Genomic DNA, 144,179 nt, shown 5'->3' with positions numbered 1-144,179 from the left:
AACTATTATTATTTTATCCTGTAATGACAAGGATTTTCATGAGGGACTATACCGTCTACAGGATGACTTTATGGGTAGAGGGTATGGACATGTGGAAACTGACAAGGCATACAGTAAAACAAATGAGGAAAGAGGAGGGAGGGCCAAGCCCCATTTTTCACAATGAAATGATACAGTTAAGCACACTAAAAGCAGTTCTGTGAAAATGCCCATGGTTATTACCTATACATCAGAGGTGAATAGGATTAGGGAAGTGGTCAGAAGTAATTGGCATATTTTACACACTGATGAGAACGTAAAAGAGCTGGTAGGCCAACGGGGTCTACCTTAGTTTAGCGAATGGTCAGATGATCAAATGCTGTTAGGTCGAACAACAAATGTCAAACCGGCAAAACAGTGAATGGCCGGAACAGCAAATTTTTTCCTAGGGAAAGAAATGACTGGGCCAGCTGTCTGGGGTGTGCCGTTTCCCTCACTGTAGTGCGATCTTGGAGTTGGTATATTTAAGTAGGGGGGTGTGGGGGGCAAAGCCCCCCACTTTATTTAGTGTTTATTTTTTTTTTTTTTTTTGATAACAGCGATTTATTTCCCTGGGAAAAAAAATGCTGTTCTGATTGTTCGCTGTTTTGAGTTTTTGCACTTTAGGGGTCGATATAACAATGTTCGATCATCTGATCATTCGTTGTTATGATATAGACCCAGCCAATGGCCTGTTATCGTGCATAAAAACAAAAATATCCTTAAACAACATTTATGTTATCCTAGATTACATCATAATTTCGGGAAAAGGCACTGGGATACACATTATCAGAAATGCACATACTGTGACTATATTGATCAGTCTATGTATTTCAAGTATCCAGAGACAGGTTATTTATGGAAAAGTACAGTTGTGTACCTACCATAAATGTAGATGTCCAAGTGTATTCACTGTTGCAGTCATTACAATTGGGTTATCCTGCTGGCAGGCTACCCGCAGTCGGCCTGAATTCCAAAGTCTAGGTCCGGCGTCAGTTGCTGTCACCTTTTCCCTGACGTCAGTGCGCTAAGGGTACAAATGATGCAGCCGACACCATTTTCTTCAGTTTTTCTTGCCTCAGATGTCAGGTGCCCCCAAAAGGGTAGGCTAAAAATATGTCAATAAAGCATGCATGCACCAAAGTAAATTATTCCTTCATCTACAAGCAAATACATCACATAGGTTGTATAGAATACAGAAGTACAGATAAGTTCCAGCAAAGATAAGGGGGATGGTGGGTGGGTAACCTGGACTGCAACAGTGAATACACTCAAAAATCTACATTTATGGTAGGTACACAACTGTACTATGTTCATCATGTTTCACTGTTGCAGTCATTACAATTGGGATGAATCCTAAAGCTAAGGTTGGGAGGCTGGAGCTAAATAGGATTAGGAGCGGCTATGAGGCCCTGCAGAACTGCAGTGGCAAAGCCTGCCCTGGATTTAGAGTAGAGTGGTAAGAGATAGTGCTTTGTAAAAGTGTGCACTGAACTCCAGGTAGCAGCCTCTAAAATGTCTTTGGTTGGTACTCCCCTGAGGAAGGCTGCTGAAGTGGCTGCTGCTCTGGTTGAATGTGGCCTAATGCCCTTAGGCACTGATTTGCCATGTTGTGAATAGCAGAAATGAATGCAGTGGCCTATCCACTTTGAAATAGTCTGCTTTGAGATAGCCTTTCCTTGTGATCCTGCAGCATATGCCGCTAGTAATTGCTCAGTCTTTCTGAAAGCTTTGGTTCTGTTCAAGTGGAAGCGCAGCTGTCTGTGTAATTCCAAAGAATGCAGAAGTCTATCACCCTTATTCTGTGGGTTTGGATAAAAGGTAGGCAAGTGAACAGTTTGGTTAAGGGCCACACTGGACATTACCTTAAGCATAAATGTCGGGTTTGTCCACAGAGAAATGCTATCTGGATGGAAAATGATAAAAGGTTCCACAGCCATGAGTGCCTGTAGCTCTGAGACTCGTCTTGCAGAGGTTATTGTTAGGAGCAGAGCTGTTTTCCAAGATAAAAATTTTATATCAGCTGTAGCGGCTGGCTCAAAAGGAGGCAGGGTGAGTTTTCCAAGACATAATTGAGGTCCCATGCTTGTATTGGTGATCTCCTTGGAGGCCTTAAGTTTTTGGCTCCTCTGAGGTACTGCCTTAGTAAAGGATGAGTGCCTCTGTATTGTAATGAGGTGAAATGGCAGAGGCATGAATTTTAATTGATGAAAAGCAAAACAGTGTAAGAAACATCTCTGTGTGGAAGATTTTCAGTCCATATATTTCTAGTTAATCACTGTATATTAATCAGATCAGACAATAGTAGTAGAAGTAGTGAATGTAAACTCATCAAGTCAAAAAGTAATAATAGAAAATATATAATTCTACAGCATTACTAAGTATTCAAAAGTAATACAAGCAAGGCAGGCAGTCTGTTTCCAGTCGAAAATCCTTTATTAAGTACACAGACAAGCGATCCATGTAAAACAAAAATAGAGTGATAATTTCCTCACAAGCTTTCTAAATATATATATACTTTTTATCAGGCATGAGAGTGGTTTGTTGTGTTAAACAGTAAAGTATTACACATTATTCATCCTTCCCCATCAGTGTGACATTCGAGCTGGTCCTGCCCTACCTAGTAGCTGTCATAATAATATATAGCCCTAATGTACTTTAATGGTACAAATTAAGTACATTAGGGCTATATATTATTATGACAGCTACTAGGTAGGGCAGGACCAGCTCGAATGTCACACTGATGGGGGAAGGGATGTGAATTTAACATGTGTACCAATAACACTTTGGGCCAGATTCAGGAAGCCTTCGTGTAAGAGTTATAACTCTTACACGGAGGCTGCAGTTAAACGGTGTGATGTCAGCATGTCATGCATATGCATGAGGTACATGAGGCATGCTGAATCACACTGTAACACTTACACGGTCCGTGTAAGACAGTAGAGGGTGTGTCCGTAGGCTAAGCCCTGCAAGCGGACACGCCCCCGGAAGTCTAGAATGGCAGAAAGTAAACACCCACGAGAGAGGCCACAGAAATGTGAATAAACACACTACACAACACATGCCCCCACAGACCAGCAATGTAAAATGTAAAAAGTGAACAGATGTTATAAAATGTAAAATGAAAACTTTTTATTTTTTTTAAAACCCCGTAAATGTTTGCTAATGTGTGCGCGGGTGTGCTACTAGCGCAACTGCAGTTAGCAATCAGTGGAAAAGGATATAAGAACTAAATATGCAAAGTAAGTCAAGAAGTAATAGCATAGTGGTAGAGTTTTCGGCTTAAGAGCAGGCAGGCAAGGTTCGAGCCCACACAACATCTTTTTTTTTTTTTTGTAAATAAGCACTAAAAAGGCCCCTGACAGTATTGTACAAATGTAAAAGTATTTCCTTTTGTAAAATGGAATGAAATGGAGCATATATTTTCAAGTTATACAATAATAAAAATATCTAGAAATGTACTGACAGCTAAGCTACTGTCAAACAAGGTGAGACAGAGTGCCCGTACCTGAGTAGTGTTTCAAAGGCTGCAAATTGCTTGCCCGTAGCTAAGCACTGGTTTAACAGGCTCAAACTGTGTGCAACTAGCTGTGCTTAGCTTAACATGTGTGTTAATAGCCAATTAAGGTTTAACCCAGTGCACACTGTTTGTGCGGAGGTGCGCGTCCACAAGCTAACCGCTGGGCAACGTTAAGCAAGCTGACACACCCCTCAGCCTGTCTAGACAGTCATAAAAACTAAAAATCAGTGGTCAGATTCGAACCCAGGATACCATGCACTAGAGTTAAGGTACTAAACCAATAAGCCACGACAGCAGTACTTAGAAATGCAGAAATAGCATATATATAGGATGTAATCCAAAATGGAGCATGATAAAGCAGTTTCTGTGAAGTTGATACAATTCCAAAATGGCCAATCATAGAAATGTGCGGAAAAATCGGCATATATAAGCCCCATAGGTGGGAATACACAGCATAAACGATTGTAGAATAGACCTGCAGGCAGAATGAGTGGAGTAGGGGAGGGACATTGCTTTCAAGCACAGCGGTGGGGCATTGAGGAGTCCAGATACATGGTCTGGCTCCTAGTTCACCATCATGAGGCCCAACTCATGCAGGGCCAGGACTCATGGGGAGCATACAGGGCGGAGGCATGGGACCAGTTGGCTCATGATCTCACTAGTGCTACTGGGATTCCATGTACTGGTGAGCAAGTCCGTCCCCACCATGCGGACCTGAAGCAAAGCAAACAAGACCAGTTGACCCAATGGATCCAGGAGGCCCGGGATATGCCCAATGCCCCACTACTGAGTAAGTTACATTTTACTTATGTATGTAAGGAATTCAACTAGCTGATACCATGGAGATGTGTATTCCAATATTACTTGTTTTGTATTACAGCTGCAGGTGTCTGCTCTGCGAATCGCAGGGCACATGACAGCAGGCTGGCGCGGCTGCGCCACCATGCAGGTTAGTAACCCCACCTAGTACTTGTAAATAAATATTATAGTGTAGCACTTAGCAGAACACTGCAGTGTATTCATTAAAAGTAATAGAATGTGCAAGCAACAAGTGTGCAGGTATGGCTGCAACAAGTTCATCAGTATGCAAGTGAAACTGGAAATATAATTGATAGAAATAAATAGTTCTGTAATACAGATGTCCCACCATTAATTAAATGTAGTATAACCTACAGTAGTCTCAAGAGTACAGCTTCAGAAGCTGAGTTAATCAAATGTGAGATATATCCCCTGTTGAAATGCTGAATCATGACAGAAGTGAGGCTGCTGGAAAGTGTTTGAATCACCACAGGTGTAATATGTGAACAAAGCCTGGAAGTACCAACCTGAACTGTGAAATAGCAGGATGTGTGAGAGTGACAGAAAGGGTCATGTATCAATAAATAAAGTAGTAATAACTCCTGAATATATAAGCCTCAGTGTGGTTCTACAGAACTAAATGCATGTGGGAATTAAACATTAACATCCCAAAATTATTTCAGTGTGTCTGAATCTTGAATGTTTAAGCCAAAATCTGTATATGGTGATCACAGTCAACAATTTTCAGATAGAATGAATGATTGTCTGACATACTAAACATCCATAGTTGTCCCTGCCCTGTCATCAAAATGTAGCAGGATGATGTATCTGATCAAATTCAAAATAACTAGGATAGTGATGTATCTGTAACAGGTCTAGCATGACAGTCAAGTTAAAAATCATTTGAAAACTATCACCCACAAGTTAATTGTGTTTCTATTACAAATGTATATCAATGTATAATTTATGAATGTGTCAACATTTTCTTTCTCCACCCACCCTATAATTGCAAATTAAAAAACTCACTAAATATTGGTATGTGAACATTTCATTACCCATGGACATTTGTCCTGTTGTTTCAAAAATATATGCATGTCCGTTGTTGCATGTGCCCTGTTCATACCTGCAAACCTGATGGCCTGTTGCCATTAATCAACCCTGCATGTTGTTTGATTGTGTATTTCTGTTCAAATAATGCATGTGATATTGATATGCCTGTTGTTCAATGGTGTTAATATCTGGGTGTTTGTTTAATGGGAATACCAATGCATGCTGTTACAACTAATTTGAATGGAATAATATGCTACTAACCCAAACTAACATAACATACTCACAAACCTAGAACACTTGGGAAGGCGGGTCCCAGCGGACCCACCTCTCCCACCTCATCTGGCGATTGCACCTGGCACTAGTGCCCAGGCCGGACCCTCCTCCGGTGGCCCTGTGCCACCTTCGGGTGGAAGCGCTGCAGGGGATGGGGCCTGTCTCCCCTCTGAAAGCATGGCCAGAGGAGCCCGTCTACTCACCCTCCAAGGTGTCCGGTCTGTGGTGCGAAGGGAGATTCAAGACTCTGTTCTTGGGCCCCTACGCCAGCTTGAGGCCCGGGTGGCACAACTTACGGGCATGCCCGTTGTCCTGCCTACACAGACCCCAGCACAGCCCTGTCCTGGGCTGTGAAGGAACAGTGGCAACTGCCTATGGGTGGGGATATCAGTTCCACTGTTGCCATATGTGGGCTCATGTGCCCTGGATATCCCAACCTCCGTCCCCGTCAACTGTGTAACCCCCCCACATGTGTCATACACCGCCTCTGTATGTGTCTTGTCTGTCTTGTCTGTTAACCTACCCAACCTACCTCCCCAGCTATACCGACTACCTTCACCTGACATACCACTCTCACCTGAAAAAAAAAAAGGGCACTCTGTACCCACAAAAAAATTACGCCCCATACATAGCTGTCCATGTTGCACACATGTCCGCTGGACATTGAAACTGTTAATTACAATTGGCTGTACAACAGGTATTAATGTTGTCCTAACACCTCTCTCAGAGGTGGAAGGTTTCAAATGTCACACCAAATTACATACAAATGCACAGCTGTTGCTGAGAAAGACATGGACAGCTATGGGCCTCACCTACATCCCTCCTGCAAATCCCAAGCTTGTTTCCCTACTGTCTTACCCTCTTTGTGACCCCTTTTTCACCACTTTCCTGTCACCCCTTTTTCTTTTCTTTCAAAGAAAATAGTGCGGGTGTGCGCTTGTGTGCACGGAGCTCACCGCCAGTGTGCATGCGTGAGCTCCGCGCAAACGAACGCAGACCTGGTTTTAAGTGCTTAAAAGTGCCTTTGACACTTTTGATTGACAGGTCCTGTACTCATTTCAAAAGAAAAATAAATTCCCACTGTCAGTCTCGAACCCAGGACCTTGGTAATACTAGTCTGTATGACCTACCACTAAGCCATGACTCTCATACAAAAACATAGTGCTAAAATAAATATAACATGTAATAGTAGGAAACACTATAAAGGCAATATAGGATGTGTACTACCCAAAGCATGTCAGGTAGATTTTTAATGCCCGAATTACTGGATTCCCATACTAGTTTAGTGTTAACAGAAACAGCCCTGCTAATTGTTAGCTTGTACTTAATAATGTAAGCTAATGTACATATATGAAAGTATGTATATGTACACACACACACACACACACACACACACACATATATATATATATATATATATATATATATATATTAATACATATGGAAATATAGTTGTAGGTGTCAGTATGCATACACACTCACTACAGGGAACAGGTGAGAGAAATGCAGCAACCTGAATTTACAACACAGCATGAATCATGAGAGACTTACTAACCTTCACACTCACAGAACACTGTCGACAGCATACCAGCATGGTCCACGCCCTTACAATCTGAAAGGGCAACGCCTATCTCACATACCCTTTTATAGCACTGTCCTGAAATCACAGTGAGACATGCAATCAGTACACAACTGGCTGCATGCAATTAGCAAATGCTGCCTTACAACTGGTGCAGAGGCCATCACATGGACCTATGCAGATACCTACAAAAGCATCCAGTACTAACACTCCACACATGCAATACATTCATTGCACCAAACTGACGGAGAAAGAGAGAGAGAGAGAGAGAGAGAGAGAGAGAAAGAAAGAAAGAAAGAAAGAAAGCAATAAAGGCAGTGATAAAAAAAACTGCATCATCACAGCAACAAAACCAGCAGCAGCAGCAGCAAACAGCAATTAGCACCAGTGACACAGCAACAGCTGACACAAACACAGGTAATGCAAAGTAGCAGGTTAATACTGTGTTTACTGTGAAACCCCCAAATGTATCATAGTTCACTATACATATAGGTATGTCCATGAGATTGGTTGTGTGTACATAGTCCTGATATATATACATATGTAATATTGCTGTACATGTCTTCCATACTTAAAACTTCCATAGCTTAGGACACAAGGCCAGTTATGCATATGATGCAGTAGTTCCCAGGGTCAGTATAGGTTCCTCCTCATTGGTGTGGGACCACTGTGTATGTATGGCACTGTTCAGGTACATATCCTGTAGTATGGCCAGGGTTTAATATCAGTCTGTAATGTGATGCTATGTCCTCTAGGGGTGAATGTGTCACACATCCAGGGATACCATTTTGTAACAGTGATGCTGTGTGTTCTGCAATGTTGAGGGTGGCCCTCACCTGGACATGTGAGATGATAGGGAGGTTACATTAATCTGTGATAACTAATTCCAATGAATGGGGGGGGGAATACCTGCACCTAAACTGTCTGCAACAATGTTGCCAATATCTGTGCATTTGGTGAATGTGAAGCATCTTACCACTGCTGACCACAGATGCCTTGCCTTCATGTGAATCTGCTCTGTGCTGCAGTAGCCTCCTGCTATCGTTATACAGTGTGCCTGTATCTGTAGTCCACTGGACAGGATAAATAAGTGGTGTGCATACGGTCTGGGTTAGATATGTGTGTGCACATTACATGCACTATGTGGGATGTCTGTGGTAAGCTTTTGCAAAGGGCCAGCAGTGTGTGTTGTGGCTTCCACTGGCCCAGTGGGCTGCATGGATAGCATCACAGTCCTAACTAGTGAATAACTGTGTAATTACATACATACATAGCACGGTAGTGTACTGTGCTTGTGGTGTTGTTGGGATATGTATATCCAGGCTGAGTAATGTGTGTCCACATCACAGTGTTTGATGGCAACACACATACAGTATGTTGGGATGAACACCCAGAGTGTTTCAGAAGTGTTGCCTGTGCAGAAATATCTGGCCATTACCTGCGCATCCCCCACAACACACACACATGCAACATATGGCAGAAGTAGTATAGCAGTACAGATAGGTTCATAGGTTCATACTAGGCTATTTGCCCTAGGGCATTGATAAGCCTAGCCAGAATGTGTTTGTCTTTTGCCACCCAATTAAAATTTATTTTGCTATGCCCTTTTCCGAGGTTAGTATACTATGCCTCTGTCTAACAGTGACATAGAAGTGATACCCGGGGTACAACTATGATCTCCCATCCACTCATCCAGATTCCTATGGAAGAAAGTCAATGAGGGACTCTGCCTAACATGTACTGTGAGCTCATTACAGAGTGAAGGGAGCCTCTAGGTTATGAATCTGTCCCTCCAGCATGTCCTATTTATTTCAGTGCTAAGGTTCAGGTCTCTTGAGCGTGTGGCTGTATGGGATTTTGATTTCCTGAGGTGCAGCATGTCCATTACTTCTGGGTTGGACATGGCTGTATACGTCAGGCACAGATTGCCTCTGAACAGGCAGTATGCCACTGAGTCCAGCTGGATTTTCTTTAACCGGGCAGCATATGGCATCTGTTGGAGCCCTTTGATCCTCTTGATGAGGTACTGTTGGGGTATTTCCAGTTGCTGTAGGTGTCTGGTTACGCAGACAGTCGCCCATGGGTTCTCGTGGGGGCATCCATGGCCGTACTGCCTCTGGCCAACGTGCCCAAGGAGGTATGTCAACCTCCACTATGTTTTGGACTGTTATGCAGGCACAGGCGCGTATGGAAAGGTACACCAGACAGGGTCAGAGGGAGCTGACAGCATGTCGCACAGCCATGACAGATGGCATGCGTGACATTGCGAATGCTATTCATAATTTCACAGATGTCGTTGACAGACGTTGTGGGGACATACAACAGCTGCTCCACAACCAGATGTCCATGGGCCAAGGCAATGGTGTGCGTTTGCGGCGGCGTCGTGGCCGTATGCCAGCAACAGCACCAGCTGGCAGTCGCCACAGATGACAACAGGCCCACTCACGCACCTCAAGTGCCAGCAGCAGCCCCAGCAATGCTGGGTTAGTGCTGTCATTCGGACGCCCCAGGAGACCACGTGCACGTGGCTCTGGACAGTCCCAACAGGGAACTGTGCCCAGTCAACACACACCCGCTTCCGATGACAGTACCCAGTCTGGGTTAGTACCAGATACGGTCCGTAGCACCCCTGCCAGGCACAGGTACCGTGTCCGTGCCCACAGACACTGATCTGGATGACCTGACAGGTGCAGTCTGTGGCTGTCCACAAAACCCTGTTCATGGCAGCCATTATGTGGGACTGTGTGCGTGCTTACACACATGCATAAATTTAACACCTAGGGCAAACACATACACACACACACTGCACCAACACTGGTCCACCCTGTACTGCTGCCCCTCACAAACACACATACATACACATGTCAATTGGTGGTACCAGTGGCTGGCTTGGGCATACCTAACCCACACCCTATGCATATGATGACACTGTGCCACCTCCTGCATACTACAACATCAGTGCAGGAAAAGGTAAACACGTTGCTGATGCACAGGGCGACTACATAGATGTGTATAAGTAGTAACATGTTGGTAACTGTTCACTGTTCCACTATGATTGTGTGTATATCCCAGCATTCCTGCTGCAGTAACTGTATGAATGTCCTGAATTGTTATTTGCACCCATACTACTTATCAAATTGTACCAGCTGCACACCATCACATGCTACCATTGACTATGGGAATGTGCATCATGTGCTGTATTGTAGATTCAGCTATATGTATCTGTTCTGTCACACATTTATTTTATTTATTTATTTATTTTATTTTACATTTGTTAACCGGGAGAGTCCGACTGGATACATGTCCATTTTCAGCGGAGGCCCGGGGAGAAAAGCTCCAGGTACATAACAGACATATGAACATTGTTAATGCAAAAAAGGAAGATAGTTGAGTTCTAAATACAATATAAAGATACATCACATCTTAGGAAAAAAATAACAGCAGCATATAAAAAAAACATAGGTCAGTTACAAAGGCGAGGCACCTTGTTAAAAAGCGGTTAAGGATAGTGAGGTAAGAGGAGGGTAAATGATAGTGGTTAATCAGGTTTGGAACAGGGACATTGCCAGAGAGTATTGAGATGGGGTTTAAGCTTTTTTTTGAATTGTAGGAGTGAAAGTTCTGAGGTGAGCATGGTCGGTAGGGAGTTCCACATTTTACCTACAAAGTTTGAGAATAGAGAATCCCCAGCAGAATTATTGGCTTTGGTAGTTTGAGCTAAGATCTTATTGAAGGAGCGTAAAGATTGCAGGTTAATATAGGGGTGAATGATGTTTTTCAGAGCTGGTGTTTTCTCTGAGTGATACAGTATCTGGTGAGCCATTTTGAGTTGGTTGAAATGGAGTTGGCTGGAAAACTCTAACCACCCTAGTTGCTTCAAGTTAGTGCAGTGGTGCATTCTAAAGGTGGAATTTGTGGCAAATCTAGCTATGTGATTGTAACAAGAAGCAAGTTTGTTAAGGGTTGTCTTGTTTAGGTTTGTAAAGAGGGGGAGGCATAGAAAAGAGTTGATAGTAGGTGTGTGCTGGCAATTGTAATTTTAGCGTGAGGAGTGAGAAAGTGTTTTACTTTATAGAGAGAGCCAAGCTTTTTATTGACGGTTTTGATGGTTAGATTGAAATGGGTGTCAAATTTATTCCATTTACACACACCCTGCTACCCCCACACATGCACACACTCACCTGCCATTTCCATTATTTATTACCCTACATGGGTAGCTGTCGACACATGACAGGTACACATTTGAAAAGTGCACTATTTGGATTACTACCGATTTCCTCGTCTCTACCTATACTCACAGGGTGCAGGCAACCTCATTAGTTTAAAAGTGTAATGTGCATCAGGTACTGTGGTTCCCTGATTGCCACATCCAACATGTTTTCCATACGGAAATGCACACACAGAAACATCCCACATCCACACACTTGCCACATTCAGGTTTCAAAACACTATCTAGGTATGTTCTGGTACATGTGCGTGTTGCAGTAGCATGTAGCACTATACTGAGTACTGGCAGTTGTCTGTTGTCATGTTGTTTGTATAGGGTGCTGTCAACATCACTGTTTGTTAAGGGAAATGTGCACCCTGCAGTGCGTAGCCCCATTTGGCAAAATCCACATCCCACCCCCAGCATTGTTCACACACACTAACCCCACTCACACTAAAACACATACTTTCCATTTGCAAGATTCAACCCCCTACCTAACTGTGTCATGACACTAGAGACAGACACATTAGCAGAGTGCGCTATTGGCATTAGTGGGAGAAATAGTTTCTAATGCTGTACTTAGAGGGTGCTGACATCATCTGTGTTTAGGAAGAGGGATGTGCACCCTGTAGTGTGTTCTCTCAGTTGGCAAAAGGCATTTTTCCCTCACAGCATTATGCACACCCACAAACCCCACTCACATACATTCCCTTTGCAGGATTCAAACACCTACCTAACTATGTTATGACACTAAAGACGGACGCATTAGCGGAGCACGCTATTTGCATTATTGAGAGATTAATTTTCTCCTGATTTACTTATAGGGTGCTGACATCATCGGTGTTTAGAAAGGGGAATGGGCATCCTGTGGTGTGTTTTCACAGTTGCCAAAAAGGATGTATTTTTCATACACACTTAACCCCCTTCACACTTGTGAGATTCAAACCCCTACCTAACTATGTTATGACACTAGAGACAGATGCATTAGCAGAGTGCGCTATTCGGTTTACTGGGAGATTTTCTTTCTCCTGATATACTTATAGAGTGCTTACATCATCAGTGTTTAGAAAGGGGAATGGGTATCCTGTGGTGTGTTTTCACAGTTGCCAAAAGGGATGTTCCTTTCATACACACTTACACTAATTCCCCTTCACACACACTTGCCACTTGCTGGATTCAAACCCCTCCCTAACTATTTTATGACATTACAGACGGACACATTAGTGGAGCGCGTTATTCCAATTAGTGGGAGATTTTCTTTCTCCCGATATACTTATAGGGTGCTGACATCATCAGTGTTTAGAAAGGGGAATGAGCATCCTGTGGTGTGTTTTCCCAGTTACTAAAAGGAACATTTCCCTCACACAGACTTGCACACAGACCAACCACAATCACCCCCACACACACACTCTGGATAAGCTGTCATTCCCTAGGGCAAACAGCCTAGTGTTGACCTCTACACCCATATGTTTAACTGTCAGATGCACATTATTTGGTGCTGATAGCAGTGTTTGCAGGTCTTTATTGCCATAAAATTTCCTGTTTGTATGAACAACTTATGTATCTGTGGAAGATGTTTGCATATGGGGGAAATCCACTATATCATGTATGTCTCTGTAGTCATTTAAGTGTGAGCACTGGTCAGATTGCTATAATGTTGTTGGTTACTGGAATAACACGTACATATACCAGATATATGTGGCAAAATGCTAAACTGATATTTGGACTAAGTGTGTGAGCATGCCCAGTTCAGCTTTCCCATGGCATGTTGTGTGAAAGATGTCTCATTTATCAAAGTGTGTGATCATGCCCAGTGTGAGCTTTCCATATGTTGAACTCTGCAGCCCATCACATTTGTGGATGAGTGTGAACTTCAACAAATATCTCCTGTTTATGGTTGTGTGTTCTGTGTCATGTTGTGTAGTTACTGTCCAAATGCTTTTTGTGTGAACACAACAGGGATTATACTGTGCCTGCAGGTTTTGCATGGGATACTTTGCATACAATTGTCAACATCCGCTCATACTGACCTAACACTGTAGTACTGTATAGTGTAGTGGTTCAGTACTTTCACTGTGGTGGACAGTATCCTGGGCTTTAGTCCTATCACTGCTTTACATTTCCATAGTGAGCACAACAGCCTGGTTAGGGTCCAGTTGTGCACATCTGCACAAAGGCGGTGCCTATACGGACCCTGGTAATTACCGCCCCATAAGCTTAACAAGTCTAGTCTGCAAAGCTATGGAGAGGATCATAATGGAGCTCATAAACAAAGATATAGGGGACTTGCAGACATTGGACCCGTCCCAGTTTGGCTTTCTCAAGGGCAGATCATGCCTTTTGAACTTGGTTGACTTCTTCGAAACAGTCACCAAGGCCATTGATCAGGGGAAGGCAGTCCATACAGCCTACCTTGACCTTGCAAAGGCTTTCAACACAATACCCCACTCGGGTATTGTAGAAAAACTTACCAACTTAAATGTAAACCCATATGTCATAAGATGGGCTGCAAACTGGCTTAAGGACAGAACCCACAGGGTTAGAGTGCTGGCGCTATGTCAGACTCCAAGCCGGTCACAAGTGGTGTCCCACAGGGCTCGGTCCTGGGCCCCCTATTGTTCAGCATCTACTTCTCAGAAGTACAGGCCAACATGGGAGAACTTTGGCTGACAAAGTTTGCAGATGACTGCAAACTGGGCGCCATAGTGGAAAGTGCATCAGACACAGATATCCTTCATAGGGGACTCACGGAAACCGATAGCTGGTGCCAGAGCCATGGCCTGAAGTTAAATGCCAAAAAATGTATAGTCATACCCTTCGGGAAAAGCAAGGTAACCCCAAGCTACCATACAGGTGGCAATCCTCTAAGCACAGAAGAGGTTATCAGGGACCTGGGGACCCAGGTTGACAGTGGTCTTTCTTTTGACACTCACGTTGCTAAAGTGGTTAGAAAGACCTTCTACATTGCCCACCTGATCATGAAAGGATTCACATCCAGATCTAGTGAGGTCATTATTCCCCTGTACTCCTCACTTATCAGACCAATGATCGAGTACAATGCCCCATTCGGGATGTATCTCACCCGACATCTGCAGCAATTGGAGAGACCCCAAAAGTCCCTCACCAAAAGAATACAGGGACTCCAAAATCTGTCATATGCTGCCAGATTGAAGAAACTCCAGCTCTATTCAGTCACATACCATCTGCTCAGAGGTGACATGTGCCTGACATACAAGGCCATGTCCAACCCGGAATTAATGGACATGCTCCACCTCAAAAAATCCAATTCCACCAGAACCACTAGAGCAAGTGACTTAAACCTTAGCATGGATATAAATAGGACGTGCTGGAGGGATAGATTTATCACTCAGAGACTCCCTATGCTGTGGAATAGAATCCCGGTCCATGTGAGGCAGAGCACCTCGCTGGCTCTGTTCAAGAGGAATCTTGACCTGTGGATGGGAGATCGTAGGTTTACCCCAGGAATTGTCTCTGTGTCACTGCTGGACAGAGGCACAACAAACTAATGGGCACAGTATTTTTTTCATATAAGGGGTGGCGTAAGCCACAAAACTCTGGGCTAGGCTTATAAATGCCTTAGGGCAGATAGCCTAGCATAAACCTATGAACCTATGAACCTATCTGACCATGTTGCATTATGTTCAGATATTAACTACTTACAACAGCCTCGTTCAACATCAGTAGTGTATTCCACAACATAGGTGTACATTGGCAAACACTACCGATGTGCCCTAGGCCATTTCTAATGCTAGTCAGAGAGTGTGTTTGTCCTTCAACACATTGTAAGTGTAGTTTTCCATGACATATGTCATGTTTAGTATACTGTGCCTCTGTCTACCCGTGACATAACAGTGATACCCAGGGTAAACCTACCATCTCCCATCCACTCATTAAGATTCCTGTTGAGGAGAATCAACGAGTGACTCTATGGATAACCTGTACTGGTAATTTACTCATGTGTGGGGGTGGCTTCTGTGTTATGGATAATGCAGTACAGCTTGCCCTATGTATGTCAGTGCTGGGGTTCAGGTCCCTCATGTGCATAGCTCACTGCTATTCAGACTGTACAAGGTGCAGCATGTTCATTGATTCCAGCTTGGACATGGCTTTCTACATCAGGCACAGCTTGCGTCTGGGTGGCCAGCATGGCAGTGTGTGGAGTTGCACTCACTTTAATCAGGCAACACATTACATCTGTTCAAGCTCTTTGATACTCCTGGTGAGGTACTGTTGTGGACTTTACAGTTGATGGAGGTGTCTGCTGAGGTACACCCCACAGGGGCTGTTGTAGTCAATTGTAACGCTAATGAAGGATAACTGCAGAACCACAATGACCTCCCCTTATCTAGATGCCATAACCTTCATAATTAGGTTGGTATATGGATTGTTTCTGTTAACACTACAGCCACATGTTTGTCCAATGCAGGATATCTATCACCTTGTGTACCCAGGTCTGTCATTACATGTTAAGTATGTAATGGGTTAACACCTATGTGGTAATTGGTGGTCACTTACTGTATATACACAGAGGTTGACTATACAGTTATCTCCATTTAACTTGCTGACATGGCTATGGCACCAGTTGTCTGTTTCTATGTGGCCCTTTTGTGGGATGCTTGTGTCAGGTGGAGTGTCAGATATGTTGGGTGGTTTTTAGTCCTCTGCAAACATGTTCAGGCACAGTCCTTACATGTTGGCCTGTACCTATGGGGCATATATACCAGACGGGGAAGGTCCCAGGACCAAGCTTTGTGGGATACCTGTTATATGTGGTTTATAGTCTGACATGGCTGCAGCATGTCTGACCATGTCAGTTCTGTCATTGGTCTGGTTTGCAACCCCTCTAGTGACATAGGGGTGTATATATAAGCTGGTGAGCATATCTATATCTATAACGTAGGATATTGTATGGAAGGCTTTGCAAGGTCCAGCTACGCTGTGTGGACCACATTGCCCTCATCAGTGACCTCAATTACTGTTTCAACTGAGTCACACATGTTTAGGGGCAGGGTCTGCACTTAATAAACCCACACTGGGTAGGGTCGGGTGTCAATAGATCCCCAATATCTTTATGTCTGAGGTACATGCTGATCCTTTCCATAGCTGTGCAGACCAAGCTTCTCAGTATTCTGTGGTGGTTGTTTTTAGTAACCATTCAGGCGACACCTTTCTTGAGAACGACCACTGTTGTTGTACACTGCTCTTTGGGTACATATCCTGTGGTAAGGCTGACATAATGTCAGGGAGGCAGCAGTCTGCTGGGAAAGATATTATGCATTATGGGGGGAGGGGGGTTGCACTGCACCTGTCAGGATGTATGTTGGCAATACGTGTGTGTGTTTGGTATGTTGTTTATAATATTTGTGTGATCCAGAGCATATCTGGGAATTCACAACATGCTTCCTACCATCAGTTGCAGCAGCCTTGGGATTATCCTTAGTGTCCTGTACAATTTGTATCATAATAGATTCATAGGTTCATACTAGGCTATCCACCCTAGGGCATTTGTAAGCCTAGCCACAGTGTGTGTGGCTTTTGCCACCCCTTGCTATGTGAATATTATGGCCATTTATAATTTACTTAGCTGTGCCTCTGTCTGGACATGACACAGTAAAGACCCCAGTGTACATCTACAATTATCCATCCATTTTGCAAACTTCCTGTTGAAGAGTGTCAGTGAGGGGCTCTGCCTAACATGTAGTGGTATTCTGTTCCAGGGTGTGGAGAGCCTCAGGGTTAGGTATCTGTCCCTCCAGCACATCCTATTTGATTATGTGTTGAGGTTGACATCTCTGACTCACACAGCTCCGATGGCTTTGAGTTTTCTGGGGTGGAGCATGTCCATTACTTCTGTGTTGGACATGGACTTGTACAACAGACATACAATGCCTCTGTGTAGGCAGTATGTGACTGCATTCAGCTGTGGTGTCTACAGCCAGGCAGCATATGACATATATTTGAGACCCTTTCTAACTCTTGGTGAGGTACCTTTGAGGTCTTTCTAACTGCTGCAGGTGCCAGGTAATGTACATCCCAAATGAGGCATTGTACTACATTATGGTCTGATAAGGGAACAGTATAGGGGCACAATGACCTTTGTTGATGTAGATGTGAATCCTTTCATGATACAGTGTCCAATATAGACAGTCTTCCTAGCCAAATTGGCAATATGACTGTCACATAACAGGTTACTATCCACTTGTGTTACTAGGTCCCTGATTACTCCTTCCATACATAATGGTTTACCACCTATGTGGTAATTTGTGTGTACCTTGTTTTGTATTTGGTGGTACATTCATACTGTCCACTGTCTTCAGGACAGCGGGGTGGGGTTCCTGTGTGTGAGAGTGTGGTCTGTAGCATGCTACAGACTGTACAGCAGTCTTGCCTATGGTTAGTTGCACATGGGTGGACTGCAATGACATAAGCATTGTCAGTTAACTGGACGTATAGGTGTCTGTGCTGAATATGGATACTCACCCTCCTTTTATGTTTTGTTCCAGGTTTTGTGGCCATAACACATGATATGTGGTATTACCTGGTAGTGCTGGTGTGCTGTCATGAGGCTTGCAGCAGGTTTCTATCACTGGATAGACTTCGATGTTCTCCATACTGGGGAGGGCCTCAGGAGCATGCATATTGAGGTTTACACGTCTGGCATTGATCAGCATTACCCTTCTGTTTCTTTCCAGTTTTGTTTTCTATGGTGGTGGGTTAGTCTTTTCGGCCTTGCCTACAAAAGGATCTCTGTAGGTTGCAAAAGCCTTAGGAAATATCCAGATGCCCATGGGTAACAGGTGCAAGCCATCCCTGGAACAGCAGCATGTCTCACTATGGAGTCACCTATTACAACTGTATCAGGCATGTTGTTTCTCCTTCTGTCCTGTGACTGTTTGGCACACCAGCTTTGTGTACTATGTGTTACATGTGCTATGTCTGGAGGTTGTTTTATTGGGTGTCTGCTTTGGAGGCTTGTGTTGGTGTTGTGTGTTTGTAATTAGGGCCTCTGGGAATGTTTTTGTGTTTATGTGTTTGGTTTACAGTCGTTGTAGGTCTATGTGGGACTGGGTTTGTAGTGTATGTGGTTACCTTGTCCTCCTGACTAGTTTTGACAGTACTGATTTGGGGGTGCTCAGGCTCTGGTTTGGCTACCTGGTTGCGTCTATCACATATATTTGTATTTATTGGGGTGAGTTGTTGTTGTGTGTGTACTTGGGACAGGTGTCACATTGCCTCTGGATTCACAGATTCTACTTGTTTTGCCTGGCCTTAGTGGATTGTATGTGTGGACACATTTTATTGCCATACTAGTGATCACTGATTACTTCACTTTTTATGTTTGATCTATCATGTGGTAGCTTCCTCATTCTTTTCAATGGTTTAGTAATTGCTGGAGTCCAGCATGCCAGATATCTGGGTGTATGGCATTGTGTCTTGTTATTTGTGATTGCAGACTCCAAGCACTCTTGGCTGTGTTCATGGAATGCCTGTATAACATGTTTTGCAGTGTGTCCCATATTCTGGACTTGCACAGGGCCTTTCATGGATTCCACATTGGTTTGTAGGGGTGCAAGCTATGCTTTATACATGTGTTTCACTGTGGTATTCTGGCCAGGGACTGGGGTCGGGATGTGTAACTACAGTGTGATTACTCTATGGTCTGGTCTTACCTGTGAGGGATACACTTCTCATCTTGACATCCAGTACACATATTTCTGATTATCACATCCAGTATGCTTACCCCTCTTGTGGAAGTGTTACATTTTGCATGTCCATTTTGTTTGATGGATTCTGGGAAATTTTCTACAAATGTGTCGGTGCTAGTATAATACAAACCGCATGCATATTGAGGTTTACACATCTGGCATTGATCAGCATTACCCTTCTGTTTCTTTCCAAGAGTATAGTGACAAACTTCTCAAAAGCTGACTTCACACTTCTTCAGACTGAGATGGTATCCTTTAAGCCCACTCGGCCAGTGGAAACCACAACACACAATGGTGACTCCTTCACAGACGCTTTCTACGGACATCTCCAAGAAAGCATGGACCATGCAATCACAAATAAAACCAAGACCCTCTTCATCAAGGGAAAGTGGCCTGCCTGGTGGACCCCAGCCATAAAAGAACTGTATAACAAAAGAAGGATACTAATGCAAGACAGAGCTAAATCTCCTAAAGGGAAGGCAGCTGTGATCAGCACTAGTAAAAAGATACATTCTCTCATAAAGACATCCAAGGTCAACTTTCAGACAAAAATCACCAAAGACAATAAAAATAACCACAATGCCTTCTTCAGTTATGTCAGAAACCTGGGTGGGAACCCTCAGATATGCTCAGAGTTGGTACACAACAACATAAATTTCAGTGACCCGACAGATATTGGCAACATTCTGGCAGACAGGTTCAGTGCAATTTTCTCCCTCCCTCACTCCCAAAAGAAGATAGTTATCACAGCTGAATGTAACCTCACTGTCATCTCAGATGTCCATGTGAGAGCCACACTCAGCAAAGACAAAAACACAGCATCAATGGGACCTGATGGTATCCCCAGTTGCGTGCTACGTGAACTCCAGAAGGACCTAAACCCGTATATACAAATGCTATTTAACCTTAGCCTTGCTACAGGATATGTACCTGAACACTGGCATACAGCAACAGTGGTCCCACTCCACAAAGGAGATGCCTCCACAGACCCTGGGAACTACCACCACACAAGCTTAACCAGCCTTGTCCGCAAAGCTATGGAAAGAGTCATTATGGAGCTCTTAAACAGAGACATTGGTGACCTACAGACTCTTGATCCCACCCAGTTCAGCTTTGTACAGGGCAGATCCTGACTTTTGAACCTAGTTGACTATTTTGAAACTGTCAGTAGGGCCATTGATGAGGGCTAAGCAGTCTACACAGCCTACCCACACTTGGCTAAGGCCTTTGACACAATACCCCACTCAGGCATCATAGACAAGCTCAACAGCTGAAATATAAAACCATATGTCACAGGATAGGTTGCAAAATGGCTAAAAAACAGAACCAATAAAGTCGACATTACAGGTGCCTTGTCAGATTCAAAGCCAGTCACAAGTGGTGACCCACAAGGATCTGTCCTGGGACCCCTCTTATTTGGCATTTACTTTTCAGATGTGAAAGCAAACATAGGAGGGTTGTGGCTGACAAAGTTTACAGATGACTGCAACCTAGGCACCATAGTGAATACATCAGCCGGCACACACATCCTACAGAATGCCCTCACAAAAACAGATAGCTGGTGCCGGAATCATGGCCTGAAACTGAATGCAACTGATGTGTAGTCATCCCCTTTGGGAGGAACAAAGTACCCACAAATTAACACATAGACAGCAACCCACTGAGCACAGAAAACAAATCAGACACCTGGGGACCCATGTAGATAGTGACCTCTCGTTTGACACCCATGTTGCCAAAGTGGTTAGAAAGACTTTCTATCTTGCCCACCTTATCATGAAGAGTTTTCCATCCAGATCAAAGGAGGTCATTGTACCCCTATACTTCTCCCTTATCAGGCCCATGATTGAATACAAAGCCCCATTTGGTATGTACCTCACCCAGCACTTGCAACAGCTGGAGAGACCCTAAAAGTACCTTACCAAGAGGATCAAGGGTCTACAACACATGTCATATGCTTCCAGACTAAAGAAAATCCAGCTCTATTCAGTAGCATACCGCCTACTTACAGGTGACCTATGCCTGACATACAAGACCATGTCCAATCAGGATTTGGTGGACATGCTCCACTGCAAGCAATCCAAATCCACCAGAACCATGAGAGCTAAAGATTTGAACCTCAGCACATACATGTATAGGACATGCTGGAGGGACAGATTCATAACTCAGAGGCTTCTCACAGTCTAGCACAGAATCCCAGTTCATGTTAGACAGAGTCCCTCACTGACTCTCTTCAAGAGAAATCTGGAAAAGTGGATGTGAGATTGTAGGTTTACCCCAGGGGTCCTCCCTGTGTCACTACTAGACAGAGGCACAGTCAATTAATTCGATTAAGTAAAGGGGTCATAATGTGTCACTACTAAGTCAGAGGCACAATATTCGGAATATATTCTGTACACTTATTATCACTATAAGGGGTGGCAATAGCTACATCACTATGGCTAGGCTTATAAATGCACTAGGGCAGATAGCCTAGTAGTAAACTATGAAACTATGAAACTATGGTGTATGTGTAGGTATTTTCAGTCAAGCAATATAATGTGGTTTGGGGGGCTTGATAACTTCATGTATTCCAACATAGGCCTGGTGCAGTTCCTGCTATTAGGACAGTGGTCTGCAGCAAGCTATATAGTGGTAGGCAGTTTTAGCCATTGGTATTTGACCATGGCTAATCCATGCTGCTTCTTGTTGTGGTACCAACATGAGGTGTGGTTATCCATGACATTTATTGCTAGTTACCCTCGTTTGGAGCTTGTTCCATGTTTTGCAGCTGTACATCACTGTATGAGGTGTGACCTGGTAGTGTTAGGGTGCTGATGTGGGCTTTGACCCAGTTTTCTATTACAGCACTGATATCTACATTCTCTATACTGTGTGCGTTTACACTGCACGCATCTTGCTGTTTATACTTCTGGCATTGGGTAGCATTACATCTAGGTTCCTATCCCTTGTGGTACCTATGAAGGTGGGTTTGTGTTTTTCTGGTTCATGATTGGTGAGGGTGGATGTTAGTCAGGGTCCTCAGGTGTGCATATGGTACATGGTGTTACATTACTTAATACATGGCATTCATGCCTCAGGTGGTGCTGCAGGGCTGCCTCTGTTGGATGCACATACTACACTCCCTGTACATGTTTGGAAGCAGGTTGTGTCATGTTAGGCATCCATGTTACTATATGAGTGAGTCGGAGGGGGTATCAGTCCCAGTGTTCCTACTGAGCCAGTGTATGTGCTATGTGTTGCCTCTTTGCCAAGGCCAGGGCATACTGGGCACACCTCCTTCTGCCTACTGGGGCAAGGTCAGGTTGTTCCTCCTCTGAGTCACCCTCTGCCTGTGGTGGCCTTGGCAATGGTGGGGGTATGTTTGGCCCAGCCCTAAGCTGGTCCTGCTGCAGCTGTTTCCGCAGGATCATATTATGTAGCATAGCACATATCATGATCATTTGGGTACATGTAGTTGGTGTATACTGCAAGGCTCCACCAGATGTGTCCAGACACCGGAACCGTGACTTGAGCAGCCCAAACACACGCTCTATGACATTACATGTTTGTGCGTGTGCCACATTATGGCGTTCCTGTTCAGGTGTGTGTGCATTTCTGATGGGTGTCATCAGCCACGGCTCAAGTGCATAACCTGCATCCCCCACTAGGTGTCCATGTGGGAAGTCCCCACTGGCAAATGATTGGTACAGCTGCCAGATGCCAGATGTGGGAATCGTGGTAGCTCCCAGGGCAGCCAGCACACACATTCATTATTATGCCCTGGGCATCACACACGACCTGGCAGTTGATGGAGGGGAATCCCTTGCGGTTAATATAGGCTCTACCCTGCTCACCGGCTGGTGCTTTGATGCGTATGTGCGTGCAGTCTATTGCACCCAGTACCTCAGGGTATCCCGCTATTTGCTGGAAGAGACGCATATTGCTGGCTAATACCTCACGGGCATTGGGGAAATATACATGATCACCGACATGTGCTGACATGGCATCCAGGAACTGGTGCAGTACCCTGGAGGCTGATGCCTGTGATATCCCCATCATATCACCAGTTGGTCTCTGGAAGGTACCTGTTGCTAGTATTCTTAGGCCAACACATACCTTGGTTTCCACTGGGATGGGTTCACCTCTGTTGGTTCTGTGTGTGAGACGTGGCCTGCACAGCTCAACAATTTGCTGCAGAAGGTCTCTGTCCACTCTGTAGCACTCTACTATCTCCAGCTCATGTAACCCATGGTAGGTGGCCCTGGGCCTGTATACTCTTCTCCTTCTCCTCACTCTGGGTTGTCTGTCAGCATCTGCATTGTCACCACCCTCAGCAATTCGCCTATGCCTGATTATAACAGCTATGGCAGCCCCTAGCATTTCTGCTCTGAGTTCAGCTTTTTCAGTTTTCAATTCTGATAGCTTACTCCTTTCTTGCAGTATCTCTTGAGAGAAACACCCTGCACTGCTGTGTGCAGTGTTTTAAGTGCTGGGTTGGACTTCTAGTCTGCCTGTGTAATTGCCTGCTTCTAATTGTTATCACCAATTAACTCCAGCAGTATTCTCTGACAGCTTCCTTGTAATCTGGTTGTTTCCTTTTTCCTCTCTGTTTCCTCAGGGGGAGCAATGTGCACACCAGCATAAGCACCCTCACAGTGACTTAAACGCGCGCACACATACATACACGGTTTGGACTTGGCTGATTCATGGTAAAACGCATGCACACTGCCTTATACATCAGCAACAGGCTTCCTGATGTTTACATTGCCTTACACACGTGCACACACACGCAAACCATTTTAAATGGTTTGCAACACGCTCCCACATGGTGAGCCTGCCTTACACACGTGCACACGCGCGCATGCATGTATATCAAGAAAGTTTGAGTGTAGGGATAGTGTACACCCTCTATTTCTTGACTTTCCTAGTGTTCTGTTGGGACACACCTCTCTCCCTGATGTCTATCTGTCATCTGTCACGTTACACTGCTCTCCAATGTGAGACATTTATTTCTATCATCCCCCCCGTGATGTCACCTACCTCTTTCTCTATTCTTCCCCCTTCTGTAACTCTTACACTACTCGAAAAGTGCTCATTAGCTATGTAGCAGTGTGATTCAGTATTGTAACCCTCATTTACATAGGATTGCCTAGTAATGCTTAGTTACATCTCTTACACTGAGCTTCCCCCCCTTGGCAACCACTACATGGTGGCCATATTGTTTTTGGTCTGCTGGTCCCTGCATTGTCATTCCATGTAATACATAAAACCCACAATTGTGAACTTATAAGCTTCGGTTTTCACTTTTAGGCAGCGCACCCCGTTTGCGCGGGTGTGCGCTGCAGTTAAACATCAAAATGCCCGGAAAAAAAAAGTTATTTTAAATTATTTTACATCACTTTTTAATGCCAATGGCCACATATTTGGCCATTGGCATGCTAGATGACACATATGCAACCTTTATTTGGAGATGACATAGCTCCATTGTCAATTTTGCAGAAATGTACTCAGTTGTCAGCTGAGTACATTTCTGCAGCTAACACGTCCGTTACACGGACTGGTTTGGGCTTCCTGGATCGCTCAAATACCTCATTTGCATATCTTTCAGCTGCAAATGAGGTATTGAGCATTTCCACGCCCAGTCCGTGTAAGAGACGTTTTAGCTGTCTCTTACATGGAGGTTTGGGCTGTTCCTGGATCGGGAGGCTTACATGGAGGCTTACACTATTCTTAAACTCCATGTAAGCCTTCGTGAATCCGCCCGAATGTTTTACAGCACAACAAACCACTCTCATGCCTGATAAAAAGTATATATATATTTAGAAAGCTTGTGAGGAAATTATCACTCTATTTTTGTTTTACTTGGATCGCTTGTCTGTGTACTTAATAAAGGATCACAGACTTAATAATCTACTTAATAATTTGGTTAAATAAGATGTACCATTAAAGTACATTAGGGCTATATATTATTATGACAGCTACTAGGTAGGGCAGGACCAGCTCGAATGTCACACTGATGGGGGAAGGGATGTGAATTTAACATTTGTACCAATAACACTTTGTTTTACAGCACAATAAACCACTCCCATGCCTGATAAAAAGTATATATATATTTAGAAAGCTTGTGAGGAAATTATTACTCTATTTTTGTTTTACTTGGATCGCTTGTCTGTGTACTTAATAAAGGATTTTCGACTGGAAACAGACTGCCTGCCTTGCTTGGATTACTTTCAAATACTTAGTAATGCTGTAGAATTATATATTTTCTATTATTACTTTTTGACTTGATGAGTTTACGTTCGCTACTTCTACTACTATTGTCTGATCTGATTAATATAGTGATTAACTAGAAATATATGGACTGAAAATCTTCCACACAGAGAAGTTTCTTACACTGTTTTGTTTTTAGACCCACTACACTTTAGTGGGTTGTTTTGAGACTTCGGGGATACCACGGAGATTACTCATTTTTAATTGATGAAAAGGATACGCCTTTGTCCAGTATCTCAGTCAAGTATTGCAAAATCTGAGGAATATTTGGTACAATCGTGTCAATTCCTTGTACCTGGTTCCAAGCACAGAATCTCTTCCATTTTTCAGCATAAGATTTTCTGGTACTAGGCCTCCTGGCCTCCAAAATAACATCCATCACCGCTTTAGAAAGATCGGTGTTTAGAATGACTACATTATCCGCCAAGCTGCCAGATTTAAGGTCTTGAGTTGGCTGTGCAGGATCTGATTGTTTTGTTGGGACAGTAAGTGAGGAATTTGAGGTAATGTCCAGGCTGGGGATTGAGACAGGTTCCTTAGGATTGGGTACCAGTGCTGGCGGGGCCATTCTGGGGCAATCAGTATAATTTTTGGCTTCTCTTGTCTGACCTTTAGGAGTACATTGGGGAGGAGAGGCAGTGGAGGAAAGCCATATACTGTTAAGTTTTTCCAGCTGAAAGATAAAGCATCCACTTTCCATGCTTGCTTGTGATAAGTCCTTGTACAGAATCTCTGTAGTTGGTAGTTGTGAGGGGAGGCAAATAGATCTATATCCGGGCATCCCCATTTCCTTGTTATCATGCTGAAGACTTGCAAATCCAATTTCCACTCGTGGGGATCCATGAGGTTTCTGCTTAGTTCATCTGCCAGAGTATTTATCTTTCCTGGCAGGAATTGTGCCTGCAGATGTACTTGGTAAGTCAATGCTGTGTCCCACAAAGTCATGGCTAGTCTGCAAAGGGGTAGGAATGAGTGCCTCCCTGTTTGTTTATGTACCACATGACTGTAGTATTGTCCATCTTTATCAGTAGTTGTCCCGAATGAAGTTGATCCTGGAAGGCTGTCAGGGCATTCTGAACAGCTAGCATCTCTTTTTGATTGATATATATAATTGCATTTGACTTGCGGACCATGTGCCCTGAATACATCTTCCTGCCATGTGGGCCCCCCAGGCATAATTTGATGCATCTGTAGTTAATGTCTGCCTGGCTGTGGGTAATGTGAACGGCTGCCCCTTGTTGTGGTGACAGGCCTTTGCCCACCATTGAAACTCCTGTTGCAGGCAGGGAATGAGGGTAATTATTGTTTCCAGGCTGTGGCAATGTTGAGTCCAAACACTTTTTAGATACCATTTAAGTTTCCTCATATGCAGTCTTGCATATGGAATTAGCAGAATGCAGGATGCCATGAAGCCCAAAGCCTGGAGAATTTTTCTTGCAGATAACTGGGCCTTTGTTGTCAACAGTTTGAAATAAGTAGTCAGTTGCCTTTGTTTGTCTGGCATGAGATAAGCCATCTGGGCAGTTGTATTTAAGCTTGCACCCAGGAATATTATCTCTTGAGAGGGTACTAGTTTTGATTTTTTTTTTTACTGTGTACCCTAGGCATGTTAGTAATCTTTTTTACAAATGCCAGATGCTGTAGAAGAATGTCCTTGTTCTCTGCTTGAATGAGGCAGTCGTCCAAGTAAGGATATATTTGTATTCCTCTTTGTCTGCAGAATGCAATTACTGGAGCCAGGCATTTTGTGAAGACCCTGGGCGCAGTAGATAAGCCAAAGGGCAGTGCAGAGAATTGGTAGTGCATTGAGCCAGCTATGAATCTGAGGTATCTTCTGCATGACTGTCTGAATGGGACATGCAGGTATGCCTCTTTTAGGTCTAAAGTCACAAGCCAACCTTCTTGCCCAGCATAGGCAGAAGCTGCTGCAGAGTCAACATTTTGAATTTTGGAATATCCAGATATGTGTTTAGAATAGATAGGTCCAGTACTGGCCTCCAGGCTTTGTCCTTTCTGGGCACCAAGAACAGTTTTGAGTAAAATACTTGTCCCTGCTCTTGTTCTGGTACTTGCTGAATGGCCCTCATGTCCATGAGGGATGAAACTTGCTTTTGTGCCTCTGCCCATTGATTTATTGGCAGGTCTGGCAAACCATGTGCCCTTGGCAGGGTATGAAAATGAAACTTGTAGCCTTGTGACACTATGTTCAAGACCCATTTGTCCTGGGTTATTATGTGCCAATTTTGATGAAAAAGTGTTAGTTTTCCCCCTAATGGTGCTGCCAGAAGATAAATGCTTGGCGCAGGCAGGGGGAAGTCATTGGGACTGTTTCCTGTATGGCTGTGATTTGTCTTCTCTGCTTTTGGAGGTAGAAGCACCCCATTGTTTAGACCAGTATGTGCGTTGGGGCTGAGATCTGCTTCTAGGGCATCTGTATCTGCCCCTTTGTGGCCAGTATAACACTAGAAAGGACCAATTCTTTGTAGGCCAGTGTCTGCTAAATCTTGGAGGCTGTACCTGTAAGAAAACCTTGACTGTTTGCATAGATATTGCTTTGTCCTCCATTCTTTAACACCTCCTCTGCTTTAACACCAAACAAGGTATCATGTTGTAATGGAGCATCTAATAATTTTGCTTTAACATGATCAGGCAAATTCTGTTCCTTTAACCAAGCATGTCTCCTGATGACAGAGCCCGTAACAGCGGCCCTGCAGGAGGCCTCCAGGGAATCAAAACCACATTGCAAAGTATGCTTTCCAACTTGTTCAGCTGCATGCAATAAATCCTGCATTTCTTTGTTTTCTGCACATTCAGAATTTATCAACATTTTCTGTTTAAGCAGTGACATAATATATTGCTGATATTTAAGCATATGAAACTGACAATTTAAAGCCCTTATAGCCAAGGTTGCAGAAGTGTAAATCTTTTTTCCCCATCTGTCCAGTGCCCTAGAATCCCTGTCAGAGGGAGTAGGGTTTTTTGCAGTGGAAGCCTTGACCCCTTTGGGACCATGAGAGATAGTTTCTGGGTCAGCAGCAGGGTTTTTAAAAAGAAATTTATGTGAATCAGGAAGCCTGTAGTATCTGTCTGGCTTAACAGGAGCTGGAGGCAAGGAGTCAGGAGTCAGACTGGACTCTGAAAAAACATCATCTACAATGTTAACACAGGTGGAATAGCAAGGGGCCTGTGCTGAAATAGTAAAATGAAGTCTCTGAGCCTTTTATTAGATTCTGAATAATCTTGGCTCTCCCAGTGGAAATGCTCCCTCATGATATGCAGAGTTTCCACAAAAGAATAATCCTCAGGAGGAAAGGCTGAAGGGATAGATTCTTCAGCATCAGAATCCTCATAGGGAGGAAGAGAGTATTCCTGATCAGAAGAGGAATCAGATGAAATGGAAACCTGATCTGAAGATTCATATTCTGTCTCTTGCCTAGGTCTCTTATCATGAGGGGGATGGGAACCCCTGATCAAAGTAATTAGGTCTTCGGCCATTTTGAGTATCTGTTTTTTAGGCATGGAGGCCTGTCCATGAGGCTGTTGTACTTGTTTCTTTGTCTTTAAAAGTGCTTTAGTCTTTGCCTTTGAAGTTGAAGTTGTTTTTACATATAATTGTGTAGGCCTGAAAACACCCTCAGAAGCCGATGCCTGCTCAGTGGCTCCGGACCCATCTGAGGGAATAGTTTCCGAGGTTCCAATACCTTGAGTTTCCAGTGGCCTAGTCGGCTCCACGTAGGAGTCGGTAGCGGTCTGCGGCAATAAAGTAGCGGGCGTCAGGGGCTGCGAAAGTGCCTCACTGAGAACTGGCGAACCGTAACTAGCTTAGAAGAAGCCTCATCATCAGTTTTAGACCTCGGATGCTTGTCCTTTTCTTTTTCTTTGCATTTCTTATGAATCGCGGTAGTTGGATGGCTATCCTTTGACATTGTGTAATTAAATCTTCTGCCAAAATAGTGAAATGCAAAATCGTACAGACGCTTAATAGTGTGTTGGTTAAATCTAGCACAGAACTGACAATTAGCAACGTCGTGGTCAGGGCCTAGGCAAGGAATACAGTAGGAATGAAAGTCCTTATGAGGTATTTCCCACAAGAAATACAATTAACTTTTTCTGACATCAGTCTGGAGCAAGAAAAAAGTTTCCCCAACGGGGTACTTAGCTTTTAATGAAGACTTTGGATCTAAAATTCGAACACGAAAATCTCAGGAGTCAGCCGACCGGCACTTGCGAATTGCTTTAAAGACTGAAGAAAATGGCATCGGCTGCATCTTTTGTACCCCTGGTGCACTGACATGAGGGAGGAGGCGACAGCAACCGACTCTGGACCTAGACTTTGGAATTCAGGCTGACTGCGGGTAGCCTGCCAGCAGGATAACCCAATTGTAATGACTGCAACAGTGAAACACAATGAACATCCTAGGGTTTCAGCAGAATGCAATACGCAGAATGTTACTTATGCAGCACACTGTGTTATGTGTTTCAAATTTTATACAGGTAAAACCAACCGGAAACTGAAAGAGAGAGTGCGGGATCATTTGTATTGTACGAGAAGAGGGAATGATTGTAATGCTTTGGCAAAACACACACTGACAAATGGCAGCACACATAGGTTCGTAGATTAGGGCTAGACTAACTGCTCTTGTGAGCAATTTTAAGCCTAGCCACTTATCCCTTGTGAAACTCAAATCCTGCACCTTGTGTTTGTAGTGTAAACACCTTAACCATTAGGGCACCCTCCCAACCATACATACATTTCTATTCCAAGTTTTACAAGTTGTGACTGAGACTGTGAGGTGGGCTTAATAAACGACAGAAAATGCAGAATTGCAGTGGATTTTAAGGTTAGGAGTGCATAGGGGAATGGGTCTGAATGACCATGTACCCCTAAAACCAGTATTAAAGGCAAAGAAAAGTAAATAAATGTATTATTCTGCATTTTTGTGTTTTTACTTGCTATTTTTTATGTGCTGTTTTTAGATGCTGTTACTTAAAAGTAAATGCCTTGTGGATCAATTAGGATTCTGCATTGTTATGTTAATTAATACTAAAATTTAGTATAAAAGAAGTTCATTTGCTTTACTTTTTTATTTGATGAAGTGATAGTCAACACTGTGAAAGTGCTTGTTGTGTCTTTTGGCTTTTCCTAGTTTGGGGTCAACACAGCAGAACTCTGGTCCACTAATGATTGGCAGTAGATTTTTATGTGCCGAGTTGCCTGCCCTGACGCACAACCTTCAACAAAGGTATACCCATTCATGCATGTCTCCACACAGAAGACGCTCTAGCTGAGAATTGAACCGGACAATGTCTTACTGTGAGGCGACAATGCTACCGCGGCACCACCACCGCAACTGTGAAAGCACTCACTTCTAATAAAACCTGTGGATTTTACAACTGCTGTGCCTTGCCTTTCTGCCTGTTACTAGCTGTGTGTTTTCTTATTTTACTTTGTCTGCGATATCCTAATACATTTGACACATATCTTGGCTATTTGTAAATTAATATGATGATACTCAACCTGCCACACCATGACAGAAAGGCTAAAATCATGAGTTTCTTTTTCTTAGGTCTCAATCAAAAAGTGGTCTTTTATTTTTATAGTTTTCCCCACGTTGGTCATCTGCATTGTTTATCTGAATTTTTGATTCCCATATCTTAAGTCCTATCCATCTCATGAGTTGCAGCATCCTTTTTGATCAACTTTTAATTCCTCCTATCTTTACAAGATGTGCTCTAGACAAGAGCATGCTGCCTCCTTGTTAATAAAATTTTGCTAAGCTCATGTTTCTGTATGGTATTATATTGAGTAGATCTCATCACTAAGGTATTATACTGGGGGTCTGGATATTCTACATTAGAAAAGACAGCAACACTGGTGAGTGGTCAGGCATGATAAGTAGGACACAATGCGCTATGAATGAAGCAGCTAACTAAGGCTGACCCTGCTGACCTTCCTTCTTCTGATGAAATGATGTTAAGTGTAGAGAAGTTGCTTGGGATGCCAGGATCCTGATGTCATGTGTATTCACTTTGTCCACTTCTTGACATTTTGTGTGCACTAACTTGGACCCATTTCCTAACCAGTAGAACATTGAAACAGTCTATTTTCATGTTGCCAGTAGCATATCTAGAACGGGCTACAGCACTTTGCTAAAGTTCTCTCCCACTATGACAGACATGTTGGGAGAGTACTAGGTCTCTGGTTAGTTCTCAAACTGTAGCACATAAAGCATTGGGTTTATATGATTAACAACTAGGCCATGGATGATACAGGAAAAATAAAGGTATATTTTATGAGTGATTACAGTAGCGCACTGAAAATAAAACAAAACATGGCCTAAAATTTGCACAATGTTACCAGATTAAGAACTATATCTAAACAAATAGGGTTGTAGATACAGAAGCATGTAACAAAGCGACTATCTGACTACTATCTAATTTTAATGCATTACAACTTTAATTACAGAAATGCATACCCACCCAGCATTCAAACAGCTCTTCCTGACAACATCTCATTGTTAAATTTGTCAAACTGGTAGATTGCAGAATAAAAAGCACTCCTTGACTAGTTTTTAGTATTACATCTGCTCAGCTGTATTCAACATGGCTTCATGTAAGACAGGCATCCTTACATTCCCATTCAGATCAAGAGTTTATTCACAAAATTTAGGATCAGCCTGCATTCAAACATACTGCTTAGTCTAGTTTATGTTCAGTTCGGCTACATTCAGAATATTGTTAGTTTTATACTCAGGCTCCAAAGCATCAACAAATCAAGGCATACATTTAGAATTATACTGCATTCAAACAATGTTCACAACTTAAAAGAGACCACAGCATACTTTCAAGTTATTTGTAGACATCCTAATTGTAATGAAAGGCCAGCTGCAGGAAAAATACAAGGCATTCTAACTAGTTTAGTTTGAAAGGAAGGAAAAGGAGGCATACCAAATGCCTCATTGTATTCACTCTGTACCTTAAACCAGTTCAGGCAATAAAGCAAAAGTAGAGCATCAGTGGGAAAGAGATTGGCCCTAGTAAATGTTTATTCTTAGATGACATGTTGGTATACTCAAGTTCACCTACATGTGCTCTGTGCCCATTGCAATAGCCTTGTACCCTCCACTGCACACAATGGGGAAGCAGGTTTGCAGCCAGGTGAACTGCAGGTAGGAGAAGGCCATGTCTGACAGGGGAGGGACCTGTACCCTGCCACTGACAAAGCCATGACATATGTCATTGAAAATGGAAGCACAAATGGGCAGACATAAAACAAATGTCAGATCAAATACAAAAAGAATAGCGAGAAAGAGAAGGGACAGCAAGGCAAAAAAATACATTAGTATTAGTTGCGTGATAGACGATCTATCAGATCGCTAAGCAGATATGCACTACACAAGAAGAAATGGCACTAGAACACTTCATATACTTCTGCCTTCATGTAGAATGTGCAGTTTACCTCCATTATGCAGAAATATGCATGTGCGTTTTTTTGGTCAACTCAATTTATCGCATTACTGAACTTCTGTGACTCAAAATGTTGAAAACAGCAATGTTGAATGTCAAATTCAACATATTCGAATTTCCTTGTACGAAGTGGAAAATGCGATATTCCTCTGTGCTTTATCATTGACTGGAATTCATTACAGCTGTAAACAGCATTATATTATTTGCAAATGATGTAGTTAGCTTTATGTAATGCAAATCATCTGGTAGCACTCGTATAATGAAGTACAAGTGAAGTTTTTTTTTTTTTTGTAATTTTCTTTTAATTTGATATGCCTTTTATTTATTTTTTTCATATTCTGGTGCATTATGCATGAAATTAATACATTTGGTGCTCGTGATAGAAGTAGTACTTTTATAAGTGAGGATGATCATAGGTGATTTCAAATCAGTAACAGGTCAATTGTGAAAATAAATATTTAAAGATTAAAAGAGCAGTGTTGTGACACAAGTTGCACAAAACTACGTGCAGTAAGTTGATCCCTTCTAGCTAGCAATCATTCAAATGCATTCTCCTTATCATTCAAACGATGTCTTTTAGGAGATGATGATAAACATGACATCATTCTACTCCTTGGGTCTTCCATATGGTTTTGCTCAAGCTGTATAGCATGCAGGACATCAAGCAGGAATAGTCTCTGTTTACCCACCAAACTAAGTAGACATCTATGCCAGCCCTCCACAGAGTTCTGACTCTGTGGATAACCCAAGCTGCAGGTATCATATTGATTCCAGAATGATATCTCAAAAAGAGGGTCCCCTACACTAGACTGACATGCCACAACGCTGATGCCCAAAAGACCGACACCAGAAGACCGACAACACAGATGATCGACAAGGTGAAATCCCGACAACCGAAACACCGACATGGGCAACGTGTGAGCGCAACTCGGTAAGTGTGCGATCGAGAGGGATTTAGGGTTAGGGAGCGGACAGGTAAGTGTGCAATAGTGAAGGATTTAGGGGTAGAGAGCGGACAGGTAAGTGTGCGATAGTGAGGGATTTAGGGTTAGGGAGTGGACAGGTAAGTGTGCGATAGTGAGGGATTTAGGGTTAGGGAGTGGACAGGTAAGTGTGCGATAGTGAGGGATTTAGGGCTAGGGTGTGGGAAAGGTGAGTGTGCGGTAGTGTCAGACTTAGGGTTAGGGTATGGGTAAGGTAAATGTGTGATAGTGATGGACTTTAGTTTTAGGGGCGGGTTAAGTGAGTTAGGGTTAGGGTGCGGGTAGGGTGAGGGTGCGATAGTGACAGACTTTAGGTTTATGGGCAGGTTAAGTGAGTTAGGGTGCAGGTAGGGTAAGTGTGCGATAGTGACGGACTTTAGGTTTAGGGGTGGGTTAAGTGAGTTAGGGTTAGGGTGCGGGTAGGGTAAGTGTGCGGTAGTGTCGGACGTTAGGGTTAGGGTTTGGGTTAAGGTTAGTGCATATATAGTTATGTGTAATGTGTGTGTCGGTGTTATGGTGTTCGGTTTTGTGAGTTGTCGGTTTTGTGATTTGTTGGTCTTTTGGTGTCAGTATTTTGGGTGTCGGCTTTGTGGCGTGTCGGTGTAGTGTAGGGGATCCCAAAAAGATATGGCCTTCTTTCAGAGGTGATAGTCCTCATACCATGTTTTTGACGGCCTGTAAAGTAATTTTAATTGAAGAATGTGCATAACAGCTTACCAACTTCAGGCGTGTCATTTTCAATCTCTGCAAATGCATTGGAAATCTCTTCAGGGGAAAGAAGGCTAGAGCTGTTATTTGTTTACAAAGCATGGAAAATGCCATACTAGTACCAAACTCTGTCACTAAATGCAATTTTTTAATTTGTCGCCATATATTCTGGCACAAATTAAACCAGCAACCCTTACCAGCACTAACACTTAAGTGCTTCTTGATGCAGTTAACTGCTCCTTTTTCAAAATCTGTCAACACCATATAAGAAGACAATCGCAGCCTATACCATGCCCATAAATGTGTAACAGTTGTCTAAAACTTATTATAACAGTCCTCAGTCTTGCAAGACAGAATACCATAGACTACTGGAATTACTTTTCTATTCTTTTTCTACTCTGAGTACTATCTAATGCACAATGTATACTGTAGACTTAACAATATTCCCTTGTGCTTATTGGGAATGTGCTGTCAGCAGAGATATACTCCAATGAACATAACAGGTTCAAATTAGCTTCTGTTGTTATTACTACTACATTAACACCATCTTCAGAGTCACTGCCATATTCAATAATAAAAGTACCATTCTTGATAGGTACAATTTCAGGTGTCATATCCTTCAGAAAATGCATATCCTTAAACGTGGTCACCTTTTTATTTTTTTATACCCAAGTCTAGTCACACACTGTTTCAAAGCTGTGGTGTTAGGCAATTCATTAACAACAGCAGCAGAGGTAGTCGCTAACATCTCAGACACTTGTTTACAGGGGTCCTCTATGGAGTGGTTAAAACGTCTTAATGTTTTCATGGATCTTACATAACTCTGCCTTTACAGTGTCTGGAGCATATTGACAACTGCTTTTCTTTAATTTATTCCCTTCTGCAACACTGTCAGTAATGCATTTACCTTTACAACTGAACTTATTTTTCTGAACACAACATCAGTACTGCTTTATACCAACTCTCTTCTCTAAATAAAACTGATAGCCATCTGCAATCAACATATCATGTCCTTTCTGAGTTTTCACTGTGCAGTGCATGCTCTCAAGGGTGCCTGGTGTACAGTCTGACATACCTGTTTCATTGATCTGCAAATGCAGTTTGTACAACATCCACAGTTAACACTGTCTCAGCACACAGACTGTAGCAATAGATGTAACTTCAATGACACGTTGCGGTACATAACTTACCTGCATTTTAAATAATCCTTCAAAAATCAGTTTTGCAGTCAACTTCTGTTTTGATCATTAACACTTCAGGACACTTCACTTGCATTGTATTACCATGCAGTTATGCAGTACAGTTAACGTATGAATGCATTATATTGTGCGACCAATCATAAGGTTGCATAGCAAAGTTTGAATGTCATGACATTTAAAACATTAAATTCAATCTTCTGATTTTTACATTTTGATACTCAACATTTTAAATTTTTGAAAACATACTTTCGAACATTTAATCATTGCCTAAACAATTTGTGACCTTATAAAGGTAAACCGAATGTGCAACCAAGTGTGCAATGTCACAGTTCCCACTGCTGTGACTGTGTGCAAAGGTGTGAATAACACACTGATGACACAGAACTATTGTACTGCATAACAACTAGTCAGCATTTACTTATTTATTTACCTATTTGACATTTGTTAACCAGAAAAGTCCAACTTGGAACAAAGCCAGTTTTCAGAGGAGGCATAGGGAGAAATGCTCCAGACACATGTCTTTGTAACACGGGAGGAAACCTGAGCACCTGGAGAAAACCCACAGGAATGCAGGATGGATATGCAGACTCCACACAGAAGGCATCCCAGCCAAGAATAAACCAGAGAACCTCTTGCTTTGAAGTGACAATGCTACCGCTGCACCAATGCCCTGTCTGTAAGACATGTAGACTACTGGTTTTGTGAACCCCCTGTAAGCACTGGACATAAAAGTGATACACAGCAACCCAAACAGCATGGCTGTAGGAAGTCAAACAGGTGTAAGTCAGATGAAAGTTTGACTAACTGGGCAATTACAGGCCCCCAACAAACTCCCACAAATGATACTCACACCCCAAATCACACCCCACTTTATCCACTCCTGGGTCACCCACCCCCATACAACCACTAATCCTTCCAAACATATATAAACAGACTTTGGCAGTTTGCATGCATCAAGCATGAAGACCATCTGTCAAGTCAGTGACCAAGATATACATTGCAGTAGGACATTTGAGCTTATCTCAGTAGAAACACATCAGTTTAACCATGAAAATAGAAGATATTCTGCTTCTGGATGTGAAAAGTAGAATGTCTATAAGAACAAAAGTTTTGATTTACTGTCCTAAGAAATGGTACATCATGATGCACATGTACCTATAAAAACAGTATGGCACCTGTCAGTTCTAATTGTACATAACATATCCAAATGATATATACCTTGACAGGATATATATTAGAGTTACTTCAGTAGTAACACTGAAGGTGCAGCACTGTAACAAGCAGGTGAGTGACCCTCTTAGCATGGCATGGAATACTGTCACAGAGAGAAAAAACATGCAATTCAGGAACATTCCTTCAATTGTACCTCATTAGCACAAGGGATGCCATAGAATTTTTGAAATTTCACACTAAAAGCTTCTGCATTCACCATAGGCCTCATATGCAGTATATATGGGTTTGTGGGAATGAGGAAGTATGTTGTCTCACAGGAGCAAGCCTAGCAGTGTTAAAAATTGCTGAGAATTTCTCCAAGTAGCAGCAATCACTGAAAGGTATGTGGACAATATTACTGTTATCAGTTTTTACTGATGTGTTTTGGTTGTGTTCCACAATATCCCCAAAATGCTGCTACTGTAATACTTGTTTATGTTGCTGTTTTAAGGCACAGCAATGCTGCCACTGTACTGTGATGTATTAATTTGAATGAAGGTCTTCTAGAATGGAAGTGTAAATGATGGGGGGGGGGGGTAAATGGAGTTGCAGACTACCTACTACTACATTTATGAGAGTTCAGGCCGAGGAGTGAGTGTCCAGCCTAATGCATACTGGTATTACAGGTTGCTGAGGTCTTACACTGGGTGTAAATTACAACAAAAGCTACAGCAGTGCTGCTTGTGTTATGTCACTGTTTTGGTGGAAGAAAATATACATTACTTAGTGAGACACAACACCTGCTATGTGCCACTATGACACCAGTTTTGTGCAAATTGTATCTGCTGGAGGGAGGGGTGAATAGATAGCACAGTAAAAAATGCATGCACACTGGAACTAGGCTCAGAGGTTGTTTTCCTACACAGCCCACTTCCTTGCTCCCCCCCAAACCTGCATTCACCACATATGTTGTGGAATAATTTTTTGGTATTACTTAATCAGCTGAGGGTTAGGTTAATATACTTGCAGTGTGTCATGTGTGCCTTACTCTATGGCTCCAATATATTTCTTCTTATGCACATATAAGTGGGTTCAAAGAAGATTCAATTAAGAGATTTTTCTCTCCACAGCCAATGTAACACTACATCCAAGTGATGCTTCCAACTGCATCTGCAGTTAACTCCTACCAATGCCTCTAGGCATCAAACATTGCTTGTTTATACTTGCATCAATAATTTGAAAACTATGCTATTTACAAGTTTTAAAAGATTTCATTCTAATGCTTAAACAGTGACAAACTCAACTGCACTAATATTTGATGTCTAGCTAGTGCAGGTAAATAGATATTAACAGTTGTTTTTAGGATATTAATTTATATAGATATAACTTTCACATTTTCCTAAATATCTCAACAACCAAGTAACACAAACAGAACTCCTTAGCCTCATATAAAAGCTCTCAGCTATATGAATAAAATGCTGCTGACAGTATGTGTGTAACTTGAGTGGTTGCTGAGCTATTATAAGTAGTTTACAAAATATTACAAATGCAATAGTAACTGTATTTACTGCAACTTATAACATTTGGTTTAATACCTAGAACCTAAAAAATACTACCAGTATAAAAATACTTTGTGCTAAATAGTTTGCCATTTATACTTCTATCATAACCCCTACGGTTCCAGAGATATGAACATTTGTTTGAACTGTGAAGACATAATTTGATTCTGTCAAAAGGATTAGGCTCTGCCCATTGGAAGTTACAGTTCAAACCTCCTGAGCTCCATTGAAGGGAATGAGTTAAGGTCAGCAGCTATATCATAGTGTGACATGGTATTATATGTCAGAACTATGCTTCTTCAAATTGATGCATTTCTTTGAGGATTAGGGTGGTATGGCTTACGTACCCAAATACAACAGGCATCTACATACACTTGGAGACTGCATTCACAGCCTGTGGGATGCAATGTTGTATGATCATGTTGACTCAAGGGATGCATACACATATCGTACGATGTTCTACATTGGTGAATAGGAATATGTCTCATACAGTGAACCATATAGCTATTATTCATGTAACCTACTAGACTATTAATCAGTAGTGCCACTCAGATACTGTTGGAGGCCTGTGTCACATACAGTAAGTGTTTAATTCTGCCAGTACTTACTGCTGACACCGTCCAATGTCAGGAAGGTTGCTACATATTAGACTACTAGGCCTATGCCCCCAGAAGTGTCAACATCCATACTACCTAATGGCATATACTCAACCTATGTCATCCTACATGGTTAGGTGAAACCTGCATCATGTGTTTAATACATCCTGAATGTGTGCACATAAGATCTACCATAGAAAATTTACATGTGTGCAGCTAATCTGACATATTTCAATGGCACATGCTTTTGCCACCTCTGCCCATTAGAATTTGTCATTGTGGAGGGCTGTGTCAGGTATGAATGCAACACATTTCACAAACATATTTTCTTTCAATTTCCGATGTACATGCCATAACATAAGGATCTTAATTCAGAACCTCTATTTTCATGGTTGGTGGATAATCAGTCATGAAAGATATGACCCGGTCTTCCATGAGAATACCTGGTAGGATGTGATTGCAGACAAAATGTTAGTGGTCAAAATAAAAACTATGATCAGTTCAAATGACAGGCCATTGACAGAATCAGTGCTGCAACAACTAGTTCAGCTCAGCTGGCACAGAAGCAGAGGGCCAGGAAAGTTTACTGATTGAAAGATCACTAACAGACACAGAGGAGTTCTTGGCATCTATGTATAGGGGTTGAGACAGCTCCAGCATCACAATGGAGTGACAGACAGCAGTGCAGAGATAAGCAGGCCATCATGAATGCTTGTTTCTGATGCCCCAGGTAGGTATGAGTCAACATGGACTACTATCTGCCACTATACCTCATTGTGCAAGTTAATACAACTGGCAGCCATGACAATTATTTTACAGGAACATCAGAAGTTCAAATGCAGAGGTCACCTGCCCAAGGTATGTTACTTATTATTTTCTTGTACCATTATATTTAGTAGTAGTGCATTCACATGCCTGCCAGTATTGCTGAAGAGTTCATACTTAGTTTGGTTGACTTTTTATGGTGGTTTCAATGGTGCCTTGTTATTAGGGTCCTCCTCCATGCATATAGGCCTGCCTGAGGTCAAGGAATTATCAGACGCAATGATGATGGCAACCAAATCTCAGCATGGTCATGGATCATGGTGTCAGTGGTCAAATTGGACAAGGTGATTGCCATTTCCCCATGCTATTCTACTGCCACAACTTTTTTTGCCTATACAACCCATGCCACAAAATCAAGATGGCATCCATGCACACATACAACATAATCTGTCTTAGCTACTGCAAGTGCTGCAGAGCAGCAAGATGACATGAGAGGATGACATGCCTGTGATCAAGAACAAGATGGGTACCAACTAATGCTCAAGACAGGTACATCCATGGCTGCTACCCAGTGTTTGTGTAAGGCCATAATTCAGGGAGAAGCAAAGACGGGACTTGCTGAATTTCTTGGGTAGTACATGTTGTGCATGATGACTTAAGGGCATGCATGGGCAATATGTGCAAAATCATAGACATGTGACATAGGTAATTTGCCTGAACTAAGTGCCCTTGTGTGGCCATTTATCATAGCCGATGCACTTTCCATGGATGTTCCACCTTTGTCTCCAGTAGTGAAGTCTGCCATGAAAGGGGAGGAGGGAAGAGTCAATAAATCATAGTGTCTCTACACCACAAGCCAGCATTGAGAGTGATATGGGTGATGTAGAGATATACTTAGAGAGGATATTCATCTGAATTCTCACATAACATTAGCCATTATTCTCAGTAACAGACAACTCCATCCTTTCAATGTGTTGTGGATTTTGCCTCTGACCTTCCTAGGACAGGGACATACATGATCAACATATACATGTTCCATGGCTGTCCTGGACCTGTCCACCAGATCCTAGCACAATGCTACAACAACTGCTGTGGCTGTGTCTAAGAGCACACACACGTGCGCGCACACACACACACACACACACACACACACACACACACACACACACACACACACACACACACACACACACACACACACACACACACACACACACATCTACACAGCTCACCACCACACAACTGCACAGCAATGGTGACACCACATCCTCCCTGATTTATCCGCTCTCCTAAACTTCCAGATATGTCTCACACACACACACACACACACACACACACACACACACACACACACACACACACACACACACACACACGCATACACACACACACACACACACACACACACACACACACACACACACACTCACACACACAAAAAAACACTACTGCTCAACCACACAACCCACACACAGACAGGCACACACACACATGCACACACACAATACTATTGCTCAGCCAAACAACCCCCCCCCCACACACACACACACACACACACAATACTACTGCTCAACCACACAACACACACACACAACCCCCCACACATGTGCTGCATGTTACTGACACCTGTTATTGTAGCCCTCCCCAACAGTGAAAATAATAAGTGTGCACTGCCTTCAGCACTCTGTTACTTGAGTAGCCTATGTTGAATGCACAGTGTGGCTAGTATATGTATGTTATAGCACAGTTTAGGTGTAGTTTTGTATGTACAGTATCTCTTTTAATGTACCCCATAGTTATAAACCAGATGCTGCCTCTTAGCTAGTGCCAGAGCATGCCATGTCCACCTCCATTTGGCAATCATCCTCTGCAGATATCTCCTCCATAGGCTACTCATCAGGCACCATCTCCATTGCTGAGACTGCTTCTTTGTCCTGTTGAATGTTTCTGCCCTGCTGTAACTGTCTGTGTATTAGAATGTAACATTGCACAGACTACAAATATTTTACTTGAAGTTACAGGGTAACTCTACAGTGCACAACCAGCTACCTCCACACAGGGGAAGCAGACCTTAAGTAAGTAAAATACATAGACCCAGGTCTGCAAAAGGCTGGTGATGTAGCCACTCTCTGCCATGATTTGGAGGTCTTTAACAGGTGAATTTAGTCATGACTCCAGACCATATCCAGCATTACCAATAAGGCATCCCTGGAGAAAATCACCTCATGAATCAATGGCAAAGTCTGTATCTGTACCACATACAGGAGTCATGGGTGCTGTCTGGGTGGCCTGCAGACACACTGTATACTAATTTCTGTGCACTACAACCTGGCAGCTGACAGAGTGGTATGCCTTACAGTTAATATATCTTTGTCCCTCCTCCCCAAGTGGGGCCTTTATTACAATACGGATACATTTATGCCCCCCACAATATCTGGCAAACAGGCTATGTGATAAAAAGCCCACATGGTGTTGTCTTTCTCCTCTGTAGTATATAGAAAACTTCCCCACATGACAAAGCATTGTATCAAGCATCTGGGGAAGTAGTTTTTTTTTTTTTAGGCACCTTTATTAAATTATCACTTAAGACACAGGCATATGTGCATCAACAGAAAAGAAAACAAACCATATTAATATGTTTTCTTAATGTACATTATGCAGTACATGTTTTCTTTCTTTATAACAACTGACATTCAGTTTAACATTTAACATAAATTGCTCAGTTCCTGACTTCCTCCATACCTTACTGCTCCTTCTGAACACCACCCTGCATGCATTGTTTCCATGTATTCCATTACCTTCTATTCTAAACATACCTTTACCAGTTCCTTAAACACTATTGGTTTAGAGCTTGATTTCCACACTCCAGTAACTGCGTCTGACAGCCAAGTGAATCAAGCTTAACAAGGCCTTACCATGTCTAGGCAACTCAGATCCTGTGTCCCAGCTCTAAAGAACCACCTCCCAATTGTGGCCATTTACTACCCTAATATTTCTGGCACATCATTTTGCAGGGAACTTTCAAAATCTGCCAACTTATAACACTCAAAAAAATGTGTTTCCAGCTAACTTTGTCATCTCCATCACTCCTCCAACCCCCAAAATGTGACATCATGGAGGGATAAAACCTTGATTATGGCACAGGAAACCTGGGTTCAAGTACCGGCTCAGGTATCTGAGGCAATGGCAGGAGATGATGTGAGTGCAGCTTCTGGAGGGAAGAGGGAGGGTTTCATGCATAAGGCACATTACTGCAACAGATTTCCATGGTGGAGATTGGGGAAACAGCTATGAAGGTGCTACTGAGGGTTGATGGGACATCCTGTTGATGTTGCTTCCTTGCAGAAGCAAAGTTCCCACCCTTGAGATGTTACTGAGCAAATGTGTAGGGTGGGGAAATTTCCAATGATGCTACACAGTCTCCTCACCAGCTCCTGACATGGATCAGAATACCTGAAGGGAGTCTATGATGGGTCCAGTAGACATAGTAAACAAGGAGAGGGGGATTAGTTTTAGCTGATAGTCTACAATGGGGAGCCAAAAAAAGGAAAAAAATAAGACTGGTTGAGCAGACCTTTAAAAGCCCAAATTATGTACACGTGCTAACAGCAGCAGATGGAGATTAGTTATCCCCCTTGTGATGCTTACGGTTATAAAGTTAATACTTATAATGTATACTGACAATGATAAGAAGGAATAATGTATAGGTAAGCATTATGTTATTAGATCAGCACTGTGTTGAAGTTTAAAATGTAATAGCACATGTAGCCTTATTTGTTGTACATTTTTGCTTTATACTGCTTTTTACTAATTGCTGTAGCCTTCTTCTCCTTACTGTTGTACAAAGCTGACATTATAAAGCCTGATAAATAATAATAATAATAATAATAATAATATAGTGCACTGCATGACACAATCACAGGCCATTATCAATTAAAAGACACCCTGGTTCAGTGTTACTCTAGTGAGAGACCTGCCCTGGGATATGATATGAGCATGTGCTGCAGCCCATATATACTAAAGGGCAAGTACAGTGAAACAATACAGGACAAGGGAAAGTGAAATGGGGGAACTGATATACAAAATGATATGTGAATGAGAAGGGCAATGTTAAAGTGTACTCCTATCCTGCAGGAAAATGTGACAAAAGTATAACAGGCATTTCTGTCAAAAAAACTGCAAAATTAATGTACTGATAATTAGTGGAAATGTCAATCCCACAGTTACACACATAATAACCCACATGCTGAGATGTGATAGGGACATAAAGCTACAAAGTGAAGGGAAAATGTGATATATGTGTTAATTAAATGCTGAGTTAAGATAACAGTTTGCAAGGACAGAATATACATTATGGGAATGCACAGAATCCAGTTACTGCATATAAGGATGCATATACAGGAATTTGATGTATGAAAGCTGACAGTACTCTCTGTATTATCCAACTCACCATGTATACTCAAAAACAAAAGGACCTCACAGCTGTAATGTCAGGTAACTCAGAAATGAGCATGTTTTTTGCAAGGAAATGACAGTGACAACAATAGGAACAGGGTTCATCATCTACAAGCGTGTAATATACAGTCAAATGTTGTATGCTTATGTAAATGATACATGTTAATCTAATAACAACAACATACATAAGTGGCAAATAAAGTACAGTTGTGTACACTTACCATAAATGTAGATGTTCAAGTGCATTCACTGTTGCAGTCATTACATTTGGGTAATCTCCTGGCAGGTTGCCCTCACTCGGCCTGATTAACAAAGTCTTGAGTCCTGCGTCGGTTGCTGTCCCTTCTTCCATGACGTCAGATCGTCAGGGGTATAAAACATGCAGCCAACACCATTACATCTGTTTTTCTTGCCCCATATGTCAGGTGCCCCCCAAATGGGGAGCAAATAAAATTTAAAACACAAAAATATACCTCCATCCAAAAGCAAATACACCAAAAGGGCATTTAAGCATAGTAAAAGAAAGTAGAGGTATAGCCAGAGAAAAATAGGGGGCTGGAGGGAGGGTAACCAGGACTGCAACAGTGAATACACTCGAACATCTACATTTATGGTAAGTGTACACAACTGTACTATGTTCTTCATGTTTCACTGTTGCAGTCATTACATTTGGGTAGATTCCCAAAGCTATGGTTGGGAGGAGGAAATTATACAGCATTAGGACCAGATATAAGGTCCTGCAAGACAGCAGTGGCAAAGCCAGCTCTGGATTTACAGAAAAGTGGTAAATGGTAGTGTTTGGTGAAAGTATGAACTGAACTCCAGTTAGCAGCTTCTAGAATATCCCTGATAGGAACACCTCTGAGAAAGGCTGTTGAAGTAGATGCAGCCCTGGTGGAATGGGATCTGATCCCCTGTGGGACAGTTTTTCCATGGTGCTTATAGCAGAAATGAATACAATGGCTTATCCATTTGGAATTTTTTTTTTTAATAGCCTTTCCCTCTGACCCTGCAGCAAATTCTACCAGCAGTTGTTCAGATTTTCTTTGAGATTTAGTCCTGTTTAAGTAAGATCTAAGTTGTCTGTGTACATCGAATGAATGCAGAATCCACTCCCCCTTGTTCTGTGGATTGGGAAAGAAAGTTGACAAATGAATGGTCTGATTAAGAGCCACACTGGATACCACCTTGGGCATGAAGGATGAGTTGGTCCTGAGAGATACCCTGTCTGCATGAAAAATGATGAAAGGCTCCACTGCCATAAGAGCCTGTAATTCAGAAATCCTTCTAGCTGAAGTGATTGCTAAAACAAAAGCTGTTTTCCAGGAGAGAAATTTTAAGTCTGCAGTAGCAGCTGGCTCAAAAGAAGGGAGAGTGAGTTTCTCCAATACAAACTTAAGGTACCAGGCAGGGGTTGGAGCTCTCCTGGGTGGTCTTAAGTTTTTGGCCCCTCTGAGATACTGCTTTAGCAGTGGATGAGAGAAGAGGGAAGGTTCTGTGTTGTAATGAGCTGAAATGGCTGAGGCGTGGATTTTAATGGAAGAAAAGGACAATCCCTTGTGAAGCATCTCAGTTAAGTATTGCAAAATCTGAGGAATGTTGGGCACTGCTGTGCTTATCCCTTGAGATTGATTCCAGGCACAGAATCTTTTCCATTTGTCAGCATAAGATTTTCTAGTACTAGGTCTTCTCGCCTCCAAAATGACATCAATCACAGGTTTGCTGAGGTATGCTAAGGGTGAATTTAGGTGATTAGCCATGCTGCAAGATTCAAGGTTTGGAGCTGAGGGTGCAGAGTTTGGTTGTTCTGCTGAGGCAGTAAGAAAGGTGTCAGAGGCAGATGCCACGGTGAAATGTGTGACACACTACGAGGCCAGTCTGGAGCAATCAAAATCATTTTTGGTTTGTCCTACTTGACTTTTAGTAGAACTTTGGAGAGCAGAGGCAGAGAGGGAAAGGCATAGACTGATAGGTTTTTCCAGCTGAAGGACAGAGCATCCACTTTCCAGGCTTTTTTGTGATTTGTCCTTGTGCAAAATTTGTCCAACTGATAGTTCTGAGGTGAGGCAAAAAGATCATGTCTGGGTTCCCCCATTTGCGTGTCAACATGTTGAAAATCCGTGGTTCCAGTTTCCATTCATGTGGGTCCATGAGATTTCTGCTTAGTTCATCTGCCAGAGTATTCAGCTTTCCTGGCAGGAATTGAGCTTGTAGCTGTACTTGACAGCTCATGGCCATGTCCCACAATGCCATGGCTAGTCTGCAGAGGGGGTAGGAATGTGTACCCCTGCTTGTTTAAATACCACATAACCATGGTGTTGGCCGTCTTTATCAGTAATTGTCCCGGATGAAGGTAGTCCTTGAAGGCTGTCAGTGCATTCTGTACAGCTAGCACTTCTTTTTGATTTATATGAAGGTGCATTTGATTTGGGTTCCATTTTCCCTGAATGCACTAACCTGTCAGATGAGCACCCCATACATAGTCTGATTTCTCTGTAGTTAGGGTTTGGGTGGCAGGGGCTGGTGTGAATGACAGTCCCTTATTCTGGTGGCAGGCCTCTGCCCACCATAGAAACTCTAGGTGCAGGCAAGGTATGATAGGAATCATTGTTTCCAGGCTGTGACAATGTTGACTCCATAGACTTTTTAAATACCGCTGAAGTTTCCTCATATGCAGTCTTGCATATGGAATTAGAGAATGCAGGAAGCCATGAACCCCAAGGCTTGCAGTATTTGCCTTGCAGAAAGCAGGGTTTTTGTGGCCACCTGTTTGAAGTAAGTCACCAATTGAAGTTGCTTTTCTGGTGTAAGGAAAGACATCTGGGCAGTTGTATTCAAGCTTGCACCCAGGAATGTAATTTTCTGAGAGGGTACCAGTTGTGATTTCTTTTCATTTATAGTGTACCCTAGACAAGTTAGAACCCTTTTTACAAATGCCAGATGTTTTAGAAGAATGTCCTTGTTTTCTGCCTGAATTAGACAATTGTCCAGGTATGTATATATTTGAATATTTCTTTGCCTGCAAAATACAATTACTGGAGCCAGGCACTTTGTAAAGACCCTGGGCACAGTAGATAAGCCAAAGGGCAGTGCAGAGAACTGGTAATGAAAGTAGCCTGCTTTGAAGTGGAGGTATCTTCTGCAAGAGTCCCTGACTGGGATATGCAGGTAAGCCTCTTTTAAGTCTAGAGTTGCCAACCACGCATTTTTGCCTAGCATAGGAAGTAACTGGTGAAAAGTCAGCATCTTGAATTTTGGAATGTCCAGAAAGGTGTTTAGAGTAGATAAGTCCAGAACTGGACACCATGATTTGTCTTTTCTGGGTACCAGGAAAGGTCTTGAAGAGAAACCTTGTCCCTTTTCCTCTTCTGGTATTAGTTGAACAGCCCCCATGCTCATGAGAGAAAGTACTTGTTTCTGGGCCTCTGCCCACTGATTTGGGGGCAGGTCTGGCCATCTGTTTGGAGTCGGCAGTGTGTGAAAATAAAATCTGTATCCCTGGGATACTATATTTAAAACCCATTTGTCCTGGGTTATAAGTTGCCAGGTTTTGCATGAAGTGCCAGTTTTCCCCCCAAAGGGGCAGCTAAAAGATAAGTGCTTGGTAAGTGTAGAGGGAAGTCACTGAGACTGCTTACCATAGGGAGGTGTCTTGTTGTTTCCAGATTTGGAAAAGGAGGCGCCCCATTACTTTGTTCTGAAAGTCCCTTGGGACTGAAACCTGGTGCCTTTGGAATGTATGGGTTTGACTTGAGTGGCTCTCGAAGGAACTGGAAAGGATCAATTCTTAGTAGGCCAGTGCCATCTAAATCTTGGAGGTTGCATGTGTAAGAAATCTTTCACAGTTTGCATAGATTTAGCTTTATCTTCCATCTCTTTTAGAACTTCTTCAGCCTTACTACCAAAGAGACAGTCCTGTTGCAAAGGAGCATCCAACAATTTTTTTTTAACATGATAAGGCAGAGATTGTTCTTTGAGCCAAGTATGCCTTCTTAGTACAGACCCAGTTACAGCAGCCCTGCAAGAGGCCTCCAAGGAATAAAAACCACATTGCAAAGTATGTTTTCCAACTTGTTCAGCTGAATGCAATAGATCCTGTAAATCTTTATTTTCCACACAATCAGAAATCAACATCTTTGGGGGCGTGGCCAAGGATGAACACAGGATAGCAGCAGATTTCTTCAGCTCCACCAATTTCACTGCACTGACAGGAAATAATTACTTAAAAAATTAATTTATGAAGTAATTTTCTTTCTAAATATATTTGTTTTATCTATTTCTTGAACTATATCTAAAAAAGAAAGGAAATTTAAAAAATATTCCTGTCAGAAATCACCTTGGAAATTTTCTTGTCAGTTTCTCTGTTTGAAATGAGTTCCAGTAAGACAAAGTCTCAAGACTCCAGCATCAAGAAAGAACTTCAGTCTCTGATATCTACAATCCAGCAACTTACTGCTAAGATGGATAAACTGGATACTAAAATTGATACCTTCATAGAGAAAACTACAAAACAAATAGACTTGTTACATATAGATTTGCAACAACAGAAGATCCAGATTACAGGCATAGAAGAGACTGTAAATGACATGGAAAATAGAATCCAAGAAGAGGAAATCAACATTGAGTTTTTGCTGAAACAAAATACACATCTACAAACAAAGCTTGATGACCTGGAAAATAGATCTAGGTGCAATAACATTAGGATTTTTGGATTGCCAGAAAATATTGAAGGTAACAATATTACTTCTTTTTTAACAACATGGCTCCCTAAAACTTTAGACTTACCAGAAGCATTCTCTTTTGGTATCGAAAGAGCACATAGATCTATAGCTAATACTAACTCTAACAAAAACTATCCTAGATCAGTTATAGTTAGATTTCTATCATCTTTGATAAAGAGATGGTTCTTAAATCTGCTTGGGCTAAAGCTCCTGTTAAGATTAATGAGACAACTGTGCGTTTTGACAATGACTATTCTTCCTTGGTAATAGCTAAAAGAAAAGTTTTCTGCCACTAATAAGGGAGCTTAAAAAGCACAGTTTAAAACATACCTTCTGTTTCCTGCCAAGCTAAAATCTTCCTTCCTGATGGTCCAAAAATTTTGATGACTTAGACTCTGCATTACTGTTTATCAAAAAAAATAAGATTTTGGATAAAATAGAGGAAATGGAATGGGCTAGTCCTTCATTAAAGAGGTTGGCAACTGAAACTTTGTGGAAGACTTCAGAGAAGAAGAAGAGACTAAAAAACAAATGATTTGTTCTATGTTTTTCTTTTTCCTTTTTTTTCTCTCTTTATTTTTCTACATTATTAATCTTTTTAAATATAGTTACTGCATTTCCAGAAAGCCACAAATATTCTGAAAATGATTTAATCAAACATGTTTTTGTGTGCAAAGAAATATTTTGTTTCATAATCAGTCAAAATATATGAGGAACTAATAACAAGCTATCATTCAGTTTGTTTCTCTTTCTGAAGAAGAGAAGTAAGGTTAGTAACTTGATACAGTTTTTTCTTTTTTTTTCCTTTTCTTCTTTTCTTTATTTTAAACAATGACATTCTATTTAGATTATGTAGTGGGTAAGGGGTGGGGGAGGGCAGGGAGAGAAGTGTAATGAAAATATGATAAATGGAATAATAACTTATTTATTCCTTGTAAAAAAGTTTATATGTTGTTTAAATACTATTGCTAATTATACTTTCTTGATTACATTGCTTATGCTTGTTTACAAATAATCTGACATGCTTTAATTAATAATAATTAGAACTAAATAATAGTAAATAATATGTTTTATTTCCATCTTTATTAATATAAGCAGTAAGTAATATTCCATTGTAAATACTTTTTATAGCTTCCTTTTACATTTTTTCTATCTCTGCTTTACTTTCTTTTATTTTCTACTCTGTTTTTTTTTCTTTTCTTTATTCCTTCTCTTTATTTTCTTTCATATTAATATATTGAAATGCTTTTGATAATACAGGCACAGTAAATAATAAGATTTGTATAAAAACTGAGTTGTGGCAAAAATATTGAGTTTTATTACTTATTAATAACTTTGGGCTTAATTTCACTTGCATAGAGGCTGTAATAACCTGTAAAATACTTTGCGAAGGTTTAGTTATGTTTAGATGCATTTATACTGCTAAATGAATGTTTGTCACTAGTTTTTAACAAGATTCTCGCCAAAATGTTAAGGGAGACAATTTGGGATGTGGGTTACCTCGTGAACAATGTCCTCAAGTTGTTTTAAAAGCTTCAACTCTCAGAATTCACGCAGAGAAGCTGAAAGCAGTCAATTTGGCCTTTGACCCCAGAATTCACACTGACACATCAGATTCAGGAAGAACACTCTACCAGGAAGTAGAACTGCTGCAAATGCGACTCTGTGAAGGAAAATGAACTCTTTAACATTTAAATGTGAGTTATTTTATATAATTACTTAAGTATTTATGTTATAATTTATAAAATATGTCAGTTATAATGATTTTAAATGATGCAGTTTCTTGTAGTAAGCAAATGTGATATTTTAGAAGGCATAGAAAGTGAAACATTTATACAAGTGTTTTGAAAGTTTACTTGACTGCAGCATACTAATTTATGTTGAAAACTTATGATTTAAACATATACATTACTATAACTCATTTGATTTATCTGATTGACAAGCATAAATAACTTTATGACTCTATTCTGGAAGAAGTTGTCATGTGATATATTTTAAAGCAGCAGTATAGATATACAAAATACAGATGGCTTTCTTTACAATAATGCAAGTGTTTCTGAGAATTTACATAACTATGCAGTATGATTTATAACAATTTCTATAAATATAATATTTTATTCTACTGATAATAATAAGTATGGGAAAAAAGCTCAGATACAAGTAATTCAAGGTTTTTTGGAAGCTGTTAACTGCATTTACATGACAGAAAATAGATGCATCTTAATATATGTAATGTCTGAACCATATTAGCCAAAGTTTTTGATTTAAATGAATATTAGAACTTATTTTTACAAACTTTGAATAAATTAATATGTAAATATGCCCTCCCTTTTTTTTCTTTCTTTCTTTCACTCTCTCTCCCTCTCTCACATCTTTTATTTCTCTCTCTCCTCTTGGTTCCTAATATCAAGTTTATTTGAATGCTATTTGAATACAAATGTATTATATTAATTAGATGTATATAGTAGTATGAATAGTTTTTAAAAAAAAGTTTATCTTAGTTTATATGATGCTGTTTTATCAAATGTGTAGTTTTGTCTTGCTAGATAATCTAATTGAAAGTTGTTAATTTAATGTTAAATATAACTAGTATTAAATTGATAAGGTGGTAGCTGAGGTACTGCTGCTTAGGATAGGGGGTTAACTTGAGTGGTATATACTACTCTAAGTTGGAGTTTTTAACTCCAGGCTGGGTGCAAGGTTTAATCCTTACATTATTTTCTCTTGTTCATTGTTGTATGTATATAGTTCTGACATCCACAATACATTTTGTAAACTCATTGTCACTACAAACAAAATTGAATCTTATACAAAATCCCATAAGAGATTCAATAAATACAGCTATATTTAAAGGTACACCTAAAGAAGGAGATGTAACATTACTTATTTTGTTATTGTTATTTTGATCATAAGATTCTTATGTTTTAAAAATGCCAAATGACATCTCTAAAAGGAATTTCTTTAAACATTAATGGATTGAATAATCCATGTAAAAGGGCAAGCCTAATAAGATACATTAATTTACATAAGGCCAACTTAGTCTTCCTTCAAGAAACTCATCTCTTGAAAAAAGATATTGATAAACTAGCCACAAACAAATATACAGTATTGGTTAGTTCAGAGCACACTCAGAAAAAAAGAGGAGTGGCTATTTTATGGAATAAAAGTATGCCCATTCCTAAAACTATTAAGTCTTATCAGGATGATAAAGGAATGTTTTGTATGGTTACAATACAAATTAATGGGAAGACTTATACATTAATGTATATTGGATACCTGGAATTGGTATTAATACAGTGAAACACCATATTGATAAGATCATATCATTCTCTATAGGAGATATTATTTTAGCTGGTGACTTCAATTGTGTACTACATGAAAGTGACACTACCACTATAGGAAAAAGGAAAATTACATCTAATGCAAAACATTTAAATGATTTTGCTAATTCTTATCATTTAAATGATATTAATAATCAGATAGATTCAAAATCATTACCATACACCTTTTTTTCTAACAGATACAAAACTTATTCAAAAATAGATAGGGTCTTTATTTCTAACCAGATGGTAACAGATTTAATTAATTCCAAAATCATTTCATGTCCTATATCTGATCATAATTCAATTGTTTTTGAGTTCATGATAAAAATACTCACAATGTTCAGATCAAAAGGATACCAGCATACTTAACTCAACTAAAAGACTATAAAGAATATATACTTTCAGAAGTACAACATTTTCTAGACATAAATAATACTCCTGAAGTCTCCATTGTCTATGTTTGGGATGCCTTAAAATCATATCTATATGGACAAAGTATCAGATGGTATAATAATAAAAGGAAATCTTGGGATAAGGAATTGTTAGATATTCAAAGTAAATTAGACTCTTATAAACATAATAATAAAGAAAATATTATGGATACGAAAGTCATTGAAGAAATAAACAAACTAAATGAGAAATACAAAGAAATTTTAACTCATAAAGTTAAAATAACTCTAGAGAAATACAAGTTTTTGTCTTACTCAAGAAGCCCCAAATACTTACATAGACTTAAAATAACACAAAAAGGTTGAATAAACAAAATCATATCAAAGAAATCTTTTCTCTAAGGAAAAAGAAGAATGTTTCTAGTCTACCAGAAATACTAGATGAATTTAGAAATCACTTTCACAAAATTAACCATAATAACATTAACATGGAACCTAAAGATAAAATAAAGGAGTTTATAACCACAAACATGAATAAAAAGCTTAATAAACAACAGATTAAACTATTGGACAAAAGTATTTCATATACAGAGGTTGTTACACAAATTAACAAGCTTAAATCAAACAAAGCACCGGGTAATGATGGTATTATACCAGAGATATATAAAATCCTTTCTAAAAGTACATATTCATTAATACATAAGGTTTTTATTTTGGCCCAAAATGAGCTAATAACCCCCCCATCTTGGCAATATACATTTATTTCGCCAATTTTAAAACCTAATAAAGATCCAACTAGATGTACTTCATATCGACCCATCTCATTACTTAATGTTGATTATAAAATGTTTATGAGTATTTTTGCTGATAGATTGAAGACAATCATCCCTGGCATTATAGATATAGATCAGACAGGCTTCATTGTAAATAGAAATACTTTTGATAATATAAGGAGAACTCTAACATTAATTGATTTTGCAAATAGGAAAAAGAAAGATTTAACACTTATTAGTCTTGATATAAGTTCAGCATTTGATTCAGTAAGTTGGGACTATCTGTTTACCTTACTGAAGTGCACAAACTTCTCAGATGCATTTGTAAATCTAATTGAGCACTTATACAAAGGAACATTGGCTTATATTAAGGTAGGAACATATGTCTCACAAAAATACCCATTTTAAAGGTACAAAACAAGGGTGTCCACTCTCTCCACTATTATTCACTTTAATAATGGAGTCTTGGGCTAATTTGATCAGAAACAGTACCGACATAGAGGGTTTTGAAATAGATGAAAATACAACATCTAAAATTCAACTTTTTGCAGATGATGTTCTAATTACATCAGCAGGATCTAATTCTTCTATGCAGTCTCTATTTGATAAAATGATGAATTTTAAAAGTATTTCTGGTTTAATATTCAATGAAGAAAAAACTAAAATACTACCTATATATACACGAAAAAATATTCTCATTAGTGATTTTACTAAATATGTACCCAATTCAGGTCAGATAACTTATTTAGGTATAATATTATCTAAAGATATTAAATCTATTATATATAATAATTATAATACCTGTTTTCTTAATATACAAAATCTTTTTAATACCTGGAATAATATGTTTTTTACTATGGAAGAGAGACTTACAATTATTAAAATGATAATACTCCACAAGATTTTATACTTAATACAATCAATAATACTCCCACCTACAAAAATAATTATCAAAAAACTGAATACACTAATGTTAAATTTCCTATGGGCACCTAACAGACCTAGGATTGCATTAAAGAAACATACTAATAGCTGGTCTCAAGGGGGTATTTCTTTTCCAGACTTTAATTTATATACTATCTCTTCTATTGTAAAAGTTATTACTTTATTAATAGATCAGTCATATGTTGCAAAATGGAAAGATTACTGGGAGCTAATTAGTATACACTTCATGAAAATCTCCTTAACACATAAAAATATGATTGTAAATAACTCCATGTTATGGTTACTAAAGGAATTTTGTACTTCACCTATTACACCTAAACATATAGTTAGTTACCCATTAAACATTATTATTAGCTATCGTAACTTTATATTCATGCATCCTAAATATAGGGAATGGAATTTTATTATATTCCCTATAATGTATACTCGGGGTATGCTTTTGTCATCTACTTCTGAAGGAACCATTTAGCTATAGATAATGATCTAAAGTACTGATTTCTTAAAACAAGAATTTGATCTAAGAGAAACTTGCTGGTTAGAGGTTCAGACCTTTAGACAACATCTCATTGATAAAATAGATCTAATGTCTATAACAGTTAAAGAATCTATTCCAACACTGATTGATTACTTGATATTAAATTTACAACATAAAGTTTCTGATAAAGGAAAGCTTTCATACATACATAAAATTATCAGACAAGAAACTTTTTACAGTGTAGATACCTACTGGAATTATTTCACTTCTATTAATGGGGACCCACCAAACCAACAAGATAAACAATATATATTGGAATCTGCCTACAAAACTATGTCTTCCATTGTCTGGAGACTTTTTACATGGAAATTTTTACATAGATCTTTTTATACACCTTTGATGATGAATAAAATAAATAATAAAGATAATCTATGTAAAAGATGTAATGTAGAAATTAATGCTGACTGGGCTCATATGTTTTATGACTGTATAAAACTAAAAGAATATTGGAAGTCAATTAATGAATTTTTGCAGGCTCTTTTTACAGATAATTTCATTATTTCTAAATCTCTTATATTATTCAACACACCTGTACCTCAAAGTGTTAAAAAGATTAAGCTTCCCTTGTTATGGTCTATTCTAGCAGTGGCTAGGATAATAATAACCAGAAATTGGATTTCAGATACACCTCCTTCGTTCAATGAATTTAAAAATGTTATGAATATAGTGTGCCATATGGAAATAAACACAATAAAGTCAAGAACAACTAGGAAAACATCTTATTATATTGTATGGGATAATTTACAAAACCTGTTAAAAAAATCTTAACTTCAATACCATGGTATTTTAGTTTAATTAATTGATCTGATTGTAGTGGATGTCTTTGTAAATACTTTGGTTGTTTTGTTGAATGTTATAATCATATCTATTTTAATTACTTGTATAAAATTGTTATGATATTTCTCTTGTATGTTAAAACAATAAACTTGTTTTAAAAAAGAAATCAACATCTTTTTCTGTTTAAGCAGTCCCATGATATGCTGCTGATATTTTAGCATATGGAATTGACAGTTTAAAGCCCTGATTGCCAAAGTTGCAGAAGTGTAGACCTTCTTACCCCATCTATCCAGCACCCTGGAATCTCTATCAGAAGGGGTAGGATTTTTAGCAGTAGAAGCCTTAATGCTCTTGGGGCCCTGAGAAATGGTTTCAGGATCCACAACAGGATTTTTGAAAAGGAATTTGTGGGAGTCAGGAACCTTGTAGTATCTGTCTGGCTTACAAGGAGCTGGAGGCAGAGAATCAGGAGCCATACTACATTCTGAAAACACATCATCAACAATGTCTATAACAGGAGGTATAGCCAAAGGCCTATGCTGAGGAAGAAGAAGAAAATCCCTAAGCCTCTTTTTAGATTCAGAAAAATCCTGACTTTTCCACTGGAAATGTTCCTTTAAGGTATGTAAAGTTTCCCCAAAAGAAAAATCCTCAGGGGGAGAAGCAGTAGGAATGGAATCATCTGCATCAGAGTCCTGATAAGTAGGTATAGCCAATTCCTGTTCATTAGAGGAGTCAGAAGAAATAGAATCCTGTTCAGAAGATTCATAGTCAATTTCTTGCCTAGGCCTCTTAGAAAGGGGGGGGGGTGTTGGCTACCCCTGATTAGAGTAATTAAATCTTCAGCCATTTTGATAATTTGTTTTGTAGGCATAGGGGCATGCACATGTGGTCTAGGTGTCGGTTTTTTTAGACATAGTTCGAGATTTTGGCCTTAATATTGAAGATGACGGTTTAATATACAAATCTGTAGGCCTGAATACACACTCAAAAGCCGGTGCCTGCACAGCATCTCTGGACCCATCCAAGGTAGAGACATCCGTGGGTTCCATAGTTGAAGCATCTCGCGGCATACCGGACTCCGAATGGGTCTTAGTAGAGGCCTGCAAATCAGAAGTAGTGGGTATCAGGGGCTGCAAAAGTGCCTCACTGAGTACCAGCAAACTGACGACTGGCTTAGGAGAAGCATCATCGGCAGTTTTGGACCTCAACGGCCTGTCTCTGTCTTTTTCTTTGCATTTTTTAGGTATTCCAGTAGTTGGATTGCTAACAGACATCATTTCTGGATAATTAAAGCCTGAGCCAAAATATTTAGAAGGAAAAATGTACCAACGACGTATAGTGCGTTGATTAAATAAAGCACAGAACTGACAGCAAGGTACGTCATGGTCAGGACCTAGGCAAGGAATACAGTACAAATGAAAATCCTTATGAGGTATTTGCTTCTCACAAGTAATACAATTATTAACTTTTACTGACATCGGTAAGGAGCAAGAAAGTTTCCCCAATGGGGTACTTAGCTTTTTAGTTGAAGACTTCGGATCTAAAACTCGAAAATGAAAATTTCAGGAGTCGGCCGACCGGCACTTGTGAACTGCTTCTGCTTCAGGCACTGCGTGGCAAGAAAGACTGATGTAATGGCATCAGCTGCATGTTTTATACACCTGACGTCATGGAAGAAGGGACAGCAACTGATGCAGTACCCAAGACTTTGTTAATCAGGCCGGCTGAGGGCAACCTGCCAGCAGATTACCCAAATGTAATGACTGCAACAGTGAAACACGAAGAACATCAAAACTGAGTGGATGATGTCAGGAGTCCAGTTTTGACATTGCTGATTTGCAAACGTCTGACATATTAATACTGGGTATGCTCACATACCGTCACAGGCGGCAGTAACAGAACAGTAATTCAACAGCAAGAATGCACTAGAAAGTGTTGTAACAGAGAACCAATCACATTTCCTGATGGTCCTGCTGCATACCATACAGTAAAACACATTTAGGGAATCAACATCTGCCATTAAGCCATATACTGTGATGGAAACAACTGCATTTTTAAACACATGTCTGGAGGATGACATGCAATACAGAGCATAATCACCTTGTGAATAAATACTGCAGATGAGCAAGGAATAACCTAAGAAACATTTGCATATTTTTTTTAAAACACGTGCTTGAACAGATATCAGAGAGATACATTAAGCATAAGAAAGAACACCCTTGAAGGGTGTACAGCACTAGCATAACATATAAGGTGTATTGATGACCTGCCTAGTATAAAAATGCGTAAAAAAACAGGCCTTGTCAGTGTGTGTAAGCCACTGTAGTCTGATATTTGTCTAACAGACAGATATTACCAGATTCAAACCACTGCCTATTATACAGGGCATTCCTGACACCCCTGTATTGACTGCAGGTGCCACACATACCTCTCAACCCAGAAACCTCAAAAATCTGGACAAAGGCCCATGAAAAATAGATACAAATCTGTGCGCTGATTAACATCAAATTTGCATACATAGTTATGTAACTCTGCCCACTCCAGTGGAATTGTGGGATGCCAACTTTTAAACACAAACTGAACAGACAACCAAACTATGATAATGAAACACAAAATAAGCAGAAGAGCAATATTGTTTTATTTATAACAATATCTGAACTTGTGCAAAACTAAAATACATTTTCTTATATAAAAATAAAATTAACTGCAGCTGGCAGTCTGTGAGATATGAGATACAAAATTATGCATTGCATCAAACATCAGTAATGGATAAACTGAAATTAAAATCAACTAAAAACTATATAATAGAAAACCAACTCAAAAACAAAACATGCACTAGAACCAGAATAAACTGAGCGCTTTCATCACATTTACTATAGAACTTCTTCAGAATTAAACAATAAATCACTGACTCCATTTCCTTTTATATCAAAACCATCCCATCATCGTGTCATGTGATGATTAAACCTTAAAGGCATAGTTGTTCCATAACTAGTAATACTTCAAAAACATAGAATATTTGCTTACAATTCAGTTTGTACTTAAATACAAACTAAACATGAAACTTCAAACATAACACATGACTGTAAAATCTTTATATCAAAAATTAACATAATTTAAATAACTTTTAACTGGAATTTTGTCACTGATACCAGGTATTACATCAGCTCTTAAAAAAATCTGACATTTCAGCTCAATTCTCTCTAAAATATTATTAAATGAACCTACAAATTTGTCTGCATTAACTTTTTCTACTACAAAAAAAGTAAACTTCTTGAAATTTTCACAACTTAACGAATACTTTGTTAAGCATTGTTTGTATCTTTTTTCTTTATAGCAAGGAGGTGTTCTCTAACCATATACCTTAATTTTCTTATAGTCTTTCCTATATAAAAACTTTCACAGTTAGAACATACTGCAAGATATACTAAACCTTCACTCTGACAAACAAATCTACCTCTAGCTGTTAAAGTGTATTTTAAATCTTTAAAATGATGACTGTGCACACCCATCATGTATCTACACTGATTGCAATGCAAACAAGCAAAAGTACCTAACTTAGTAATGACTCTATCATGATTTTCACATTTATAACCACCTTCTAAAATCTCTTTTAAATTTTTATTTTTTTTTATTAATAAAATTAGGTTGACTTCCTATAACTTTACTCAGTTCATCATTGCCCGAGATAATTTTCCAATTCTCTTGTACAATCCTTTTAATATTGGGTCCATCAACACTCATAGATACTGGAAATGCACATTTAAATTTCTCATTCGGGGTGAAATTCTGACTTAGGTCTTTTTTCTGAAATCCAGCTTTAAGAATGGGGGGATACTTACCAACCATATGATTCTCAACATATTTGATTACATCGTTCAATAGTTCAACAGAATAACCCCATACAAAGGAGGAGCTGCATAAGTACCTCAACCTCTACTTTAAATTGTTGATCATTACTAACCATTCTGCTGAGTCTAATTACTTGACCCTTAAATACATTAACTTTCATGTGTTTGGGATGAAAACTTTCAAAATGTAAATAATTATTGGTGAAAGTCTTCTTTCTATAAATATTACTCCTAAATGTCTTTTTATCTATGTCCATCCCTATTTCAACGTCCAAAAATTGGACTAAAGTACCTTTGTTACCAATAGTAAATTTAAGCCAAGTTACTATCTGATTGATCTGTCTACAAAATTCATCAAACTGTTCACTAGTTCCTGCCCACACAAAAATTAAATCATCAATGTAACGTCTATAGTACCTCACATATTTAAATAATTCCATCTTCTCCAAAAAGGTAACTTCCCACCAACATAAAACTAAGTTGGCAAAGACAGGGGCTACATGAGCCCCCATTGCTACCCCACTTTTTTGTTGATAGGTTTCCGTTTCAAACATGAAAAAGTTATTATGTAGTACTAATTCCATCAACTGACAGATGACAAAAATGTCTTCTTTACACTTCACTTTGTTAAAAAAAAGCCTCATAAACTCAATACCCTCATTTTGGTCTATTGCTGTATATAATGAACAAATATCCAAAGTGCATAACAGATTTTCATCTCCCTTAAACTGGAAGTGCCCAGGCTCTTGCAAAAACATCCATGAATCCTTAAGATACCAATTATTTCTTTGCACAATGGGATTAAGTATATTATCCAAATACATGGAAATTTTGGATGTTTTACTAAAAGGGACTGACACAATTGGTCTGAAAGGTGGATTTTTTCATTTTTGTGTATTTTGGGGATGCCAAAAAGCATCCCCAATTGAGGGTGGTCAACATTTAAATATTCAAAAATGTCAATAGAAATATACTGTAGATATAATATATCAAGTAAAATTAGATCCAATTCCTGAAACTTCTTCCTAATAAAGTCCCTAGATACTTTAAGATACTTGCTTGTAACATGAAATGGCTGCATGCCACTGCTGAGTGACTGTAACAGTTTTAATACTGTGTGAACTCTAAATGTGCAAAAGCTGGCAAAATGGCAAGCAACCACATACCCCTCTTTTAGCAGGACAAGTCCCTCTTTGGGCACTTATGGGTGAAATCTGGGATGAATGGCAAATATCATGTGATTTTTGATAAATATTTTTCAACTTTTCTCCCCTTGTAAGCAGGTGATAAAACAGAGAGGCAGACTACTCGCACCCATTACATTCAATATGAATGGTACCAGGATACCAGCACCAGCCTGTTAAAATAACAGCTTAATTAGCAGCACACCAAACAAAACCTACTACTATTCCCACTTATATTCACATATAGATATGTGAGTGTGTGTGTGTGTGTGTGTGTGTGTGTGTGTGTGTGTGTGTGTGTGTACACAAATTCACACACTAACAATTATACATACAAATGTCTCTCTCACTCTGAATACTAAACTTACAACAGTAAGCACTTAAAAGGTGAATGCAAATGAAGTCATTATGTTGTTCTCAACTACAGAAGATGGATTCTGTCACTTGCCAGTATGACATACAATTACAAGTACACGACACACATATTTAAACTTTAAACTTCTCTCCCCTTGGTTGCACACTTTACTTGCACTTGCTGTGGGTGTGGGCTGGGGGACAGATAACCACAGTACTTACTACTAGTACATAACAATGTTGAACACCACTCACTCGCAAGTCCAAAACACTCATATCTCACTCTGTCTCTCTCAGTCTCACTCTCAACCTCAAAAAAAAAAAAAAAATCTGCACTGCATTTTTGCATTCCTTTTTTTTTTAATTAATACTTTCTTTTACATATGGTGCTGGACCTGAAGGAGCCTGGGGAAGAATTGGGTCTGGTGGTGCTGCTGCTGGCACTGGTGATATATAGTTTCATCTTTTGAGTTTCACAAACTTTGATTTCTTCAGTGCACTGACTGTCTGTCACTCTGCACTTTGTCTACACTAATTAATTAACTACCAGCCATGAACAAATGAAACAGGAATAGCTTGCTTGCCTAGTTGCCTGCACATGTACTTTTTGGGAACATAAACACAATCAGTAGTACACACCCCTTCAAGCCCAGCCGTATTCCGACAGGCTGGCAGTCCGCTCACAATGCTGACGTCATTGTACATGCCCTGCACATGATGACGTTAGCAAAATAATAATAAAAAAAAAAACAGGAAAATTTGAAAATTAAAGGGGCCACTAGGAAATGCATGGCACTCCAATATTTTGACCTCAAAACTGGTAAATTCCAAGGAATTCAGGACGGTTGAGAGGTATTGTGTCACATCAGATAGTAGTGAAGGTTGTCAGCAGTAAGGATATAATATGAACAACCAAATTTAGTCAGAATTCCAGAAAGGAACTGCACATGTTGCTATCCACAGAGCACTGAGAATTACAATATGTCTGATTCTTTGGCAAGAAAGCTGTTTCTTTCATGTAGGACACACGCTGTCCCAGAATTGAACACTAATCTATCTGTGTAGGTATTCTATAAATGCCAATACTCAATACACGTATCACAGCAGCACTCACAGCATGACATGCCCTGAATAAACATTTCAATACCAAGAAATCACAACCTCATATTATATATCATTGTCCCACATAAAAATGGATAGCAATGACTAAACACAATGGTGTTGATTTAACTGAGCAGCAAGTGATCTGACTCTACTGACTAATGTTACCTGGATGAACCACAAGCACCAAAGTGGATGTCTTACAACTAGTATGACAATTCACAATGCTAACTTATTACATAATCTGTATGGTTGTAATCTCCGAAATGAAAGGGATCATGGAGGTCTCTCACAATGTAAATGGACACATTATAACTGTGGTATACATTATTCAAGCATTGTGGTATAAGGGCCAACAATGCTAACAGACACTGAACATGGATGTTGAGCACATGAGCATCTCACAGCAGACAATACATGATATTGTACAGGATGAATACATCACAGTATAAATGTCAGAACAATTGTGACATAGAAGGCACTGCACCCTATTCTTTCTGCAAGGGATATGTGGACCTGTGCATGCTCTAATAAGTCAGAAAAAGACAGTATGTTGTCTCATTCCCCCATCCCAGAGGATAACACTTCCTACATTCATTATGTAAGGAGCATGAAAGCGAATGTCATAATTTCTCTGAATAAAAGCATTGCTATGTGACAAACTGCCATAGCTTTTAGTAAGCGGGATCAACATCTATTTGTGTACAAAGCCAATGTGCTTAACAACAGCATTATTGATGTGCACTCACAATAACACTCACACAAGGTAGTCTGAGCATTAATGGATGGATTTCAAATAACTACACAAGATCACAAACTAAACATCACTTCACGAATTGTAAATGCCACACTACCATGTTGAGGTACAACTGAGACAGTTACATGGATGACATCACCACTGATTATTAGGTGGATATTTATGTTAAAAAGTGTTTAAAGTGCACAATAACACTGTACAGCTGCACATCTATGTATTTGCAGAATAGTACACACAGTATGAGAGTAAAAGACACACTCACACCCAGACTCCAACATCTGAAATACGTAGTTGTACAAATATGTACAAAGCACACTGTCAAAGTCACACAACACAGGAGAATGGATAGGTCGGGACTTGAAACCATGTATCAGCACGCATATATTGAAAACAGATCTATTACCACCTGTACCATTTATTTGATTTATTTATTTAACATTTGTTTACCAGGATAGTCCGTCTGGACCACTAGTGTCCATTTTCAGCAGAGTCCTGGAAGAAAAGCTCCACACAATAAGAAACTACACTGGTTGCACATAATATTAATAGTAGGTTATACAGTTAACATGATGTTCTATAACAACATAATAGCAGCTATGAATGAAAAATTGTGCTGTGATGTAATTTATATAGATTTAACTTCAGCATTTGACAGGGTCATACACAAAACACTGATCAATAAATTAGTGCAACTAGGTATTAATGTACTCTTGATAAGATGGATAGCTGCATGGCTTACAAATAGGACATGGCAATTATTATACAGCAACTGGACAGGCGAAATCCTTGGTTACAGTCAGGGTATCCCACAGGGCTCTACCCTAGGCCCTTACTTCTTTAGATTGTATCTTTCAGACCTACAGACTGCATGCAGATGGCCTGAAATTGGGTAAACTGTTTCCATATGTTATAGATAAGGCATGTCTGCAAAATAACTTGACCAAATTGACCATTTGGGCACAGGAGAATAATATGCTGATAGATACATCAAAAACTAAGCATATGAGATCCGGGAGACATAAATTGAAAGCTGAATATTTAAAACAGCACACAGTGATTGAAACTGTAGATTCATTTAATGACCTGGGTATATGGGTAGATTCAGCTATGAGTTTTTCTAATCATATCAACCAATTGGTTAATGATAGTTATAGAACTATAGGTTCTATAAAAAGATTTATAAAGTCCAGGAAATCAAAAATAATGAAGCCATTGTTTGCTAGTTACATTAGACCCAAACTTGAGTATGGAATAACAATATGGAAACCCTATAAGAAAACAAGCATGAATAAACTGGAAAGAGTACTTATCTCTTACAGATATCTAAGATGAGATCTTATTCAGGTATATAGGGCATTTAGTGACAACTACCTCTGGAAATGTTTGGGCTTAACAAAAAGTACTAGAGAATGGTCAGATAACCTATGTAGAAGAGTCTATAGGAATGAGAAATGTACTAACTAGTTCTCTGACAGAGTCGCTGATGCATAGAGCAGACTACCAAATTACATTAAAGCAAGTACTAGTTTAGATATTTTAAGAACAACCTGGACACTTATTATGGGAACACGTGTTTGGTATAGTGGCAAGCTAGAAGGGCATTAATGCCCACGCATCAAATATTTGTATGTATGTATGTATGTAATGCACACTCTTCTTCTTCTTCTTTCAGCTTTTCCCGGTTAAGGGTCGCCACAACAGATCACTGTCCGCTCATAACTGGCAGTGGAGTTTTACGGTGTCGAGTTGCCAGCCCAGCGCCCAACCTTCCACAGAAGGCACACACATGCACGCACTCACACCTAGGGTCAATTTAGTGTGTCCAATCCATCTATAGCATGTCTTTGGGATGTGGGAGGAAACCCCGTGACCACAGGGAGGACATGCAGACTCCGCACAGAAGGCACCCCAGCTGAGGATCAAACTGGAGAACCTTTTGCTGTGAGGTGGCAACACTAACCGTTGCACCACCGTGATGTAATGCACACTCTAAATGTGAAATACTGCAGGTAGGTTAGCAGTATATAATCATTTTGTAGAAAAAATGTTATTCTCCCTGGTGATACCAGGGTTTGCTAGTGTCACATTGTGCCATTGTAACTCAATCCCACAATTAAAATAATACATAAAGTTGATTGTGAGGTGCCAGTGCTAAATGACATTAATAACTGTCACAGTAATGAAGAAGTGATGGAATTGAACCACCTACCTATGCACTTACAGCATCTATACAGCACATTATCACCAGCCAGCATAATAGAAGAATAATAACTACAATTGAGACATACAGCATCAATGAAGGGATGGCATAAGCAATGTATTGGCAAGGAGATGTATCTGGTAACAGTATTTTTATGGCCAGTCAGGGCTTGTAAAAACTGCCTCTACATATGTGTGTAAAACAATCATGACTCCTTTGGCAGTTACACTTGTAGAAGTTAAGCACTGCTGTAGTCAAACATTCTACCTGTCTAGTTGCAATTTATACAGAATAGTGCAAGACATGCAGGCACCACAAGAGATTTCTGACATTCAAATAGCTTCAGTTCACTTGCAAAATAATGACCTCATCAGTGTGATGAACCAGAGGTGTAGGCAGACAATATAATGTTTTGAATGTATGCTCTTAATGATGCCACAAAAAACACCTGCCATTTGAAGAAAAGAAACATTATCCCTCTAGCATATTTGACAACGTTTGCAACACTTTCCTTCTAAAATATTAAATGGCTATCTTTCAGTCATTGGCACTGTTATTTTAAGCATTAGTGTACAAATCTGTGGACATTATATTGCCTAAAGAAGCAAAGTTTTCTTTACATAATGAACAGAAAATTGTAATTGTTACATTACAAACAGTACGCATGGCTACACCCTTGTGCAGCAATGAAGTTGTGAATGTGAAAGGTGTCCTTAGGGTGTGGTGTGGTCATCTTTGATTTTAAAAAATAAATCCTGAGTATAGGCTGAATGAGCAAATGCTCACCTAACTGTAGCCAACACACACACACACACACACACACACACACACACACACACACACACACACACACACACACACACACACACACACACACACACACACACGTCTACCATGCTGGGTATAGAATCTCCCACCTATCTAGTTTACATAATATGGAGAGCACTGCAATATTGCAAGTGCCACAGGTGAAGTCTGATGCTCAGGGGGACAGACTGTACTTCTGTCAGGATGACCTCATCAGTGTGTTTCATGCAGGCTGTTTCTGTAAGAGCTGGTACAAGAGAGTCATGTATACATTTAAATGCATCATCTCCAAGGGAAATGGACACAGCAACAAGCATTTTACACACACACACACACACACACACACACACACACACACACACACACACACACACACACACACACACACACACACACACACACACACACACACACACACACACACACACACACACACCACATTTTCCCTGGTGGGTTTTGAACTTCCCTCTTATCTAGTTTACACTATCTAGGGAGCGCTGTACTAGTCACAGGCATCACAGGAAAAGCTTGATTTTTAGGGAACAGATTGTGATTTTTGTCAGGATGACCTCATCAGTGTTTCAGAGAGGTTGTTTCTGTAAAAGCTGGTATAAGGGAGCTGTGTGCACATTTAAATTTATCCTCTCCAGGCAAAAGAAGAGGACAACAAGCATTACACACTCACAAACACACACATACAAGTTTTTCATGACCGGTATCAAACCTCCTACCTATCTTAGTTGCACAATCTAGAGAGCATTGTATTAGTTGCAAGTGCCACAGAGAAGTTGTATGCTTAAGGAACACCTTGCACATTTGTCAGAATGACCTCACCAGTGTGCTTCAGAGAGAATGTTACTGTAAAAATAGGGATAAGGGAGCTGTGAAAACAGGTAGATATATTCTCAGGAGAAGTGGATTCACACAAGTGATACTTCCAATCTCTCAGACACACACACACACACACACACACACACACACACACACACACACACACACACACACACACACACATCTTCCAATGCAGTAGTTGCAAGCACCACAGCAGAAGACAGACAATAGCCATGTGAATCTGGACACTGAGAAATATTTGTAAAAAGCAATGCTTGAAAGAGATGATGCTATGCATTACAGGTTGTATACAGGGCAGTGTAACATCACCAAGATCATCACATGTAATAACATGGTTTTATAATAACATTAATATGTTGTCCTTACTGTACACTGTATTACTATGAGGGACATTGACACATTCCACATAATGGGTTGACATACACACTGACTGTTGCACACTAGTGGATTATCAATCAAACATTGTTGTGACTTCATGTCAGGATAACTGCACACTTGTATTGTGTCACACCTGAACTATGTTCGTTGCAAAAGACAAGCAGGCAAGTCATATGCAGGGCAGTTCACTGCAGAATGACAGTAATGGATTTTGTGGGAATAGGTTAACCAAGTTAATAAAAGAATGCAAGTGTAAAGACTATATACCAGACATATTACTTTAAACAAATTAATTAAATGAGTAAACATCATTCAGAAATGATGATCATCTTCTGACAACAGTAATACACCCATACAAACATTGTACAACCAAAAAACTATAAATCTTTGATTATCACTTTGTATTTATAGTACTCTGAGCACAGCACTAATAAGCTGATTTGTGCTGCTGATGGCTTAGCATAAGTATAATCATAACCTGAAAAGATGAACTTATTATACTACTAATTACCACTGTATGTTGCTCTGTGCTGACTTCCCAACAAAGATCCTTGCAAGATGGCCGCCACAACAGGTAGCAGCCAGATTAGTGTAACACAAGGATAATAATGTATTACGTAAAGGTTTATCCAGCATTTATAGCCACAGCAGTCAGACAAAACATCATGACACATGCTGTCATCCATATATTTTTGAACATTTTCACTATGCCAAGAAAAACATTTACACCCAAGTATTATTTTAGCACAACATGTACAAAGTTATAACTGTGAGGGTTAATATTTGACAGTGGATTTAATGTATGCATTCATCTGTATTACCTTACTGAACACTGTAATCTGTACACCCAACTCTTCATCTTGTTTAAAGTTATATGTCATTTATGGATAGTAATATGATTTGTATGCTTGTTCTACAAATGTAAGAAAACTGCATGTTATGTGCTGAGCTTCAAGAATGTAACCACAGTGTACCCTAATGGAAAAGAACAGAGTTAACTTGCAAAACTATAAGAAAATAAGTTGACAAGTACAGAGTTTTATGATTGTGTTTACTACAGCTAGAAGACAGAATATCTGCAGCTATTGTCTGGAAAAATAAATAATTACAGGTTTCAAAGGTAAAAGTGTGTAACTGTTTTATGACTTCCAGTTTCAGGCAAGCATCTAAGAGATAACTGCCAGCTTCTAAGAGGTAAGTATTTTTCACAGAGATATGTTAAATTCTATTGGTATCTGTTTAGCCTGGGAATTAGAGGCAGGTGTCAAATAGGATGCCATCTAGCTAACCCAGCAGTAACGCATATTATTAATTTAAGAACTATCTCAGAAAGTCTGTGCATTTTGTATCTTTTATTTGTTTACTTAAAACTTTTCTTTTTTGGGAGCTTTTCTCCTAGAGTCTCTGCTGAAAAAGGGCTTCTAAAAACCCAGACAGACTAACCTGGTTAACAAATGTAAAACTAAAATAAAATAATTAAATAAATCATGTCTTGGATCTGAGCACATCCATTTTCAGCACTGCTCATCTGCATTTGCCTTGCTCTATAAGTAAGACTTAGATCATAGTATGTCTCTGAGATATAGATAGCAAAATAGTAAGATCAGTCTAGATGTTTTCTGCATTTATGTGAGACTGTCCTGCATGTTGTTCTAAAATATTTCCTGTGATTCTGAACTCTGTTGTCACTTTATTGAGTTATTGAGTATTGTCTTGTTCTTTTATTATTTATTATTAAATACATTTACACCTTTTAATTGTGTCTGGATTGTTTAGAGATATATAAGCTCTTAAAGTACTTGCACATGTATTTGGTAACAGTGTACAGGCCACTCTTAAATAGTCTTAGTCTTGGACACACTTACCATTTGGACAATAGTAACATTACACAGTAGAATTGGTCACCCTTTGTAATGGCCTAATAGTAGCTGATAAGGGTGGCTGTGATTTCTACTTTAGAGTCTGGGCAGAAGGGGGCATTGCTAGTGAACCTGTGCTAGCCTTCTTCAGGAGTGTTTGGGTGTTTATATATAAATCAAATCTCAATGTGAGTGTGTGTGTGTGTGTGTGTGTGTGTGTGTGTGTGTGTGTGTGTGTGTGTGTGTGTGTGTGTCAGCTACTTGGGCAGGGACACAAAGCACTGGTTGGACAGAGAGGGTGCTGGAGGTTTTGGCTTGACCACTTGGCTGAGATCATAACCCTATAGCTGTGCCAGTGGGGAGTCTTACTGGGGATCTGAAGAGAGAGGGATAAACCAGCCCATACTGATTTTGATCTGTGTGTGCTCTTAAGGGAAATTGTACTTTACTGTGTATGTACTTGTCATCCTCCCAATGTGCACTTCCCTCACTGGTGCTAGTGGTACGGATTGAGGCTGCCTGATTACTGGCCAGTGCAGGGGCATCACAGCGATCAAAACAAAATATGTCACCATAAGATGTGTACTCCAATTTAGCCTTCTTTGCACATGTTGATGAATAATGATAGAGAAGGCAGAAGATACATTGCCAGGGTGACATGGAGGCAGGGACAAAGTAGACTATCACAACAATATGTAGCCAACAGGTACACCTAAATTAATGAACCAAAAACACTCAGTAATACATAGCTAGTGGCTGAACTGGAGCCCTTGAAATTATTCAAACATCTTTCTATACATTTCAGCAATACCTCATCACCCACAAAGGAATCTCTACTTCACAGCATTAATATAGCACTATTTAAAAATGCTAAAAACTTAATGAAGAGGGAGGGTGAACAAAGAGAGTTAAAGACAGATGCAGAGAGACCAGCAACAATATGTTTTGTGGAACATGTAGGAACATCTGTATGGTGTTTAAGTCTTACTTAATAAATCTTTGGTAATCTGTCATGAGCTGTACAATAACTCATTGTTATAGGTAATAAGTGCAATAAACATGAATGCCTAACCAGGATAAGGTTGGCTTACAAAGTCTCCCTGTTGAGGCTGCAATGTTTTTGAAAATGTTATGTTACAGAAATGTGTTACATGTAGAGAAATATAGATGTTTGAAATTCAATATATGACAGGAATGGGAGCTGTCATTAAGTAATAAACTGGCGTACAGCTGTAATTGAACCCATGACACTATGCCAAAACACCAGGCTACAAACAGGATAATTATCTCAAAACGCGACATAAGAACTCCTAGTGTAATACATCCAGCAGCCTAAGAAATGATAAGTTAACTGTATTACAGCACTCCCTTTAGTCTGGCTTTACTCTGTATTCCCATAGCTCAATGCATTTTAAGCAAATTTGAGTGGCAGTAACCAAACCACTGCATATTACATGGAAATATTCAGCTTTTGCAACAAGAAGTTAAACAGCATTCACTCAGCATTGCTATGCAATGCCAAACTCCACGGATATGCCATGGACATAAAGTAAAAGCCATGTGTGTCTTGTGTGTCAATCTATCGTTTGACCACATTAAATGTGTAAAAAGGAGGTGAAATGACAGTGGTGAAAATGGATTTGGCAAGCAGAAGGTAGCACACAGGGGAACGAATACAGGAATTTGCAGGAGGGTTATGAGAGAGCACCACAGCTAGCTACTTCTTCACAATGTCAATTTATGATTGTACACACATTTTCATGACTTTGCATGATCACCACACAACTGGTGAGTGACAACAATGGACTAATGCTGTATGGCCAACTGGACAAATCAATTGTATCAAGATTACACATAGGCGAAGTGGAAAACTATGCATGGTGTGTAATCTTTTTTTGGGACAGGTGCCATTTTTTTTTCTTTTTCTTTTCGTTTTTATTTTTTTATTTATTTTTTTTAATTTCTGAGAGAGAGGAATGTTGGAAAAGGTGCTTAGGAATGAGATGGTCAGGTAGACAGAGTAATGTAGGAAACATCCACAGACATACAGTATATACAAGACAGACAGGGATGGTGATGGAGACAAAAGGTTGAGTGACTCCATTATAGAGGAGAGGTAGGGGAGAACAGTGTGAATCTAGTCCTCACCTTCAGATATGTCATCACTGACATCTGCAGCAGCTCCCTGGGTCAGTAACAGACATGGCATCATCTTTGCAATGTGATGCAGGACCTTTTCAACCCTGTTGGTGCATGCATCAAGGTCCCTCTCCATCACATCCTCCACCAGCCTTGTCAGCTGCCACATGGTGACAAAATCACCACCTCCACTACTACTGCTCCTGGAGGGTACCACTGCACTAGCAGATGTGGCAGAGCTACCTGAAATACTTGGGGCAGGTAGGGCAGGGATTGTGGAGGCAACATTGACAGGTTGAGACCCTGAAGTGCTGGGTATCTGTGCTGCCATTTGCAGAGGTATGCCGGTCCAAGGCATGGTGGTCTGTGTGCCTGTCTGTGCTTTTGATGATTAATTTTCATCAGCAAGTTATGTAAACAACAGATTATTGATAAACTACAATCCCACAAAAAAAAACAGAGAGAAAGGAGACAAAAGAGATAATTAGATACATAACTTGTCACAGTACTGTACATTTTAAAGGAACTTGGTTTGGTAATGTGACGGCCGTGCCCTGGCCCAGCAATCAAGGAGCCTCAATCCTCACCACTAACACCAGGGAGGTTGTCTCCAAGAAGACAAAATGATAACTAATATACACACAGTAAAGTACAATTTCCCTTAAGTGCACACAGAGATCACAGTTAGTCTGGAGCTGGTTGCTCCTTTGCCCACCAGGTCCCCAATAAGACTCCCCACTGGCACAGCTATAGGGTCCAGGTCTCAGCCTAATTGGGCAAGCTAAAACCTCCAGTACCCTCTCTGTCCAACCAGTGTTTTGTGTGTGTGTGTGTGTGTGTGTGTGTGTGTGTGTGTGTGTGTGTGTGTGTGTATCAGCTACCTGGGCACACACACACACACACACACACACACACACACACACACACACACACACACACACACACACACACACACACACACACACATACACACGCTTTGAGAAGAGGTTATACAACCACATAGACTTTTCTGGGAAAAGTCTGGCACAGGTTCTCCAGCTGTGCCCCTATTACCCAGATCATACGTAGTAATTCCTGCCACCACCCAGTTAATTATCAGCTACTAAAAGGCCCTTAAAAGGGTGTCCAATTATTACTGTGTAATATTATAATCCAATGGTAGTATGACTAATCAGTCTCAAGGCTTATTGGAAGGGCTTATTATAATAAACTCTATAAATATATAACATACTCTAAAGCATATTTTATCTCTACATAAACCAGCCACAGGTAGAAGGTTTTAAAAATATTTAATAATAAATAATTAAAACACAAGACAAAACTACTACACCACGGATATATCTAAGAGTTCAAAGATCACACAGAAACTTAAAATAATACAGTAGTACAGGTCTGATTTCAAAGAAAAATATCTAATTAATCTTTACTAGCTTTAACTATTCCTACAAGAAATCGCAGTGCTAAAAATTACATGTGAGCATAAGGCAAAGTGATGAGTTAGATGTCCAAAGTCAAAATGCTTCCAGTCTCTCACTGAACAATAGTTTTTAAACACTACCCAACAGCTCTGTTGAGGCCCTCCCAAATTACATCATTTTGACACTTAAGTTTTTCCAGTATTCATATTGCATCATCTTGACACCTGGTCTGAGTTCTCAGGCCACAAACTGCATTACATAGCAATCTAACACCTGCTCAGAAACTTACAACAACAAATGACATTTCACATGTACACTCTAGCAGAAACCAGAGCAGTAAAGCACCATCCACATGTAAAGTCTGGTCATAAACTTTAGCCTTAAAACAACGGGCATGAAACCTTGATCCAGACACACTGGAACTGACTTGTAAAACATTAAAAAGATTCATAAGATCTTTTCAACTTTAAAAGACACATTTGAAATACTTGGCTTGGTTTTCCTTACAGCAAATGGCAATGTTGCAACAATCTTGAAGTTCACATTTTACAGTGTTTTCTTACATTTAAAAACACAAGCCTGTATTTTACATTTATTTATACAGCTGATAGAATTATGTATCAAATTCTATTTGACTAGGCTGGCAGCCTTCACCCATCTCTCCCCAATCACCACAGGCAGCACAAACAATTATGATACCTTCTACTGCACACCTTTACAAAAGCCATATATGATGGAAAGGGGTTTATGCATCATTAAGCAAATGCCACTCATTTGATATAAGAAACAGCTGCCTTTATTTCATTATGACAAATTGGAATTATGAGTTCTAAAGTAATACTTATAATTACCATAATTTAATTCATATTGACAGATTGTTGTTATGATATAAATAATTATCAGTTAAAAAAATGTTGTTTCTGGGTACCAAAGCCATACACAGTAAAGCTGCTATTCTAATTGCCTAATGCAAGCAGCAACACTTACTGGGGAAGGCATGCATGTTTGAGATGAATCACGAGGTATGCCTGCTCTTGATGCTAGTGCTTGAGGGAATGAAAACAACATTATGGTCTGAATTTTTACATGAATCATACTTATGCCATGTCTCTCTGAAGTACGTTAATCTCTCCTGGTGCACCTCACAAGTTACAGCTATCCTCTCTGCAGCTATACAAAAACAAAAGAAACCAAATATATATGAAAGCACAATGAGTAACTGCATTGGATGGCTACTTACACAACTGGGGGGTGTTCTCAGTCCTAAATTCAGCCTCCCATCAGCTTAGGAGTTCCTGCTTGTGCTCTTTAAGGTCACTATAGTGGTGACAGTATTATTCCCCAGTGTGTGGCATGCCACTTGCATTGCAGATAGCCTTGGTTAATCTATTCCAAGCCACAGCTTTATACTGAGACTCAATATTATCCCCCTGTAGCAGCCAATGGCTGTACAGCTTCACAAGAAGAGCCACAAATATCCTGGACTCCTCATCACCCAAACTTTGTGCTATAAATTTAGCACCATTTTCTCCCTGGCCAGCCATGTTTGCAAAGATCAACCTAAAAATATGTCTGAATTGGCATCCAATTCATATCTCATCTGTTACTGATTCTGCACAAAGACACACAGCCTTGCCAGCTGCATTTGTGAGACTGAATGTAGATAGACTCCTTGACAGGCACATTGGCACTACTTACAACACAGAGCAGTAAAGGTGTGAAACGTGACATTGAGCTGTACTATGTGTGATGCTCCACCCACTGTCACAGTTTCTGTTGTTCAATAACGGACTGCTAATTGGCGTGGCTCTTCAGGATTATACTTTGGAAGGTGAAAGATGCTGAATTCTGCATATTGTCATGTCGAGGCTTATCCAAAGTTAAAATAGTATTGTAACAGCTGGGAGTTGAACACATGGGATAAAGGATGCAAAAATTTAAACTTGCCACAGAAGTACCTTTCCAGCATGGAAATTTGACATATATTGATTTCTGAATGATAGGAGATACACTTCAGTGAGGCATATATGTACAGTTGAATATGATGATCAATGCAGGTTAGTTTATGTTACATACATACTTTACAAGACATAGGGGTTGCAAACAAATAGCTGGGATATGCAGTGAGTCATGATGATTACAACAAAAGTATTGTGTCCATCATACATATGCAAGTGAACTTTATATGAAATATGTTCACTGTCATGTCTGGGAAATTGGATATACATTAGGTTTTGTTTATCTCTAAAACATTAATCGTATATGCTAAACGTCACAGTTTCATTATGCAAAGCTTATTGAAACAGTGCTTGCAATAAACAGGTTTAACATTATCAGTTTTCTTCAGTGTTACAGTCCTATCCAAAATATTTTGAGAAATGGACTTCTTATACCCTTTTTAAAAATGATCTTGTAGCTGGATTCAAACCTTTAATAGGCTGAATTATTTATCTAAAGTCACTGCCCTTACACCTTGCACTACAGAGATAGATTCTATGACATGTAGAATTTATCCTCTCAATATTGTCCAGAGTGCTGTGGAAAGTGCACTATACTAAAGCAGCCTAAACTAAATATTTTACTTTTTCCCTTGGGTAGTGAACCTGGATTGTGTTCTGCCATGCAAAGAGCAAATACACGTTACAAGGAAGGGAGTAAAAAACAAATATTGTGAATACTTACAATGTGATCTCTACACAAGATTCAAACAATGCTTCATGTGCCTTATTGTACTTGATTCACTTCAGCTACATCTTGTACCACAGAACTTGACATCTGTCAAGAGCACTTACAGAGGTATAAGTACTCTCCCTGGTGTGGAGGACTGTACAGCAATATAGTTTTCACTTTTCCCTTATGTAGTGAACCCTGTTTGTGCACTGACAAGCAAAGAACAAATTTTAAAGACAACAAAAGAGAAATATATGATAGAGAAACTATAAAAAGTGAATGAAATGCAATGCATGGGTATATGTAGCAATTACCAGAGTAACAAGTTTATTCAAGTGAGCAATGCTTATATCTCACATCTTCTTCAAATATCAGACATGCACTTTTTGGGATACATTATCAGAACTGTAGTTAATGACAAAATACATGAAAGTGGACAGAGTAATAATCACATGTTGCTGGCAATAGTAACAACAGCTGAATTTAAGCACAATGGTATCACAAAATATGATTAAATATGTATTCAGATTATCCTCTGTAACTCTTGTGAGTAGATTCAAACCATGCATCAGATTTTATCTATAAACTCACTGCACTTACACCTCATGCCACACAGAAAGTTACCTTGTCAGCTGTATTTTCTTCTCTGAGTACCATCCAGAGAGCTACCAGTCATGCAATGCTGACTGACTGGTGTGTGCTAGCTATGGCAGCCTTATCTAAATTTTTCCATTTTTTTTCCTTAAGCCATGAAAGTGATTTTCGTGGTGCCAAGCAGCGCACAAAATGATACAAGTAAGAAAACATAAAAATGATTGTATATCAAATACTTTACATGTACAAGTTTGCCCAAATATGTTATTTTGCAAAAGGAACCTACATGGATTTGAACCTTCAGACAAGGGTATTAAAAAATTAATCCTTTCACACTACTTCCCACAGTAGCCCAAGACAAAGGCATATGTTATCATGGAGTTTAGATGTAATGATAATGTGAAATTGTATCAAGTCACATTGACAGCATGACAGGTACAGGTTATGAACATTGTTTCACATTTTGTCTGGATGATTGGGATATTACAACAGCACAGCCATGTACTCACACAATACAAAGCAAAGACTGCAAACACAATGCAGGTGTATCATTTTCTTTCTCTATGGTGCCTCATTCCATTATCTATGCTTTCATTATAGCAATTCTACATTTTATAGTTCTATTTTATTTTTTACCAATGCTTAAAGCACTCCCTTTCAAATGAAAAACATTTCTTACAAGGGTCAATAAATCTGGTCATTAAAGCCAGCATTTGAATGTTAGGACTGCTGATCTCCTAAATCACTCAATATACTTTCAGACATTTTTGTAAGTCTCTTCTCCCTGGTACAGCCTCCGTAGGTGTTCTTTAAAGAGGGGAGACTATGACAGCTGATTGTTCCTACAATCAAAGGAATCAGATACCTGAAAGCCATTAACAAGGAAAAGTTCACAGAGCTCATCCTACCACTGACAAGGTGTGTGTATCTAATTGTGTATGTCATTACACCATGTTTAAATTCCCCACACTTAGTACAGTTTTTGGTATGCAGGAAAGCTAATTATTTTGCATCTCAGCTGCATGCTCACAGTGCTCACAGGGCTGAATCTGCACTAAAGGTAATCATGTAGCTAATGCCCTTGCATCATACTGGGTAGACTATTTTAAACCACAGTGCTCAATACTGCTAGAAAAACAAGACTTTGGGAGATTTATCCATTTTCTACAGTGTTGCATTGTCAAGTTAAGTTGCAATTTCTTAACTAAACCTTTTAGTTTAACATTAAAAGGAGAAGTGCAGTGACAACTGAAAAGCATTTGTGTAATTTTAGATTTGTTTACTTTTACAGAGGAGATATTACCAACATAACTGTACACATCAGAAAAAAGGCACTGCTTAGTATTTGCATATACAGCATTATTTTTTTTTGATACAGTTTCTGCAGTTACCTTGTCATTACTACACGTAACAACTGTGTCCTTGCAGGTTGTCTGTGAGTGATGATATCACAACACAGCCATTACATAGTTAAGTAAAGGTTATGTTGTTTGACAAGCATCAGATTTCCTGTTTGTATGTGCATGGGATCTTAAGCTTTGAGCTGGGTAGAGATTGTGTGTCCCATCCTTTGCCTCTAAGCCAGAGCCAGGGTATGTTGTGTATGCCTCCATCTGCCAGCACCATCTGCAGCTGGAGATTCTCCTTCAGACTTCTCATCTCTACCTGCTGTTGTTTCTGGCCATGCCTGTGGGCCTTAAAATTGTAGTCCTGCCCCTTCCTGTCCTTGTTAAAGCTGTTTCTTGAGAATTATATTGTGTAACACTGCACAGACTGTAAGTATGTTGGCACAAGTGCTCGGATTGTACTGCAGTGCACCTCCTGATATGTCTAGTTACCAGAACCTTGATTTAAGCAAACCAAACACACATTCCATGATATTCCTAGTTTAAGCATGGGCCTCACTGTACCCTTGTTCAGTGCGGTTATTTAAGTTTCTCTTTGGGGTCATAATTTAGTGCTCCAGAATATAACTTGCATCTCTACTAGATACCATTGAGGAATGTCACCCCAAGCTAACCTGGAGTGCATCTCACAAGTGTGCCATATCTGTGAATCATGGAAACTGCATGGGTTACCTGCACATACATTGTAGATGATCCCTTGGGCATTACAGACAACTTGACAGTTTATAGAGTGGAAACCTTTTCTGTTGATGTACTTCCTCCCCAGTTCCCCAGGTGGGGATTTTACTTCTATGTGTGTACAATCTATGGAACCCAAAACTTCAGGAAAATGTGCTATTGCATTAAATTCCTGCATAGTTCTTGCTCTCTCCTGTGGTGTTCATGGGAGACAGATGTGCTATTTTGCATATAGTAGCACTGCATTTAATAAGTACCAGTAGCTAGTATATGTGATGCTACACATACCTTTGTTTCCACAGGGATGGTTTCCCTATACTTTCCCTGTTCCCTGAGGTGGAAGTAGCAGAGGTTGCATATTTCTTCCACTGTTTTCCTGTCCATCCAGTATCTCTCAACAATCCCTATTGCATGCGGTCATTGATAAGTTAAAAAAGGTCTAAACACCCATCTTATTGCCCGAGGTCTGTTAGCAGCAACAGCAGTGCCCTGATTTAAAGCCCATTGAACACACAGCATAAAAACAGCAACAGCAGAAACTGCTAACGTTTTTTTTTTACTAAGTGTAATTGTGTCTATATTCTAAAAGGTTTTGGTGTACATGGCAAAAGCCAACATTGAGTGCACACAATTGCTTTGTAGCTTCCTGCATAATCCACCATGTTGGATTGGTTTATTAGCATCTACCCTGGCTTGTTATGCTTTCATTACCATATTCTGCAGTTTTACTTTGATGGCTATACATGTCATATAGAGCCTCTTAATGAATAAGAAATAGTGCACTATCATGTTGGCTGCACTGCACAACATCAACACAATTGCTACACTTTGTGTAACTCTTTATGAATCCTGGCTCCCAATCTTAATAATGTACTGTTAAGATCATGTCTTGCACTAGGCACTAATAACTGACAATGCCTGCCTGTAAACAGTATCAGATCATGAAACGGTTTCATTTAAACTACATTTTTGCCTGCTGTCTAGAACATTACGGGCAATTAAAATGTATTTAGGAACAGCTGCTTTCTTTAGAGAAGGAATTTATTTATTTATTTTTAAGACTTATAAACCCATTCATAACAAACTTTGTAAGACTGTTGGGATATTCTAATTTTAGATATGTATTATTTATTCATAAAAAAATAACTGCACTTTCATTAAAATATAATTACATCCAAAATGATGTTGAAACAGTATAATACTCACCAAATTTAGAATAAATCTTTGGAAACAATTTATCATATAAAGGGTCAGTTCCATCTATCAGATTAATCCTTCCAGACATTTTGGAATGGTACAGGATGCATTTATTTCCAGATGAAGCAGATATTCTAAATGATTTAAATGTAGTATGTTGAGGGTTCTCATGTTTCACCAAAAAGTTATCATTAATTAGATGGGAAATCCACTCGGACTGCTTTTCGGGTAGTAAGCTGTATATAATTACTGTTGTCTTCATCACTGCAAGCACATCAATGAAATGTAAGAAAATGAGTGAATAACAAGAAATAATTGACAAATATCAGCCTTAATACAAGACTGTAAAATATCTACTGCATTGTTGTACCATACAACAATCTACAACAACTGACAACAACAAGTAGTATAACAATTGAAAACTGCACCCAAATACTGACTGAGCATCTATGCATTTCTTGAAAGTCCAATGCCAGAACAATGGTCTGGAGATATGATTATGGTATGTTAAGTGGTAATCTTCATTGCCTGGTATAAATCTCTAAAATGAGCCTACAATTCATGAAAGGACAAAGCTCTCCACATAATCGTAGTAGTACCTTGCACCAGACGTATGCTAATCAGGACTGATAACTGAGGATCGATGAAGAAAGGGCTTACTTATGGTAACAATTCTGATTTTCAGGGAGATTCAGTGACTACATCTATAGAATTCCAGCTGGGCCAGTATTACTAAGGTTGAAAACTAAAGCTGTAGATAACTGCTGTAAGGAGAGATCCAGCAATGCAACCCCACATCCTCCATTCTAGTTCCAAGTTGCTCTCATAGTTCACCATGCTATATGAATTTGCTTGTTTGCACTCTGCATTACTGCTGATCTGCAGGTAAATATGCCTGAACAAAGGAAACAACAGAAATAACTTAAGCCTCTAAAAATACTACAGGAAAAATAAAATGTATGTACTTACCATAACATTGGATCTGTGTTGTCATATTGCACCTATTTCTCTATAAATGGGTCTGAAATCTGGATTCAGCCACTTAAAAACTTTAGATCTGGCGCTCTGCCTCCTTCCCTACCCATAAAGCCCAAATACAGAACAAGCTACCTCAGGCTGAGTTTGTCTGCCTAAAACCATTTGAAGAAATAAAAAATAAAAGATAGCAATCGAAAAATGGAATACAATGAAAAAAAAATACTATCTGTAAGAAAAAGGATTAAGTGGAGAGACAGCCTAATAGTTAGGAGCCAAGGCAAGGTCAGCTAAATCCATCTCAGGATGGCAATTTGATAAGGAAAAATTACCTTTGAAAGATATAAGGAGGGGATGGAGTGAAGGTAGCACAGGAATGACTGAATACAACACAGATCTAACATTATGGTAAGTATGTAACTTTCATAATTGATGTTATCTTTTCCAGCCATTCCTCTACAGACAGAGCCAAGTGTCCTAGCTACTTTTATATTTGGGGGGACCCATGGAAAGATATTCCTGAGCCTAGTTGAACCAAAGAATGTCCTGAATCTAGACTAGATATCCAAATGTGAGATAAAGGTATTGACCTTTGACCAGGTCGCTGCAGCACAAATGTCAACACAAAACACCAATTTTTTTAGCAAATCTGTGATTTTAAAAGTTTGTTATTGTATACAACTCCGCACAGCTCCTCATGGTGTCCTGTAGAGTGATACAGGCAACAGAGAGACCCAAGAGAGACTTTTCCAGCTTTAAGTATTTTTTTCTCTCTTTTTTTGCTCCGACTGCCTTTTCCCGCCTAAAAAGCTAATTTCAAACTGATCTGTGCTTTAAAAAGTTTAAATTGCATTTGCCTTCTGCTTTTTACAGTTTTTGCACTTGTTTTATATTCATTTAAGTCGTTTTTGCATTGTGTAACTATTGTAGGCTACACACTAAAGTGCGCTAGCCTGTTTATAGCATTTACAGTGTTTTCTATGTGTTTTTCTGCTGTTTCCTGAAAAAATATATATATTCTCTTTTTCCGCATTTGCTGAACTAGATTAGTCCAGATTTCAGGTTTTGCTGAATTCCAGACTGTGGTACAATTTCCTGTGTTGCCCATATCCTTACTTGGATATGAGGAAGCTTTTCTGTTCACAAGTGAGAGTGGGGAGCTTTGAGCAGCCTATCTGTCCCTGGAGGAATGGTTTCAGCCATGAAACTAGTAGCTTATTGGCTGTTTTGGGTCAATTCCAATCTCTTTCAGTTTCCCTGCTTTAAAACCCGCATTTGCACAGTTTGCGCCAGTATACATCTCCACACAGCTCCTTGTAGTGTCCTGCAGAGTGATATAGGCAACAGAGAGACCCAAGAGAAACTTTTCCAGATTTAAGTATTTTTTTCTCTGTTTCTTTGCTCCGACTGGCTTTTCCCACCTAAAAAGTGAATTTCCAACTGATCTGTGCTTTAAAAAGTTTAAATTGCATTTGCCTTCTGCTTTTTACAATTTTTGTACTTGTTTTATATCAATTTAAGTCATTTTTGTATTGTATAACTGTTGTAGGCTACACACTAAAGTGTGCTAGCCTGTTTATAGCATTTACAGTGTTTTCTGTGTGGTTTTCTGCTGTTTCCTGAAAAAAAAAAATAAATAAAAATATATATATATTCTTTTTTCCCACCTTTGCTGAACTAGATTAGTCCAGATTTCAGATTTTGCTGAATTCTGGACTGTGGTATAGTTTCCTGTGTTGCCCATATCCTTACTTGGATAGGAGGAAGCTTCTCTGTTCACCAGTGAGAATGGGGAGCTTTGAGCAGCCTTCTGCTTTTTACAGTTTTTGCACTTGTTTAATATCAATTTGTTGTTTTTGTATTGTATAACTGTTGTAGGCTACACACTAAAGTGTGCTAGCCTGTTTATAGCATTTACAGTGTTTTTCTGCTGTTTCCTGAAAAAACAAATTCTCTTTTCCTGCCTTTGCTGAACTAGATTAGTCCAGATTTCAGGTTTTGCTGAATTCTGGACTGTGGTATAGTTTCCTGTGTTGCCCATATCCTTACTTGGATAGCAGGAAGCTTTTCTGTTCACCAGTGAGAGTGGGGAGCTTTGAGCAGCCTATCTGTCCCTGGAGGAGTGGTCTCAGCCCTGAAACTAGTAGCTTATTGGCCGTTTTGGGTCAATTCCTATCTCTTTCAGTTTCCCTGCTTTAAAACCTGCATTTGCATGGTTTTGCACCAGTATACAACTCTGCACAGCTCCTTGTGGTGTCCTGCAGAGTGATACAGGCAACAGAGAGACCCAAGAGAGACTTTTCCAGATTTATGTATTTTTTCTCTGTTTTTTCTCCGACTGCCTTTTCCCACCTAAAAAGTGAATTTCTAACTGATCTGTGCTTTAAAAAGTTTAAATTGCATTTGCCTTCTGCTTTTTATAGTTTTTGCACTTGTTTTATATATCGTTTTTGTATTGTATAACTGTTGTAGGCTACACACTAAAGTGTGCTAGCCTGTTTATAGCATTTACAGTGTTTTCTGTGTGTTTTTCTGCTGTTTCTTGAAAAAAACAAACAAAAAATTTTTTGTCTTTTCCTGCCTTTGCTGAACTAGATTAGTCCAGATTTCAGGTTTTGCTGAATTCCAGACTGTGTTATTGTTTACTGTGTTGCTCATATCCTTACTTGGATAGGAGGAAGCTTCTCTGTTCACCATTGAGAGTGGGGAGCTTTGAGCAGCCTATCCGTCCCTGGAGGAGTGGTCTCAGCCCTGAAACTAGTAGCTTATTGGCCGTTCTGGGTCAATTCCTATCTCTTTCAGTTTTCCTGCTTTAGAACCCGCATTTGCATGATTTTGCATGATTTTGCGCATAGCGCAGCATCGGGCAGCGCCACTTAAATGGGTTTAAACTATTCCTGGCTACACAAAGTCTGCCCTTCACTTTTTCCCTTAGAACTGTTCTAAATCTCAAAGTAAGCACTTTATATTCATTCTAAAGCCCTGCAGTTGCTCGTATAAGTAATCTTATAAGTAAGCACTAATAAACTAAAGCACTACACCCTCTTATACTCCCTTTAAGTACTTGGCACCCTATTGGTCCTTTTTGATTAGTCAAAAAGTAGTTCCTTATCCTATTCTGGCATGTCCAAAAGTCAGTTTTTAGGTTTATTCTCCAGTCCAGCTGGTGAATCTGGTAATCTTGGGGCAATGTTACAACTGCATTATGTACACAACCCACCCTCTCCTCCTCCCAACAAGCTCAAAAATATGTGAGAGATGCAACTATATAGCCAAACTGGAGGCTGAGCTCTCTCAACCCAGCACTGGCGCAGTCAGTCAGGAGGAGAAGGTAACCACACACACCACAAATCCAGTCTCACATAGACCTATCGCAACAGAAAACCAAACAAATAAATACACAAAAACATACTCAGAGGCTCTAAATAAAAATCTGCCCAAGCAGCAGAAATCCAAGCAACCGCTACCCCACAACAATACCCATGCATCACATAGTTCACAAAGTCAGTGTGCCACACAGTCACAGTCCTTAATGCTAAACAACACACCTAATACACTTGTAATAGGTGACTCTACTGTCAGACACACTGAAGTCCCACTCACCAGGCTGAACAAGGAGAAGGTCACTGTAAGCTGCCTGTTGGGTGTCAGGATCCGCCACATAACACAAGCACTCAGGTCACTCCAAAGCAAGTACAAATATGACTCCGTCATTGTCCATGCTGGTGTGAATGACCTGAGACGTACCTCCCTGGCCTACATGAAAAGAGACATAGAGGAGCTCTCTGATCATGTAGCCCAGGCTGGTATGACCCTGACCGTGAGTAGCATCTTACACTCTCCAAGAATGATGCCACAGTATAAAGACAAAATGATCAATTTTAACAATTGGCTAAAGTATTGGTGTCATTCAAAGGGGATCCAGTGTCTGTCAGCCTGGGATGGAGACAAGCCACATTGCTTTGCTAGGGACGGCTTGCACCTGTCACCTCTGGGGTTTCAAATACTGGCTAAGGCTCTTGCTACCCCCATAGTGCCTTTTTTAGGCAAGGCTCAAAAGACAAACCCACCTCCATAGACAACACAAGGAAAAAGAAACTAAGGGTAATGCTGCTCAATGCCAGAAGTCTAAACCTCAAGCTGCACGCACTCAAGGCTCTCCTCAGTATGGAGAATATCGATATCTGTGCAGTAACACAAACCTGGTTCAAGGCTCCCGAGAGCACCCCAGCACTACCAGGTTATACCTCATACCATGCTTTTCAGCCCCAAAACTCGGACCAAACCACAAAAGGAGGGGGAGTATCCATATTCATCAAAGATACCCACACCTCCAGGTTAGTGGCACTGCACGAAGCATCAGAGACCATCCATGTGCAACTAACAGTGGGCAAAACTACCTTTCAGTTTGTAGCCTGCTACAGACCACCCTCCCAAACTCAGAAACCCCACTCAGCTTTCCTGAGAACACTGCAGAATATGAAGGTCTCTCCAAACACCATTATATTGGGTGACTTCAACTACCCAAACATAGACTGGGAGCCAAGGGAGCCATGGGATTTTTACAGCAAACCCAAGCCCCAGCCCCCCCAGCCCCCCCCCCCCACTGCTACCCTGCCCCATGCAACCCCCACCCCCACGCAGCCATTCCAGTGTCCCATTACTTGACTATTTTTCCCCATTTGTCATAGACACTGTTCAAATCTCTGTGTGCATACTGTTTTATCCTTTACTTCTACAATGATTACAGATATTTGGATTTCATTTACAACTTATTTCAATTTTTATAGCACAAACACTGATAGACATTTACTAAACCTAAACAAAGCAATAGTCTTGCAATGAAAGAGACTTAGCATTAAAACTTTCTACCTTTGAAACCCACATTCCACGAAACAACATTGAAACCCACATTCAAAGAAAATGCATCTGGCCAGTGGTAGGGTAAGTTTACCTTTGGGCTGTTTTCAAATCATAGACTCCTTGCAAACATTTTTAGAACCATGCAAAAGTTATTTGATTCACCTTCCTGACTATATTAATTATACTATATAATAATTGAATTATTTCCCTTATATAATACAGCACCACTTGTTAGAGAGTGTTTCAAATTTATAGTTCTGAACATTTTTCCTTTAAGCAATGAGACAAATCATATGAACCAATAATGACACCCTGCCCAATTCAGAACATTTCAACCATAAAGGGCCACTCTAATCAAACTTCTGTCATACAATCCACCAATATCAATCAATACGCAGAATCTTTGCAGAAGTAAAACTCATCTGAATAATTCCACATTAAAGAGATCTGAAACCAGTGAAGAGGTTGTTGCAAGAAAACAACTTTATATTTCAGTGTTTCATCTACAAATTCACTGCCTGCTACCCTTGAAGAATAAATTGCCTATGTTATATTAAAAAAGGAATGGGTGGCAAATTGAAAAACAAGTTCATAGTTTTAGCATGTCATCAAGGAGGAGGACATACACCCCTTAAATACAAACAAACATGTTGTGGGTGTAGTAGAACCTATAGCCCTCTGTATCAAGATGCAACCTGCTGTGCTGCTTTAAAAATTCTAAAATTCTATACCATACAGTAGTGACATTTTTTAAAAACAAAACAGTTTGCATTTTTAAGCACTTAGCATGGGCAGCACAGTAAAATTTTCTTCCCTTGAAGCTCACAATTTCTTGAAAATGCACTTGAAAATAAATTCCACCTGGTAACTCTAGGGTATTTCATACTCTCTAACACACACCTCAACATCTAAGTGCAAAAATTCTGGACAAAGCCTAAAATAAATAGGAGCAGATTATAAATATTGCTCTCATGAACTTAGAACATTGCTAGAATAACAGGATTTATGTTAGTATGCATTTTTCTAAAGGATGTGACATCTAAAACTCAAATGTCTGTCATTATTTAACAACTTCAATGCTTTTTAGGAGGAATATGGGGCAAAAATCTGGACATTTTCCAAAAACCTGGACAGCTGAGGGGTATGCTAACCCCTTCTTATATATGTATTTATAGCTCTCTCACACACACACACACACACACACACACACACATACACACACACACACACACACACACACACACACACACACACACACACCTCACAAAGGCCCAAAAGTAGGGACACATTTACAGAGTTGGTAGAATAACAGGATTTGTGTTAGAATACATTTTCTAAAGGATATGAAGTCTGAAACTCAAATACATGTAATTATTTAGTAACTTTAATCCTTAGCTCATCCCAGTGATTTGTCAAAACCCCCCCAAAAAAAACAGAATTTTTATGAGACACAGACCAAAAATATAAGACAAATAATATGGACATTCTGTGAAAATCTGTACAGTTGAGAGGTATGACACACACATACATTCCCCGACCTCCTTAGAAAGTGGATAGAACAAAAATGTTTGCATTAGTATGCATTTTCTGAGAATATGAAGTCTAAAACTCAACTTCAGTCTTCAATGATTTACCAGAAAAAACACAATTTTATGAGAAACAAACAATCTGAAAATACACCACCCATTCCACCCTGCCTGTACTCTCTTCTTCACCTCTCTTCCACACTCACCATTACTCTGAACTGTTGATCCCAAGTACTTAAACTCATCCAGCTTTACCAACTCTACTCTCTAGTTCCATTATAACTACAGGACTGTATTGCATAAATGCTTTGAGTGTTTATCATTTACTTTCCTTGCAATTAGACAGACAGACTTTTTTAATTCAGAAATTCTACCAAAAGCAACAGCAACAAAAACAAGTGCCCCAAATCTGGATAAGCAGCAGAGTCAAACAGGGCAGTAATCAGTTCTTCTAAAATAAAAAGGAGAGAGTTTTAGGTCTCTCAGGATGTATTAAGAGAGATTAGGAGTAACCTGAACAGGTCATATGGTGGGAGCCCTACCTTGTCAATGCACATACAAAAACAAGAAAAATGAATTTGGGGGTGGGCTCTTAAGCATTCTGGACAAATCTTACTGAAGATATGGAAAGTGCCCAGGAGTACGTTTTGGATCAAGCAACCACATAAGGAGGATGAGGAAGAAGCTGGAGAAGTTTTATTGGAACCAAACTCCAAAGAATTTTAAGACAACTTGTGATGTATCAGAAGGTAGTACCCTAAGCTTGCTGCTAGGAGGTGCTCCACACACACTTTTGCCATCTACCAGAATGTTACTACTCATAAGAGCCCACACTCTTGTGGTTTCTGATGCAAGGAAATCAGCTTGTTCCTCCTTACAGGTTTATACCAGACAACTGATCTAGAAAACAACTGCCAATCAGGCAGAGTAATATGATTATCAAAAAGACTACAGCTTGCCTTTAGACACTGTCTGGCTCAAGGAATTCATACTGATTTTGGAAAGACAGGATTGTTTTCTAGTTGGGCCACATACTTTGATATCTCAAAAGATGCATTATACTTAATCTTCTGATTAAGGGAATAGAATAACCACTGCATTGGACTTGAGGACATACCTAGTGTGGTTAAATAGGTTATATAGGAAACCTTCACCTTCAACATATTAACTGTTAAGATTTCTAACAAATATCACATGTGACTCCACACCACACACACACACACATTGACTGTCATACTGTCAAATATGGGGGAGGCGTTCCCATTTTTTTTTTTTTTTTAAGTTTTAGCTTTTAAGAACCACATAGCATAAGAGATTTGCTAACAAGAAATATTGCAGTAAAAAGGGTGGCAAGTTCAGTTTGCTATAAATAGGAAGAGCAACAAGGAAAATCATTCACCTAGGAAGAAAAATGGAATAAGGCCATTGTTCCTAACAGCAAAAGTTAATGCACATACACACACAATTCTTCACTTTTACAAACACACACACACACACACCCATCTCACACACACACACACACACACACACACACACACACACACACACACACACACACACACATCTCTTAAATACTAAAACACACACGACACATCTCTTAAACACTAAAACACACACACGACACATCTCTTAAACACTAAAACACACACACGACACATCTCTTAAACACTAAAACACACGCACACACCTACCTCTCCCTGACAGGACATGGTCTGGATACCTATGTCCTATTACTATGAGCATGGATGGAAGATGAATGCAGTTTTTCTTTTAATATCAGTTTATGGACATGCTGGCCTCCAGGATATAGGATGGCCAACATGCTCCTCAATGATACATTTACAAGCAACTGGAGTTACAGCGCTATCAAACACTAGAAAATAAACAAGGAATGACTCAGCCTGCATGCCAAGGCCTTTAAGACAATTTGGCAAAGCCAATGCACTTGGAGATGTCCTAATCATAGGTGACTCTGTAAGACATACAGATGCATTAGTCACCTAGCTGAGCAAGGAATAAGTGAGAACAAGAGACATTTCACAAAATTCCCTGAGATTTCTCACATATGACATGGCTATTATCAATGTGGGTGTGAATGATTTAATACACACATCCTTTGGTCGTATGAAATGAAACACAATGGAGCTGTGCGAATGTGTCTTTTCACTGGTATAGAACTAGTCTTGACCAGCATCCTACCATCACCAAGATGGTCCAATATGCATCAACTTGGGAGGAGATGATTGGCAATCTTATCTATTTTGCCAGGGATGGCCTGCAGATTTCTCCTCTGGCCAATACTTTCTCCACCCCAATAATGCACTCTTTAAGCAAGGTTAGTCTCTGCCACCTACCAACACAGTCTAACAAAACAGACTGTACAAATGAAGCACTGCTGAATGCATAAATTAGAAGCTATACAACTGGGCTTTCTAACCCTAGAAACTATATATATCTACACCATTACTGAAACATGGTTCCAGTGAAGTGACAGTAGCCCCCCCCCCAGATCAGGTTTCATTTGTCTACCACTTATTCAGACCCATCTTGGGAAAGACCGCATTGTTTTTGGTGTATCTGTAACCCTAAGACACTCAATCAAATTAAGCATCATAAGGCAAGAAAACAACCTTGAACACATCCACATTCTACTTAGTATCACTATTCCATATCATAGTCAGCTACAGAACAACGTTGATGTCACAATATCCCATGAGGCATACCTAAACATACTGAAGTCCCTTCCCATTTAACCAAACACTATCTTCCTAGGAGATTTGAGCTATTCATCCATAAAATGGGAAAACACATAGGTATGCACAGCACTTCTTAGATTTCTTAAATGCAAACGCTTTAGACAAATTAGTTCATTTCCCAACTAGGAATTAAAAATTCTGCATCTACTCCTTACAAATGCTGTCTGCCTACATTTGGTCAGTTAGTGACCATATTTGTTGTCTGCTCAGTAACATTCACTATTAGGATGAAACCAAATCTGCTCTCAGTGCCCACTGTCTTTAGAGATTACTCAAAAGGCAAATGTACTGCAGCTAGCTAATGTTCTGGTCCACTTTAGGACAACCTCTCCTCAACAACTCGGTATGATTCAGTGCTGTTTTAGTGGACTATTTATACTCACCCTAAAACACACACACATGACACATCTCTTAAACACTAAACACTAAAACACACACGCACATCTGTTAAATACTAAAACACACACGCACACACCTACCTCTCCCCATTCATCTGGCGTGTCCACAGTCCAAACGTCCTCTGAAATTCAAATCCCCGGTAGGCGCGCAAAAGACAAAGACATAAACCAATGATCGCACAGACACAGAAGACAAAAACAGAGGTAAAAGAGTTGTTTGCGTCTGTGCAACTGGAAAGGATGCAAAGGGCATTCTTAGAAAAAAACGAAAAAAAAAAAAAAATTTTTTTTTTTTTTTTTTAATTAAAATAAAATTAAATTCTCAGCCAGCCGGTTCCAGGGGGGTGCAAGTGCACCCCCTTGCACCTGCCTGCGGGCGCCCTTGCTGGGAGCACTACTCAAGCTCCAACACCCTCGCCCAATGGTTCCTAGAATTTATAAACACAAATGCTATGGAACAACTGGTCACCACTCCCACAAGAGGGGAAAACATATTGGACCTTATCATCACCAACATGGGGACTCTATGTTCCATACCAGAGTTATACCCCTCATTGGTAAGATCTGGCTATAAATTAATCTCACTGGACATCCATATCCCGTCTCCACCCCCAGCCAAGGAAACCACGGTGAAGAACTTCTCAAAAGCAAACTTCACACTTCTCAAAACCAAGGTGGAATCCTACAACAACCCCGGGCCAGTGGAAAATACGGACCAAACCGCAGAATCCTTTACAAACACATTCTATGGACACCTACAGGAATGCATGGATCATGCTATCCCAAATAAAACCAAGACTCACGCCTCCAAATGCAGGAGACCTGTCTGGTGGACCCCAGCCGTAAATAAGCTATACAACAGAAGGAGGAAGCTACTACATGATAGAGCAAAATCCCAAAAAGGGAAGGCATCTCTGATCACTACTAGCAAGAAACTACGATCCCTCGTAAAATCATCTAAGGCCAGCTTCAAAAGAAGAATTGCACAAGATGCTAAAGATAATCACAAGGCCTTCTTTAGTTATGTCAGGAACCTGGGTGGCAACTCCCAGTTATGCTCTGAGTTAGTGCAAAATGACAAAAAATACACTGAACCCACAAACATTGCCAACATCATGGCAGACAGGTTCAGTGCAAACTTCTCCCCCCTTCCCTCCAAAAGAGCAAATGTCTATCCCAACGGAGTGTAGCCTCCCTAACATCACAGATGCACAGGTGAGAGCTGCCCTCTCCAAAGCAAAAAACACAGCATCAGTGGGACCGGACGGTGTCCCGGGCTGCGTCTTACACGAACTCCAAGAAGAACTGAACCCTCACATGAAGTCACTGTTCAATCTCAGCCTTACTACAGGATATGTACCCAAGTAATGGCGTACAGCAACAGTGGTCCCACTCCACAAAGGTGGTGCCACAATGGACCCCAGAAACTATCGCCCTATAAGCCTGACTAGCCTGGTCTGCAAAGCTATGGAGCGTATCATCATGGAACTCATAAACAAAGATATTGGGAACCTCCAAACACTGGATCCTACCCAATTTGGCTTTGTTAAGGGCAGATCTTGCCTCTTGAACCTGGTCGACTTCTTTGAAATAGTCACCAAGGCCATAGATGAAAGGAAGGTAGTCCACACAGCCTACCTGGACCTCGCAAAAGCCTTCAACACAATACCCCACTCAGGCATCATAAATAAGCTCACTATCTTAAATATCAATCCCTATGTCACAAGATGGGTTGCAAACTGGCTCAGGGATAGAACCCACATGGTCAGAATTGCAGGTGCCATGTCAGACTCTAAACCAGTTACAAGTGGCATCCCACAAGGCTCAGTCCTGGGACCTCTCTTGTTTGGTATATATTTCTCTGAGGTACAGGCTAACACAGGAGGACTATGGCTGACCAAGTTCGCAGATGACTGCAAACTGGGTGCCATAATCGACTCACCGACTGACACAAGCATCCTCCAAAAGGGTCTCACAGAGATGGATAACTGATGCCAGAGCCATGGCCTAAAGCTAAATGCCAAAAAGTGCATAGTCATCCCCTTTGGGAAAAACAAAGTGCCCACAAATTACCACACAGGTGGTAATCCATTAAGTACGGAAGAAGTAAATTAGGGATTTGGGGACCCAAGTAGATAGCAATCTCTCCTTTGACAATCAAGTTGCCAAAGTGGTTAGAAAGACCTTCTATATAGCCCACCTTATCACAAAAGGGTTCACATCTAGATCAAGAGAGGTCATTGTGCCCCTCTACTCATCACTCATCAGGTCTATAATTGAATATAATGCCCCATTTGGGATGTACCTTACCCGACACCTGCAGCAACTGGAAAGATCCCAAGAGTACCTCACCAAGAGGATCAAGGGACTCAAACAGATGCCCTACGCAGTTAGGCTAAAGAAACTCCAGCTCTACTCAGTTGCTTACCGCCTACTCAGAGGCAATCTGTGCCTGACGTACAAAGCCATGTCCAACCCAGAATTAATGGACATGCTCCACCTCAGGAAATCCAAATCCCTTAGAGCTACATGCTCCAGTGACTTAAACCTCAGCACAGAAATAAATAGGACATGCTGGAGAGACAGATTCATATCCCAGAGGCTGCCCTCACTCTGGAACAAAATCCCAATCCATGTTAGGCAGAGCCCCTCAATGACCCTCTTCAAGAGAAATATTGACGAGTGGATGGGAGATCGTAGGTTTACCCCTGGGATCTCTTCTGTGTCCCTACTAGACAGAGGCACAGTAAACTAACCTCAAAAGGGCTATCTTCTGTGACCTACTATACAGAGGCACAGTCAACTAATCTAAAAGGGTGGCGAAAGCCAAACACACTCTGGCTAGGCTTATAAATGCCCTAGGGCAGACAGCCTAGTATCAACCTATGAACCTATGAACCTATTACAACACTAGAAAAGAATCCTATAGAAAAAAACACAGATCTTGTGGAATGAGCCTTAGGGTTTTACAGCAGTGCTAACCCCTGTTTTTGATAAACAAAACAATGCACTGACCCAAACAGTGTGATAAAGTGACCTTGGATACTGCTTTTCCCAATTTGGGTTTGGAAAAGGAAACAAATAGTTGTTCAGTAAATAAAAATGCAGTTTGCAATGAACATCTAGTAAATGTAAGATATATTCACCTTTATTAGAGAACTTTGGGAAGAAGACTGCCAAATTTATGAACTGACTGATGGAAGATTCAGAAGCCATCTTAGGGAGAGAGGATGGAATGTTTTTTTAGACACACTCTGTGTCTGTGAAAATGATATAAGGGGTCTTGAGAATAGTGCATGCAATTTAGATATTCTCATGGAAGAAGTAATAGTTACCAAAAATAAAGTCTTCCATGACAATTTCAGATAAGCTTTAGCAGCAGGTTTAAAGGGATGAACTATCAAAAACTGTAAAATGGTAATAACCTATGAAGGAACTGGACCTCTTAGCAGGGAGTGAAGAAGAAAGATGCCCCCAGAGAAAGGCCTTAGAAAATCTAAGAGAAGCTATTGGGTATGTCCTTCATCTATGTGGGAGGAAGAAATGTCAGCTAACTGAGCCCTAACAGTGAACTAACTGGCTCCACCTTGAAAAAACTGAGCAAGGAAGTCCAAAATTGCTGCAAGTGGGGGGTTAAAATGGGTCAATGTCTTTCTCCATAGCCCAAACAGAAAATCCTTTCCATTTGCTCTTGTATACTTTCCTAGTGGAAGGTCTCTGTTAGGAAGATAAAAATGTGGACAACAGAAGGGGAGAACCACAATTGGAATTGGAGAAACCATGCAGTTAGTCTGAGAGCTTGAATGTTTAAGTGAGACAAATCTGGATCTGAGACCAGCACCCAATGAGGGTGTAGTAGATGAATCCAGAGGAAGGGAAACCACACTCGACTAGGACAATAAGGGGCTATGAGGATGACTAAGACCTTCAGTGCTGAGGCTTTCTGTAGAAACTTTGGGATAAATGGTGTTGAGGGAAAGCATAAAAGATTCCTGGGGCCAAGGGGGCATTACAGCATCCCTGGTTGACTTTCACAAATGCTGAAATTCCCCATTATATGCATTGCTACAAGAAAGCAGCAAGAATATATTGCTCATTGCCATACTCTCATGGTCTCTTAACATAACAGATAAGATCTGATTCCTCCCTGTTGATGTACCAAACCACAGCCATGTTGTCTGTTTAGATAGATATCACACCCAGGTGGAGAGAGTCCTGGAAGGTCTGCAACACTAGGAGAGCTGCTTTCATCTCCAAAACACTGATGTGAAGACTGGCCTCTGTTTGCATCCCAATGCCTTGGACTGTCCCTTCCCAGATAATGATCTCCCACCCTCACTGGGAGGCATTCATGGTCACTGTGGCCTGTGGGAGGGAAGAGAATAAAGGGGACAGTCCAGATGAAGATAAGGGGAACTTATTCACCACCAAATGCGATCTCTGCAAATGTTTGTAAGAATGAACGGATAAGTCATTGGTGGTCCAGTGGTTGATCAAGAAACAACGTATGTCCACTAAAGAACTCGCATGTAGAACTTGGCTAGTAATATCAGGGTAACAGACAGCTATGGAGCCTACAAAGTGAGGAACTAACTAGGAAGGTGGCTTCTGGTAGGACAAAACTTGTTGAGCTCATTGATACAGGTATGATATCTGTGATTGGGGAAGTTTTGCTATCAGAGATCTTGCATCCAACAGTCCTCTGATAAATTCCAGAGACTGAGTTGGTTGCAGCTGGGATTTTTGCAGGTTGACAGCAGTTCCCAAGTCATGGTACAGGTGCAACAAGGGATCCCTTCTTCGAATGAGTAGATCCCTGGAAGATGCAGTGATGAGACAGTTGTTCAAGTAAGGAAACACTTGGAATCCCAGTAGCCATAGTGAAATTGCCATAACTGTCATGCATTTGGTAAACAAATGGGGTGGCTGTGGTAAATCCAAAGGTAGAGCTCTAAATTTGAAATGACTGGCTCTCAGCCAGAAGCAGGGAGATGTCCTAGAGGACCTGTCCTTCTTTATGTGGTAGTACCCATCCTGGAGCTTATTTCTGCTCAACAATGTAAGAATGGACTGAACCATGACCACCTGGAATTTTGTCCATTTCACAAACTTGTTCAAGCAGCTTAGATCCAAAAGGGGTCTTAAGTTCAGTTTTCGTTAGCACTAAAAAGAATCTTGAGTAAATTCTGGATCTTCTCTGGTCTGGTGGGACCTCTTAGATGACTCAATTTCTTAAATGCTTCTTTATTTCTGAAGTTGCTTCACCCCTTTGGGAATGTGGAACACAAAATTGGGAATTATTTTATGAAACAAAAGAGGGGTGTGAAAGGGAATGACATAGCCTCTGGTAATCCTCTGTACCCTTTGCTTGATTGAGGGATATCCAGGTTGTTGGATGCAGAGATAAGTGCCCCCCCAACTGTCTCTAGAGTGTAACAGCTGGACAATCATTCAGGAGTACTAGAAAGGTTTCTCTGAGAAAAAAAAAATCTGAAGCCTTGATTCTGTGGACCACCTCTGCCTCTTGGGTGATGTCTATAATGTGAGTTTCTCCCTCTGCCACTGACAGTTCAATCTCCAGAATTGTCAGATGAAAACACCTGAGATTTTCAAAATCACATTCTCTTCCCTGTCTTCTGAATTCTTGAAAGGGCCCTTTGAGTGGCTGAGAATTTGATACCTATGGAAGATATGGATTTACCATCCTTTTCACTCTGGAAATAGTTTGCTTCACATTTGGACCAAATAAAGTTGCTCCATCAAAGGGGGCATTGACAAATGAGATCTTAAAGTGCTCCACAAAGCCAAATAACTGTAACCAGGCATGCCTTCTGATGGACATACCTGGCCAGCATCCCTAGACACACCCTCTGTGGCATTAGAGATAAGGTGCATAGATCCATTGGATAAGGACAGTAGGTTAGCTAGCTGAGAATCAAAAATGTCTTTTTCTGATCTGCAGTTAAGGTCCCTGGGAGAGAAATGAAAATTTATTTAACCAAATTTCTCTGAAAATGAATGAAATGTGCCAGGCAATTAAGCTCTGTCATCAAAAAAAGTGGATGACCTGCTTTCCAAAGCTGTTCAAAGTGTGTGATTCTCTGTTTGGAGGATGGACAGAAGAGTTGTCTTCAGTGGCTGACACCATACTCATGGAATCTACTGATGGGCCCCTGCTCTAGTGAAATTGGTCCTTAAGAGCAACTATGAACTTGTCTAGATTCTTGGGGATAGGTGCAAATGTATCACATTCCTTTCATGCCTGGGATGAGATCAAATCAATCATCTCATTGGGGGGAACCACCCATGAAGTAAATGGGCCAGAGCTAAAACCCTTGAGAAAAATTAATTCCTCAGTAGAAGGTGTTTGGGAAGGCCAGTCTCCTTTCTGTCAAAGAACTTTGAGAATCTCTCAGAATGAGACATACTGAAGGGGAGATACAAAGGCACCTTCTCCCTCATCAAAATCAGGGTCTTTTTTTTTTCACTTTCTGGAAACCTCCTCTGTAGGCTGCTCAGGGGAGGACTCAGAAACATACAAAGTCTCTCTAGGGAGATAAGATTCAATGCTCCCAAGAACTGGCTGACATGATGAGACTAGAAGAACAATCTGTGGACCCTGGCAGATCCCATTGGGGATGTCTGGATCTGACTCCAAAAGGGAGGAACTTGCTCAAGGCTGGGAGAGTACTTGCTCAAAAGCCATGAACACAGAGGTCAAAATACATCTGGGGAGCTTAGCCTTTGCAGCCAAAACTCTCTGGGGCAGCTCAACCCTAGATGCCATTCAGATAGGGTCGGAGGCAGTCGCTGGAGCCAGACTATCCAGCACCAAGGCTCCTAAGGACAGGAAATGATCTGAAGAGCTCAGATTTGATCCTAACCTGTCAGAGTCAGTGCTGATATTATTGCTCTGGGAGTATGATGAGTCTACTTCAGAGAACTCATTGTAGTCAATGAAACATGAAGTCTCAGAGAAGCAGATGTGGACAGAATGATGAAGCATTTTCTTCAGATTCAGATCAAATTGGAGGGGTACTGTCAGCTCCATCCACTATTGGATCTGGTAGAAAAGTCTTTCCCCATCACTCTCTAATGGCTCATTCTCCATTACAACCTCTCAGATCTACCCTGGGCAAGAGTCAGATCCAGGGATTGAGATCTGAGAGGTCAGAATGGAGAAGGAGCCATTACAGAGTGATAGGGAAAGACAGCTCAAATTGTTGTCTTATGCAAATGAATATGAATAACTGATGGTTAATCCTTTGCCACAATTTATCTCTGTTATTGGATGTTTTAGAACAGGGAGAGAGGTTGGGTTTTCTGACCTCTCAGGATGTCAGAAAATTATATATTCTATTTCCCAGGATCCTACCTTTTATTCTGTACCTAAGGTTCACAAGAATTTGTGTGAACCTCTGGGTAGGCCAACAGTTTCCTGTTGTGGTTCTTTTTTGTGAAATGTGGGAATAACCTTTTTAGATAGTTATTAGAAGAAGTACTTGGTTAAAGTTTCTTCACATATCAAAAATATACATAATTTGTGTTTAATTTTGAAGGATATGAAATGAAAGGAAGAGTTTTATTGGACCACCATGGATATTAAATCTTTGTACACCAGTATCAAAATGAAATGGGGTGTTGAGGCTGTGGTGAAGATGTTGGGAGAAGGGCCTCATACTTATGTTTTGGTTAAGTTGTTGGAATTTGTGTTGACACATAATTATTTTGTATTTAATAAAGACATTTATTTGCAGAAGGAGGGTACGGCAATGGGGGCTAATTTTGCCCCTTCATATTCTATTATTGTTATGTCTTTTTTTGAAAATACATGTATGTATCCTATGGATTTTTTTCCAAGTTTGTGTTGATTTACAAACATTACATTAATGATCTCATTTTTGTGTGTAAGGGTGATGTGAAGGATTTTGTAGGATTTATACAACAGTTGAATAAGAATGTGTTCAGTATGGAATTTTCTTTTGTGCTTAATAGACATTCCATACAATTTTTGGACGTAGAATTTTATATTTATGGGAACAATAGGGCTCAGTTTAAACCCGTCAGGAAAATAACAGCAGTGAATAATGTCTTGCATGCTACTAGTGCTCACCCCCCTCACTTGATGGCCTCTCTACATATGGGGAGTTTAAATGTATTTATGAACTCACTTGAGAGAAACACTTAGTTGCTGGTGAATTTTTGTAAGTATCTAACCGGCTATTACAAAGAGGTTACTCTCAGGTTTCTTTGGAGAAGGCCAAAAATAGAGTGTTACATGAAGGCCAATGTTTGTTCAGACAGTTTCAGAAATTCAGGTGGAGACATATCATTTAATAGGATATTTTTGTCACTAAATTTTCTCCTTTTTCTGCCACAATGGAGAGAATAGTGGACAATTTATGGCCAGTGGTTTGTTTTGATGACACCTTTGTGAAATTATTTCCTGAGAAGGTGACTTTCTCCTATGGTAGATATTCTAATTTAAAAGAAATCTTGAGTAGTAAATTTAGTCAAGAACAGGTATGTTCAAGTGTGGGAGATGTAAGGTTTGTGCAAGAGTGAAAAACATTTCAGGCACTAAAATCAATGGGAGAAGATATTTGGTCACTGATTATTTTAACTGCTGTTCATGTGGGGTAATTTATTTGGTAGGTTGTGGCTATGTTCCACTTTATGGTATATAGGTCAGACCAAAAGAATGGTAAATGTATTGATGTTAGAATGTTAGAATATTTGGGGGACATTAGAAATCAACATTTGGAAAGCCCTATTGCTGCACATTTTCACAGAACACATGGGGGTCTGGATGATAGTTTATTTTTTTGTGTATTGGCTAAACCCTATTTGAAAGACGGTGGTAATTTTGCACAAAAACTAATCGTTAATGGAAAGCAGATTCATATTAAATTATAGAAACACATAACTAGGGGCTGAATTTTGAAATACATTTTAATGATATATTTATGTTCAATATTTACATTGTGAGTTGTATTTATAACTTTGTAAATTTTGTATTTAAGCTCTGTATACTTGGCACTTTAAGAGTGCTTAATTTATTAATTATTGGGTAATTGTGTAATTGAGTATTAATTAATGCATGTATAAAAACAGCTGCATTGGTATGCTAAAGCACTCAATGGAAAGCATTGAGCCAAGGTACCAGAACATTATTAAATAGTCTGCAGCATTTCAATGGCTGCAGTTTTGTTTTTCATTTCCTTTTTGGTATTGGTGGTGTGTGTCAGAAAGGCAGCTCACCAGATCCAATTGTGGATGGAGCTGGGAGTACCCCTCCAATTTGCTCTGAGTCCAAAGAAAATGCCTCATCATCCTGTCCATATCTGCTTCGGTGAGGTTCAGGGAAGAGCTAGCTGACCTTAGTGATGAAACTTAAGATGGAGGTCTGCATGAGCAAGGTATTCTGTCTTGCAAAATAAGAGATCTAAGTCTTGGAGTGACAGACTCCAGAGAGAACCTGGGGCGCTCACAGTTCCTATAATGATTGGGTCTAAAGGAAGAGTTTGCTCCAAAGTTTTGATGACTTTTGGTGCAGGAACCAACAAATTTGTTGGATCTAGGGATCATTTTCTAGAAGACTTCAATTTATCTTTTTCTGTGTATTTAGATTGTTCCTGTGTTTTTGGAAGTAGAAAAAGGCAGAGGATGTAGATATCACTGACTTCCCTGAAGTTGAGCAAGGTTTTTCTCCAGAAGAAGGCTGGATAAGACCTTTCAGAATAAATTTATTTCATCTCTTCACTAAAGCCCTTTGACCAAATGCAAGGGTGGAAGGTTTGAATCTTTCCAGCTTCATTTTCAAGTCAACTGTAACTTGGTTAATTGGATAGGGGACAGCAAATTCATCCCAGGTTTGGCACCTATGTCTCTAAAGGACACAGACAGCCTGCATATGGCTCAACTTCAAGGCTTGTAAGTGCTTTATCTCCCAAATCTCTGCTTGCACTTCTCAAGGGCACCAGAACTTGTCAGAGATTTGGGATGTGTGGCTAGACTTAAAAAGGCCCATGTGGTCATTAGACTGGCACGCACCTATGAACCTCTCAGACTGAGCAGGGCCATGGAAGTGTAAGTGGCCAAGGCAGTATACACAATGATCATGTGTATCAGAATTGGGAAGATTGTGTGTGCAAGACAAGCACTTTTTAAATTCAGATAGCTTGTCAGCTATGATGAAAATCCTGTGAAACTCACACTCTTGAAAGAGAACAGCAAATATATCAACAATAGCAACCATAACTAAGAACAATCCTTTCTAAAGGTAATATTAATGTAAAAACACTACAGTTAAGCTAAGCAAGAATATTTAAAAGAACCTGTGATGCCCCTGCAATGGCCCAGTAATCAAGGAGCCTCAATCCTCACCACTAACACCAGTGAGGGACATCCACACTGGGAGGATGACATGTACACACACAGTAAAGTACAACTGTCCTTAAGAGCACAGAGAGATCACAGTGAGTCTGGGGATGGTTTCTCCCTCTTTCTCCAGATCCCTAGTAAGACTCCCCACTGGCACAGCTATAGAGCTATAGGTTCATAGGTTCATAGGTAGGTACTAGGCTATCTGCCCGAGGGCATTTATAAGCCTAGCCAGAGTGTGTCGGCTTTCACCGCCCCATTGATTAATTAACTGAGCCTCTGTCAAGCAGAGCCAATGAAGTGATCCCAGGGGTGTATTTTCTGTTACCCATCCACTCGTCAAGGCTTCTCTTGAAGAGTGTTAGTGAGGGGCTCTTCCTAATGTAGTTAGGAATTTTGTTCCAAAGCATGGGGAGTCTCTGTGACAGGAATCTATCCCTCCAGCATGTTCTATTTATTGTTGTGGTGAGGTTTAGCTCTCTAGTGCGCATGGCTCGCAGTGACTTGGATTTGTTTAGGTGCAGCATGTCCATCGATTCTGAGTTGGACATGGCTTTTTAAGTCAGGCAGAGATCACCTCTGAGTAAGTGATATGCCACTGAGTACAGCCAGAGTTTTTTCAGTCGGGCTGCATAGAACATATGTTTGAGGCCAGTGATTCTTTTGGTGAGGTGCTTTCCAGCTGTTGGAAGTGAATTGTGAGGTACATCCCAAATGGGGCATTGTACTCTATGATGGGTCTGATGAGTGACGAGTAGAGGGGCACTATAACCTCTTTATTTGTAGATGCAAACTCCTTAGTAATTAGATGGGCCACATAGAAGGATTTCTTAACTACATTGGCAATATGATTGTCAAAGAAGAGATTACTATCTACCTGGGTCCCCAGATCTCTTATTACCTCTTCTGTATTAAGGGGGCTGCCGCCTATGTGGTAATTCGTGGGTGTTTTGTTTTTCCCAAATGGGATGACTATACATTTTTTGGCATTTAGCTTGAGGTCATGACTTTGACACCAGGTGTCTGTCTCAGTAAAGCCTTTTTGAAGGATGTCCGTGTCAGCCGGAGAGTCAATTATGACTCCCAGTTTGCAGTCATCGGTGAACTTGGTTAGCCACAGTCCTCCTGTGTTTGCCTGTACTTCTGAGAAATATATGCCGAACAGTAGGGGTCCCAGAACCAAGCCTTGTGGGACACCACTTGTGACTGGTTTAGAGTCAGACCTGGAGTCCGCTATTCTTACCATGTGAGTTCTGTCTGTAAGCTAGTTGGTAACCCATCTTTTGATGTAGAGGTTTATGTTCAGGCTGGTGAGTTTTTCTATAATACCCGAGTGAGGAATGGTGTTGAACGCCTTGGCGAGGTCAAGGTAGGCTGTGTGAACCACCTTTCCCTCATCTATGGCCTTGGTCACTGTCTCGAAGAGGTCAACCAGGTTTAGTAGGCATGATCTGCCCTTAACAAAGCCGAACTGGGTTGGGTCAAGTGTTTGGAGGTTCCCAATGTCTTTGTTAATGAGTTCCATGATGATGCACTCCATAGCCTTGCAGACCAGGCTAATCAGGCTTATGGGGTGATAGTTCATAGGTTCATAGGTTCATACTAGGCTATCTGCCCTAGGGCATTTATAAGCCTAGCCAGAGTGTGTGTGGCTTTCACCACCCCTTAGGATGAGAATAATATACCCATTAGTTTGCTGTGCCTCTGTCCAGCAGTGATACAGAGATGATTCCTGGGGTAAACCTACGATCTCCCATCCACTCGTCAAGATTTCTCTTGAACAGAGTCAGTGAGGGGCTCTGCCTCACATGGACTGGGATTCTGTTCCATAGTGTAGGGAGTCTCTGGGTGATGAATCTGTCCCTCCAGCACGTCCTATTTATATCCGTGTTGAGGTTTAAGTCTCTTGCTCGTGGCTCTGGTGGATTTGGATTTTTGAGGTGGAGCATGTCCATTAATTCGGGTTGGACATGGCCTTGTATGTCAGGCACAGATCACCTCTGAGCAGATGGTATGCGACTGAATAGAGCTGGAGTTTCTTCAGTCGGGCATCGTATGACATATGTTTGAGCCCCTTTATCCTTTTGGTGAGGAACTTTTGGGGTCTTTCCAACTGCTGCAGGTGTCGGGTAAGGTACATTCGAATGGGCGTTGTACTCAATCATTGGTCTGATAAGTGAAGAGTACAGGGGTACAATGACCTCTCCTGATCTGGATGTGAATCCCTTCATGATCAGGTGGGCAATGTAGAAGGTCTTCCTAACCACTTTGGCAATGTGAGTGTCAAAAGAGAGGTTACTGTCAACTTGGGTCCCCAGGTCCCTGATAACGTCTTCCGTGTTTAATGGATTACCACTTATGTGGTAATTAGGGGTTACCTTGTTTTTCCCAAAGGGTATGACTATACATTTTTTGGCATTTAGCTTAAGGCCATGGCTCTGGCACCAGTTATCCATTTCTATGAGACCTTTGGGTCAGTTGTGGTCCCTGCTTTGTGGAGCGGAATAACCATTGATGTGCGCCATTCTATGGGCACGTAGCCTGTGGAGAGGCTAAGGTTGAACAGAGTGTTTAAGTGGGGGGGTTAGTTTGTTCTGTAGTTCATGCAAGACGCAGCCTGGGACACCACCTGGCCTCATTGATGCTGTGTTTTTGGCTTTTGAAAGGGCTGTTTTCACCTGTGCTTCTGTGATTTCTGGGACACTACACTTTTCCGGTATTGTTGTGGGCCCTTTTGAAGGTGAGAGGGAGATGAAGTTTGCACTGAATCTATCTGCCAGGATGTTGACAATATCAGTAGGTTCAGTACATTTTGTGCTATTTTGCACTAGCTCAGAGCATATCTGCGAGTTGCCACTTAGATTCTTGACATAGCTAAAGAAGGCTTTGTGGTTATCTTTTGAATCCTTGAATATTTTTCTTTCGAAGTTAGCCTTGGATGATTTTATGAGGGACCTTAGTTTCTTACTGATACTGATCAGGGATGTCTTTCCTTCTTGGGATTTGCTTTTTTCTGAACTAGTTTCCTCGTTCTTTTGGATAACCTGTTTATGGCAGGGGTCCACCAGGCTGGTTTCCTTCTCTTAGGGGAGTCAGTCTTGGTTTTGCTAGGGATGGCACGATCCATGCATCCTTGTAGGTGCTCATAGAGTGCAATTGTAAAGGATTCTGCATCTTGGGCAGTATTATCCTTTAGTGTGGGGGCTGTGAAACTTACCACGTCTGCCTTAAGTAAGGTGAAGTTTGCTTTAGAAAAGTTTTTCACTGTGGTTTCCTTGGTTGGGGGTGGGGTGTGGACATCCAGGGTGATTAGTTTATGGTCTGATCTAACCAGTGACGGGTTGACCTCTGGTATGGAACACCTGTCGCCCATGTTGGTGGTGACCGGGTCCAATATGTTGTGGCCTCTGGTAGGGGAGTTTACCAGCTGATCCGGGGCATTTGAGTTGATAAATTCCAGGAAGCGCTGAGCCTGGGAGTTTGTACTCAAGTAGTTTTCCCAGTTAATTGTAGGGTAATTGAAATTGCCCAATATCAGGGTGTTCGGTAGGACCTTCATATTTTCCAGTGTCTCCAAAAAGGCAGAGTGGTGGTCCTGGGTCATGGAGGGTGATCTGTAGCTGGCCACAATTTGCATTGCAGATTTGCCCGATGTTAGTTGGACATGGATGATCTCAGAGGTATCATGCTGCGCCACTAAACTGGAGGTGTGGGTATCCTTGATGAATATGGATACACCTCCTCGTTTTGTGTTTCGGTCCTCGTGTTCTGTGGTCGAAATGTGTGGTATGAGTTGTAGCCCAGTAGTGCTGGAGTGCTCTCTGGAGCCTTGAACCAGGTTTCAGTTACTGCACAGATGTCGATGTTCTCCATACGTAGGAGTGCTTCAAGCACATGCATTTTGAGATTTAAACTCCTGGCGTTGAGTAGAATAACCCTCATCTTTACTTGTGCTGTTTACAGTGGTGGGTTTGAATTTTGAGCCTTGCCTAAGAAAGGCAATAAGTCCTTAGGGTTCCAAGCCAAGTCCTCCCAGCACTCTTTCTATCCAACCAGTGCTTTGTGTCCCTGCCCCAGTAGCTGACACACACACAAACACACACACACACACACACACACACACACACACACACACACACACACACACACACACACACACACACACACACACACACACACACACACACACATACACACACTTTGAGATTTTATTTATACACAAACATACACCTGGGAAAGGCTGGCACATGTTTACTAGCTATGCACCCCTTCTGCCCAGACCATAACGTAGTTATCACTGCCACCAGAAATCAGCTACTTTAAGACCCTTCCCAAAGGGTGACCAATCTTAATGTGTGATGTTACTATTATCCAAATAGTATGTGTGACCAAGGCCAATGCTATTTAAGAGTGGCCTGTACAGTATCACCAAATACATATGCAAGTACTTTAAGAGCTTAAATATCTCTAAACAGCCCAGACACAATTAAAAAGTTTTAATATATTTAATAATAAATAATAAAAGAACAAGACAATACTCAATAACTCAATACAGTGACAACAGAGTTCAGAATCACAGGAAATATTTTAAAACAACACTGCGTGTCAGTCTCACATAAATACAGAAAACATTTAAACTAACCTTGCCATAGTCCTATCTATATCTAAAAAACATTACTTTCCCTAAGTCTTACTTACAGACAGCATGCAGGCAGAAGTGCTGATGAGTGGATGTTTTTAGATCCAAGCCAAGAAGCAAAATGCAAAGTCTCTGAGAGAGTTCCCAAATTAATATCAAAACATTACTGCTGAGTCAGCTGGATGACATCACTCTTATATCACCTGTCTTCAGTTCCCAGGCTAACAGAAACTTAAAATTTAGCACCTCTGTGTCAAAAATACTTATCTCTCAGGAGTTTGCTTAGAACTGGAAGTCATAAAACAGTTAAACACTTTCACATTTGAAACCTCTAATTATTCTGTTTCCAGACAATAGAAAAAAATTCTAGCTGTAGAAATTGTGTCTCTTAGCTGCCTTGAAACTGAGATAAACAGAATCATAAAACTATTCTCTTATTTTCTTAGAGTTTGCAAGTTAACTGTGTTCTTTTCCAGTAGGGTACACTGTGGTTACATTCTTGAAGCTCGGTACCTAACATACAGTTCAACACACACCAGTAGTTTAATATCCACTTAACATACAATTTTCTTACATTTGTAAGACAAGCATACGGATCATATTAATATTCACAAATGACATAGAATTATTTACAAAATTCCAGCTAGCTGGGCTGGCAGCCTCACACCCCCCCCCCCCTTGAAAACTCAAGCTAGTTTTTTCAAGTGACCCCTGAGAAACATTGCTTGAGAAGGTTGAGCCTGTCTGGGAATACCTTACCCCATTCCCTATCTTGAGAGCCCACCTGCATTGGCAATGCTAACCCCACTGCAGTGCTGCACCATCATATCATATGCTTGCATCCCTAGGCTCCACCTTAGTAACTTGGCATTTTGCTGGCTGGCTCAATGTAGCCATGTTAAGGGATTGTGGTCTGTAACTACAGTGAATTTCCTTCCATACACATAAGGCTGAAGTTTCTGTAGTGCCCACACTATGGCTAGACATTCCTTTTCTACAGCTGCATAGCATTCCTCCCTGGGTTGCAGCCTACAGCTGAGATAAACCACTGGGTGTTCTTCTCCCTCTGAAGAAATCTGTAGTACAGCCCCCACCCCATGGTTTGAAGTATCCACCTGCACAACAATTTCTTTGCTGTAATTTGGACTGGCTAACAGAGGGGGCCCTCCCAAACTCCTTTAAGATTCTGAAATGCCTGCTCACATACTGGGGTCTACACTACCTTATCTGGCCTGTTTGGGGAGCAGCTATGGTACTATAATTGGAGACAAATGTTCTGTAGTACCTAGCTGTCCCTACAAATGCCCTCACCTGCTTTTTGGTAACAGGGGCAGGCCATGCCTGAATGGCTTCCACTTTGGCAGGTTCTGGCCTGATCTTACCACTCCCCACTCTATGTCCCAGGTAGGAGACCTCTGCCATACCCACCTGACATTTGCTAGGCTTAATGGTCAACTATGCCCTATGTAGTCTGCCCAGCACCTCCCTGACATGCTGAAGATGCTCTTGCCAGGAATGGCTGTAGATGGCAATATCATCTAGGTAAGCAAGGGCAAAATCTCCTGATTCTGCTAGGATATGATCTACCAGCCCCTGGAAAGTCGCTGGGGCATTTTTCATCCCAAATGGCATCTTTGCGAACTCATACAAGCCAAAAGGAGTCACAAAGGCTGACCTCTCTCTCTAGCACTGGGAGTCAAGGGTACCTGCCAGTAACCCTTGGTAAGATCAATGGTGGTAAGATACGTAGCCACACCCAGCTGGTCTATGGCTTCATCTGTCCTAGGCATGGGGTAAGCATCTAACTCTGTGTGACTCTTTAATTTCCTGTAGTCCACACAGAACCTGGTGCTGCCATCCTTCTTTGGTACCAGCACCACTGGGGGAGGACCAAGGACTGCTGGACCCCTGAATTGCTCCTAGTTCCAACATTTCCTGTACCTCCTCCCTCAAACTCTCTTAGGCACCCTATAAGGGGCCTGCTTAATAGGCCTTTGGGGTCCTGTTATCTACATGGTGTTGCACCAGGTGGGTGCACCCTGGTTTCCCAGTGAACATGTCCCCAAACTCATGTGACACTGCTTGGATTTCTGAAAACTGGGTAGAGGATAGCTGCTGGGATTTTGCTACCCCTTCCATTGATGTGTCAGTCTCAGCCTCACTGAGGAGATCAGTCACCAGATCCCACTCAGACTCCTCCTGCAATCCACTGCAAATACTCAGCACATGTGCCTTCCTATCATGGTAAGTTTTCAACATGTTAACATGGTGCAATTTGTGCCCCTGCTATCTGCTTAGCAGTTTTACAATGTAGTTAACATTACTGACCTTCCTTACGACCTTGTAGGGTCCCTCCCAAGTTGCCTGCAGCTTATTGTGTCTGACAGGAATGAGAACCATTACCTGCTGCCCTACAGCATACTCTCTAGCTCGAACATTCCTGTCATACCAGACCTTTTCTGCTGTTGGGCTTCTGCAGGTTCACCTAGGCCAAGCCCATGAGTTCCCTGAGCCTTGTCCTGAGGTTTAGGACATATGTCACAACAGAATCCTTGTAGGATTCACACTCACCCTCACACTCATCTCAAATTAAATCTAGAGGTCCCCTCACACTATGCCCATACAACTCAAAGGGTGAAAAACCTGTGGATTCCTGGGGCACCTCTCTGTAAGCAAACAACAAACGGGGCAAATATCTGTCCCAGTCCCTCTTAAACTGGTCTGCAAATGCCTGTAGCATGCTCTTGAGTGTAGAGTTTAACCTCTCAATAAGACCATTAGTCTGGGGATGGTAGAGGTGGTCTTTAGGTCCTTCACCCCACAGTACTTCCACAGACAAGCCAGCAGATCTGACATGAAATTGGCACCTCTGTCAGTCAGTATTTTTTGGGGGAACCTACTCAGCTGAAAATCTCTAGCAAAGCATTTGCAACATTTTCTGCCTCAATGGAGGACAGAGCCACTGTCTCAGGGTATGTAGTAGTATTATCTACTACCACTAGGATATACTTTTTCCCTGTGGAACTTGGGGTACTCAGAAGCCCCACAATTTCCACAGCTACCCTCTGAAATGGCTCCACAATCACAGGAAAAGGCTTCAAAGGAGCTTTCACCTTGTCTCCTGCCTTGCCTACCTTTTGGCACTGCTCACAGGTCCTGCAGTACCTCTGTTACATCTCTGGAAATCCCAGGCCAATGGAAGTTCTGCATAATACATCTCTTTGTATGTTTTATGACCATATGTCTTGCAAAGGGAATATCATAGGCTATAGCTAGAAGTACCAGACGGTAGGCTCTGGGCACTACCAACTGCCATATTCTCTCACCCTCTAGCCCTCCCTCAGGGGTCCACTGTCTATACAGTAACCCTTTGTCCCAGTATACAGATTCTCCCTTCCCTTGAGAATCAGATGTCTCACTAGCTACCTCCCTCAGGCCTTGTAATGTAGGGTCTGAGAGCTGAGCCTGTCTCACCTCTCTCTTAGTTACCCTTCCCAGCTCCCCATTCCACAGAAAGTCTGGCATCCTCTGACAGTGGCGCCTCACTGTCAGCCTGGGTACGACTACTCACCTCTGCCCTTGCAGTCACTCTGTCCAAGGGAACATCAGTACCCACAATCAGCTGTGGCTCACCTTCAATCTCACTGCTACAGGGTGGCTTCCTACCTGAAGAAAAGCACAGTTGTGTACACTTACCATAAATGTAGATGTTTGAGTGTATTCACTGTTGCAGTCATTACATTTGTGTAATCTGCTGGCAGGTTGCCCTCAGTTGGCCTGATTAACAAAGTCTTGGGTCATGCATCGGTTGCTGTCCCTTCTTCCATGACGTCAGGTCATAAGGGGTATAAAACATGCAGCTGACACCATTTTCATCAGTTTTTCTTGCCCCAGATGTCAGGTGCCCCCCAAATGGCGAGCAATATATATATATATATATATATATATATATATATATATATATATATATATATATATATATATATATATATATATATATACATACATATAATTTAGAACACAAACAATATACCTCCAATCAAAAGCAAATACACCAAAAAGGCTTTTAAGCATATTAAAGGAAAGAAGAGGTATAGTAAGAGAAAAAACAGGGGTCTGGAGGGTGGGTAACCAGGACTGCAACAGTGAATACACTCAAATATCTACATTTATGGCAAGTGTACACAACTGTACTATGTTCTTCATGTTTCACTGTTGCAGTCATTGCATTTGGGTAGATTCCCAAAGCTATGGTTGGGAGGATGGTTTATATAGAATTAGGAGCAGCTATAAGGCCCTGCAGGACAGCAGTGGCAAAGTCAGCTCTGGATTTAGAGAAGGGAGGTAAATGGTAATGTTTGGTGAACGTATGAACTGAGCTCTAGGTAGCAGCTTCTAGAATGTCTCTGGTAGGAACCCCTCTGAGAAAGGCTGCAGAGGTAGATGCAGCCCTGGTGGAATGAGATCTGATCCACTTGGGGATAGGTTTACCATGGTGCACACAGCAGAAATGAATACAATGGCTTATCCATTTAGAAATAGTCAACTTTGAAATAGGTTTTCCTTCTGCCCCTGTAGCAAAAGCCACCAGTAGTTACTCAGATTTTCTTAGAGGTTTTGTCCTGTTTAAGTAGAATCTAAGTTGTCTGTGCACATCCAACGAATGCAGAATCTGCTCACCCTTGTTCTGTGGATTGGGAAAGAAAGTTGGTAGATGAATGGTCTGATTAAGAGCCACACTGGATGCTACCTTAGGCATGAAAGATGGATTGGTCTGAGAGCCACCCTGTCTGGATGGAAAATAATGAAAGGCTCCACTGCCATAAGAGCCTGTAATTCTGAAATCTGTCTAGCTGAAGTAACTGCTAAAAGAAAAGCTGTTTTCCAGGAGAGATATTTTAAATCTGCAGTAGCAGCTGGCTCAAAAGGAGGTAGAGTGATTTTTTCCAAAATAAAATTGAAGTCCCATGCAGGAGTTGGTGCTCTCCTGGGAGGTCTTACATTTTTGGCCCCTCTGAGGTACTGCTTTAGCAGAGGATGAGAAAAGAGGAGAGGCTCTATGTTGTAATGAGCTGAAATGGCAGAGGCATGGATTTTTATAGAAGAAAAAGATAGTCCCTTGTGAAGCATCTCAGTTAAATATTGCAGAATCTGAGGAATATTGGGCATTGCTGTGCTTATTCCTTGTGCTTGGTTCCAGGCACGGAATCTTTTCCATTTGTCTGCATAAGATTTTCTAGTACTAGGCCTTCTAACCTCCAAAATGACATCCATCACAGGTTTGCTGTGAGATATAACTGGTGAAATTAGTCGATTAGCCATGCTGCAAGATTCAGAGTTTGGAGCTGAGTCTGCCAAATTTGATAGTTCTGCTGAGACAGTAGGTAAGGTGTCAGGTACCACGGAGGAAGGAGTGACATATTGTGTAGGAGTGGGTACCAGTGTTGGCGAGGCCAGTCTGGAGCAATCAGTATCATTTTTGTTTTTTCCTGTCTGACTTTTAGTAAGACATTGGAGAGCAGAGGCAGAGGAGGAAAGGCATAGACTGATAGGTTTTTCCAGCTGAAGGACAGTTCATCCACTTTCCAAGCTTTTTTGTGATGAATTCTTGTGCAGAATTTGTCCAACTGATAATTCTGGGGTGAGGCAAAAAGATCTACGTCTGGGTTCCCCCATTTGTGTGTCAACATGCTGAAGATTTGTGGATCCAGTTTCCATTCGTGTGGGTCCATAACATTTCTACTTAGTGCATCTGCCAGAGAATTTTGCTTTCCTGGCAGGAATTAAGCTTGTAGATGTGTTTGGTAAGTCAAGGCTGTGTTCCACAATGCCATGGCTAGTCTGCAAAGGTGGTAGGAGTGGGTACCCCCTTGCTTGTTTATGTACCACATGACTGTGGTGTTGTATGTCTTTATCAGTAGTCGTCCTAGATGGAGATAGTCTTTGAAGGCTGTCAGAGCATTCTGTACAGCTAGCATTTCTTTCTGGTTGATATGTAGGTGCATTTGATTTTGGCTCCATTAGCTCTGAATGCATCTTCCTGCCAGATGCCCCCCCAAGCATAATCTGATGCATCTGTAGTCAGGGTTTGGGTGGCAGGGGGTGGAGTGAATGACAGTCCCTTGTTTTGGTGGCAGGCCTCTGCCCACCATAGGAACTCTAGCTGCAGGCAAGGAAGGAGAAGGATCATTGTTTCCAGGCTGTGACAATGTTGACTCCATAAGCTTTTTAGGTACCATTGAAGTTTCCTCATATGCAGTCTTGCATATGGAATTATCAGGATGCAGGAGGCCATGAACCCCAAGGCCTGCAGAATTTGTCTTGCAGATAGCTGGATTTTTGTGGCCACCTGTTTGAAGTAAGACATCAATTGAATTTGTTTTTCTGGCATAAGGTAGGTCATCTGGGCAGTTGTATTCAAGCTTGCACCCAGGAATGTAATTATTTGAGAGGGTACCAGTTGTGATTTATTTTTGTTTATGGTGTACCCTAGACAAGTTAGCAGTCTTTTTACACACGCCAGATGTTTTAGAAGACAGTCCTTGTTTTCTGCCTGAATTAGACAGTCGTCCAGGTAAGGATACATTTGAATGTTTTTTTGTCTGCAAAATGCAATTACTGGTGCCAGGCACTTTGTGAAGACCCTGGGCGCAGTAGATAAGCCAAAGGGCATTGCAGAGAACTGGTAATGCAAATAGCCTGCTTTGAAGTGGAGGTATCTTCTGCAAGATTCCCTGATTGGGATATGCAGGTAAGCCTCTTTTAAGTCTAGAGTTACCAACCAGGCATCCTTGTCTAGCATAGGCAGTAACTGTTGTAGAGTCAGCATCTTGAATTTTGGAATGTCCAGAAATGTATTTAGAATGGATAAAGTCCAGAATTGGATGCTATGATTTGTCTTTTCTGGGTACCAGGAAAAGTCTTGAATAAAAACCTTGTCCCTTTTCCTTTTCTGGTACTGGTTGAATAGCCCCCATATTCTTGAGGGACATAACCTGTTTCTGGGCCTCTGCCCACTGATTTGGAGGCAGATCTGGCCATCCATTTGGTATTGGCAATGTGTGGAAATGAAATCTGTATCCCTGGGATACTATATTTAAAACCCACTTATCCTGGGTAATTAGTTGCCAGTTTCATGCATGAAGTGCCAGTTTTTCCCCCAAAGTGGCGGCCAAAAGATAAGTACTTGGTGATTGCAGTGGAAAGTCATTGAGACTGTTTACCGTAGGAAGGTGCCTTGTTACTTCCAGGTTTGGAAGTGGAGGCAACCCATTGTTTTGTTCTATAAGTTCCTTGTGACTGAAACTTAGAGCCTTTGGAATGTCTGAGTTTGACCTGAGCGGCTCCAGTGGGGCACTGGAAAGGACCAGTTCTTAGTAGGCCAGTGTCTACTGAACCTGGGCGGCTGCACTTGTAGGAAATCTTTTACAGTTTGCATAGATTCAGCTTTATCTTCCATCTTTTTCAAAACTTCTTCTGCCTTATTACCAAATAGACTGTCCCATTGTAAAAGAGCATACAACAATTTTGCTTTAACATGATCAGGCAGATTTTGCTCCTTGAGCCAAGCATGCTTTCTTATCACAGATCCAGTTACTGTGGTTCTGCACAAGGCCTCCAAGGAATCAAAACCACATTACAAAGTATGCTTTCCAACTTGTTCAGCTGAATGCAAAAAATTCTGCAATTCTTTATTTCCCACACAGTCAGAAATCAACATAATTTTCTGTTTAAGTAAGCCCATGACATGCTGCTGATATTTAAGCATATGAAATTGACAATTTAAAGCCCTGATTGCCAAGTTTGCAGACGTGTAAACCTTCTTACCCCATCTATCCAGCACCCTGGAGTCTCTATCAGAAGGGGTAGGATGTTTAGCAGTAGAAGCCTTAATGCCCTTGGGACCCTGAGAAATAGTTTCAGGGTTAGCAGTAGGGTTTTTAAAACGGAATTTGTGGTAGTCAGGAACCCTGTAATATCTGTCTGGATTACTAGGAGCCAGAGGCAGAGAATCAGGAGCCATGCTGGATTCTGAGAAAACATCATCAACAATGTCTAGAACAGGAGGTATAGCCAAAGGACTATGCTGAGGAAGAAGAAAGAAATCCCTAAGCCTCTTTTTAGATTCTGAGAAATCCCGACTCTCCCAGTGAAAGTGTTCCCTTAGGGTATGCAAAGTTTCTCAAAAAGAAAAATCCTCAGGAGGAGAAGCAGAAGGGATGGAATCTTCTGCATCAAAAGTCCTCACAAGGTGGAATAGAAAATTCCTGATCAGAAGAGGAATCAGAAGAAATAGAAACCTGATCTGATGATTCATAGTCAGTGCCTTGCCTAGGCCTCTTAGCAGGAAGGGGATGGGTACCCCTGATCAAGGTAATTAAATCATCAGCCATTTTGATCATCTGTTTTTTAGGCATAGGGGCCTGTGCATGTGGCCCAAGCATCAGTTTTTTAGACATAGAAGTTGATTTTGGCCTTAGTTTTGAAGATGGCGTCAGTGTAATATACAAATCTTTAGGCCTGAAAGCACCCTCAGAAGCCGGTGCCCGCTCAGCGGCTCCAGACCCATCTAAGGTACAGACATCCGCGGGTTCAATACTTAAAGTGCCTCATGGCATACCAGACTCCAAATGGGTCTCAGTAGAGGCCTGCGAATCAAAAGTAGCAGTCATCAGGGGCTGCAAAAGCACCTCACTGAGTACCGGTGAACTGGAGACTGGCTTAGGAGAAGCTTTGTCATCGGTTTTGGACCTCGACGGTCTGTCTCTGTCTTTTTCTTTGCGTTTTTTTAGGAATTCCGGTAGCCTGATTGCTAACCGATGACATTCCTGGATAGTTAAATTTGGAGCCAAAATATTTTGATGCAAAAATATACCGACGCTTAATAGTGCGTTGATTAAATTTAGCACAAAACCGACAGCAAGGCACATTATGGTCAGGGCCTAGGCAAGGAATACAGTACAAATGAAAATCCTTATGAGGTATTTGCTTCCCACAAATAATACAATTATTAACTTTTACTGACATTGGTAAGGAGCAAGGAAAAGTTTCCCCAACGGGGTAGTTAGCTTTAGGTTGAAGACTTCAGTTCTGAAACTTGCAAACGAAAATTTCAGGAGTCGGCCGACCGGCACTTACGAACTGCTTCTGCTTCAGGAACCGCACGGCAAGAAAGACTGATGAAAATGGCGCTGGCTGCATGTTTTATACCACTGACGACCTGAAAATGGTGCCGGCTGCATGTTTTATACCCCTGACGACCTGATGCCTTGGAAGAAGGGACAGCAACCGATGCAGGACCCAAGACTTTGCTAATCAGGCCGACCGAGGGCAACCTGCCAGCAGACTACCCAAATGTAATGACTGCAACAGTGAAACATGAAGAACATCCACCTCACCAATCCTGGCTGCAAGTGTGTAGTCTGTCTGAGTCTCCACTAGGCTACCAGACCCACATGCTGTTCTCCAGGCCTAATTGCATGTAACTGCATGAACACACAGTAATGAATTATCAAAGTAATTTCCTATCAGGACATCTGCAGGGTGGTAGTTTGGTACCCTTGTTGTGTCAAGACAACCTACTGTTGGCATTATGTCACTCCCACTTACTGGCTCTCCCAACTTTTGTTCCCCACCTTGCCTCCATGGATATCTATATGCTACAAGGCCCCACTGGTTGCATTTAGAACATTTAACTCTAGGTTCTGGATATGCACCTGGACTAGTGGCTTCCTCTACTACTAGCAGACTCTGTTGGGGCAGTCTGGGCTGCCCACCATGGTTTCCCTTAGACCCATGAGCAGCACAGGGTGCCTCTTTCTTGTGCAGTGATCCCCTGCTTGCTAGGTATAGGTCTCCCTTCTTCCTCAGCTCATCTACAGTATTGAATTGTCTATAAGCTAACCAGTTTCACATGTCCACAGGCAAAGGGCTAAGGGCTTGTTCCCTCACCAAAGGGTCTGCCAGCCCTTCAAAAGTGGTGACCTAACATCCACTCACCCACCTAGGAAAATAAGTGCTTAGTTCAGCAACACATTCACACACACTTTCATCTGCCTTGCCTATATGCTCATGAAATGTTTTCCTATAAGCTTAAGGTATTAATTAAAAAAAATTCTAGCAGAGAATTCTTTACAACATTATAATTTAAAAAGTCAGTATCAAACAGATTGGAAGAACAGTTACAGCTTTACAAAGGAGTAAGGGAGTCAGGAGCCATATCCAGAGCACTTGGTCAACATTATATTGTTTACATACCCGGTCAAACACATGAATGAAACTATCAAAATTATCCCCCTCTGTAAATTGTGGAAGAAATTTACTGACCTCTGTTGCTTCTGGGGTTCGGTTACTCCATTCCCCATTACCTCCATGACTATAATGAAGAGTCAGCATCTCCTTTTCATGTAGCCTCTGCCTCTCCTTCTCCTCATCTTCCAGATGTTTCAGTCACTCTGCTGCTTCTGTTTCCAAACACTTGGCCTCTAGCTCAACTCTCTTGAGCGCCAGATGCATTTTTAATTCCTCTGTGAAAAGTATGATTGTCCTCCTGGTTGCTATTCTGTGAATCAACTGTGACTAAAGCTGCAATCATGTCTGCCTTAGTCAGGTTGGCATGCACCAGTCCTTTAGCCTGGCACATTTTAGCCAACTAACTCCTTATCAGCTTGCCATACTCCTCTATGCTAACAAAATAAATAAATAAATAAAGCAATTGTGATATGAACTCTGAACATTCACTGTGTGGCTGATTAAGAGTACAAGGACCTTCAGTAACCACTGTACACAAGCTACAGGAATTCAACATCCACACCACTACAAGCCAGTTAATATGTGATGTGGCTATCTCACCACTATCACCTAATTAATATGTGATGTGGATATCCCACCACTGCCAAACAGTTAATATGTGATGCTCCTGCACTGGTCTTGTAATCAAGGAGCCTCAATCCTCACCACTAGCACCAGTGAGGGACATGCATATTGGGAGGATGACAAGTACACACACAGTAAAGTGCAATTTCCCTTAAGAGCACACAGAGATCACAGTCATTCTGGGGCTGGTTTCTCCCGCTTTCTTCAGATCCCCAATAAGACTCCTCTTGGCACAGCTATAGAGTTGAGTCATTCACCAGGGTTCCAAGCCAAGTCCTCCCAGCACTCTCTCTGTACAACCAGTGCTTCATGTTCCTGCCCAAGTAACTGACACACACATACATTTTGAGATTTGATTTATACACAAGCATACACCTGGGAAAAGCTGGCACAGGGTTATTAGCTATGCCCCCTTCTGCCCAGACCATAAAGTAGTTATCACTGCCACCAGAACCCCTTATCAGCTGCTTTAAGGCCCATCCCAAAGGGTGACCAATCCTACTGTGTGATGTTACTATTATCCAAATAGTAAGTGTGACCAAGGCCAAGGTATTTATGAGTGGCCTGTACACTGTCACCAAATACATATGCAAGTATGCTAAGAGCTTAAATATCTCTAAACAAACCAGCCACAATTAAAATGTTAACATATATTTAATAATAAAAATAAAATAATAATACATTATTCAATAACTCAATACAGTGACAACAGAGTTCAGAATCATAGGAAATATTTTAAAAGAATATTGCAGGACAGTCTCATATAAATACAGAAAACGTCTAAACTAATCTTACTATATTCCTATCTATATCTAAAAGAAATCACTTTTCCTAAGTCTTACTTACAGACAACATGCAGGCAGAAGTGCTGATGAGTGGATGTTTCAAGATTCAAGCCAAGATACAACATTCAAAGTCTCTGAGAAGAGTTCCCAAATTAATATCAAAACATTACTACTGGGTCAGCTGGATGACATCACTCTTTTGTCACCTGCCTTCAGTTCCCAGGCTAACAGAAACTTAAAATTTAGCACCTCTGTGTCAAAAATATTTATCTCTCAGAATTTTGCCTAGAACTGGAAGTTATAAAACAGTTAAACACTTTTACATTTGAAACCTGCAATTATCTCTGTTTTCAGAGAATAGAAAGAACTTCTAGTTGTAGACTGTGTCTCCTAGCTACCTTGAAACTGAGATAAACACAATTATAAAACTATTCACTTATTTTCTAAGAGTATGCACGTTAACTCTGTTCTTTTCCAGTAGGGTACACTGTGGTTACATTCCTGAAACTCAGTGCATAACATACAGTCCAACACACACTTCTGCACCAGTAGTTTAATATCCACTTAACATACAATTTTCTTACATTTGTAAGACAAGCATACGAATTATATTAATATTCACAATGACATAGAATTATTTACAAAATTCCAGCTTGCTGGGCTGGCAGCCTCACAGAACCCTGTACATTTTTATAACTAGAAACAACTACCATGTGCTAAGGAAAAAACTATTAAAAAGTTTTCCGTAATGACTACGCCCAACAACAACATAACCATCAGCACTTGAAGGTGTCAAACACCATCTGAGGTTGTTTTTTTCTGTACAGTGGGTTTATGGGTAGGGGGAGGAGCCTGAGCATTGGCTCCAAAGCTTTGACGTGGCTGAAGCTGGATTTGAGATAAAGGTTTGTGCAGCAGAAACACAAAGTAACACTACTGGTAATCTACTGGTAACAGAACTGAGATGTCTGATGGATGTTTAACACACAGCTGAAAAAAAATAATTCTGAAACTTCCAAAGACAGGAGCTTACATTACAAACCTAATTTCAGTATACCAGCTTTGGATCTGAATATTATATTTCTAATGATGTATGCTCTGAAATTTTGGAAACATACCAACATATTTTCTATGCATCCTAAGGAAATAAAATACATGTTAAGTTTGAAGCATGGTAAAATAATGGTGGAATGTTTCCAGCTCAGGTTTGAGATATTTACAGTACAGTTCATGAGATTCTCCAAATTAGTGTCAATTTTACTTGGAATCCCGATGATGTACCACATACTCACCTTGGAAGGATGTTTCACATATCTGCAATACAAAACGTTTTGTAATTCATGCTTAGCCGACACTTAACCTAAAGAAAAATTCATTGTAATTGCAAAAGAAGGCAATTAGGTGACTTCTGGCTAGGCTGAGAGAAGAGTTGTCTGCTCTGATTCCTGGTTCCCCCTCCTTGTCCAATTAACAAGGTTTATTTTATCTGTTAATCACCAGTGGTCTGAGATTTTATTTTATATTCTGATTGCTGTGTGTGAGGTGACTTAGATGAAGAAGAAAACACTTAGAAAGAAAAGCTTAATGGCTTCATTAACTCCTCAGAGGGTCATGGAAAACACCCACCAAACTTATAGCACTCCTGTGGAAAAGCTTGCCCAGGTACAACAGATGGAGAACAGACAAGCTACACTCAACTTAAACCAAATTCTGGTAACATACAGAAGATGAATGGCGTACTATGGAAAAAGTAAACAGTAAGTTGACTGATACTGTGCTTTCTTCAGACTTTGGCCACCTTTCTGCAGTCAATTCCAAGATCAGAGACATGAAGTGCTACATACATGTCTGGCAGAAGCTAGACTAGAACTGGCGGATGCTAAACTAATACACCTGAGAATTAAGAGAGCTGCCTTTTAGACAGGTATTAAGGTATACAGGCAGTCCTGCTGGTGATACAGACTTTCTTTACCTGGCTCAACTGAGGGTTCATTTATAGGGCAGCTCTGTGACTTACTACACCTGAGGAAACTCTTAAGAGACTGAAAAAGCCATCACTGGAAACTGAATCTCTGAGATCAACATTCCCCTCCACTGTTGGGGGATGAGTGATCACAGAAAAATTCTGGATACATTTCTGCTATTTAGGAAAAAGGCAGTAGACAAACAGTGCCTGATGGAACAAGCATGTTATAAAGGACTATGTGGCTCATTGCTGAATCTTACTTAGGTCATCACTAAAAAATCTTTTGCTGATTTGATAATACCATAGACGTGGGACTATTTCCTCCTTTTATTTTATTTTATTCCTCTTCTGTTTTTTAGTGAGTTGGGCATATATATATGCACAAAGCTCCCAGTGTTTGCTTAGTCATAGATACCTTTAAGATGCCATGTGTCTTAGTATCAGCTGCCAGAAGTATCAAGGATTTTGACTATTTTTGTACTGTTATCTCAAAAAGTGTCACAAACTGGTTGAGGTAAAGGGTTATATTGTTATTGCATGTGTACTGGTTGCCTGAGTTGGGGTTTTCAGTTTTTATGTTTTGTTTTTCTCCTCTTTTTATATAATTTATGATTTTATATGATTAAAGTTATCTTGATTTTCTTTCTTTATTACAATACTAACTTTTAAACGCAATGATTACTGTGCATTGATGAGGGTTGATTTCTCCTTACTTGATGAATGCTTTTACTGGAGAGAAAGTATTAATTTTGTGAGTTATATGAGCTATGACCCAGTTAAAGCCTGCAGCAAATTTTATTCCTGGTTTATGTAACTTGACAGCAAGAACGAACTTCACTGGACTGAAATGAGGGACTTGCAGGGAAAGAATAACACATTTGGGAGTTTCATGGATTATTTGTTCCCTTTTTGGCAGTACATATGCTTCTTCTCTAGCATTATTAACAGAGGCATAATGTCTCCTATTTGAAAGCTGTTTTATCTGTTTTCTGACTGTAAATAGTTGTGTGGTTATTTTTCAGGGGGATTCATTCTTACAAAAGTCATATATATTTCCTGTGATTAGAGGTTGCTGGTGAGGAGGATACACAAAGTGATTTGTACAACACTGTATTTAATTTTAGTTTTTTGGTGTTTGTGTCTGTTAGCCTAATCTCAGATGTCACACACTGATTTTTGGATACAGGGAGATTATTAGTGTTTTTTCTTGTATTATAAACTGCTGGATTCTATCTTTTCATTGAATGCAAAAGGTCCAGTTAGTTCAGAAATATAAAACAAAAAAAAATGGCTGTTCTGAAACAAAGGAAGCCTAATATAATTTTGCTGAATGAGATATATTTTTCTGCTGAAGACTAATAAAAATTGAATAAATCAGGATATTCTGGGCTAGTGTGTGCCTCATACCAAGAAGGGTGGAGCAGGATAGTTACTAACTTGTTCAGTAGGGATATTCCCTTTCAGATGACAGATCTTTTAGTGGGCAAGGAGGTTAGCTATGTTTTTATTAAAGAACTTTTAGAAATATTTTTTGATATATAAACATTTACCTCCTCCCAGGTTCATTCAAGAAGTTAAGAAACTGCTCAGGCAATGGCTGTCTACTTGAGGATGAGACCAGAATACTGTGTTCACACTATGAGAGGTTCATTCTGGTACTCATTCATATTAAATTCCAACTGCAAATGCTAAAAGGCGTCTTAACTTCATGGGATTGCAGAATGTTTATAGGGCCTTGTCCCTCTCCCAATGGCTCTTTACCTGTTTTTTACTTTGTTTTTCATCTTTATCTAGGAAGGATAAGATAGGTGCAATGAGTGAAAGTACAGCTGTGTAAGTAAACGTACCACAACAGTAGATGCTTGAATGATCCTTCCTGCAGTAGCATTATCCTACCTAGGATATAACAGTCAGCCAGCTTCAAAAGCTTGAGCGCTTCCATGCACCCGGACCTTTGTTAGCTCAAGCAGAGATGGAGAAAAACAGTCTGGGCACCAATCCCTTCAGAGCTTTCAGGTAAACTTAAAGGAAGGCTAAAGCCCTGAAATAGGTCAATGTTATGTATATAAAAATTAATGTCCTCACCCTAGCAAACCAAAATCATGCAAAAAATAAAGTGGATGGGGGGAAGGAGTGGCTACTGCAACAGAGATCATTTGAAAATCTACTGTTACGGTAAAGTTTACTTACACAACTGTACTATGCTCATTATTTTATTACTGCTGCAGTAGCCTTAGCACGTGGCACTTAGTACATGGGTAGAATAGCTTATAAGATGTAAGGAGAGGAAGGATAAAGATCCAGGAGCCCATGAAAATAGTCCTAGTAAAGCCTGGCCTAGATGTGGAAAAGGAGTCTAATTTGTAGTGCCTTGCAAAATTAGTACAGAGGACCAAGTTGCTGCCTCTAGAATACTCTTTAAGTGTCCACCTCTTTCCAAAAAGTCACAGATAAAGCCAAGGCCCTAATAAAATGTGCTTTGACCCTGCCTGGACTTGACTTGTTATTGTGAGAATAACAAAAAGGAAATAGGATGGGACAACCATTTTGAAAAATCTGCTTTGACACAGGTTGTACTTTTAATAACCTTTGTAAGAAATCCAGATTATGAAGAATCCTTTATTCCTCATTTTTATGTTCTGGAAAGAAGGCAGATTGAAAGCGCAAAGTAAATCTGGATATCACTTTAGCCATAAATGGATTAGTTCTCAAAGAAACCTACCATGAGAGCTTGCAACTCAGACAGTCTATCTGCAGAAGTCAGAGTGAGCAGCAAAACTGTTTTCCATATTCTTCTTCTTCTTTCGGCTTTTCCCGGTTAGGGGTCGCCATAGCGGATCATCTGTCCGCTCATGATTGGCATTTGAGTTTTACAGTGTTGAGTTGCCAGCCCAGCGCCCAACCTTCCACAAGAGGCACGCACATGCACACATTCACACCTAGGGCCAATTTAGAGTGTCCAATCTACCTACTGCATGTCTTTGGGATGTAGGAGGAAACCATAAAAACCTCAAATTAGACTGATGAGCTGGTTCAAATGGAGCAAGAGTTACTTTTTTCAAAATAAAATTTGGAACCCAAGGAGGAGCCACCTGTTTTCTAGGTGGATGGGTATGCATAATTGCTTTCAAAAACATTTTTACACTGAAACAAATTGAAGGATTGGGATCCATGGGCAGACATGCCAAAATGGCTGATGAATGAACCTTGATAGAGAAGTGAAAAGCCAGGGGATAATAATCCAAACAAATATTACAGAATAAAAAAATTAGTAACCTTAGCAAGGTATTGTTTTTGTTTTGGCACCAATTAGGAAATCTTTTCCATTTACTAATATATGATTTCCTAGTAGCAGGTTTCTTTGCCTCCTTTAATACCTGCTGCACATCTCCTGTCTTAAGTGAGTAAGTCTAATCTGGGAGGAAGCCTGTGGCATTTGCCTTTGGCCATTTCCAAAAAAAGGGAGTTGCCACGATGATCTTTGGAGAGTGTTTCTGAATCTTTAGAATTAGCCTGGATATCAGTAGAAAGACATACAGGAACATTCCTGTCCAGGAAAATAAGAATGCAGCCTTTTTGCAGGCCTGATTTTGACAGTTAATTGTGAATGAAGGTATAAAGATCTATCCAAAGTGCTCCCCACAACTGTATCAACATCTGAAGACTCCCTGATTCAATTTCCATTCAAGACAGTCTGTTCTGGTCATGCTCCACTTACATGCTGCAATGTTATGCTCTGACAAACTTTAAGACACCTGAAGTGTGATATTATGCCAAATTTCTACATCCCAGGCTACTAGAGCTAATCTATACAGAGGGTAAAGATCTGGAACACCCCTCTGTTCGCTTATGTATCACATCACTGTAGTGTCATCTGCAATATCTTGCAAAGTTCATGGGAACAATTGATGATTGACTGTTGAGTGCACTTATGACTCTCAACATCTCTTTTATGTTTATTGGTTTTGGTCTCCAAAGACCCTGCACTTTTACCACCAAAGACACAGCTTCCCAAGCTATGTCTGAGGAATCTGTTGTTACAGTCTGCACTGGTGTTGGAAGGGAGAATGGGAGAGCTGGATTCAGATAAACTGGTGTCTACAACAAAGCAGTTCTCATTTTACAAATCACAGAACTAGAATTTGAAATGTCAGGGAGTGTTAATGTTGGGAACATACAGATTTTAGATAGCATTAAATCTCTCTCAAGTAAACTCTGGCTAGAGGAATCATGAGAATCATAGACATCATGAAACCTAGTATCCTGAGGAATTCCCTTCCTGAAGTCCTGGACTAACAGGAAAAACTCAGGAATTTATCTATATATAGTTCTATTTTCCTCTGGAAGTAAAGCTCTTTGAACTGAAGTATCTAGGAAACACCCCAGGAATACAATCCTATGGGAAGGAATAAAACAAAACTTAGGTGTATAGGTGTGTACTAGGCTAATGACCACAAGGGCCTTTTTAAGCCTAGCTATGCATCCCAAATCTCTGACAAGTTTTGGTACCCCTGATAAGTTTAAGCTGCAACTTAGAAGATGAAACATTTACAAGCAGGGGCCTGGGAGATTAATTATTTACAGGTTGCCTGTGTCCATTAGAGAAATAGGTGCCAAACCAGAGATGAATTTCCTGTTTCCCATTCAGGTGTCTAAGTTACACTTGAATTAGGTCTGCTTCACATGTATGGGGAGTCTGTTCCCAAAGGAGTAGTCTCTGGGATACATACCCATCTCTCCCGCACGTCCTATTTATATCACAGGCGAGGTTTAAGTCTTTAGAATGGGTAATTCTGGTGCTGTTTGTTTTGTGGATATGCAGGAGGTCCATCAGCTGGGGTCTGACAATGCCTTTTATGCCAGACATAGATCTCCCCTCAACAGCCTATAGGAGACAGAATACAGGGACAGGTCCCTGAGGTGGTTTGCATAAGACATGTTACTTATGCCTTGTATTCTTTGTCATTTTTAATTTCTTCAAGTCTTTTGGGTTTCTGATATCATGACGAGAATGGGCCCCATTCCTAAGTCAAAGTATGATTAAAGTTCATGAAATTAGTATTGTTTCACTCTTTGATGCTAGCCAAAAGTGCTCTTCGCAGCACCTGCAATGTGCCCAGTAATGACTCCTTCTGCAATTTGTATGGTGTTACATGAATTGGTAACATATCTAAATATGATTTAAATTCTTTTTTATAAGACCAGTTGCTCCTACTACTACTGGAGCTGTCTGGGTATCTTTCTTCCACATGGCTCTCATTTCTGCCTGCAAATAAAGGTATTTTATGACTTTGTGTCTCTCTGTATGTAAGACACTGTAGTCACTAAGTGTGGCGGATCAATGCTACTTTTGTCTTCTTTTCTTGGACCACTATATCCGGTTTTCTAGCATCTATCTTTTGAACAGTTGTTATTGGGTGATCCCATGTGATATAAACTTCATAATTTTCTATTATTCGCTGTGTCTTATGTTTCCAGTGTTTTTCAGCCACTTAAATACCATAATGTTTTGCACAATCTCCAGTGTAACAATCTCGCCACATTATTATGTCTTTCAGTATACAGTCCCTCTGCCATTAGTGCATCGCAACCATCAATAAGGTGTGTGACTGTTTCCAATTCGGTTCTACAAAACCTACATATGTCTGTTTCTCCCACATGTTCAATGGACTTTGTAAACCAGCATGTATGTAGCCCACTACCTTGGGCTGCCAATATTAACTTTTCATTGCTTGATGTAAATTCATCTCTCCTTAACCACTCATGCATTCATTATTGATCAACATGAGGCTCTTCCAGAAGTTTTCTATACTTGCAACTATATTTATGTTTTTTCCACATTTCTTGTCTTCTCATCTGGTCCTTCACCTTATATTCTTTCTTTTGTTTTTTAGCATATTCAGGTGCTGCCTGTTTTTTTTATCCACTTCTGGTCTGATTTCCATTCCTGCTTGACGTCGATATGCTTCTGCTAAATTAAGCAGAGATGTCATCTTAGATTTATTCTCCTCATGTTTCAAAACTTTCACTACATTTGGATCTTGTTAGGTCAGTAGATAGAAGATCTATACATGTAATCAATTTAATTTCAAGGATGCCCATCCCTCCTTCAGAATGGGGAATATATAATCTTGATATACATTTATTTTTATAAATCATTTGGTGAGCATGAATCATCCTTCTTGTTTTAATATCCAATCTATCCAACACTTTTTGGGGCCAGTCAATCACTCCAAATTTATAAGTTAGGACAGGAAGACCAAATTGATTTAAGGCTTGGATCTTGTTCCTAGGTGTCAATGCTGTTTTCAGGATTAATTTATGTCTTCTAAAGTACTCCTTACTAAGCTTTATTCACATTTGTTCATGTTTTATTGCTATCCTTCATCAATTCCCAAGTATTTATACACCCCCTCTTGCTCAAGTTATTTTATATCACATTCTTGTCCCAAACTAATGTTTTCCTGGTGCTGCAGTTTTCCGTTTTTAAAGGTTGCCTTTGCACATTTATCAAAACCAAATGACATTCCAATATCATCTGAAAAAAATTTGACAACCTGCAGCTGTGCTTTCAGTTCCTCATCTGATGAGCTATACAGTTTTAAATCATTAACAAAGAAAAGATGAGAAGTCATTAGACTTTATTCTTTTCTAGAAACGGAATTGTAGCCATGGCCTAAGCTGTTAAGTAAACAGCTTAATGGATTAATGGCAAGACAGAATAGCAATGGTGACAGAGAGTCACCCTGGAATACCCCCCTTTGAATTTTTATCCCTGGGATAATAATCTGTTTCATGGTTACTGTAATGTAGTCAATCAGTGTGGGGTGTATCTTATACATTTTTAAGCACTCTTTTTATCCTTGAATGTGAGATACTATCAAATGTTTTTTGTAGTCAATCCATGCCATGCGTAGAGTCTTCCCCTTCTTACAGTTCTCCACTATAACTTTAACAATAAATGATTCTTTATTCCATATGACTTTCTTTTATTGCCCTTGTATTCTACTGCCATAATTGAGTTTTCTTCTAAATGACTATAAACTCTGTCGGCATCAATTCCCATGTATAGTTTATATGTCATTGGAAGACAAGTTATTGGTCTATAATTTTTAGGGTAGTTTGCAGGTTCACTCTAAAGTAAGAGCATTGTTTTTCCTGTTGTTAACCAGTGTGGTGTGTGTTCGGGGTGTGCATATAAATAGTTCTTACTCATAGCTAAATCCTCGTGCAAAAAAGTTAATACTTTAAGAAAAAATTTAGGTACTGCATCTGGGCCTAGGGTTTTCCAGTTAGAGGCTTTTCTCAACTTTACTTCAATGACTCTGGCTGTTATTTCATCCCATTTTATACCCTGTACCTTTAAACTTCTTATTCTTTCTTTTACTTCTTCTATCCATTTAGCATATTTGTTATGTTCCACAGGATCTTCATAGATACTTCTCCAAAATGTATCTACTTCCTCTTTTTTGGTGGTCTTTCAATTCCTTTTACCTTATTTCTCAGTTCTCTATAAAACATTTTTGGGTCATCAATAAATTTCTTATTTTGTGCTTTTCCCTTATATTTATCTTTGTATTTCCCAAGTCTTTCTGCCTGTTTTGAAATTTTTAGTTTGTTATCTCCCGTAGTGCATAATAGATTCTGGTCTGTTCTAATATTGTGGGCAGCTCGATTGCTTTTAGGTTCATAGGTTAGTACTAGGCTAACTGCCCCATCCTCCCAACATCTATCTTTCTTAATATTTTTATTGATCTATTCCCTCTTCTATAATCTTCTAACAATGACACTTCTTGTCTTAGCTGCTTTATAGTTTTCTCTATTTGATATTTCCATGATAGTATTCGCTTTTGCCCCCTCTTTTCCCTCACTACCCTGTGTTCCTGTGGTAGAACTTTATCAGTTATTAATTTAGCAGCACAGTAATATATTCTGCTTACTTCGATTATATTGCATGGATCACTATGGACAGTCCTAATTACTGTGTTCATTTGTTTAATCAAGCTTCTGACATTTGGGGTTTTATTAACCTTCTGCAGTCTGCTTCTCTCATTGATCTTGATATATCTGTCTTTGTCTATTAAATCAAGCAACTCTTCTCTTAACTCATTTTCTTCCATACTGAGGGCACATCCCTTGTTTTCCGTTTCCTGTGGGCATTCTATAGAAAGTTCTATAACATCTTCCTGTGGCACATTCTCTTCAATTTCATCCTGTGTCATCTGTTGTTCTGTCATATGGGAACTCACTGGCCTATCACTCCTCAACATTGACTGCATCAGAGTTTCCACAGTTTCCTGTTCCTTTCCTTGCTGTCTAGCTTCATTCTTTCAGTGAAGTACCCCTGTGGACATACCAGTTGTTGGATGTGCCTGGTTAGGTACATACCAAAAGGGGCATTTTACTCAATGATAGGTCTGATGAATGCTGAATATAGTGGAATAATGACCTCCTTGGACCCAGATGCCATACCTTTGTTTATAAGCTGCACAACATAGAATGATTTCTTCACTGCTGCAGACACATAATGGTCAAAGGCTAGATTACTTACTGTCTGTGTGTATCGCCAAGTCCCTGACTAGTGGGTCAATTCTAAGGGCTGTGTTGTCAATATGATAGTTACCAGAGGTGGATGACTTTCTAGGGATATTATTATGCATTTCTTGGCATTTAGCTTTAATCCATGGCTCTGACACCTGTTATTTGTCTGTGTTAGCCCTTCCTGGAGAACACTTGTGTCAGTGGGGATTCTATGACTGCTCTTAATTTGCAATCATGTGCAAATCTAGTCAGCCAGAGGCCACTGACATTGGCATTGACTTCAGAGAAATAAATGTGAAAAAGAAGCAGTCCCAGGACTGATGTCGGAGGGACTCTGCTTGTGATTTTCCTCTTTGTAGAGGTGGGTGCACCAATTTTAACTTCTTGGATTCTGTCTGTACGCCAGCTGTTTATCTACCAGGTGACATAAGGGTTTATATGTCACCCAGTGGGTGACATAAGGGTTTATACTTGACCTCTTGAGTATGTCAACAATGCACATGTGGGGTATTGTGTCAAATGCCTTGGCCTGGTCAAGGTAGGCTCTGTGAATAATTCTGCAATCATCCATTGCTTTGGTGACATGCTCAATGAAGTCCATGAAGTTGAGCAAGCATGACCTGCCTTTGACAAAACCAAACTGGGTTGGGTCCAGTGTCTGGAGGTTTCCTATGTGATTGCCAATCATTTCCATGAAAAGTCTTTCCTTGACTTTGCATGAGACTAGTGAGACTTATGGGTCTGTAGTTTCCATGGTCTGTAGATGACCCACCTTTGTGCAGAGGGATGAATGGGCTCCATGGTGGCCAAAGGGATTACACCATAGAAAACCAAGGAAGAAGATGAGTGGTGTGGTCTAAGGAACCAGAAATGACCACCACACAGTCACCCATCTGAGGCTGAGGCAGAGAAACAGACTGCTGAAGACGCAAGCTTGTCTGGAATTTTTTTTTTCTTTTTATGGACAGAGGAAGGAAAAATCATGGAACTGGTAAATTGCTCCATGTTAAGACCAAAATTGGAGCCTGAAATGTCAGCAACAATTGGTAAAAGGTAAATAATAAAAAAGTAGTATTTTCACCATATGGGATGAAACTAAGACAAAAGGGATCTAACATTATGATAAATGCATAAGTTTTGTATCTGATGCCTATTTTATCTGATTCAACATTTGGGCAGATTCCCAAGCTGCCTGAAAAGGACTTTGGTTATATCATGGAAGGACATCCCTGAGAATGGTAACACTAAGGATGCATGAGCTCTAGACTGAACATACAACTTCTAATAAGATAGAAAGGAATGAACTGTTGGTCAAGTTGCCACTGCACAAATGTCATGAATAGGAACTTTTTTATGAATGCTGTAGAGATAGCAACTGCTCCACTGGGATGGGCCTTTGTTTTGAATGTAGAGACAAGCCTTGAGTTTTGTAAACAAAAGGACTGGCAGTCTGCCAGCTACTTAGAAAGTCTAACTTTTGACATATAGTTTCCCATTTTGTTTTGGAAAAGGAGACAAACCATTGCTCTGATTTTCTAATATCTTTGGTACGTTGTAAGTAAAATTGACTTCACCTGTTAACATCTAATGCATGAAGCATATGTTCTCTTTTGCTAGAGTAATGGGGGAAAAATACTAGCAGATAAAGGGATTGATTCAGATTGCTCAAATGAGACTTTTGGGAGAAAGGCAGGGTTCATTCTTAATGAGACTGTTTTTTGTGAAAGATGAAAAAGGTGGCTTGGAGGAAAGTGCTTGTAATTCTGAATCTTGTCTAGCAGAGGTAATGGCAATCGGGGAATTAAGTTTTCCAAGAGAGAAACTTGGAATCAGACAATGCTGAGGGCTCAAAAGGTTTCTGAGTCAATGACTGGAGTAACAATGTGACAGCCCATGGAGGAACTGGTTCTTGAATGGGAGACCTCAGTAAAAAAGTTCCTTTGAAGAAAGCTTTGAATATCCCAAGTGCAGCAAATGAAGAGTCATTATGGCCTATGTGAATATTTGAAAAGGCAACCATTTGAACTCTGACAGGAAATAAACTGGCATCCTAGTGAAAAAAGTACTGAAATAAATTCCAGTCTCGATGGAAGAGGGTCATAAAAAGGGTCCAGCACTTTTGATGACACCCAAACAGAAAGCCTTTTACTTGCTTTTATAAGTCTTTTTGATTGATTGATTTTGAGAAGAAAAAAATATGTGAACTACTGAAGAAGACATCCTGGCATCTCTGGCTATTGTTAAAATTGCAGAATCCATGCAGTTAACTTCAGGGTTTAAAAGTCTGATAGAGGCATCCCGGACACGTGACTAAGAAGATCCACACCTGGATCTGGCACCCAGGGAAGGTTTAGCAAATGAGGCCAAAGGAAGGGAGAAACAAACCTGCCAGGGCCAGAATGGGGCAATGAGGATCACCTTGGTCTTGCACCTCATGGCTTTCTGTACACATTTTTTCAGAAGTGATATTGGTGAGATGCATGGAGGAGGCCTGGAAGGATGGTTGGCATAATGGTTAAGGTGTTTACCTTACAGACACAAGGTGCAGGGTTTGATTCTCACATGGGATTACTGGTTAGGCTTAAAATGGCCCACAAAGACAGTTTGCTAGTACTAATCTATGAACCTATGAAAGTGTGGATGAAAACATCTCTTAGTGATTGTCCCTGTAGAGGGATGAGGGCAAAATAACTGCTGTACTTGTTGAGGTAGGAGGAAAACAGGTCCCAGCAAAGTTGGTCCAAGCAGCTAAAAATTTTCACTGCCACAGTTTGTTTGAAATACCACTTGTGATGTAATGGGATGCACCTGCACAGCTTGTCTGCTAATACATTCAATGTCTCAGGAATGTGTGTTACTACATTGAAGCAATAGTAAAAAGAAAATCACCAGCAAGGTTACCACGACCATAAACTTTATTAAACTAGACAAGTGCTTTTGCATTTGTTAACGCTTCATCAAAGCCATATAAAATCAAATAAAACAGCCCTATTTAAGCAAACTAGGCAACCAGTCACAAGACTGCTAAACCATAACAACCAAACACACTATAAATTCAGTTTCCTCCCTTTCAGAGCTGGCTTTAAACATACATTCATATTATTGCCTGAGTATTTCTCAGCTTGTAATCTAAGTATCCACTTCAATTCTAAATTCTCAGAATAAAAAGGTATAGCCATACTGCTTCTGTTGGATACAACCTGCGTACGGATGCTATCAATCTGTCTCTTTTTATAACCTCTATCCAAATAAGTAACCCCATATTCTTCTTACAATCATCACTATCAGTGTAACATCTAGATATTCTAGTAAATTGCCCCTTGATGACATTAGAAAACACGTATCTAGGATGCATACTGTTATATGTTAGAAGACTATCCTTCCAACAAGCCTTTCTGTACATTGTGGTATTAATCTTGCCAAAAAACATCTTTACACAGTTTTACATCCAAAAAATCAATATCAGAAACAGAAGATTTAAAAGTAAAACTCAAGAAATGGGTGGTATTACTTATAAAAGATATAAACCGCTGTAACTCTGCTTCATCACCAGCCCATAAAAGAAAAATGTTGTCCACAAAACAATGGTAAAACTTTATGAAGTTGGAATATGAAGCATTATTGAAGACAAAACTCTCTTCCCAATAATACACTACAAGATTGGTGTATGATTTTGCACATGGGGTGCACATGGTGACACCCTAATTCTGTAAATAGACATCCTTATCAAACATGAAGGCGTTATTCTCCAATATTAACTCTAGTAAAGTGCAAATGAGCATAGTAACATCACTTTTGTTACTTAATACTTCTCTTACAGCCTGTACGCCATACATTCCATTGGGAATACTTGTAAGGAAGCAATGGGAAGACGTCGCCTGATGTCAGACTCGCATGGCCTTCTGGCAAAGTGGATATGAACATGTTCTCTATTGTTTGTTGATGTTCCATGCCACTAACATATTATGGACAGATAAGTAGTCCTGGAAAGCCTGAAAGGCTAGGAGGACTGCTGTCAACTCCAAGACACTGATGTGTAGTCTGGCCTCCAAAGATGACCATGTTCCTTGAACCATCTTTCCCTCAAATTGCTCCTGCACCCCAGAAGGGAAGTGTCTGTGGTTACTGTGGCCTGGAGGGTTGGTGAACAGAAGAGTCGAGGTTATCCACTGACTTACATGGTTTCTGCATACTTGAATGAGATGGATTCTGACATGGAGAAGATGGAGGCTCTATGACCAGTGGACCAACAGCATTCATTATAACACTCTCATGTTGTATCTTGCTAAAGGTTGGTATAACCTCTGGTGATTATCCTTAATACCCATGGATTGGGAGTAATGATTTGCCATGCTTGTGGATGCAAACTTAAGTGCCTTCTGACTGCCACCAACAGTTGGGTAACCCCTCAGGAGTGCTGGTAGGGCTTCTCAGTGAAGGGACTATGAAAATCCTGATTCTGTGGTCTGCCACTACCTTTGAGGCAATGTCCATTTGAAATGGATCCCCCTCTGGCTCAAGAGGGTATGTTTCCTACTGTGTTGTGAAAATTCTACGACCAAAAAATGAGCTGTCAGAAACATGTCTGGATGGAAAAGATGGCAGAGGAGATCTGAGGTAGTTTAGACAGAAAGAGGGAATTGTGGGGAATAGATAAATCATAGTCTCAGATCCAAAGCTCTGGGAAAAGGTGCCAAGGTCACAGCCAACAACCCAAAGGTTGATTCAGATGTCTTATTTAAATTTACGGTTTCAGTATTAAAATTAACTGTGGAAGGGTTGTTTCCTCCAAAGGAACGTATCTGCCCAGAAATGGAAAAACACTAGCCGGCCATTAATCCTTGAAAACCTGCAAGAGAAGCATTCTTCAATGGCAGGAAACCTCTGAAGGTTTTGGCACTTGGACCAATGATTTTCTCCACCTCTGCTTGAGTTGTCAACAATCTGGACTTGTAGAAGCTGCCATTTAGCTTTGGCAGCTGACCAGCTGGGTATATCCTAGGCAGGATAGAAGTCTATACAGCCAAGGCTAATACAGCAGTGATCAAAAGATAAACACCATCTGTATTTAATTTCTAATTTGGAGTATGATCTGGTAATGACAGGGACTTTACGGCAGGTTTTAGAGTTTTAACTTGTACTTTAGAAAAGGGGAACATGCTGTTATCAGACTGCAGACATTTCTCAGGTTAAGTCAATTAGTGCTGGAGGAAGATGCTGCTATTCTTATTTAGTCATGAGAGTCTCGGGAGGAAGGAAGGAGGGAAGGAAGGAAGGAAGGAAGGAAGGAAGGAAGGAAGGAAGGAAGGAAGAAAGGAAGGAAGGAAGGAAGGAAGGAAGGAAGGAAGGAAGGAAGGAAGGAAGGAAGGAAGGAAGGAAGGAAGGAAGGAAGGAAGGAAGGAAGGATGGAAGGAAAGGAAAGGAAGGAAGGAAGGAAGGAAGGAAGGAAGGAAGGAAGGAGGAAGGAAGGAAAGGAGGATTGTGCAGGTTATGCTCTGACTTTGGTAAAATCTGTCAAGCAAGAGTCAAATCTAAGACTGACAGCTATCAAAGGGAACTAATAAAAGTGGAGCAGGACATGATTACAGAGGTTTAAGGTGTTGAATGGAGAGTCATCTTGCTAAGAAATCAGATATTTGATGTGCTAGATTACAGAACTGATCAGATAAAGAAGAATATAAACATAAAACTTTTTTGAAAACTATCCTGCCAATCTAAAGCAACTGACTTTGAAACTTAAATGTAACTTAAATGTCAAACAGCAGCTAGAATGGTAGATAAAATGTGGAATTTATCCACAGGGAAACTTGTCAGACCCCAATGTTTTTACAATAGTAATCTATACTCAGAAGGTGCAGGAACCCCTCTCTTGTTGGATATGAATGGATACATCCACCCATAAATATCCCCAAGCTGCACTCTGACAAAACATCCAGTTTACTGATGCCATTTAATCTAGACGACATTGACTTAGCATTCATTAAACTGACAAAATGGCAAATCCCCCAGGGCCTGACTGCAACTGCATGGAGATATATGGTTAGAGAGGAAATTCTCCTACTTTTGGTGCAGTTACTTATCAGGGTACTTGATTCCGGTCAAATCCCCAGTTCATGGAATAATGCTGTTGCTTCTGTCATTTTGAAAGCAGGTAAAAATTTCATGCAGTTCTCTCCTACTGTCCCATTTCTATTTTAAACCAAGACTACAAGATGTTTTTTGCCTCTGTTTTAGCAAAAGGGATGGCTGGCCTACTCCCAGACTTAATCCACCCATCTCAGACAGGCTTCATACAGACTTGATCTACTTTTGACTAATTATGATGGAACTGTTGATTCAGAATGAGGTCATTAAAATACGCAGTTGGCTTTGATTAGTTGTGACCCTGAAAAAGCCTTTGACAAAATGAATTAATCATTTTTTATTTAGAGTTTTGGAGAAGAAAATGTGCTTCCTTTGTAGTTCACTGCATTTTATAAAACATGAATAGTGCTTCAAAGGTTAAGATTAGGGCGTAATCCTTCAGGTACATTTATGATTCACAGCTGGATTAGACATGGTTGTCTCCTATCCCCACTGCCCTTTGTACTTGTCTTACTACAAACTCTTATCTATTGAACTGAGGCAAATGCTTTTGGATGGATACAGATTGGGATGCTTCATCACGTCATATGCAGTACTTGCTGATTTTGTTTTTTGAGCAATTAGCTGAAAACAAAATTTCCAATAGCCCACAACTCACTAACAGGTTTCCTATCTTGTCCAGTGCAAGCTACTTGACTTACCTTGGGAGTCAAACTGGCCCCTACTTTGATGGAAACAATAACACTTAGGGAAATCATGAGAAAGACAATCAAACTTATCAAGAGGTGGTAAAGGATTTATTTAGATATGGATAAAAGAATTTAAGCAGTTAATTAGTTTATCCTTCCAGTAACTATTTATTCACAGGGTTTGCCTGTACCATCACCGACAAATACATTTAACAAACTAAAGCAATCAATATGTGGATTTGGCTGGGCAGACCTAAACAAAGGATTGAGTCAGATATATTCATTCTTCTGACATGTACCAGAGATCTGGCCTTCCAGATTTTAATTTCTATTTAGTAGCAGGCAGCCCTAAGTTCTTTCAGGGGCCAAACTCTTCATCATATACTAGCGAATGGATGGAGTTGATGTCACACCCCTTAATCAATCCTAGAGATTGTTACTGCTGAATGACTAGCAGGAGCAATCCTAGCAGCCAGTGTCTGGCAATTATTTTGAGGGGTTTTGAGCAGGTGAAAAAATGGGCATTGACACTTTGCAACTATCTTTGCCGGGTAACTGATATGGCACCTATTATGAAAGCCAATTGTTGGAGTCTGAAAAAGGGTTAGTTAATGAAAGCTCAGAGATATTTTGGGAACAATTTACACCTGGCAATAAACTTCTGAACCTCAAGTGTTTTCAAAATTCATTTAAACAAGGGGCAGATTGCAGGGAACTATAGGAACTTTTAGCTCATGAAGTTAGAAAGCTGAAAATTGTATCAGTTCAGTTAAAGGATTGCCCTCGGCTGGTTCAGTGGATATTGGATAGAATGATGGTCAAAGCTATGTAGAAAGGTACACTTAAACTGTTTACACAATATTCTCATGTAAGCACTATGGAGAATATTGCTAATAAATATTGTCTATAGATTATGGGTTAGTGCTAGGCTATCTGCCCTTGTGGACAATTTTCAGCCCACCCAACAACCCAATGTAAGAATCAAACACTGCACTTTGTGTCTGTGAGGTTAGCACCTTAATCATTATACCAACCACCCAATTTATATGCAACAGCAAGGAAAGCAAATGCAGACCTTGACCTATACCACTATTTCTGTAGATTTAGGCTCCCTAGATGGCAATGGTTGTTCAAAAAAAATTTTTACACTCCATCCAGGTTACATAGAATTTACCCAAAACCGAATCCATCTTGTTGGAAATGTGGAAAGGGTTCCTTAGGAGACTGAGCTTGCATTTTTGGGAATAGCCACCATTAGACAAATTAAAAAGGATCTTCAGAATATATGTGATGCTCTACTCTCTGAATCAATAACCCTCTCTATTTTTAATTGGGTATGGCTAAAGCCCGGCACTACCAAGAAATATAAATTTCTGTATTTATTGATGTTTAGAAGCCAGGAAGATTTGTACTAGACAATGAAAATCTGATAAACCTGTACAGATTTCAGAATTTGTAAATCCAATTAACCATATTATGGAGCCTGGAGATATCGACACCTAAATATAAGAAACAGAGTGTTTTGAATAAGTGGTAAAAATTGGGTCATTTGCATTCCAGTTATCTCAAGGTACATCAGACATGAACACTTACCAGCATCTGGTCTGTATTTTGGTTGTATGTTCTGTAATGACTTCAGGTTGTACACCAAACCAAAACTGACAAATTATTGATGTATGCTCTATATAATCATAGAGATACACAGCTATGGCTGTTTATTTCTCTCCCTCTGTTTTGTCCAGTACTGTTATATGATTTTTTTTCTTTGATAAAAGGTCAGTCCACATAGACAGTTTACTGTTGTTCCAAGTGTTCCTAATTATTAGTTGGTTTAATTATTTTGTTGTGTTCAGCACTGTTGCTGTTATTAAAGTTAAAAGAAAAGTCAAACATTAGTGCTCTAAGGTTTACCGCTATAAAGCACCAACTCGGGGTCATGTAAAATGGGTACCCAACATAAAACAGAAGGCAAGTAAAAGAAAAAAAATAAAATCCAAAATGCTAAACTGTCAAAATGCTGAAATATCAAGTAATAGAAAACATTACAACACAGCATTATTGTGAAATAAATTGAGCATATAAAAAGGAGCCTCAGCTACCCACATCCCTCACACTAATCTAGTTGTGTTATGACTGAAAAAGGAAAAAGATTACATTATGCTGTAAAATACAGTACAAACTTGATGTTAGTATCTACGGATTAGAACATATAGAGGCACAGTCCAAAACTTGAGAGGTGCAAAGGCATTTACTCTTCTGCAATGAAATCATAGTTCACTGAACATTTGTAAATTTTTGATAGAAGTGGTTTTGCCTCCTTCATCCCTCCCCCACTTAATATAACAAACTATATGTTTGTACTCACAGGGGGAAAGGGGCAAAACCCTAAAGTTTGACTAACAGTGATTATGAGCAGTAGTAGAACTCTCTTAAATTATGGGTTTAAAAGTTTATTTGAAGTTTCACTGTCCTAGAAATTCAACATTTTGGATTCAGTTTTATGATATTCTTTTTAGTGGCAAGCTTTACTTTTTTTTCATCCTCAATGGACCTTCCACAATGGCTCAGCTAAACTGACACATTTTGTTCTGTTGGAGGGACACAACCAGATACTCCCAGGGGAATCTACTCATTTATTCCCTCCCAGAGTGCTTTATCAGCCCACTCCCCCACCACATGGAGAAAGTTGGATGACAGGGAGATGGTTGGCTTACTGTCAGGTAAAGTAACCTTATCTTTCACCACTGAAATAACCCCCCTATATTAGGGTGGATTACCAAGCCTCTGCTTCTGGCTGTTGGCCACAAGGAACTTGTATTCAAATGTTCTCTCTTGGATTTGTGCCCAAATGCAATCAAGACATCTGCACAGGCTTGTGCTCCACAGATGAAACACCTAGTTCTCCCTCTATGGTCATCCAAGAGGGCAGTCAGTGCCGTTTATGTTCCCCAGGATGGGTGAGCTGACAGAAGCCACTCACTCCCATTCTCCACACCTAACTCCTACAGGTAGTTGAGACACTAGCATTCTTGGGTCACCTGCACTATAGGCAGGGCTTTATCCCCCTATGGCAAGGAGCTGTCTACTGGCATGCTATCTTATGTTAGGTATGCATACAAATGGTATGATATTTAAAGTACAAGAGCTGTTGAAATTCAGTCCCTAAAATATCGTCATAACTCCAGACATTGTCCAAGATGCTGTTTGTTCAAGGTGTGTGTGAGTATAGGGTGATGACTACATATCAGTTCAACATAAAGCTGCACAGCTATTCCAGTGTGCTGAAGATTTAGTTTCACAGGAAACTGTCATCACATTAAGAAGGATATAGGACAACAGTATCATGATGCATTGTCTCCCAAGATGTCTTGTGGGAAACCATTACCTTAAGTGATAGACTTAAATACTTCATTACTAAACATTTGAACCAACCAAGTGGGGAGACACAAGAAGCAAAACTGTACATCTTAAGCATCACCCCCCCAAAACATGACCACAAAGAATCTAATGAGGAAAAGCTCAAATCCACAGGAAAGGCGATAAGAAAGAACAAAAGGAAGGAAGGTGAGCAGACAATGGAAAGTAGTGAGTGACAGTGCCTACAACTTGAGCATGAAAGTCACCAAGCTGATAAATTTACTAGTATCCTGCCTGGATACTGAATCATATATGAAAATATGGTACACAAAATGATAGTATGGGGTGCCGGTACAGCTATTTGCACTGTGAATTCATAGCATAGCTGACTAAAGGCAGCCACTCTTAAAATGGAAAGAATGAACAAATACAAATCCAGTTAAAGGGGGAGGGAAAAGAGCAACATGGTTCAGCCAGAGGAAGGTTACCACAGTGCAGTGCAAATGGGGGTTCTTACAGACTCTGTTATCAAGTACAGAAGAATTAGCAGTGATAGATGGAAAACCCAGTCTAGCAGAAGGTAATATGCTAATGGAGCACCTGAGAATACCAGGTCAGGGTTGGGAGGGTGGCCTAATGGTTAAGGTGTTTGCCTTACAAACACAAGGTGCAGGGTTTGAGTCTTACAAGGGATAATTGGTTAGGCTTAAAATGGCTTGCAAGGGCAGTTAGCTTAGTACTAATCTATGAAGCTATGACAGCAATGCAACTACAATCATCAGCAGAGCAATGCTCAATGACCCATACCATGCAGTCCTATCTAGTTTAGGCTGCAAGAATCCAGGAAGCTGTATTCATAAAATTACTTCCATCCTTTTAATTAAACCCCAGGAAGGAAAATATTTCTATCTGGTATTCTCAGAAGTTCATAGTTAAAGTTAAGAAATAGATCCTCAGATATTCAAGAAGCTAAAAAAGAGTAAATCCCTTTCTACGGTTCCTACCTCTCTTAGAACAATAACAATTTTTAACAAATTCAAATAATACTTTTTCCTTATGTGTAAGTTTATAGGTTCATAGCTAAGTACTAGGCTAGTTGCTCTTGTGGGGCATTTTAAGCCTGGCCAATTTGTCTCAGATCCGAGAATCAAATCCTGTACCACGTGTCTGTGAGGTAAACCCCGTAACCTTTATGCCAAACCTCAACCCCAAGAAGATCATTGCACAATATAGGAACAAGCTGTGCAACAAAACAATATGTTTACTGGTGCTAAATGTCTAAACTTAAGACTGGGAGTTGTCATTCAGGTAAAGAGACACAAAGATAAACAGCTTGCATATTCCACTGAATTAAATAAAAGATGCTCCTAAACATTCAGCAATAATCAGGAGGTGACATCATATACACAGGATCCTTGTTACACACACTTATTCAGTTCAGCCTTAGGAACTACCAATTGCTCTGTTCTACAGCATCTTCACCCAGTCCCTCAGTTCGTTTTGTCAAACCTGATCCTGATCTATTCACCCCTAAAACAAAACTACATGGTAACAGCACATCTTTCAGTATCTGCAGATCAACATTCTGAAGAGGATTCCCTACCATGTCTGGACCCATGACACTCACAAATCTTTCACTGCAGAACTCTCAGCACCTTAATGCTACCTAAATTCACAGTTATACCACTCCCTGTAAGGCTTGCATGCCACTTCCTAATGAAGCACTACCACAGCTGATAAACCCTGGAATAAAACTCTGCCATTTTAAATGATTCGAGAACACCAAAAATAATATAAATCCCAAGGAAATTTTAAGAGTGGCAAATACAGTGTGTACACAACTTAGAAATCAGTAATCTCTGTCCACAGGAAGCACTGGAAGAGAATTCACAACTAGCTTGAATGGGATACTATCTACAAGTACTTTACAGTGTTGTCTTTGCTAAGAATCTACACCATCTTTGCTTAACCAGTGACTGCTCAAAAGACTCTGGAGATGAAAGCCTCTGCCCTACGGAAATGAGGGATGAAGCCCTGCGTATGGCTTAGATGACATGGGTTTGACTACAAAAACTGGGTTGGTGTGAGTGGCCATTGGCCACTTAGATCCTTAAGGAGAGATAATATGGTTCACTGCACCCCTGACAACAGCAGTGCTGGGATGTTGCAGACAGAAGCTGTTGGGTTGGTGTGGCTCACAACATGCATAAACCAGGGAGGCAATCAGAAGGCAAACACAGAAGTGATTGAGGATGCTCCCTAGTGTAACCACCATGGGCAGTGAGTTAGGCTGGGAGGGAGGGGAACCCCACGTTCATGATGACCTCACTTGAGCCTGACTCTTGTCTTCAATGGGGAAGAAATGGGATGATAGGGCTCTTACCTTGTGCAAGGTACATTTACCATAACAGTACATGTTTAAATTCCTCAGTACTGCAGTAGTACGTACACTACATGGCCTGTATGCTACCCACGATATAACAACCTGTCAGCTTGTCAAAGCTCTGGCTCCCCCTACCTTCACTCTGACTGATGATTAGTCAGTCCGAAGGGGGGAACAACCTGTCAGTTTGTCAAAGCTCTGGCTCCCTCCCCTACCTTCACTCTGACTGATGATTAGTCAGTCTGAAGGGGGGAACAACCTGTCAGCTTGTCAAAGCTCTGGCTCCCTCCCCTACCTTCACTCTGACTGATGATTAGTCAGTCTGAAGGGGGGAACAACCTGTCAGCTTGTCAAAGCTCTGGCTCCCTCCCCTACCTTCACTCTGACTGATGATTAGTCAGTCCGAAGGGGGGAACAACCTGTCAGCTTGTCAAAGCTCTGGCTCCCTCCCCTACCTTCACCCTGACTGATGATTAGTCAGTCTGAAGGGGGGAACAACCTGTCAGCTTGTCAAAGCTCTGGCTCCCTCCCCTACCTTCACTCTGACTGATGATTAGTCAGTCCGAAGGGGGAACAACCTGTCAGCTTGTCAAAGCTCTGGCTCCCTCCCCTACCTTCACTCTGACTGATGATTAGTCAGTCCGAAGGGGGGAAATCAGCAGTCAGAGTTTAGCCATCATCAGGACTTTGTCCACAGACAGAGAAAGCTTACTCATCCTAAACATCTAATGATATAACAGTAAACAAATATATATACACATACATATATATATATATATATATATATATATATATATATATATATATATATATATATATATATATATACATATGTATATTACATACAAAAGACAAGGGGATGATAGGTGTACCTACTGTAGCAGTGAGGAATTCAAACATCTACTGTTATGGTAAGAGCAGCTTACACAACTGTACTATGTTCATCATTCTCACTATTGCAGTAACCTTTAGACTATGGACTGATTACCAAAGCCTATCCGACCTGGGAGGAGGATAGATAATGATCCAGGAGCCCATGGAGAATGGTCCTTGCAAAGCCAGTTCTAGACCTGGAATGAAATCCAGTTTCTACTGACTGGAATGCTTCTAGAGCCCACCCCTTTCTAATATGCCATTGCAGAAGCCAATGCAATAGGAGAATGTGTTTTGGAATAAATTTATCATGGTGTAAAAAAAAGGCAATAGCACAGGACAACCACCAAAGGCAATCTGTATGGACACTGGTTGTCCGTTCTTTGTCCCATCACAAGAAATAAATAACTGATCTAGTTTTCTAAAGTACCTAGTTGTGTCAAGATTGTACCTGAGCTGCCTCTGCACATCCAGAGTATGTAAAAGAGTCTTAATTTCAAATGTTGGTACTTTTGCATACAGATGGAGAAAAGAAAGATCTATAACTTGTCTCTATGAAAGATGTTTCTTTAGAACAAATGACATTTTGCAATGGAAGCCTTTGCACCTTTGAGCTATAGGCACCGGCTTTATGATGCCTAAGTTGAGCAAGTGATGAAGAATCTGAGAAAAAAATCTCTGTTTGGCTCAAAGGGTGGGGAGGAACTCCCCTGAAAGGAGGGATTTGAATCCTGTGCCAACTGTAACCCCTCCTGAACTACTTCTGACACCAAAGAGTCCACAACACTATGTTTCCAAAGTGAAATATAAAGAGACAGTTTCTGGGACAGATAGAGAATGACAGGAGGGATGGGAATAGGGGATTGAATGCTGGCAGTGTTATTCTGAAGCAGTAGACTATCCCCTTTCTTGGAAAGGGTCGTTGTTTTGTTATTCCCCTCCTGCCATCCCTTTTTTTGCCCCCTGTTTGCCCGGAGGTGGCAAGAATTGCTTATTTTGCTTCGTAAAAGGAAAAGAGCATTCGGGAGATTTGTAAAGAGGGATATGAAAAATCATAAGATATTCCCAGAATTGGAAGGAGGATTATACAGGCTTCTATTTATATTCCACCAAAAATGTTATTATGAAGCTAAGGAAATCATCAGCTTTACGCAGGGAATATTACCTGTATGTGGGGGCTAAAACTTGATTTGTAATAGTGAGAATGTATCGGGGAGTAGAAGGAAAAATACAACAACAAAGAGTAGATTTTTAAAGAAATTTATGAATGTACTTGGTATGAAAGATATGAATTCAACAAGAAGAACTCAGACATAATTTAATTACTATTCTTCAAGTTACAACAACTGGGTTAGAATGGATAGAAAGTATATTTCACAGGAACATATGCATTTAATTGAAAGCTTTGACACATCCACCAAATATTTCAGATCATGCACCAACAAAAACTAAGGTACAAATGCAGGCTAATGAAGTAAAAATGAGACACTGGTGCTTTCTCACCTACCAGGTAAATAGGCAGAAATTTAAGGAAGGGGTAGTGGAAATTATTTGACAGTTATTAGAGAAGATAGAAATTTTTTCAGAAGGGATAACTACTGAGTGAACTAAAATGAAACTCTGAGTTTATAAATACAAAAATCTATATATCCTGTGGATTACTAAAGGTAGTCCAACTCAAAAGTCACACTAAAAAAAACGATAGGACATACCACCATGGAGCATTCTATAAAAGCACAAACTTTTATTAAAAAAAGATAAAATGAGTCAAGATAATGTAAAATACTTCAGGGGATGTAAAATAATCTAGGATAAGCACTTTCAGTTTATAGCCTTTATCAGAGCATGTTTGTAATGCCATCATTTCCTTTTAAATAAAAAAAATCAAAAAAGTTAGTCCAGTCAGCTTCTGATTCTGACCCAGTTCCCTCAGAGCTTGTCAGCCAGTCAAGATTCATCTAGGTCGCCATTGCCCTTTTAAGATTAGCTATAAAGGAATAATACCATATTGCCCAGGTGGAAGATCTACCTACGTGTCAGATATCCATGGAATTTTGATGACTTCAGCCTTTTTATGTATATCACCACCATGGTGATTATCTAAAACAAATTCCAATGTCATAAACAAAAACTTATGTCCTTTATTATCCATTAAATGTTGCGATAATGCATTGGTTTTAACAGCATTCTTGATATCATTTAGGTGACAAAGAATTCTCACTTTGAAAAGTGTATTAGTTTTACCAATATACAATCCTGAACAATGCGTACATGTTGCTACAGGTTCCCTTCAGATGACTGAAGTTTTAAAACTTCGAATTTTATATGGCCAAGACCATATGATCGAAATTTTAAAACTTTGAACGTTCTGAACGGAAATCTCCATACAGGGTGGAATGGGAAATTTTCCCTTTTTCTCGCTGTAGTGCAATCTTGGAGATGGTATATTTAAATAGCAGGGGCTGTGGGGAGCATAGACCCCACATGGGGGGGGGATATGGGGGAGCTTTCCCCTACAAAAACGTCCAGGAAATTTTTTTGTTATGTTTTTCTTTTTCTTTTAGGTGTTCAAAGTTTTGAAACTTTCATCATATGGTGTCGGCCATATGAAATTCGAAGTTTTAATACTTCAATCATCTGAAGTTGACCCGTTGCAACATATACAATATTTCTACTGTTTCAATCAGCATATTTATTCAACCAATATTTCTTTTCGTAACTGGATGCACAAATTGATTAGTGGTGTTAATATGGGTGCATGCTTTGCCACTACAAATTACAAATGTGCCCTTTTTGGAAATATTATTTATTTATTTATTTGACATTTGTTTACCGGGATGGTCCAACTGGGCACAGCCCTTTTTCAATGGAGGCCCAGGGAGAAAGTCTCCAATTAAATCATAAGCATAAAAAAATGTAACAGTAAAAACACATGAAAAGTATTTACAAGAATATTATAATACAACACCATTAACAAATAAAATGTTATAGCTCATGACAAAAAGTTTACAAGAAAAAGACAATGTAAGAAGAAGAATTTTACAAGAAAAGAAAATGTATAAAAAAGTAAGAATAAGAATGATAATTGAAGTAAGAATGAATAGGGGAACAGATAAGGAAGAAGAAGGAACAGGGAATTGACTGGAGTGTAGCAGAAAGAAGAAGACCTAGTTAAGAGGAGGGGTTCAGGTTGGATGACTACAGAGACAAGACCAGGGAATAACCATTTGTTTTGCTGTTCTATCTTTTTGACATAATAATCTCTTTAAATTCTTTCTGTTTTTAAATGAGAAGCTAGGTGTCTCCCCTACTACGCATTGCAGATTCTCATCTACTGTCAAGACTGATCAATTCATCCTAATGATTTCACAAATCTGGGGTATATCTGAGCTATAAGTAAGAAGACATCTAAGATGTGTATCACCTTTAGATTCTTAAGCTAACTTATTATTCCTCATTGTTGTAGATCGAAAAAAAATAAGTTCATTTCTTATTTCTCCTTATCTCTTCCATCTCTATATCATTAAATCAAAAATATGTATTCTTATAGCCTCTCTCACATAAATTCTGAACAAGCATTTCCTTTTCAAGTTCAAAGATCTCATCATTAGTACACAGTGTTGACATGCGAAGAAGCTGATTTTCAGCTACATGTGAGAAAATATGTGTTGGATGTATACTATATTTATGTAGCAGATGATTCCTCTAGCAAGCTTTCCTATTTAAGGAGGTATTGAGTCCTATTAGTTGGTCCATTGTCAATTTAACATCCATAAATTCCATCTCCATGGCTGATGCATGTACCTCAAATTCAAGAAATGAGGTTGTTTTCAAATATCTGACAAATTCTGATAACTGCTTCTCATCACC

Source organism: Protopterus annectens, chromosome 3.part1 (genome assembly GCF_019279795.1).
Source record: "Protopterus annectens isolate FY-2018-M chromosome 3.part1, PAN1.0, whole genome shotgun sequence".
Classification (NCBI taxonomy): domain Eukaryota; kingdom Metazoa; phylum Chordata; order Ceratodontiformes; family Protopteridae; genus Protopterus; species Protopterus annectens.
Note: the sequence above shows the minus strand (reverse complement) of the source record.